Here is a 114,897-nt window from a genome sequence, read left to right as displayed (position 1 = left end):
CAGGCCCTACTTTATTATAGGTTATTAGATTCTATGCACGGTAGCTGTGTGTGTTTTTATCATTGCAGCTTGTTCAGAGGGGCAATGTCCATTATGTTACAGGTATGGGACCTGTTATCCAGAATGTTTGGGGACCTGGGAATTTCTGGATAATGAATCTTTCCGTAATTTGGATCTTCATACCTTAATTCTACTAAAAATAATTTAAATATTAAATAAACCCAAAAGGTTTTGCCTCCAATAAGGATTATTATAGTTTGGATCAAGCACAAAGCACATTATTACAAAGAAAAAATAAATAATTTTTATTATTATTTGAATAAAATGAAGTCTATGGGAGACAACCTTCCCATAATTCGGTGCTTTCTGGACAACAGGTTTCTGGATAACACCTGTACTACCATCATATCATACGTATATTTACCATACTTTACAAGTCTGTGCTTACTATCAATTTAAATTAAAGCTAAGAGGCACACCAAGCATCACTACACCCATACATAATAATCCTGAATTCCTGCTGGCCTTGGTAACTTTAGGATATAAATGCTGGGCAACCAAAAGGTATTTGGTCTTTGCATCCATTTATTAATTTGGGCAGCATAGCTTCCTGGGATTTGCTTAAAGACAAATTTGACATGTCTGAACAAGACAAATTTCAATATTGGCAAATAACCCACCATATTAAATCTGTATTTCCTTCTTTGCCAGCAGCTAAGTAAATGAGATTTGAGAAGATTTATGATAATGTCCGGAAAGAACTGGTCTCTGAAATGTATTGTCTACTGTGGCATGGCCAAACACCTGACAGGTCACGTTACCAACAGGATGGGAAGCACACATACAAGGGGAAACTTCAAGGGCAAACAATTGACTGAACTGTTTAGGGGCATAGAACAAACTCCACTGAATGTGATAGATACAATATAAAATCCTCTATAATTGACAAATATCGGAAACTGGATCCAGGCAATCAAAAAAAATCAAAAGACTCTGCTTCCGGGGCTGCGGTGTGGTGGCCAACAATTGGCATACATGTTGGGCTTATGTATGTATGTATGTATAACTTTATTTGTAAAGAGCTGTTAAGGAACCACAGAGCCATACTTATCCAGTAGTACAGCAAATCTGGGCCCGACATTCACCCTTCTCTACTACTACAAAGATGTGTTGAACTTGGCCCATGCACTGCTGACAACTTGCAGACATGCTCAAACACCACAGTAAACTTATTATCCAAATATACTAAGCTACAAGGTGTGCCGTCCTTCTACTTGGAAAGGGCCTAGCCCCCATCCACAAACAGTGGAATGGAAAATCTGGTGGATCGCAACTAATAAAAAAATGGCCTATACACTGAAAGACAAACTGGATAAATATCATCAAATATGGAGCCCCAGGATAAACAGACAAGCTACTGCTTACCCCTCCCTCTCTCCTCTTCACTTTTTCACCTATTTCTCTCTTTTCACTCAAATCTTTTATCACAGCTTGCCAACATATATACTGTGTAAACATAACATTTTTACATTGTGATCAAATTGTGATCTGCAGTGAATCCTCATGTTATGTATGTACTTGCAAAGAAGCTTTGTGGTGATAATTCTTGGAAATAACAATAAAAAGCAAAGTTAAAAATAATGTGGCCATGTAATCTGTCAATGACAAACAGATTTTTTCTGCCTTTGTTATGCTCCTTGTGTGTGTCATACTCTGCCTGCCCTACACTCCCTGTGTGTGTCATACTCTGCCTGTATGTGCCCTGCTCTGCCCGTGGAACATAAGCCTGGTAGGGGTTTGTTCTGGGGGTTCGTTAGCATTTGAAAATTGTTGTTAGGGCCCCTAAGGTGTTTAATCCTGTGCTGGGGGGTGCTGTGTTATTCACAGGGGAGGATGAGGCATATGGATATAAGGGTATGTCTTAATATGACAACTTTTTTCACATTTGTTTTTGTTTGTTTTTTTTGGTGTGCTACCACATGTGGTCATGGTCTTGTGGTAACATGGGTGTGGTTTAAAGTGGGTTTGGTTTAAAAACAGGGAGTGGCTTACACTGGCTTCCATTATCAGCCCTCCACTATGTATACCAGAAAAATTCCTGGCCTCGGTACCACAGAAGTTGGACAGCACTGCTGTAATTGTGGGGGGACTGTTTGGGCCTCTGTGTACTTAAAATGCCAGGGACTATTTTGATTCTCAGTCCAGACCTGTAACAGACCCTGCTAAAAGAAGTGGTTAACAAACCAAGATACAAAGTAGAAAGGAAGACCCTCTAATAGCAAGATGATACTTGCCAATTGGAGCATCTTTGCTTACTTCAAAAGCTGACTGGATAAGCCATTTGCCATCGGCTACCACCCCAGTAAGGAAAGGATCTGCAGAATCTGAACAAACAGAGAGTTATTTATCTGGGCTCTTCACATTTCACTTCAGATGTAATTGTTGGGATATGCTCTGAATAATAGTTGTCTGTATTGCTTTAGAAAAGCAGGGAAGTAGGAAGCGAAACTCTATGATGAAGATGCAGATGTAGAATGAAAGAAACATAATAAAACATCTGCTGTCCTTGCCAACAAGTGGAGCTGAGTAAATTAGAGGAATTATGGAACCAATTAAGGAGTTTTTAATTAACCTGTCAAAAACCAGATAAATTAGCCGCTTTTATTTTTCATTTGACGTCACCGGCAGCAAGCATGTGTGTAATTTGCAGGCTAGTCCCTAATGTTATAGCACAAATCTATACTAATGATAAGTCAATGCTATGAATCCTTATATATCCATATCAACAAAGAGCAGGAACATTACATTGTTCTGGAATCCGGTGGGATAGTGATTGGTTGTGCTGGATGCCAAAGTGATAAGAAATTGGTTCCTATTCCCACCAAAGTGATAAATGATCGGCTGCCATGTCAATTCTACTTACAGTAGCTTCTACAAGTGTTTCATGCTTAAAAAAAGCCTTTATTGCTAAAAGGGCGATGATCCTAACAGTTGTGAAATTTTATGCCACTAATACCACAGTGTATGCTTGCCTGATGGATTGTTGTTATCAGAAATATATCAGTAATTGTGACCCTATTATATGGGAACAATTCATATGTAAAGTTTACTCTCTTCATGTCAATGACATGAGAGCCTAATGGGGGAGAACAGTTCAATGGCTTATGCCTTTTTACCTGCTGAATTTTGGATACTATAAGGGCTTATTTACCAAATTAAGGGCAGGGTGCAAAGTGCAGAAAGTGGGCACAATCCACCATGTTTTCTTGCACACCCTACATGAGTGGCCACAGCTCTTTGCACTCCAAAATGGAATACAGAGACTTCCACTGCCCCAGCAGCGCTGTATTCATGAGGGGTTTAGTAAGGGGTGGCACATGGGTGCTTCACCAATGTGTGTTATTTAGACTCATGCAGGGTGCAATAGAGCCACGTATGACCAGGACAGGGCTGCCTTGCACCCACAGAGCAGTCCTTTGTATCTAGCACTTAATTTCAAACCAAGAGAAAGCAGCTTCATACTGCAGTACTTTTTGAAATAGAACTAAAAGGAGCACTTTGGTGCCCCCTAATGTGCTTCAACACTTCCAATGTCATGGTAAGCGACCCCTATAGTATTTTAAGGGGCTGTGAACCCAACTCTAACATTATAAATAATGACAGCAAATGTTATTCTAGGCAATTATCCAACATAAATTAATTACAATTTGATTTTAGAGTTATTTATACATGTAATTGCTATTGAATGCAGTTATTGTGTTCTTTTCTGCACTGCTTGCTCTGATTACATGTACAGTTGCAGTAATCAGCTCTTCTACAGTCAGAACTCCAGATCCCAAAATGCCTTGCGATTTATGAGAATAATGTAGTAACCTGCTTGTGTGGTCATTTTGGTTAAGGGCATTCCTGCTGTTTGCCATTGCCTTATGATTCATATTCCTGTTCCTGTTTTCCAGCTTCCTGTCTAATCTGAGAGCAAGTGTGGAGCAGGCCACACCTACCTGCCATGTTCTAATAAATGTACCAGAAGTGTACCTGTGGTTTGGTGCTTCATCTAAAGTTACACAGCAGAATCATTAACCCACTGCATATCCCATTAACCCACCTGTCCCGTTTTTAGAGGGACAGTCCCTTTTTTGACAGCTCAACCTGCAGTCCCTTATTTGTACTGGAAAGTCACGTTTTTCTCGGCACTGAACAGCCAGAAAAAGAAACAAAGTTTCTAACTCAATTGGCTTTTGGCAGAGAGCTCAGAACAGCCACAACAGAAGATATGATACATTTGTAACAATTCAAATGTATCTAGATAAGCAAATAAGTAATTGTAACAATATAAGATAACAGGTCTCTTGGGAAATATTAGACTCACAGCTTAAAGGGCAACTCACCTTCATTAGCAAAACTGTAATAACTGTAAAAAAACACAGAAATATGTTCAAACTTTTATAACCTGGGAAATTTTGTAAAATTAACATGGTAATTAGGGAGTGTGGCCACACAAATGGGCGTGGTCAAAAATTTCACCACGCTACTGCAGCAACTTTTTTGTCCCTCTTTTTATTCCCAAAATGTTTGGAGGTATGCACTCTGCTAGCCAAGCAGTTTATCACAAATAACAGACTTGTAATGAAGAAGAATCAGAAGTGAGCTACACATTGTAAGTAATGGCGTCTTTGCAGGTCTGAGTGGACACATCATGATTTTATAATTAGTGATGGACGAATTTATTCGGCAGGCGCGAATTCGCTGTGAATTTGCATGATTCGCCGCTAGCGAATAAATTTGCGAAACGCCAGTGAAAATTCGCCCGAAAAAACGGACGCCGGCGTCAAAAAAATTAGATGCCGGCGCCGTTTCGCAAATTTTCCGGCGAAACGGCTCAAATTCACCCATCACTATTTATAATCCACCCCATGAACATGTGATATGACAAATAATCATCCCACTACATATAAAAAGCTACACACTTCAATGTAGTCTCCAAACACTATAACAAGCATCATTGAGGCCCCTATTATGTTAATCAATATGGTAGCTTCTACATGTACATATATTAAGTATCAGAAGAGGAAGGTTTTGTGTGCACAGCTATTTGTCTTTATTATTGACTGCCTAGTAAAGATGAGATTAATAGAATATAATGTCTATTTATAAATATTTTGCCTTTTATAATATCTTAATCCTATAACCAAGTTCATTTCACTGAAGTGGGAGTAGCATTTCTGCTATCAAGACTATATAAAAAGCCCCTGTGCCCCCTGTGGATGCTTGTGTGCATATATGCATAGAAGTTCATGCTGATTAATAATGTATATATGCAACTATTTCATGAGTGCTAGATATATGCACAAAGAAGCACTAAATATTAAATTCTCTCTATAGTATGACGATGGTGAAGGGTTCGGTCTTTTTAATATTAGCGGCCTTTCTAATTATAATTTCTAGGAAATATGAATATTTTTGTAGAAAGTCCCTAATGCTTTTTCTTAAAGACATACACTTTGTTGGATTTCATTAGTCCTGGTTTAGTTTCCCTATTTACAAAGATTATTTCTATTGATTTTGCAGGATGTCTATGTTTAATGTTGTCAGAAAATATTTTTACGCTATTGAGCTTATTAGGTTTAAATCAGGCACCCAATGGTCATATATTGTAAGAGTTTACCATACACAGAAATGGGTAAATAGCTAGGGGACCAAACAAGCTGAATCCACAGTCTCAAAAGTGACTTTGACTATTATAAAGCTTTATTTTTAGATTACATTCAAAGCCAAGTAAGTTGCAGCCATAAAATGTTTAATCCAATAAGGCTTATTGGCAGGTTGAGAGCGCTACTTGCCTGAACAAGCTGTTCCCCTGCTCGTGTTTTCTGTTTCCCTGAATAGGGCTCCAGTGCTGTGTTCATATAGATTGTTCTGTATCCATATTGATGGTACAGTACTGTGTTCATATTTATGGTCCTGTGTTCATTCTTATGGTCCTGTGTATCATTTACCCCCTGGGTTTTTAACTATTACCACAATGGAGCAAACACAAGCCTAGTAACTGCTCATTCGCACATTTCTCAACCTCCCCTGTCTTTCTTTCCTCTGATAAAGCACCCAATGGTCTGAAACGCATCATATATTGCACAATATTGTATATAATGATGTGGTGATTTTGCACTAATAAATGTTTGAAGTGAGTTACTGTGCATTCTGTTTGTATTTGAGAATTTGCTAGGACTGACCTTAAATCCAATAAATTGTGGTAGCCAGTGCCCTCTAGTGCAAATAAAGGTTCGTACACCAATACAATTACAGAATGGATAAAAAAAAAAGATGAAAAGTCACAAATTGCCTAGAATCACATAATCCTTAGTGCCATGGAAAGTAGAATTCTCAAAAACCGCTCTGCAAGCACTGTAGATTAACAGTGAAATTAGAACTCAATCAATCCAACAGGGTAAAATTCTACTGCTCTTTGTTCATTCCTATGGAATTTTTAGGGACCTATTTATCAAAGGTTGATCTCTTTCTTTTACCTTCTGCTAAACATGTCCCTTAATGCCATATAATAGAGAGCAGTAGAATTTCCAACTATCAGTAATTATGTGAAGCTTTACAAAGTGAATGGCATGGTGCAATGTGCAAACCACAATCTTTTTTTTGAATTTTGCACACTGGCCTGCATTTAGCTCCCAGGGCACAAAGACCTGTGACAGGTGTTAAAGGAGAAGGAAAGGTTAAAACTAAGTAAGCCTTATCAGAAAGTTCCACCTAAATATACCAGTAAACCCTCAAAGTAATGCTGCTCTGAGTCCTCTTTTACAAGAAACATTTCTTTCCTTCTATTGTGTACACATGGGCTTCTGTATCAGACTTCCTGCCTTCCGCTTAAACCTCCTTATCCCGGGCGTGAGCATGCTCAGTTTGCTCCTCTTCTCCCCCCCCCCAATTCTCTGCTGTAATCTGAGCCCAGAGCTACAAGTGACAGGGGGGTGGCTCAGGCAGGAAGTGATGTCACAGCAAGCTAATACTGCAGTGGCTATCCTAAACAGAGAGCTTCTGGAGCTTTATACTCAGGTATGGTAAAACATTCTACAGAATAAATATATCATTCTAGCTTGCACTATTGCAGCTAATCTATTGTTTATATAAACAAGCAACTGTGAAGCCATGGGGGCAGCCATTGAAGCACAGGATACACAGTAGATAACAGATAAGTTCTGAAGAATCTCATTGTATACTGCAGAGCTTATATGGTATCTGCTGCAAGTCCTTTGCATACTCTCAATTTTCAGCTTTGAATGGCTGCCCCCATGGATACTCAGCCACTTGTTTACATAATGCTACCAGTAGAAAACTTTGCACTGTTTACATTACAACCTCTGTTTGTTTAACCTAAATGAATCCTCACTCTGAGTACATTAACTCCAATTAATTTTGGAGGGGGGATTTACATCCCCTTTAAGCCTTTACCACCTACTTTAGAGAGCTAGGGGGTGATGTGGAACAGTGTTATGGAAGGTATAAATCCCCTTTAAATGCCAAGGAAGCAAAACCTGCTGAGAGTGGCACATTAAACATACCATAGTCCTAGTTGATCCAATAATTCAGCTTGTTTAAAATTTATGCTGATAGACAAATTGCACTGATTATATGGGCAAGCCAATTGGTACAAGAAAGCATGGCAACTAGCAGTGTCAGCTGATAACCATATGCTAATGGGGAATATCAGTCTTGGCAACCCTGTACTTACCCTTATCTGCTGATGGCATTACACATAGGCCTCCCTTTAGCTTATCAGCATTGGGACCAATTTTTATGGCAGCATAAAGTGATAACGGTTTTGTTTTTTAACAGCTAGGCTTTGTAATACAAAAGACAAGATATTCAATTGTTTTACGCTGATATGTAATAAACATTACATTGACTGATTCTTAAAAATGACCACAGCTTTAATTTGTGCTACATTTTATGCTTCACACCATACCAATGTCAAGTGTCGGGATATTCATTGTTACAACAGAAACTGGCGCATCAGTAATTCTTAAAAGGCAGTAACACCAAAAAGTGAAAAAACCTTACGTATATATATTCAAGGGTTAACAAAGGTTTAACTAGCTATAAATCATTCTTTTTAAAAAAAAGTCTAATTATAGAATAGTTTTACTGGCTGCCTACTTTGCTACAAATGTGTTTAGACACTTCCTCTTAGCTAATAATAGAGTTACAGACAAATAAATGCATGGCTATATCAGTATTTCACCCATAGCTTCAATGATAAAGCATAGCAAATAAGTGTCCCCCCCCTAATTTTAGGGATTCCAGGTATATATAGGCTAACAGACAGGCATTTTCTGCAAACCTGATCCTAAGTGGCCTTTTAGGCAGGATCTTCCAGGCACTGCTCTAGGTGTCACTAGGGGGGCAGTACCATAGTTTGGAAACCACACCATTAACATAAGGTATTAGAACTGCTAATATACAGATAAAAATGTTTATAAGAACAAGGTTTGTTATATCAAAGTGTATACAAAGACCTTTTATTTTTGGTACTACTGCTCCTTTTAGACTTAAACATAACTAGAAAAAAGTACAGATGCATGAGTTCAGTAGTATGACTTCTTATAGTATTACTCTACTATTAACAATAAAGCCTCTCAAAGGCTTTATTTACAATACCTCCATACAGTTTACATCCATTTCCTTGTAATTATGAATAAATAAATGGCCATAGATATCATCCATGCATAGCCCTGTCGACATTCACTTTATTATTAATGTCTCTGTTTAGTAAGATGCACACTCAACATAATCCCTTGTGGAATCCAGCTGAAGATCCATTCCTTAACACACAGTCCTGTGCTTTCGATGTTAATCACTCTGATGTGGACTTTTTTAAATAGGCAATCAGATCTAAGCGCTCATTCTTCTTTTTAATGCCAGCAAAAATCATCTTGGTTCCTGGAATATATTTCTTTGGGTTTTCCAAATATTCTAACAGGGTTTCTTCTCCCCATACAATGCCTAGAAGAAATCAACAATACTTTAGAATAATTCTATTTATATCCTTTCCTTTTTTCAGGGGGATATGTTACATCCAAGGCACCTAGAGCAAAATGGTTGTTTCAACCACTGTGGTGGGGTCTAGTAGAGTCCGAAAACCCAAACAGTATTTTTTTCAATAATATCCTCTCATTGAGTTATGTCTCCCTGCACCTCAGGTGGAGAAAGCAAAATATGTGACCTTTAATTATCAGATAAAAGAATTATCTCTAAACTATTATTACTTCTCATAGATTTCTGAAATAGTAAATGTATTAGTTATGTCCCAAAACCTCAACATTTTTATTCTGCTGCAAGTAACTCAAGGCACAATTTCAGACACCTGGGAATTCCATACTGCTGATAAAAAGTTTGTTGCACCAGAGATATAAATTCATTATATTGAATCCAAAAATCAGCTATCAGTAAATGGATTGCAGCATGAAAAAAAGTGAGGATGTTGGAACTCACTAATACACATATATACAAATGGCTGTTGTGTGTCAAGAGGAAAAGGGGTTTGGAACACATGAAATTTGAAGCCTTATTTATGACCATACTTCTATATATCATTTGAAATTCACCACTTTCCCAATAAGCCCACTTATAACGCAGTGAGTTGGAGGTCTCCATCTCTGGCCAGCTGACTTTCTGTAGCAGGGAGCATAGTGATAATTGCAATATTGTAATAGCTGACAAGGAGCATGCACAGACCTCTGTCTGGTTGCCAGGGGGAGAGAGCAGTTGTCAGAGATGGTGGCCACTAACCATGCTGTACAACTTTATCATGAGATATGGGGAAGGCCCAATTGGTGTGCCTGGGTAGCATGCTTCTGGAAAGACTAACAAGATACAGGCCTGTTAGACCCAGTAGGGTTGCTTTTAGTGAAGGCTCCACAATACCTTTGCTTTTGTTCGCATCGGTGTAAGAAAATCCTGGGGCTTGTCCAGTTTTACGGCCGAAGAGACCCCATAAGTTTGGCCCAGTCTTGTGTTTTCCGGTCTTTTCAACTGTGTGGCACTGTGCGCACTTCTGGATAAAGATCTTCTTTCCCTTTCCAGCGTCCCCCATTTTGTATCCTAATACATATGTGTAGAAGATGAACCAAATCCTGTTATTCATCATACAGAATTTCAAGGCACCTATCAGTCATTTCCCATAGTACTGGAGCAGTCTGCAGTGGGTCACAAGCAGAACATACTCGGGATACGTTGGGGATTCTTATGGCATTGGGGATTTTTGGAGAAAATCACTGGCACTCACAGGCTGGTGCAAGCAGGGACGAACTCTTGCGTGTTTATTTGCAGAAACAGCAATGTTTCGGGGATGAACCGCTTTACTTGACAAAAGGGTTCATCCCTGAAACGTTGCTGTTTCTGCAAATAAACATGCAAGGGTTCGTCCCTGCTTGCACCAGCCAGTGAGTGCCAGTGATTTCCTCTGGAATTGTCCTTACTTGGAGGGTGTCGATCCTTCCAACACCGTGCACCAGGGGTCCATTAATGAAGGCCAGGGGGTGCGAGCAGTGCTTCTCATCTTGAAATGGGATTTTTTTGGTCAAGTAGATCTCTCTGAACTACAGTGATACTAATAATGCTATTTAAGTTACCTGAGGCACGCCAAGCTTAATACTGGATAATCCACTGGATAATCTGAGATGAGCAGGGCAGGCAGGACCAATGTGCTGGACTAAAGACGGTATAAAGCATAATAATATATAATTTTTAGCTATTCCTAAGAAATTTACACTGCTTACGCTCCAATTTTAGGCCCTTGTATCTTTCAACATAAATATGTGCCCTTGCACTATACCTACCCTTTGCCATAATGTCAGTATTCAGTTTTTTTTTGCCTTCAACTGTTGCTAGTGCACAAACACCCCAATTGCAATAAATAACCCTTAGATACTAGGAGCATAAGGTGTGTTATACAGGCACCCAGGGTAACTTCTTAGCAACTGAAGGCCTGTCTCACATTGTTGATGTAGTCAACTACAAGAGGTCCTCTGCACTCAACCCATTATCAATATATTTAAGACAGAGACATTTTGTGCATACTGCTACTAAAAAATGCCTTACCCTTTAAACAACACAGGGATTGTTTGTCCATATATTGCAATATATTTAAGCTGGCCAACTACGTCAAAGTCATCCCATATCTGGCCAGTCCTACGCTTAATTTTCATCTGATTCATTAAGAATTCAATTGCTTAATTATACATTTTACAAAGGGACTAAGTTTTACCTGCAACTTTGAAAGCAGCTAGTAAGTTGCAGGTAAAACTGCAAGGGTAAGGCATTTTTTAGTAGCAGTATGCACAAAATGTCTCTGTCTTAAATATATTGATAATGGGTTGAGTGCAGAGGACCTCTTGCAGTTGACTATATGTATTTTGTGGTCACACCCTCATTGCACCCCCGCCGAATGGTTTTTAAAAAATAGTGGTGAGCACAACTTTCCCTTGTTTGTCACATTGTTGATGTCCATGAGTCCCCCATCAGCAGAACACTGAAAAGCAATGGTGTGAATGGCAGCGTAGCAAGGAGAAAGCTGCTGCTCTCTTCCAAACATATTGCCGAACATCTACAGTTTGCTAAAGATCTTGTGGACAAGAAGGATACCAGAAGAACATTTTATGGACGGATGAAGCCAAAGTAGAATTGTTTGGCTTAAATGAGGAGTGTTACATTTGGAGAAAGAAAAACACTGCATTCCAGCATAACAACCTTATCCCATCTGTGAAACATGGTGGTGGGAGTGTTCTGGTTTGGGCCTGTTTTGCTGCATTTATGCTTGGACAGCTTGCCAGCATTGATAGAACAATGAATTATGAACTACCAGAATTCTAAAGGAAAATATCAAGACATTTGTCCATAAACTGAAACAATGCTAAATACTCAAGTTGTTATACCAACAATGGTTAAAGAAGAATAAAGTGAAAGTTCAAGTCCTGACCTTAATACAATTGAAATGTTGCGAAAGCTAAAACGAGCGGTTCGTGTGAAAAATAAAAAACACCAACATCCAAGAGCTGAAGCTGTTCTGTACGGAGGAATGGGCTAAAATGAGTCAATGTGCAAGACTAATCCACAGTTAGTTGCAGTTATTGCTGCAAATATAATAATTTGTGTTTCATTTGTTTAACTAGGTTTTCTTAATCTACTTTTAGGATTTGTTTGAAAATCAGATGATGTTTTAGGTCACATTCATATTAAAATAAAGAAAATGTGAAAGGGTAAGAATACTTTCAGGCATGACTCTATATCCTGGATCTCAAGAAATATGTCACCACATTCCTGGCAGTGACCTGGTAGGTAGAGAGAGGCATCAACATCAGTTTCTAACCAATCCCATTAAAAGAAGGCTCTATATGCAATACAAGATAACAGGGAAGTGCAATGTTAGCACCTTTATAAGCTTTAGTCCTTCTAGCTTTACTGTATATAAAATAAAGTGTATATCCTATGCATTCAGCTCACATTTCATTTCTGTGGAACACCATAAATAATTAACACGGGCACTAGTTTACAAATGTTTAGAGCAGGTGAATACATATTAATATATGGAACACATATCATATCTTATTTCTCTATCAATGCCATGAAGAAAGCTGGCTAAAGGTCATTTATAAAGGTGGCATTCATACAAGCTCTCTTGTTCTCTGAGATATCTTGGGCACTGCAGGTCTTCCATTTGCACTCACACTATGCTATTTTTATGCCTCTAATCTGGAGTTACATTCTCTGCTCAGTTTTAGAATGTGCTTGGCCCTGCCTTATGCAGCCATCTGTAGACCTGAGAGCAACACCAGTGCATATACTATTTATCACTGGACACCATTGCCACCCACAAGGGAAAGACTCCCATATGAGACCAGTACAACAGATGGGAGCAACCATTCAGCCTGCGAGAAAAATATCACTATTATTGCACCTATACTGGAAACTGTGATCTACAAAAGCTTATTAATAATCCATAAACCTTGTTATGGTGAGGAACTGCTTATATGACAGAAAAAACAGGAGCTTCTCTGCAGGACACATCCAATGCTGAATCACTAGGCAATACATGAACTACGTTAGTCTCAGGGAGAATTAGAGGAGCATAATTTTGGGGGTTCAGGTTGCTACAAGACTTTGCTACGATTTGGATCTCATATACCCCCTGGTTTCAGTGGCAGGCTCCCATTGTGGGGGTAGACAGTGAGGAGCAGCTCTTGTGATGCCAATATGTAGGCTCAGAGAGATCGAAAGCACCACCAAATAATCCAAAGTGTCAAGAGAGTGTGCAAAATAGCCCTAGGGAGCTATATATTGGAATGCTGGGGTTAATTCTGTAGTAGTTGTATATCAAGCCTGACCCATGTGCACCCAATAAAAAGGTATGAGCGGCATTTCATTTTGTTGTTCTAATTTTATAATATATACATATATGGTTGCTCCCTTAACTCAGGCAGCTAACAGCAGCGTAGGGTATGTGCTGCGAAGCGCCACAAAATAATATTGGGACCTGTTGGTGGCATCTTCGGAGGCACAGCCCTTCACTACTGGTGGTGGCCTTAGGCTGACTAATGCTTATAATTTAGTAATTGTTACTTAGGAGAAAGAGACAAAAACATACATGGGAAAACCTATGGTGAATCCATGTTAGCAGGCACTTATGTGGGAAAACTAATTTTAATTCACATTCAGTCCATCCTACTGGAAGATATTTGCATCTACTACTACTGGGTATTTCTGTAACGGGTCCAAATGTAAAAAACGAATCCGGGATTGAAGTTCCCCCAAAATCCAGCAACTTCTTTTAGGGCCCTCCTCTGCCCAAACAAAAGCTTCACAGAAATAGACGATGTTGCTGTATCCCTCAGAGAGGAGGGAGTAAGTTTATATAGTGTAGTAATTTCAATATTAAATAAACACACCCACAGTGTCCTCCAACACTTACTAAAAACACTTTTTTACTGTGATGCAAAAAGAAACATACAATTGTGTGTTAAGTTAACTTAATCACCATGTGTGTTCATTTAAAACTTTTTTTCACCCTTATTTCAATCAGGAAGAGAAAGAGAAGAGGTGGGGGTGGGTGGATCCGTTACTAGGGGATAGTGAGGTTAGCAACACAAATCCAGATTGTATGTTTCTTTTTGCATCACAGTAAAAAAGTGTTTTTAGTAAGTGTTGGAGGACACTGTGGGTGTGTTTATTTAATATTGAAATTACTACACGATATAAACTTTCTGTTATCTCCCCCCTCCTCTCTGAGGGATACAGCAACATCGTCTATTTCTGTGAAAATTTCTGTAACAGACAAGCTAATAACACATCTATGATTGTTAGTGATGTGCCATGCCATGACTGGCACATTGGCATCACTTTAATGATTACAAATGCAGTAGTTTTTTCATTTGATACACTATTACATTGCAAAATGAGTAATATTAGAAAAGCATGTTTCTATTTCAAACTGTCATACTGTGTTTGTACAGTGCCCAACATGTGCCTGGCAGAAAGCTAACATGTAGGGTATCAATATCCCTGCAAAAGGAGAGTTGGAAAAGTGACAGCCTATTGTGAATGCTGTGCCACAAGCATATAAAGGAACACAATGTAGGTCAAGCTGTTCCGATCTAATACAGGTTCTCCCTTGGACAGTGTAAGAATAAATCTAAAATGAATTTATTTAGCGGTTTGTTCAGGAGCTCTCCAGTTTGGAATTTCAGCCGCTATCTGGTTGCAAGGGTCCAATTTTCCTTGGTAACCAGGAAATGTTTTAAATGATAAGACTGAAAGTTGAATAGGAGAGGGTCTAAATAGAATAGTGCAATTTTTAACATACGGTACTAAAAATGTGCTTAAAGGGAAAAAATATAATTATTTGCCTCACCTCACTAAGCACAATCATGAAAGGGATACTGTCATAGGAAAACGCATCAGTTAATTGTATAACTCCAGCAGAATTCTGCACTGAAATCCATTTCTCAAAAGAGCAAACAGATTTTTTTTATATTCCATTTTGAAATCTGACATGGGGCTAGACATATTGTCAGTTTCCCAGCTGCCCAGTCATGTGACTTGTGCCTGCACTTTAGGATGGAACTAATTTCTGGCAGGCTGTTATTTCTCCTACTTAGGGTTAACTCACACGAGGAGATTCAGGGAGATTTTGTCGCCTGGCGACTAATCGCCTCTTCTTCTGGGCGACAATCTCCCCAAACTGCCTCTGCGTGTCTTCCCATCCGCTTTAATGAAAAGTCGCCTGTGCTAAAGCACACGCATCGCTGCGTTTGAAACTTCGGACGACTTCGGAAAACGAAGCGCCGAGTGCTTTAGCTCAGGCGACTTTTCATTATAGTGGATGGAAAGACACGCAGAGGCAGTTTGGAGAGATTGACGCCCAGAAGAAGAGGCGATTAGTCACCAGGTGACAAAATCTCCCCAAATCTCCTTGTGTGAACTAACCCTTAATGTAACTGAATCAGTCTCAGTGGGACTTGGCTTTTACTACTGAGTGTTGTTCTTAGATCTACCAGGGAACTGTTATCTTGTGTTAGGGAGCTGCTATCTGGTTACCTTCCCATTGTTCTGTTGTTAGGCTGCTGGGGGGGGGTGATATCACTCCAACTTGCAGTACAGCAGTAAAGGGTGACTGAAGTTTATCAGAGCACAAGCCACATGACTGGGGGCAGCTGGGAAATTGACAATATGTCTAGCCCCATGTCAAATTTCAAAATTGAATATAAAAAAATCAACTCTCTTTTGAAAAATGGATTTCAGTGCAGAATTCTGCTGGAGCACCAATATTAACTGATTCATTTTGAAAAAAAAATGTTTTGGCTTTTGTTGTCCTTTAAGTTAAAGATGGCCAGTGCTGTATCTGAATGAATCTATTATCTTTACATAGGCTTCCAGTATAGACATTTAAAAGAGACCACAAGTAAACATGCCCATTTTCATAGTGATGTAAAATAACCGACAAGCAGCCAATAGCAGTCGGACCCATGCTGAAATAAATTAAATGTAACTAGGCAAATATGATGATAAATCAGTTAGTTGCATTACCATCATGAGTTTTCTTCGTATAATAAAAGTAGACATGTTATGTGAAAAATAAGAACATGGCAGTGCATTATATTCTCTTAAATATAGAAGGAATGTGATTTTAAAAAAAAAGTCATGTTTCGGGGTGATTTATTGAAAATTTCTACAAAAACCCTACTAGTCCCGCTCATCTCTGCCACTTCCTGCTGCCTCCTTTCCCAGGCTGTGCAGGGGAGCTGGTGGCACTCAGCACTGTAAGATAGGAACCAATCAGCACCTAGTCTGACCTGATAGGGAACTGAAGTCTGCCTTTGCTTGTGTGACTGCAGGGCTGTGATTGGTCCTACTGTGACAGAAATAATAGGATAATAATATCAAGAGGATATTTATTTTTAAGCCCAAAGCAATATTATTCATTATTGCCTACAAGGTTGTTTTTACTTATGTTTTGTCTCCTTGAAAGAAAATGCAATCATAAGCAATTTTCAAACATATATTAATTACAACATTTTCAGTGCTTTTGTAGTTATCTGTAAACACTGTAGGGCTCATTTATCAACACTGGGCAAATTTGCCCATGGGCTGTTACCTTTAGCAACCAATCAGTGATTAGCTTTTTAAAGCCAGCCGCAAGCAGAACAATGAATGCAGCAATCTGATTGGTTGCCATGGGTTACAGCCCATGGGCAAATTTGCCCAGTGTTGATAAATGACCTCCACAGATTGACAGCAGTACAGTATTTGGTTCGCCCTTTTCTGGTGGTCTGGTTGTGACTCTTGAAACAACTTAGCAGAAATGAACTCTTCTGGGTCTGTTCTCCAGCAACATAGTTTCAGAAGTCAGAACCAGATGCTGCTTGAAATAGCAATTCGTTTTACAAATGTATTGAAAGCCATGTAAAATGTAAATAAATGAATTCCACTGCCCCTGACAGCCCAATACCAGACTGGTATCCGCACCCTCTATTTTCCATGTGTCTGTTGTATTTGGTCAGAATAAAATAGCAGAAACAGGATTTTCACATTCACAATATTAAGGGAGTTGTAGTATTCCAACAACTTGGGTTCCACACCTACTACAACCCTACCTCCCCCGACTCCCACTTACCATCTCCTATTAGACCCTAAACGTTAATTCCTGACCCTTCCCCTTTTGTCTCTAATTTTAATATCTCACCGGATAATTTCTCTCACCAAGCAGCGATCACCCACTCACAGCCAGCGTTAGCGCTCTGCGCCTTACTCTCTCCAGCCCGTCACTCCTGACCAATCAGTGGGGGGTGACGTCATTCCGGCAAGAATTGTTCCAAACACCACCCCGTGCGACCGCAATTACCCAATCATATCCATAATTTTACATGCTCTCAAAACGGATTGGTACGATCGGTTGTAGGGGCGGTTCTTCTCGAAACGTTCCCTTAAATAGACAGATTCGTCGACTTGGTTACCAAGTGCTTATGTTATGAGCTTGTTTAAGTTTTTGCCTCCACATAGTTTGTGCGGTTGCTGCTCTTACATATCTGATGGTAAAGTTAGACCCCTAGGGGTCTTACAGAGGATGCTGGGATTAATATTACATTTTCATGATGGTGTAAAGCTGCTGCCCGAGGCCTTTACCTTTTGATTCAACACTGACACCGGACAGTGCTAATGCACGTGGAATTAATGGCATTAGTCAGTGCTTGAATTGGAGTGAAAAGAGTAGAGGAATGCTCTGTGTGGTGAGCGTAGTGTTGCATGCTAAAACAAGCACCTCCCATGACCATAAGCCACACCCATTGTTATAAAAAGCCTCACACACCAATACTTTGTGGTTTCACCTGTTTTAAAGCAAAGCCAATTTGCTATTTACTTTTTGGTATTTTCTTCTAAAGCACAATTAAACGGAACAGTGTAAAAATAAAAACTGAATAAATAGATAGGCTGTGCAAAATAAAAAAAATGTTTCTAATATAGTTAGTTAGCCAAAAATGTAATGTATAAAGGCTGGAGTGACTGGATGTCTAACATAAAAGCCAGAACACTACTTCCTGCTTTTCAGCGACTTGAAGGGGGGCCACATGGTACATATCTGTTCAGTGAGTTTGTAATTGATCCTTAGCATTCAGCTCAGATTCAAAAGCAACAGGTATGACCCATGTGTCCCCCTTCAAGTCACTGTAATATATTTAAGATGACCAACTACGTCAAAGTCATGCTCTCGTGAATACATGTGAACACAGTAGACCCACAATTTACCCATAAATACAGCACTGCCTGTAGGAGTATGGCAGGCACATAAATGTTAATCAAGATAAAAAAGGTATCCCCTTAATTAATTGTAGCTTGTAATGAAATTGATTGACCAAATTATATTCCAATAGATTATAAACACACAATACATTATAACTAGTATATAAGTAAAGAAAAAATTTAAAAATGAAAAAAATCTGGAATTAACTCCCATAAATTAATCAATTACTTAATATAAAGTGCTAGTGCAATAATTGATTCAGTGCGACTGATTAGTTATTATCCATAATTAAGTTAGTTTAGTGCTCACTGAAATTCCCGTATTCCCAGGCTATCTCACTCTAAACGACGTGATTCAGTGTATGGGATAATGTGTGAGTAAATTCTAATTTACCCCTTAAAAGAATTCACAATTACTTGTATTAATTATTTAACAAACTTGCTTATGACTAAAAAATTTGATTCTTAGAAGTACGTTCTTAATAAATTAATTCAAGTAATAGCATTGCTCAGATTACACAGATAAGAATGATTATGAAATAGTAGATGGTGGAGAAGTCCCGTTAGAACTATCTTTTGTTTTTCTGTCTGAGGGACCCCGCAAGGAGGAGAAGTCAGGGACACTGGGACTGTGGTCTCTGTGGTAACCGTATCTAGCTGATGAGAAGAGCTGGCCAGCTATAAAACTACAAATCCCAGTACTCTTAAGAAAGAAAATAGATTAAGAAAAAAGGAGTTGGATTTCTAAGCAGTTTGCGCCAAAAGGACGCAATACAAAAAAAGTTGTATTTTTTTAAAAAAACCCAAGGTTTAGTATAAAATGGTATAGAGCGTTGCTTTAAAAGGATCAGTTGCCGACGCACATAAATGTCCCCTATCCCTACTCTAGCTGTCCGCTAGCTTGTGTTTCATGCAGATGCACCTTAAGAATCACTAAGGGTGCAAAGGTGCCCTGTACTTACCACTTACACTATGTTTGAAATATGAACCAGGGGCTGGGATTTATGAATGCAAAAGAAAACTTATGCCCCTTAGTCCTCTTGCATTCTAGGCATAACAAGACATAATGAAGTTACTCAGGCATATACTGTAACACCAATTGATAGGCCTGTCTGGAAGCAGCCATAGAAGCCCTTACAAAGATCTAACTAGCCCATACATGTAGTATAGTGCCCATAAAGAATGAGTAAAAATGCATATATAGTAAATCATTTTTATTTAGAATCATTTGAATTTCTCTGACAATTATTAGATGCAGCACTTTTCTCTAGCTTCCTCTTTCAATAAGTAACAGCGTGTGTACTTTTCCTGTAAAATTTCACAGGACCTGAAAATAAATAGCCATGATTATATATTACATGATGGTTGGATATAGATAAACATAAATCTAAACATTCACAAGCATCTGTGTTTGAGGCTATATAAACATTCTGAAGAGCGCACAGTGAAATGCCGGATTTATCATTTTAACACTGATACTTATTCAAAGTTTGAACTGGGTAGATATGAGCAGGCTCGTAATGAGCAGTCCATCAGAGGCACACAAGTAAAATCAATATGAATGTATCTGGTACCCACAGCAGAGGCAGCCTTAAGCATTTCATAGGGTCAACACATGAGTCTTGACCCTATGACTAACCAGTGTCTGCTCATATCTACACAGTAACAGTAGTTCTACTCTTAGCTGAAGGTTCAGTGCAGTGCCCCTAGGCCTCTACTTGGCCAAGGTGATTTTTGGACACAATATTATTTGGTTTGATCGTTTATTCACAGATTGACCTAAGATATTTAATGGCATATTTATGAAGATGAATAGATAAACTAGCTAGAAGAGAACTCTGTAGCTTCCCCCCTACCCTCGTCCCCCTACATTTGTGCTGATCTAGGCCTGGAATTTTGTGGCCTTTCCATGAATCTGGTCTGGTAGCTTTGTTTATACACCATACAATTGGCATGTTCTGTTGTAGGAATAAATTTCATATTGTTTGAAGGGATCACAGACACCCGCTTTAAACAGTCTGGGGACCCATTTTGGGGCCCAAGCCATAAGTGAAAAGTCTCTAAACTTTGCATACTTTAAAGATTTCACAATTTCCTTAGGAGAGACTGACAGTGCAGTTTTATTAATTTATCACTTCCCCAAACCACATGCTGACTTTATCGCTAAAGCAAAATTTGCTCCGATTGACGTGGGTGGAGCAAAAGGTCTATACTATATGGGATATCACAGATTAATTTCTCTGCATCGGTGAACCCATCTGAACTGGTAAGATTAAAACTTTCTTAGTTTTGTTTGTTTTTTTATCTCTATTAAAATGAGTTGCCTATTTTTAAGTGTCAGTGAAAGTGTTTTTCAGCTTTAAACTGCTAACTTTGTTTATTTTTCTAACACAGATGCAAACACAAGTCAAATTCATCCGGATCCAATTAACTAACCAGTATGTTTTCAGATTGTAGGAGGAAGCCACACAAGAGGCAATATACACTAGTACAGTGGTTGCAGTCAAACTCAAGTGTCTCCTTATAAGGCCACGGTTGTAATGATTGCAGAATATTGACCTTTCAATGTCAGTAATTTATTTTTTCTCTTAATAACACTGGCAGCAATTATCATTTTTGAGGCTAGAAAAACACCAATGAGGAGTCAGTCCTAGTCCATCAAGTTTCATTGAAATGGTATGTCAGACATGCCTCAGTACTGAAAATCACTTTGGTTCATCATTGTTGACCCTTTTCTCTTTCAGACAATATGTTTTTGCACAGTCTGGTGGTTCTACCCTTGCTCATTATTGAGGGAAGCTCTGCTGGGTGTGGTGAGTATTTTCTATCATCTAAAGACAATGAGAATACCTCTGGAAACATCTTTCCTCATCATGTATTTGGTAATAACTCTATAGACTTTCTATGCCTAGAGCAGCACAAATGTAGGGGGAGTGGGGGAAGCTACAGAGTTCTCTTCTGGCTAGTTTGTAGGTCTTTGGAACCTTAGGCTGAGGGCACACACAATGTTGGCTCTGCTTCTCTCAGCCTGCATACTCAATATCTGTCTGGGTACAGACCCAACCCAGTTGCTTCCTGATCTGAATCTCTGCAAAAAACAAATGGCCACTCAGCAGCAGGACCCAATCACCGAACAAAGTTAAAGCAGAAAATGGTGCCAAATGCAAATATCTCAGAGGTGTCAGAAAAGGTGTTTTATTATAATTAATTTGTAAATTTAGTGACTAATTGCCAAGGTAAACAAGGCAAGCCTAAAAATGTCACTAAATACACAGTGAGTGCATTGGATCCCTAAGCCGCTGACACAGAAGTACCAGGATGTCAGGGCTGTAGATTTTGCAATTGTGTATTGTAGTCCATTTTGAGTAAAAACTTGCACAGAGTTGGTTAGATGGTGATTGTTACAGGGGCATGTGTGCTTCAATAAAGCTGAGATATTATTAAACAACGCATTCTCCATGGATGATTCAGTTCAGCACTTCCGATTGAGTGTGTATTTACTGCTCAAGTCGGAAAGAAGTTGAGAGGAGAGTTGGGTGAGCTCCGCCATTTCTACATTCTATTGCTTGGTAAACCAAAGATGGGTGTTGACGGGACTAAACTTCAACAAGAATGATGCTGGTACAGCCTCTCAGCAATACAGAACCTTATACAGTAGCAAAATGAATACAAATACATTAGTTTGTATTAGTGTCACCTGCTAGACAAAATAAGCACATATTAACTATATTTATTCTTATTTTTTGCAATATATATTGCCCCCCCCCCCCGCAAATAATCTTCAGAGGGGTCCAATACTCTACAAGGTACCCAGGTGCCCTCTGCCCCTCAGCCCACTCATGCGTGCACCTGCACAAAAGCAGTGGATGCACAATTTTTCTTTATGTAGTTTGACTATAGAGGAAGCTGACCCTGTGACTATGGGGTCTGCTTCCTCTATAGTTACATCACTGAGAGCAGCCAAGGTGTGAGCATTTGCAGTAGTAGTCATGCAAAATGCTTGGTACAAACACACTTAAAAAAAATATTCTATCCAGACTTAAAGCAATACTGACATGTTCCTATAAAAATCTTAGGAACGTGTCAGTATCAAAGTAAATGCTGCCCCTCGGAATCGTTGCCCCGCCAAGCCCTCCGCAAAGCTGCCCCCCAGCCCCGCGAACCTGTGTGCAGCAGACCGGCTGACACTACTTACAGATCTTCCTCGTTGCTTCAGTGACGCTGGGCTGGGCGCGGAGCGATCTTTCCATTGGCTGAATTCGTAATCAGCCTATGGAAGGATTGCACCGCCTTCAGCCCAGCGTCACTGAAATGGTATAGAAGATCATTTAGCAGTGTCAGAGGGTCGGGTGAATGCAGGTTTGTGGGGGCTGGGGGCAGCTTTGCGGGGGGGCTTTGAGGGGAACTATTCTGGGTGCACATTTACTTGATACTGACACGTTCCTTTGATTTTTATAGGAACGTGTTAGTATCGCTTTAAAGGAATTGTTTAGTGTAAAAATAAAAACTGGGTAAACAGACTGTGCAAAAATAAAAAATGTATCTGATATATTTAGTAATATGGCAACCAATCAAATTGCTGCATTCATTGTTCTGCTTGCAGCTGGCTATAAAAAGCTAATCACTGGTTGCTATAGGTAACTGCCCCTGGGCAAATTTGCCCAGTGTTGATAAATGAGCCCCTGACTAACTAAGAGTTAAAGAGCTGGGAAGCAAGAAGAGGGTTTTGGCTATTATGTTAGACACCAGTTCACTCCAGCCTTTATACATTACATTTATGGATAGCTAACGGTATTAGAAACATTTTTAATTTTGCACATGCTATCTATTTACACAGTTTTTATTTTACACTGAACTGTTTTTTTAAATACCCTTAGTCAGCGGGCTTTATCTTAGTAGGGCACATGCAATATATTGTTTGAAAAAAAAGAACAAAGTTTAATGTGACTTTTCAAACTAGTAGATCAGAAAGATTTCCTTGGGCATAAACAGTCACCAACCTATACCTCTGTGAGGTTATATTTATAGTTAATTTTGTACCCCTATATATACTAAAAATGAGAATATTATAATAAATCACTTGTGCAATGGAAATGTTTCCTTAGACCATAGCTCCCTTCATCAAAAGAAATTAAAGATCCTCAGTCTTCTGGCAGGTTGGGAAGATGATAAATCATACGTTGCTAATCCCTTGTGGTCCCAAAACCCCAGAGGAGACAATGGCATATACAGGAGCTGCATGGAAATCAGGAAATTGAACAATAATGCTGAAGGTGAGTGATATTCTCACGCCACATAGCCTCATTATAAACGCATTTATAATAATGGCTCTAATTACTCTTACCCTTCGATTGCAGGGTTTCAACAACTCAACACATTAAAATAGCCTCATGAAAGCATATACCTAAGACACGTATAGGGAGGCCTATTTATCAACAATCTAATTTTTGTGGTTTAAAGGTTTTTGAAACCACAACTAAACTCAATTTCTCTTAAACCATGAATAGCTTGAAATGTATTAAAAGATCAGAATAAAAAAAGTATACATTTAAAATATCACTGAACAATGTGCTAAAAAATATGAATACTAGGAAAACCTCTAAAAATTTGAGGTTTTTGGACAATTCCTAGCAAAACAAAAATTGTTAAACCTCTAAAAGTCTGAATTGATTAAAAAAGGTTCAAGAGTATCAGAGGAGCTCCCACTGACTTCCATATGACATTGACAACTTGATTTTCAGGGTTTTTACACTTAAAATAAGTAAACCACAAATTTGTAGAGATTTGTAGAAAGAATAGAAATTGGATTGTTAGTAAATCCGCCCCTAAGACTTAAGTGTCAGTACATCAGCATCAGGTAATTTCTATTTGTATTACCTTTTATTAAAAGGTAACAATTTCAGGCCACACATTCCTTTCAGGTTTCTCATTATGCCAGGAACCCCTATACAAGGTTACTGAATATTTAAAATATTACTGTGTTAGTTCATCCTACCCACCTATAGCAAAATATCGAGGGCAGCAAATAATCACCCCAAACTCTCACATATCTCTTTTTTTTAACATGTTGATCTGTATACAAACTGCAAGATATATGTTTGTAATGCTATTAAAGGAAGAGTCAAGTGATATCCCTTCTTGCCACAGCTATTGTCAGTTAGAACATATGTTACATGAACCCTTGCTAAATTATTGCTGGAAAGGCAAATGTGCTGTGATTGTAGATATGTTGGAATACACTGGGCACCATGAACAGTGCATTAATTAAACATCAAAATAGAGAATAAGATGTACTTCCTTTGCAGAAATGGAGTACTTAGTTATATAGGATGCGATAGGTATTTGAGGCGCGATATACTGAAAATGTAAAGTCTCCCCAACTTTGCCAAAACGTAATGCCACCCTCCTACACAAATTTTATTATATACTTGCCCAAGACTGTACATGGAAACACTTCCTCCAGATTAAATACATTTCATACATTCAGCTGGTTTGGCTTATTAGGTGTTCTTAACCAAGGGTGAAGCTGTATATATAGTGAATAAAGTACCCCCTCTTGTAAAATATAAGGAAATTATAAGTTACTGAGGAGTTCCATTACCATATTATTTTTTACGGGCCATGGAATTTCGAGGTGACTTTTAATATTTAGCAACAGGGGGTACATTATTTATTATAATACACACGTTTCAATGAGCCATGTGACAGAAATGACATCACTAAGTTCTGATCATAACCAATGACATCACTATGCACCATTTATAAGGATATCATTTAAATTATATTCATGGCTCTTGGGTATTATATAATTATTTTTACAGATGGAATCTACACACTGAGAACTGGAGGTGGGATCTACTACCAGACATTCTGTGACATGACAACTGATGGTGGAGGCTGGACCTTGGTGGCCAGTGTCCATGAGAACAACATGTTTGGCAAGTGCACAGTTGGAGACCGATGGACCAGTCAACAGGGAAACGTACCCAACTACCCAGCAGGAGATGGTAACTGGGCAAACGATGCCACGTTTGGGTTACCTGATGGAGCTACCAGTGATGACTACAAGGTACACAATGATTCAGCAAGATCTATTCTATCTAGTTAACAAGTGATAAACCAGTAATAACCACTTTGTATTAATGGAGAAATTAGTGTTTCAATGCTGATGTGCAATTTTGTAGTCAACTTGGGGTTGACTATGTGGGCTATCTTCGTAACCCTTTTCACACGGGCTCAATTTTAGGATAGGACACATTTTTCACTATGTGTCCATAGCATCAGGGATGCATAAAGAATTGTAGGACTAATTGTATTTTGTAATAGTTTTTACATATGTTCAGTGTACATATCTGGGATGCCCAACCAGTTGTTAAACCACAGAAAAAGGGCTGCACAGGACACAAAATATGTTGATCACTCACCACGTGGAACAGGTGGTCCTGGTGCATCAGTCCCAGACCCTCAGCTTAGGGAGCAGATAAACCAGCAAAGTAAAAAAAAGAGGGGTATCGGGCACTAAGAAAAACTCCACAAGGGCCGCCAAAAATAATGTTAAAAATGTTAAATTTATTGTAGATTCATTAAAAAAGGTCAGTCCTTGCAAGTAATTAGATCACCAGTGCCCTGGAAAATAATAGGTGTCTGCTAAAAAAACAGTCACAAAAAAATGGGGAAGGAAGGGGGTTGCATACTTCTAATCTAAATATCTATCTACTTTGCAAGGACCAACCGTGGACTAGCTTCAATTTGCCTGTTTGCCCTGTTTAGCTCAGGAAATAACAGAACACAATAGACAACAAGCAAGAACTCATGTTGAACAGGAGGGTATAGTTAACCTTTTAAATTGTTACTATATTCATCTTTTATCTTCCATGTTGTGCTGCTCAGAATCCAGGCTATTACGATATCATTTCCAGTAATTTGGGATTGTGGCATGTGCCAAACAACACACCATTTTCCCACTGGAGGAATAACTCACTGCTAAGGTATCACACACAGAATGGCTTCTTTTCTGCTGAAGGTGGGAATCTCTTCCATCTGTACCAGGTAAATACCCACAGCTTCTAGAATGTGATTTATTGTAATGTACTTAAAGGAGCTGATTTCCTGACATTGATGATAAATTGCACAAGTGCACATACCCACAACAGCAAATCATATCTTTGTTTTTATTTTGTTACTGAATGTAGACTAACTAAAACTACATGTTAAAATAAGAGAATGAAATAAAGCTTAAATGGCTTCCAATCCATAAAATCCCATACATTCCACTGATGTCAAAAGTGGTAATCAGGTAGAGACATGCACTGTCTTGGTCTTTAGGCTTTACTGAGTACACACTCACTCTCTCCCTCTATAGAAATATCCACTAAAGTTTGGTGCTGGAACCTGCCCAAAAGACAACGGACCTGCTGTGCCAGTTGCGTATGATTTGGGAAATCCTGACATAGCCACTGGTTACTTCTCTCCAGATGCTAGAGGTGAGTTTAAAGTCCTCACAATTCCTAAGATAAGGAGAAGTGTCCCCCAAGTTTTCTACTTGTATTTTAATAGGCAGCATTGTGCACAGAAAACTGCTTTCATTCAAACAAGTTTTTTTTCAGACTCTTTAACGACAAGACAATTACAGATGTTTTATTCAGGGTCAGGACACAGGGAAAAAACCCAGTGGGCCCAGTCCAGACCCGCGCCCTGTGCCTCTCCCTGACCTCCCCTCCTGGCCCCAACAACCTCACGTCTTGCAGGAAGAAAGGTATTTGCAGGTCAGGAGGGGCCAGTGGAGAGGGGTTGCGTCTGCTGTGGCAGTGATGATAGTGGGGTGTTGTGCCGGGGGGATGTAAGGGGCCCTTGACACAGCCATCTGGTGGGCCTTGGAACCCCAGTTCAAAGCTAAAAGAAAGGGTATTGCTATGCTACATGGTGTTCCTGGAAAATTGTACATTGTAAATGTTCTCCTTACCTTCAAATATTGGGAAGAAGAAGGCTCACACCCTTAAAATTATACTGCAAGGTGCTAATCCATAGGAGGGTCCCCATAAGGGTCTCCAAAACGAACATGTAAATAACCTGTAAAGGATTGCACACTCAATTAACAAAAAAATATTTATTACATAAGAAAAAAAGGGGGGTTAACCAAAATTACAAAAAGATTGGTGAGCCCAACATGTTTCCACCATAGTGGTCTTGCCTCAGGGTCAGTATTTACTATTTTTGCCCCTGAGGAAGACCACTATGGTTGAAACGCGTTGGGCTCACCAATTGTTTTGTAATTTTTGTAATTTTGGTTAACCCCCCTTTTTTTCTCATGTAAAAAATACTTTTTTGTTATTTGAGTATGCAATCCTTTCAGGGATATTTCTCATGTTACCAACCCTTAATGATGGTGTACCACACTCTTTGGCACTTATTCTACTTAACACATGATCAACCCACATGCTATTTACTGTACCTAATACCAATCCTTAGCATTGTACTGGGGTTCTGGGCCAATCAGGGCTGCCACCTCAGGGGCCCTAGCACATAACACAACCAACCGATGTGCCCCCAGTGCATATACCCTATATACTTATCCACTGTGGCTGTGAAGGGAAGTTTTCAGGGAAAAACCTCCGTTTTTATTTGGATGTGGATCTGGATCGCCGGAACCCACAATGGCTGGAGCTTACACAGTTTGTTTCAGGTGTCCCGCAGGCCCAGTCTGATGCTGCCAACCTTGGTCAACAGACCATTTTTGCATTTTTGCATTTTCATGTTATTATTCTGTTTTACAGGTATGTTTTCTGCAGGATTTGTTCAGTTCCGAGTGTTTAATACTGAAACAGCAGCACTGGCTCTCTGTCCAGGAGTAAAGATGACTACCTGCAACTCAGAACATGTAAGTAGAAGAAATTTTACTGTATTCTGTACATCTCAGACTTGCTTTGCAGTTCATATAGGTGAAACCTTCGCATTAAAGAAAGGGGGATCTTAAAAATGTGCAGGCACCGTGAAATTATGTCAGAATTAGGCCAAGGAATTTTGCCCTCCATCCATTGCACTCCATCCAATCCCCAATGGTCCTAGAATAATTAGGAGATGCAGACCAGTGAAAATAGACAAACTGACATGGAAAGGATGTAAGCACACATAAGTAGAAAGGCTACTTAAAATCCAGTACTGAAAATGTTGATTGTATTATTATGTAATTTTTATGTTTTTCAACTGATCATTGGGTGGCACTGCTGACCTACAGGATGCCATGTTCTGTTCAGGTTCAAGGTGTATATTTATATATGATTACTGTCATCTTTCTTTATTAAGCAACCTGAAGTGCTGGGTTATAAAGCCTGATTTTGTCATGTTAGTCTTTATAAAAGTTATTTTCCCTTTTTATAGATTTTGTTTGTTTTAATCTGCTGGAAGAACATGACAATTGTTTTCCATTAAAAATTGATGAAGCAGCAGCGGCATGCTGATGGAATAGTACCCTAGTTAATTTATGACAGCATGATGCAGGATGGAGAGCCACACTGTGACTGCCGTTTTGGAGCCACACTGTGACTGCATATATCACTGCTGCTGGTTAGATGATAACTGCTGGAATATCTATAGATCCAGTATCTTGGTTCTTATGGAGAGTGAGAAAAATGTTTGGCATCAGCACTGTTGTGTTGTGTTGTGTATCTATTAGTTCTTAGAACAACTTTACTTTTACTTCCATAGCTGGGTAACTGGCAGCTCTGACTTTTTTTTAAAAAAAAACAAAAAAAACTTATGCTATTACTATAACCTTAAGCTCAGATTGGTGTTTTATTTATTAAAAAATGCTTGGGGTCCCTGTTCCAACTGACTCACTGGATAAAAAGTGCATTGGGTGCCTGTACCCTTTCCTGTCACTGCATATCATTTGAGTAGGGTGCCAGTACATGACGTAACCACCAGTGAGGACAGGGAGTGACAGTAACTGGTCCGTGTACCCATGGAGCCCAATAGTGGTGGTGGCAGTGGTAAGCAACAGTAATCGGCAGGGGATGGTGCAAAGTTGTAGGAGGTAGGGAGTCCAGTTGCAAGTTTTGCCTCTGGGGCCATGGGCATTTGGCAAACTGCATTTTGTGCACCACAAATGGTGACAAATGATGCATTGCATTACAGCACTAGAGGTAGGCAGGTAAACTAGGGGTAGCCTGGTATATGAGTTAAATACCTAGCACCACCACCCCCCTGTACCCTAAGCATGTGCCTTTCTTGCCTACCTTAAATTCTGGTTATGCATGGTAAATTACCCTTTATATGTTTTAAATAGTGTGTTATTGCATGTGTATGTTCGTTTATATGCACTGTTCAAATGTCATATATTTTTCCCATTTATTTTCACAGTTCTGCATAGGAGGTGGGGGCTATTTTCCTGAAGGAAATCCCAGACAGTGTGGAGATTTTACAGCCTTTGATTGGGATGGTTATGGGGAACATAAAGGTGTGAGTATGAGTAAGGAAATGACAGAGGCTGCCGTGCTGCTCTTCTACCGCTGATTTATTTTCAAGGCACAACAACTTACAGATCTCTAGCATAAAGCTGCTTTCATTTATATACAAACTCGACTGTTGGATCTAGGGTGGGTTTAACATAACATACTAATTTCCAATATTATATGGATATCTTATATATATCTGTACATGGTCATGTAATATGTAATTTAAAGAGACAATGTACCTATATGTCAAAAATACTGTACCGTATAGGATCTGTTATCCAGAAACCCATTATCCAGAAAGCTCTGAATTACAGGAAGGCCATCTCCCAAAGACTCCATTTTAATCAAATAATGCAGATTTTTAAAAATGATTTCCTATTTCTCTATAATAATAAAACAGTACCTTTTACTTGATCCTAACTAAGATATAATTAATCCTTATTGGAGGCAAAACTATTGTGTCTATTTATCGTTTACATTATTTTTAGAAGATTTAAGGTATGGAGATCCAAATTACGCAAAGACCCCTTATCTGGAAACCCCAAGTCCCGCGCATTCTGGATAAAATGTTCCATACCTGTGTTAGTGTATATAGCCTGTGCATATATATTTTTATGCGTTGAAGAGGCTGCTGCATTATGTATGTCATGAAATTTAGTGAATGGATATTGAATATGTACCCTGTGGTTTAGAAAGTTACTCTTTTGCTGATGAGCACAGTCTGGAGGTAGCACTGTTAGTGGCACAAAGTGGTACACTTACCTAATACCCCAGCCTAGTGCTCTTGAAAACTGCATTGGCCTTCGGCCTGGAATGCTTCTGAGCAAGCACCACAGAGCAATCTTCTTCTTCTACTTCATTCTTTAATGGCCCCAGGCTATCAAATGTTCTGTACATTGAAAAAGCCAGCTTTTTGCTTGAAGTTCAGCTTTTTACTCCACTGTGCATGTGCACCCAGAAGTAAGACGCAAGAAGAAGATCACTCTGAGACGCTCGCTCAGAAGTACCCCAAAAGTTGCCAATGTCTAAGGAGGAAGTTAGGGTTACCACATTTTACTGGCCCAGGATCTGGGCAGGGGGCAGGCCAAACACATCACGGGGGCGGACTAGTGATGTCATGGGCAAGGTGAAGTCATGGACGGGGACGGGGCTACAACATGTCGATCAATGATTGGCTGAACGCCATGTCAATCGGGGAAAAGGGGAGTCTTATTTGGAAAACCGGGAAGGCTGTCTTGACCCGGGTAGCCCTTCAGAAAACCAGCCTTTCTGAGTGAAAACCGGACAGGTGGCAACCCTAGCGGAGGTGCCTGACACATATGATTTTAATCACAAGGGGTGCCTAACATTTGGCATCCCCAAGTGATTTTACTTTTCCATCTTCTTTAAGCAGGCCATACTATGGCTGACAACACCAATCCATATGCTGACCAGTTTGTTGCCCAAAGTCCCTGAACAGAATATGCTCAGGCATGACATCACAAAAATGTTCATGAAATGAAGAGATTGGATGATTCTTAAAAACGATGGTCTAGGAAATCTTCTCATTAAGTGGTTGTGGATGTAATGCGCTATGTTTTCCCTGTGCAAAGATTTTGTGACTTGGACTTTATGGTCCCATAAGACTATAATGACTTCTCTCATTTCTCATGAATAAAATCTGTATTTTTGTTTATTTTTGCAGTGTTTTAGAATTTTGAATGTTTTATTCACTTTCAGTGTGGTGATTATGATTAAAAAAGCAACAATAATAACTCAAGGCTTCCCTTTATATTACACAGTACAATTAGCATTAAACATGTGTATCTGATGAGATTTATCGTTTGTGACTTCTGTTATGCATAACTCTGTAATCATTGCAAATCTTTTTCTACCTTGTTCTGTATGTGTCAACTGTATAGGAAATCAAACATTTAAAAAAAAACAATAAATATAATATTGGTAATCGGATTTCTGGATATTAAGCATTTGTTAATTTATTTTATCTTGGCTACTGAAACCTTTTTCTTGTGTCTCTTATTTAGCTTATAAATAACCGATTTTAGGTGGCCTTACACAGCCAGTCCCGTATGGTAGAGTTTTGCAGCAGTTTGGATACCCGTGGGTTACCCACAAAAAGAGAGGTTAACCTGTGGGTCGCAGGTAGGAAATTTGAGTGAGGGTATAGATGTGAGCCAAGGGTTTGCCCAAAATCCCATACCTGAATAAGCAAGCTCAGGCATGACACCACACAAGCCTTATAATGAGTTGATTTTATGAACAATAAATATTTATTGCTCAATACAGTGTGTGGTGGTGTGCATTGCAATAATGCAATGTAATCATTTTTTTCAACCAGCATACATGTATTAAATGTGCTGTTCACCTTTGAGTTAACTTTTATTATGATGTAGAGAGTGATATTCTGAGACAATTTACAATCGGTTTTAATTATTTATTGTTTGTGTTTTTTCAGATATTTAGCTATTTATTCAGTAGATCTCCAGTTTGCACTTTCAGCAATCTGGTTGCTAGTGTCCAAATTACCCCAGCAACCATGAATTGATTAGAATAAGAGACTGGAATATTAATAGGAGAGGCCTGAATTGAAAGATGAGTAATAAAAAGAAGCAATAACAATAAATGTGTAGCCTTACAGAGCATTTGTTTTTAGATGGGGTTAGTGACCCCCATTTAGATGCTGGAAATAGTCGGAAGAAGAAGGCAAATAATTCAAAAACTATAAAAAATTAATTTATAATTAAAATGTATCAGTTAATTTAAAAGTAAACCACCCCTTTAAAGCTTATGTTATGCATTATATTCATCTGTAAATGAGTGCCTTACTCTATAAGGAACACTCACCCTGGTGGTCTAGTGGGCCGGTGGGGAAGCCTGTGGCGTTGATACTTTCCCTTCGCCGGTTCTCCTATGGCACAAGCGGCGTGCACTTCCGGGTTTTGTGCGTCGCCGGCGTCATGACGTTATCGCTTTTGGAGTGAGATTCAAATATTTAAAGGGGCTCTGTGCACAAAATCACTGCCCAATGTTAGGTCTAACTCGTTAGTTCCTGGGTGCGATTCTGTCCTGTTTTGATTCCTGTTTTGACCCTTTCCTGCCTGACTATTCTGAACTCCGATTATCCTGACCCTTGTGTTATGTTTTGGTAGCCGAGGAAGAGTAGAGTATAACAGTGCTTTATTAGCAGGCTCATGCAGCCATTATACAACAGTAAGCAACTCTAACACCACAAGCTGTATAGAAAGTATGCACAGTATAAGTCTTGAGCACAGTGACATATACAGGCCATTTGTATAAACACCACATATTCCCCCTATAGTAGGAAAGCATTTAGACTACTATAATAAACAGCAACAATTAAACAGTATGCATTTTAAAACAATATTATACATTCTTCACATCACAAAGTCCTTGGTCCATGCAGGTAGTTTTCTGATACTTTCAGTACGCCTTATAGGTTCACTTTCTTCAGGCCTATTGCAGTTGACATCAGGAGTAGGAAAATGTCCTTCATCAAATGGAGCTTCTCCAAAGTCATATCTAACAGGAGCAAGACGAGTTGCATTCCATATGCGTCCATCAGACAGTTTATATGTGTATGGTCCTTGCTGGCGTCTCACTTCAGGAGGTGTAGTAAATTTAGATTGTCCTTGTTTCAGTATTCCTGGTTTCTTAATTCTGACTAAAGATCCAGGCTGAAAGTGTACTTCTCTGGCACCATGTTTTCTGTCAGTATAAGCCTTGCATTTGGCTTGTTGACGTTTCACAATGTCAGCAGTAGATGATTTTGTAGGGACAGTATTTTGTGGAAGTTTGATGTCTGCAACATGTAACTCAGTGCACATCTGCCATGTAATAATTCAGGTGGAGATGATTGGGTTATTGCATGGGGCGTTGCTCTGTAGTTATGTAGGAACTCTGTTGTAAATACTTTCCAAAATTTCCCAGTAAGATTTGCTGTCTGTAATGCTTCTTTCAGACTTCTGTTGAATCGCTCGATTTCTCCATTTGCTTGTGGGTAATACACTGAAGATTTCCTATGCACAATATTCCTCTCTCTCTGAAAAAAATCAAACTCAGATGAGACAAACTGTGGTCCATTGTCTGATATTAACTCCTTTGGATTACCTTCTCTGCTGAAGACTGTAGACAGAAATGTTATTACTGTAGCTGCTGTTATATGAGAAACAAATATATAGCATATCTACAGTATATAGGACCATCTGCAAAATGACCCACAATATCAATAGCAAGTTTTTTCCATGCTGAATCAGGAAATGGTATTGTCTGAATTGCTGAAATTTTAGACACTGGCTGTGTGGCAGGCACTGGTGCTGTAGTAATGAGACCATCAAATAATTGTAGGTTTAACGCAGCAAAGAGATCCCTTCCAAGTATAGCAATACCCTTATTCACAATGTAAAAGTCACATTTTGCAGTATTTGATTCAAATTGTACAGTAACTAGCAAGCAACCAAGCACAGGGATTGGATCCTTTAAGTAACTGACCAGTTTCAGGGCAGGTGCAACAAGCAGATCTTTTGCAAAGTATTTCAAGAAAATATCCTTTGGTAGTATAGAAACAGCTGAACCTGTATCAAGCATCAGGTTAATGGAATGTCCCTTGTCAGCAGAAGCAGTACTGACATTGACAGTGCATATAAACTTGTCTGGAATAAATGTATCACCTTTATCTACAATTGATACTGTGACATTTGTAGTAGTGACTTCATGAACATCTTTAGCAGAACTATGGCAGATCTTAGCAAATTGTCCTACCTTTTTGCATTTGAGGCACTGAACAGCTTTTGCAGGACATGTAACATAATTTGCAGTATGTTGTGTTGAACCACAGCGAAAGCAGTATTTTCTATTTGTATTTGCTGCATGGTTTTGCCAGGGGCGATCCTGGCCCCTCCGCCGCCTGAGGCAGCAGCAGCTGCTGCTGCCCCCCCTCCCCCAGAAATTCGCTCTTAAAGTACCAGGAGCAGCATTTTTGCTGCCCCTGGTACCTAGTGGGGCGCTGCCGCCTGAGGCGACAGCCTCAACTCGTCTTGTTGGCGAAGCACCCCTGGGTTTTGCAGTGTATGTGCAGTGTAGGTGAATCCCTTTCCTTAGAACTGTACAGTGCTGAATTCACAATCTGTACATTGTTAGCAGTTCCCTGACTAAGAGTTTTAGCCTCTGCCACTTCTGTTTCAATTTGGCTAGCAACTGTAATAGCCTTTGCAAGGGTTAAATCCTGCTCTAGGAGCAGTCTCTCTCTAATGTGGGGTGAGTTAGTTTTTTCCACTATTTGGTCTCTTAGCATTTCATCAGTTAGATTCCCAAAGTCACAGGTAACAACCAGCTCCCTCAAAGCTGCTACAAATTGTTCTGTGGATTCACCATTACGCTGTTCATGTTGGCGGAATTTATATCTTTCAGCCACCACATTTACTCCTGGCACGAAAAAGTTCTTTATAGCAGTAAGAGCAGTTTCATACGTATCATCAGGTAATGGTAATGTATATAGAATATACGCTGTCCCTCTGCTCCCAGGCAGTGAAAAAGTAAAGCACCCTTTCTAGCAGCAGAAATCTCTCCTTGGTCAGCAGCAATAATGTAATTTTAAAACATACGGATCCAAACAGTAAAAGGTATGGTAGGCTCACCAGGGTTTGGGAGAAAAGGTGCAGGTTGCTGCAGAGGTAGAGGAAATCTTGTCGTCAATTTGTTATGTTTTGGTAGCCGATGGTTGAGTAGAGTATAACAGTGCTTTAATTGCAGGCTCATGCAGCCATTACACAACAGTAAGCAACTTTAACACCACAAGCTGTATAGAAAGTATGCACAGTATAAGTCTTGAGCACAGTGACATCTACACTTAGTATAAACACCACACCTTGCATGCCTGACTATTCTGATTCTACCATTATTGACCCATGCCTGCCTGACGATCCTTGAACGCTGCCTGCACCTACCCGGCCTGTCTAACCTCTCTTGAACTCTGCCCGCACCGACCCCAGCCTGTCTGACTACGCCTTTGTCTTTTCCAAGTACTGTGCCTTCTGTCCAAAGACTTTTAACAACCGTGCCCCTTTGCTCATCCAGAACTTTTGCTCCTCTCCTATTAAGACCTGGTGGCATCCAATTAGCTGAGGGCTCCTCCCAGAGTGAAAGGTGGCTGCTACAGGCAGAAGCGGAGCCGAGACCAGGGAGCCTAGCACCTGTTCTGGATTTTGAGAGCCGGTAGTGACAAACTCTATTAAAGTGGCAATACTTTACACAAGGGGGAACTGGAAAGGTATGTCATCAAATGGAAAATTTTCAGATCCCATGGAAATAATCAAATATAGTGCCTGTGTTGCATGCTGTAAGCAGATTTTTCAATTTCACAAGAGACTGAGATCCAACCCCTTCTTAAAGCTATCTAATGTATCAGCCTGTACAACTGGTTCAGGGAAGAGAATTCCACATCTTCACAGCTCTCACGGTAAAAAAAACGCTTCCGAATATTTAGGAACCTCTTTTCTTCTAATCATAATTAGAGATGTCGCGAACTGTTCGCCGGCGAACTTGTTCGCGCGAACATCGGGTGTTCGCGCTCGCCGGAAGTTCGCGAACGTCGCGCGACGTTCGCCATTTTGGGTTCGCCATTGTTGGCGCTTTTTTTTGCCCTCTCACCCCAGACCAGCAGGTACATGGCAGCCAATCAGGAAGCTCTCCCCTGGACCACTCCCCTTCCCTATAAAAACCGAAGCCCTGCAGCGTTTTTTCACTCTGCCTGTGTGTGCTGAAGAGATAGTGTAGGGAGAGAGCTGCTGCCTGTTAGTGATTTCAGGGACAGTTGAAAGTTTGCTGGCTAGTAATCGTTTTGATACTGCTCTGTTATTGGAGGGACAGAAGTCTGCAGGGGTTTGAGGGACATTTAAGCTTAGGTAGCTTTGCTGGCTAGTAATCTACCTTCTACTGCAGTGCTCTGTATATAGCTGCAGTGGGCAGCTGTCCTGCTTCTGATCTCATCTGCTGACTGCTGCAATAACAGTAGTCCTTGTAAGGACTGCTTTTATTTATTTTTTTGTTGTTTTACTACTACTACTACTACTACTATAAGAGCCCAGTGCTATTAGTCTAGCAGTGTTGGGGAGTGGGACTGGTGTGCTAATCTGCTGCTCCTAGTAGTTCAGCAGCACCAACTTTAATTTTTTTTTTTTAATATTCATTTTTTTTTATTTTACTTTTTTTTATTTTACTACCGCTGTAGTAGTGTATAAGTTGACCTTTTAGGCATTATTTGCCCTGTAGGCATTATTTGCACACTGTTTTCTTCAACCCGCCATCGAGCTGTGTGACCTTGTTCACATTCTGTCTAAATATCCATAATATTACCGTCTCCAGAAAAAACACCGGAGTCACTTTTTTCAAGCAGCATTCATATATTTTACGTAATCCGTATCCACCGCTGTAGTAGTGTATACGTTGACCTTGTAGGCATTGTTTGCCCAGTTTTTTTGGCCACAGCCACTGAAGCACAGAGGCCAGAAAAAATATGCCATATAAATGCTGAAAATAGTCATTTTTTGCCATACGTTGACTCAACGTATATGGCAAAAAATGACTATTTTCAGCATTTATGTGGCATATTTTTTCTGGCAACTGTGCTTCAGTGGCTGCAACCAAAAAAACTGGGCAAACAATGTCTACAAGGTCAACGTATGGCGAAAAATTACTATTTTCAGCATTTATATGGCATATTTTTTCTGGCAACTGTGCTTCAGTGGCTGCGTCCAAAAAAACTGGGCAAACAATGTCTACAAGGTCAACGTATGGCGAAAAATGACTATTTTCAGCATTTATATGGCATATTTTTTCTGGCAACTGTGCTTCAGTGGCTGCGTCCAAAAAAACTGGGCAAACAATGCCTACAAGGTCAACGTATGGCAGTTGTTTAAAGAGAACAGTAGATTACTAGCCAGCAAAGCTACCTAAGCTAAAATGTCCCTCAAATCCCTGCAGACTTCTGTCCCTCCAATACAGAGCAGTATCAAGCAGATTACTAGCCAGCAAACTTACTATCATCTGTCCCTGAAATCACTAACAGCTCTCCCCCTACACTATCTCTTCCAAGCACACACAGGCAGATTTTTCAGATACATTTTTGCCCTTGATCCCCCTCTGGCATGCCACTGTCCAGGTCGTTGCACCCTTTAAACAACTTTAAAATCATTTTTCTGGCCAGAAATGTCTTTTCTAGATGTTAAAGTTCGCCTTCCCATTGAAGTCTATGGGGTTCGCGAACCGTTCGCGAACCGCTCGCATTTTTGCGCAAGTTCGCGAATATGTTCGCGAACTTTTTTTCCGACGTTCGCTACATCCCTAATCATAATGGGGTGACCTCATGTTAGCTGGAAAGACCTACTGGTAAATAAAGCATTATGTATGTATGTATGTATGTATATTTTTATTTGTAAAGCGCTCCTTGAGGGCAAAGCACTGTACAACAAAACATAAATTAGTAGTAACAAACATAAACATAAATTAGTAGTAACAAACAAGGGGGTCATTGGAATAAAAAGTAACAATAAGTGCATTATTAGAATACAATTCACAAAAATATAAAATATAATTACAATGCAGATTAAGTGCTCAGTGTCAAGGAAACAAAAGGCAAGAGGACCCTACCCCGTAGGGCTTACAGTCTAAATGGGAGGGTAACATACAGGGTATTAAGGTGCTGTAGGTTACAGTTTGTTACACTGGTATATAAGTGCCAGTTCAGGTGTTATCCAGGTGCTCCCAGAGGTAGTCTTTGAGTTTTGTAGACAGATTATTATATGATCCCTTTATATATTTATACATAGTTATCATATTAACCCTTAAGCGCCTTTTCTCCAGCATGAACATTCTTAATTTGGCCAGTCTTTCTTCATAGTTAAGATTTTCCATACCTTTTACCAGCTTAGTTGCCCTTCTCTGCACCCTCTCTAATAAAATAATGTCCTGTTTGAGTGATGGAGACCAAAACTGTACGGCATATTCTAGAGGGGGCCTTACCAGTGCTCTATAAAGTGTAAGAATAATCCCTTCTCCCGTGAATCTATGCCCCTTTTAGTACAGCTCAAGACTTAATTTGCCTTTGATGCTGCTGACTGGCATTGCTTGTTACAACCAAGTTTATTATCTACATGGACTCCAAAGTCCTTTTCCATTATGGAAGTTTAGAAAGCAGTCGTTTGTTGGGCACGGTATCAAACGCTTTGGCAAAATCCAAATAGATCACATCTACTGCCCTCCCACTGTCCAGCATCTTACTTACCTCATCATAAAAAGCAATCAAATTTGTCTGACATGACCTATCCTTCATAAATGAGCATAAAATAACTCCAGCACACGTAGCATGCTCAAGGGATTGCTCCCGTGTTTAATGTCAATCCAACAATACAACGTTTCGGGGGCGTGCCCCTTCGCGCCCCCGAAACGTGTATTGTTGGATTGACATTAAACACGGGAGCAATCCCTTGAGCATGCTATGTGTGCTGGAGTTATTTTATGCTCATTAATGTTGGAGGGGCCGTCCTCCTATACCCCAGGCACCGTACGTAATTATTGGGAGAGGCCAGGTGTGCGTGTGCGACTCCTTTGCCTATCCTTCATAAAGCCATGCTGCTTGCTGCTCATAATGCCATTCACTAGGACAACATTTTGAATGTGATCCCTTATCAAGCCTTCAAATAATTTGACCACCACCGAAATCAAACTTACTGGCCTATAATTGCCAGGCTGAAAAGGTAATCCCTTTTTAAATATTGGAATGACATCAGCTTTTCTCCAATCCATAGATAATATACCAGATGAAAGCGAATCTAAGAAAATCAGAAATAGGGGCTAGTCTAAAACTGAACTAAGCTCTCTTAGAACCCGGGGGTGTATGCCATCAGGCCCTGTAGCCTTGTTTACATTAATTTTTATTAAAGCTTTATAGATCATATCCTGAGTCAGCCACTGACTAGATTGAGCTGAACCACTAGTGCAGCTATGAAGTAAGCCTGGGAATTCAGACTCCTCTATTGTATACACTGAAGAAATGAACTGATTTAGCACATTTGCCTTTTCTGTATCTGTTACAACCATACTGGTACCATTATTTAATGGAGCAACACACTCAACCTGCATCTTTTTACTATTAATATATTTAAAAAACTTCTTGCGGTTAGTCTTAGCCTTTCCTGGTTGGCTCATCAACAACCTGCGCCATAAAATTGTCATGCAACAAGTATATAAACTTGTTCCCATTAACTGATCTGGCAGTACTTTTGCTCCAGTCAATATCTGGGTAATTAAAATCCCCCATTATCATTACTTTACCCAAACTAGAAGCCTTTTCTATTTGCATCAGGAGCTTAGCCTCCTCTTCATCACTTACATTAGGGGGTCTATAGCATAGCATGTGGTTTTCAAGAAAAAGGATTTTTCAATTTCACAAGAGACTTATATATATATATATATATATATATATACAAGGGAAAGTTGTGCTCACCACTATTTTTTAAAACCATTAGGCGGGGGTGCAATGAGGGTATGACCACAAAATACATATAGTCAACTACAAGAGGTCCTCTGCACTCAACCCATTATCAATATATTTAAGACAGAGACATTTTGTGCATACTGCTACTTAAAAATTAAACAACACAGGGATTGTTTGTCCATATATTGCAATATATTTAAGCTGGCCAACTACGTTATATATATATATATATATATATATTGCCTTTGTGAAACATCAGGATGTGGTTTTCAAGAAAAGGAAGAATTAGGAAATTGGCATCAGTCTCTTGGGAAATTGAAAAATCTGCTTAGAGCATGCAAAAATATATATATACAGTGGTGTGAAAAACTATTTGCCCCCTTCCTGATTTCTTATTCTTTTGCATGTTTGTCACACTTAAATGTTTCTGCTCATCAAAAACCGTTAACTATTAGTCAAAGATAACATAATTGAACACAAAATGCAGTTTTAAAATGAAGGTTTACGTTATTAAGGGAGAAAAAAAACTCCAAATCTACATGGGCCTGTGTGAAAAAGTGATTGCCCCCCTTGTTAAAAAATAACTTAACTGTGGTTTATCACACCTGAGTTCAATTTCAAAGGTTATAAAGCCATTTCTAAAGCTTTGGGACTCCAGCGAACCACAGTGAGAGCCATTATCCACAAATGGCAAAAACATGGAACAGTGGTGAATCTTCCCAGGAGTGGCCGCCGACCAAAATTACCCCAAGAACGCAGAGACAACTCATCCGAGAGGCCACAAAAGACCCCAGGACAACATCTAAAGAACTGCAGGCCTCACTTGCCTCAATTAAGGTCAGTGTTCACGACTCCACCATAAGAAAGAGACTGGGCAAAAACGGCCTGCATGGCAGATTTCCAAGGAGCAAACCACTTTTAAGCAAAAAGAACATTAAGGCTCGTCTCAATTTTGCTAAAAAACATCTCAATGATTGCCAAGACTTTTGGGAAAATACCTTGTGGACCGACGAGACAAAAGTTGAACTTTTTGGAAGGTGCGCGTCCTGTTACATCTGGCGTAAAAGTAACACAGCATTTCAGAAAAAGAACATCATACCAACAGTAAAATATGGTGGTGGTAGTGTGATGGTCTGGGGTTGTTTTGCTGCTTCAGGACCTGGAAGACTTGCTGTGATAGATGGAACCATGAATTCTACTGTCTACCAAAAAATCCTGAAGGAGAATGTCCGGCCATCTGTTTGTCAACTCAAGCTGAAGCGATCTTGGGTGCTGCAGCAATGACCCAAAACACACCAGCATAATTGTGGTAGGAAGGCTGTGGCTGATGCATTGAAATTCACACACACTACAACATAGTGTTACTTCAAAAATGATGTGTGCTCCCTGTGCTGTAGACACCATCTTCAGAAGTGGCAATAGCTCCAGATATTGCCTGGGTTAAAAAGTGCACAGTGCTCATTTCAGGGACAGCATGGGAACCCATTTTTTGGGTGACAACCCATGTATTAAAATACCCAGACAATGGAAAGAATATAAATAAATGTAGAATATAAAATTATTTACATAGAAATGATATTAGGTAAAAACAAAATTTTTCACTTGCTATTACAATTACAAAATAGGTCCTTGCTCATATCACACATTGCATGTTGTAAACTAGATTTCTCAATTTACTTACGAGAGACTGACCATGCAGTTTTATTTATTTATCACTTCCCCAATCCACATGCTGACTTTATCACTAAGGCAAGAGATCAGCTCTGATTGGGTTGGGTGGAACCAAAATACATTTTATAAGGATTTAGTTCACTATGGGACATTAGAAATCATATTCTCTCGCAGTAAAGAGAACTCATCTGAACTGGTAAGATTTGTTTCTATTTTTATCCCCATCAATTAGTAAATTAGGAATATATTGTGTATATAAGTGTTTTTCAGTTACAACATGACAAGTTTGCAATCATTTATTATTTTTTATTTTGCCCCTGTTTACTTTCAATCTAAGTTCCCTACCACAAATGCACATACAAGTCAAAGTCATCTGCACCCAATTAACTAACCACACCAGACTGTGGGAGAAAGTCTCACAAATACTGGGGCGATATAGAAACTGCACACCAAAAGTATCTTGCTTGTAATTAATCCCTCACAAATCCCTCACAATGAGGCCAAGGTTATTCTGAGAATACAGATTTTTCTCTCATTATCCTTTCTTTCTTCTTTATGAACCAGGGCCTTGTCCGATTGCAATTTTTCCCCCTCTGAGGCAAATTGGAGAGGCTTCAGATGGGTTTTTTTTTTGCCTTCCTCTGGATCAACTAGCAGTTAGGTTAAAAAAAAGTTAAAAGCTTACTATATTACTATGTTGCTTATAACACTGGTATCAAGCATAATTTTTTCTAGTAAAATTAGTCAAACATGACGATGATGGTTCATGATCTTTGAGTCTATTCTGTTTTAGAGAGAAGATGTTTGTGCACAGTCTGGTTCTTCTGTCCATACTCATTACCGTGAGGTTCTCTGCTGGATGTGGTGAGTATTTCTATAAACTAAAAACAATGGGGCTCATTTATAAACTTAGCGCAGGGCAGATTGGTTCCCACAGTGAATATATTTGCCCTGTGAATGGTTACATTTATAAAGCTGAATAAGTGTGTGCAAACAGAATTGCAAGAAAAAGCATGTGCAGTATAACCATTTGTGAATAAATATGCGCTGCCAAATGTTATAAATGACCCCCCAATGAGAATCCCATTAAATACATCCTCACTTAAAGATCCACATCACTCAACAAGTCATTTTGAATAGTTGCTGTCACTGCCAATAACAGAGAATCGTTTAGCAATAATATATTACAAAAAAGGTCTTCTCTAAATGTGTACACACATCAAAATACCTAACATTTGCCAGGGTATGGCTCCAAACAAAGTCAGACATGTTGATGAGTCCATTTGACATGGAGTCACAAGCCACAGGTACTTAATCTTGTCTGCTGGACAGCTGCTGAATTACTGTATTGGCCCAACTTGGCTTACCATGTGTATATCCAAAGTGCCCAGTAACCTGAACTTAAAAGCAGAGCTAACCATAAAAATGAATATGGTTAGAAATACTATATTTTATTTACTGAACTTATTGATTCAGCATCTTTAAAGTAATAATGGTCCAGACCCTTAAAGTTGTCACAGGAGTTTAACATCTTGGATTAGTAATTGTATTGCAATGCCAACAGCTACAATTTTTGCATTTTGCCCCTTCCCATGCTTACAACCCAGGGAACCAGTCTTGGTGTTTCTTGAGTAAAGCACAGCCTACATTCTGCACCTCTGTATTCATGAGGGATGGTAAGTACTGTACATGCACGCTAGGGGACACAACTAAGTCCATGTACTTACTGCCTGCCATTAATAAATGGGTCAGAAGGACTTGCTTAGGGTTACACTGCTACCACTACTTATTTTTTTATAACTGTTTATACTTCTAAATGACCAGCTGTCCAATTGTTTTTTTTTAGATAATTTTTCCCTTGATCAAAAGAAACAAAAGATCCTTGGTCTGCTGGCAAGTTGGGAAGATTATGAATCATGTAGTGAAAATGGCTTTTGCTCCCATAACAACAAAGAGTCCAGTAAAATGTACAGGAACTGCAGGGAAATTAAGGAATTCAACAATAATGCTGAAGGTGAGTGACACTGTAGCTCCGTATTCCTAATTATTTTATAATTATGTCTCTATTTAGCCCAGCCTATTTAAAACAACTGTTAGAGAGCTGAGTGCATCAGTACCAATGTCTGCATTTCTATGATAAATCAGGCTTAATTGTTTACTAACCTGATGAAAGCTAGTAAGGGGGGGGAATTCAAGTCTCCCTTTCAGGCCCAACATTTAGTCAGGAACCTCTGTAGTGTAGAACAAGCTTAAAGAATATTAAAAATATGAATGTATCAGTTATTCCGTTATAGTTTAATGAATTTGTAAGTTGGTGCCCCCTACTTCCCTAGGGATAATCATCAGAGCAACACAAACCACGGGCCCCCTCTTTGGGGAAACCTTTGCCACACTGTAGCTCTGAATAAACAGGAGGTCCACACTCCCTCACTATGAACTCAAGAACAAATTTATTGCCAGCCACCAGTGATTCAGCATAATTATCTATCAGGTATTCTCTTTACCACACACTCTTAACAGTTAGGGTTTAACCAGACCACTCAGCCCTAGCCTTCTTCTTACTTCCCAGTCCCTCATCAGGCACCATGCTCCTTGTTGTAGACTTTCAGCAGAGGGGTCTGCCAGGTTCGTTAAGCCCTATATACCCTTGTCCCTATACCTCTGGGCAGGCCCGGACTGGCAATCTCTGGGTTCTGGCAAATGCCAGAGGGGCTGCTATAAGATGCCATATAAATTCAGTATTTAGTGGGCTGGTGGGGGCTGTTTGGGCCTCTGTGTACCTGAAATTCCAGGGTCTATTTTAATTCTCAGTCCAGGCCTGCCTCTGGGTAGACTAAATTAAATCACAACTCTGGAGAACCAGTATCATCAGTCAAGTGATATTTTTATTTGGTAGCACTACATGTTTCGGATCTATCTGATCCTTCCTCAGGTGCCAGTGTTCACAAAGTGCATATCCCCATACCCAACATTTAAATACAAGAAAAACCACCAACAAGATAGTCAGTTCCACATTGTGGCCAGACTTTGTTCATTCAATTAACAATTTCCAATGCAGTACTGCCCTCTAGGGGCCTACTCCAAAAGTACAAGACACTTAGGGCACTAGTTACAGTTGTATCAGTGTGACAATGTTTCAATTTTTTCGTACCTGTTACAATCATTCAGCCTATTCAATGTTGCCACTGTACATTTCCTGCAAGAAATAAAGAACTTTACTACAAAAAGCATTTTAGACTTTGTGCATCATTTAAACCATGTGGTTCCAATGTATTTAATATGTCAATCCATTTCGCCTCACATTGTAATAGCAGTTTCTTTCGATCTCCGCCTCTCATTGGTAATTTTACATCTTCAAGTATAAGCCATCTAAGGCTTGCACTTGTATGTTTATGGTTAAAGCAATGTTTTCCCACAGGTGTATGAGTTTTTATCTCATTAAGATTAAAGTTAGTAACGGATCTTTTATGCTCATTTATCCTTATTCGCACTTTTCTCGAAGTTTGCCCCACATACATTTTTCCCACAGGGACATTTTAAGCCGTATACTACATAGTCTGTATTGCATGTATAGTATTGTTTGATAGGAATTTTGTTGCCCTTTAGTGGGTGAGTTACAAAGTCTCCTTTGATAATTGAGTTGCAGCAGCTGCAATTTAAGCATGGAAACGTTCCCATTTTTGGTGTACTTAGGAATCTCGTCTCGTTTTGCCTCTTATATATATCAGATCTCACCAGTTTTCCTGCAAGATTTGGGCCTCTTTTGTATGAGAACAAAGGTGGTTCCCTACAATATTTCCCAAGTACTGTGTCCTTCTGTAATAAGGACCAGTGGTGGGAAGACTACTGTCGGAACACTGGCCCCTCACTACCACCTTGTTTGAGCATCAGCTGCTTGTCTCTCTACCTTATCACTGCCTCTAACCACCTGCAGTGCACTCCAACCACCCTACCCTGTCACTATCTCACCTACTCACTCCTACCAATTACCATTCTGAGGTTGTCTACCTCAGGCTTAGATGACTCCCTCGTATATAGCTTCTCCTGGGGCATTGTCCTTCCCAGAAATAACAGTGATTACAATAAAATCAATTGTCACTCCTTACAAATATCTAGGACTTAGGAAAATAAGTGATCATCCCAAATATTATTCAGATTGACCTTCAAGCTGGTCAACCATATGCATTTCTGATGCTTTTTGATGTGGCATGGTCCGTACAGCAACATGTAATATTTAAGTAAAAATAGTAAGTAAGTAATTATCTAAGTAAAAATAGTAAAGCTACATAAACAGTATGTATTATTATTGTGACAGATGGAATCTACACACTGAGAACTGGAGGTGGGATCTCCTACCAGACATTCTGTGATATGACAGCTGATGGTGGAGGCTGGACCTTGGTGGCCAGTGTCCATGAGAACAACATGTTTGGCAAGTGCACAGTTGGAGACCGATGGACCAGTCAACAGGGAAACGATCCCAACTACCCAGCAGGAGATGGTAACTGGGCAAATTATGCCACGTTTGGATTACCTGGTGGAGCTACCAGTGATGACTACAAGGTACACAATAGAACGTGCAGCGAGCAAAGTGCAATTTTGAGTGCAATCATCATGTTTTTTTCCCACAATGCACCACGTCCCCAGAATTCTGATGTTACACACTACACGCAAATGGCCGATACTCCTGATGCAATTGCATCTGATTTGCCAAAATGGTTGCAACTGCACCTGTGCTTCATTGCAAACTATTGTTGCCCAAATATATTCAACTATATACTCTGACTGGCATAATTTTGATCTGTATGCCAGGTTGTTTTGGCACAGCTGAACTATGCCAATTTACACAGGGTGCTGAGGGATCCCTGGAGCTACTGCTTGGTCGGGAGGTGGTGGTAGCTCCATGGTTCCCCTGCATAAATAGGCATCATAAGAGTGCTCAAATCAAAATGGAAGAAAGGCTGAGTAAGGTCGAGAGCAACTATACGAAGGTGCAAGGAGCACATTTTGTTGCAAGAACCTTTTTTTTCTACACCTAATACTTTAATTTGATAGTTTCCACACCTCCCCTTCACTGGCAGCTTGCCAAATTCTTTGTCACCAACTTCAAGCTTTGACAGAGTAGTGAAGGAGCCAATGGTTTAAACAAGTTGGTTAACAAATTATAACTCTTCTAACATAAGTATCTTGTTAATTTGTTCCTGTAGCACCACATAGTGATGCATCACTTTGGCTGCTTTTTAGCACTGTGCATAAAAGCCCTAATAGAGTTTCCAGTGTTATGTGATCTGTGATGTTCTTTATTTTGTGCGCAGAATCCGGGCTATTATGATATCACTTCCAGTAACTTGGGATTGTGGCACGTGCCCAACAACACACCATTTTCCCACTGGAGGAATAACTCACTTCTAAGGTATCGGACACAGAATAACTTCTTTTCTGCTGAAGGTGTGTAAATATAAAAATATCTGGAACGGTCCAATTCCTATGACGGACGAATGGCTAGTGTCAGAGGGTTGATATTTGTCACCCCCACCCTCTATGACGCCATAACGCTATATGGCCCAAGGCAGGATGGACTATTATGGCGAATGGTCTACTGTGGACAATGGTCAATCATATAGTTTATACTAGGCCATACAAATAAAAGATCATCACTCTGTTTCTTAAATTCCAGAGTATCAGCATAACGCCAGTCTGTCTGGTGTGGCCCCCTCCTGCAGACGTGCTGCTCGAATAACTGGAAATACCACAATGGCCTTGGTTAGCCATAGCTGATTGCGATGTTGTGGACTGTTGGAGCTAGGCACAGTATGTTACAACATTCCTTTGATAACATGTAAGACTAAGTAAATCATTTGGACATTAATTGTACAAGGAGGAGACAGACTATGTATGGTATTTCCGTGAAACCCTTGTCACACTTATTGTAAAAGCCTTCTGAAAGCTATATAATGCCTGGACCAAGAGGTGTGTCTTTGGTAAGTCCTTGGCTGACATTCTGTGTGTTACTCCAACAGCTTACCCAGACAAAACTGTTATGTTGTATTAAGTAAGAATAAATTGCCTGACTATTTCTAAAGGTTTTCCTTTACTGAGTTTTGTCTTACACGAGGTCAAAATGGTACTACAAAAAATACCATCATATGGTGACCCGCCGACTGTGATCCAGTTTTTTCCAGTCAATTTTTTTTCAGGCAATGGAGGGCTCCAGGCTGGCTACTGGAGTGTACCCGAGGGGCTTTGTTCTCGGATGTCGATAGTTTACCCGTGGATATTTTCTTTTCCAGGACGGTTTCCCCGTAAAGCTTTACTTTAACGGATGATGGATACACGCGCGTAAGTACCCCCCTGGGTGGGGTATATATGTTTTTCTAACTTCTTCTTTTTGCCTCTTGTTTTGTTAATTGTTGTGTTAATCAGCTGAAATTATCTGCCATTCATGATAGGAATCCGCAGTTTCCTTCCTGTTTTTGTATTTTGTACGTCTCTTATTCCTTATCATGAAGTGTAGTCTAAAACATCTTGAAATAGAAATTACACGTGTACTGTATGTTGTTTGATGTATGCAAAAAGATCCATGAATGTTGGACGTTTGCCTAGCTGAGTGTGTGAATAACTTTAGTGTAACTGTCATATGTGTAATGGTGTGTGAGAGAATGTGTGGCTCTATCTCAGAGTCTGCTTGTTGTTTAGAAGTTTTTCTGCGGTTCCTGTTTATGGGGCGACCTAGCAGGCCAGAAATACGGAAAACTAGGTTTTCTGAAGGAAATTCTTTAGAGTGTGAAGTGTGAATCACTTTCCTGTCCGTTTGAATTGTCAGATGAAAAACGAGAGTCATACAAACATTTAGGTGTTGTCTGCAACTTCAAACCTATTTTCTCCCTTTACACTCAATTGTAAGCCTATTCTAAATTACAGAGAAAAGTATAACATCATTTTTTCCTGCAGGTGACTCCAGTTTATATGTATGTTTGTTTGCCCTGTTTGTTTTATAAACCAATGTTAATAGCTCGCTGCTATGCTTTTTTGCATCCTACAGGTCTGTTAGAGCATATTTTGAATGTATTACTTGTGTGTATGTTAGAAAGAAAAGGACTTGACTTGACTTGACTTGACAGTTATATGACTTTGATGTGTCTGTAATGAATATGTTTACCTTACTGTTTTTGGTTCTCATTAATGTTTATAAGTTTTCATAGGTACCTCTTGTAATATAATATTTGTTCTATGTGTCTGTCATTAAAATATTGTCATTTTGTCTTTGACTATCATGTCTCTATTCTTATCTTATCCTAACATTGTCTTCTTTGTTATTATTCTCATAGTAACATTAGTTCTCTTGTGTATTTCTGTTTGTGAATGGGTTACTCGTGAATAAGGTTAATTCACTCCACTTGTCTTTCTATTTTAACAGAAATATTAGTGTTGTCTCTTTAAATGTTCTCTGTTGAAGTTTTTTGTCTCAAACAAACCTTATTTCTCTTTTTTATCTTTATGTGTCAGATTGATAACTCTTTTCTAAGTGTATTATGTTTTACTTGTGATCTGAAAAAAAAAAACATGTTCCATCAGTTTGGAATATCTAACAATCCTCCTAGATATGCTAGTTGAGTGCCCAAAACATTTTAAGTTTCAAAGCCTTTGTTAAGTGTCACAGTGGAGGGGACAAGACTGCGTTTTCCTGGCCAGAAGGCGATAGTTTTCTTCCCTCACAACTTGAAATTCTACTGTGACAGATAAAGGATAATTGTAAGAGAAAATATTTTACTATACAAATTGCATGCTATTAGATCTAGCAGGCTTTTGCCAACAATAGAAAGTGATATTTCTCACATATGCTTCAGCTGAGACATTACACCTATTCTCTGCTCCTTGCTCAGCAAACTTAGATCCAGTCCTTTATATGGATACTAAGGAGCAATTAAATGCTATTTTGAATGTGCCTATTGGCAATTTTAGAGTGATACAGAGTTACACAGTCTCAGAACTTTTTGTTTCACAGACGGTGCAGCCCCAGTAATGAAGATTCTTATTGAGCTAATGGTTCAGAATGTTTTAAGCTTATTAACAGTAGTATATTAACAGTAGTATATTAACAGTAATACTTCCCCTGAATCTTCTGAAGACAAATGTCCTGACGACCAAATAAATCACCGTCAGTTGTTTCACACTGAAGTACTTAATGGTGCATTAGATTTACAGAACCCTTTAAGAGGAAACCTAGTTCATAGTCTAATTAATAACAAGAAGGATTCTATTTGCTGGTACTGTCATAAAAACTACATTTCCCAGAATCCTCCGTTGCACAATATTTCAGATGTTTAACTTCTCTCACTGTTTTGTAACTTTCTTTTTTGTCAGGCAGCTGGCTCAGGAACGTTTAACCACAGCAAATATTTTTAACTTTACTGTTTTATACTCATCTGTATTTTTTTTTCTGTATCTCCTGCATCTGGATCTTTTTCACCCACATGAAGGTAAACTTGACGCAGTTTGGATCCATACCCGATTCACTCATTGGTACAGGTTAAATTCCTTTCATTATTCTCTAGACAGATGTGAATCTATTATTTCATATTATTGTACTGCATTTGCAGTACAACAAGAGAGGAGTATTATATTGTGGGTTATGTTGTTGTTACTATTTTTTCTAATTAAATAAGTTTCAGTTAATAAAAATGCAGCTTATGTGCTTGTGCCGCTGCTACAGAAAAATTCTTCCGTAATCTTTGCACTTGTGTATCTTGCATCACAAGTCTGCAAGTGTAAGAAAATGCAGAAGTGACTTCGATTTATTGTTGATTTTGTCTGATAACCAGTAATTTCACTACCAAATTTGTAGAAATAAATTATGCTACTAAAATGGGTCTATGTCATTCTCATTTAGGCTAAAAATATAAATATATATAAAGGTACAAGAGAGAACTTGTTAAATGTTTTTCCTGGTTATGATTAATCAATATTATTTTGTTATAAGAAGGAAACAGTACAGGTTGTATTTGATAGTTTACATAATTAAATTTTCGATTCTGTTACAAATTTGCAAATTACACTGATATTAAGTGGAATTGTGTCTTTGTACCATCCCACTTCCAACAACACAATTAGTGGCAGCATTTGGTTGGATTTACTCCCAGCTGTCCTGTCAATTCTCTGCAACAATCCTATCAGGTGTTGTGGACTCTCTCCATTTGAATTAACCACAAGAAAACAAACGTCCTTCACTCATATCATAAATGTACAACCACTTCTCATTACTGACAGTTCATACAGTAGTTTCATTAGAGTTCTTTAGCTAGTACACTAGATAAGTCAGTATTACCAGAACACCAGATATTGTCACATTGTCTCTTTGTTTCCAGGTTGGTGATCTGAGCAAAATTCCATCAGTAGCTGTTGAGATTATTCCAATCCATTCCAAATAGAACAACTATCATTGATCACACCACTCATTGAAGGAAACTCTACATACATACAAAGAGCCATTTCCAAGTTTGCCATTCATATCTGTGATGCCTTTACATTTTTGCCTATCCTAATATCGAATCCATGGACTGATTATGAACTCTTGAGAACTTTACAGAGACTGCTGCATTGACTGAATAAAAGTGACTGTTGAATATTTCTTCATATGTCTATCCACCGCCATGATGTCTCTCTGATTGGACTTTCCCTATAATGAACTGATGGACTGATATTGAAATGAGTTAAATTTAAGTTTGAGATTCATACAGTATTGAACGTGATATAGTTAAATTGTGTGAAATTGACAAGAACAATGGGAATGTGATAATGTAATATTTTCTCTATATGTTTAATTTCAGATTAGTTATGAAAAACAACAAAGGTAAAATTGTATCTGTTTAAAAAGGTTTTAGAAGGAAAGTTTCCTGTAATTACTCATTATTGTATTATTGCCCCAGGTCCTCAGCTCTATATGTAGCTGGTTGTGTGTAAACAGCACTGACATAGAAAAAAAAATGATAGACCCCATAATAATAGAACTCTGTCATGTGCTAATATTAGTATTGAATAGAGTCTAGATTCCAAGATCAGTCCTGCCCATAATGTTAAATCTATAAAAAAAAATAAATAGAGTAGCTGACCAAAATAGTATGATTTTAGATTATCATGTGTTTTGATAGGAAAAAGAAGGTTGTACTCATATTGTTTCTGAAATGTTTGTTGAATGTCATATAGTCAAAGTTTTAGAGCTGCAACAATAAGTGTAATGTTTTTATAGAACAGTTCAGTTATTCCAAATGATTAGGTAAAATTTTATAGCTGGTTAAACAACTCCATTGGAAGTTTCATTAAGTCTATCCATGTCATCCTAGCATTAATAATTGGTCTATATTTCTCTGTTAGAATTTGTGCTATAAGTACCTTCCAACTTCTGCTCACATTTGATTTACATCTATAAGATAAAACTTTTCTCAGCCTTATGGGGGAGGTTTGACAAGAAAGAAAAAAAAGAAAAACAGCTCAGAGATAAGTTCTCTGAAAGTTATAGCTCAGATACAGACGAGCAGGCTGTCCCCAGCCCCACAGCTAAGCTCTACCCCGCCCGTACAATACAAAGTAGAGAAAAGGGGGGCGACGGGGGATGCTGCAGAAGTGCTTCTGACTAAAAACACACAGATTAACTCATAAGGCATACATAGAGCCGTCAGCCTCCCCACTCTATGATGAGTTGTTTTCCCGTAATAGCTAAGAGAAAGAGAGAGGCAGCAAAAGAGGTAAAAGGTCAAGTATGTGCCCTAGAAAGTCAAAGTGCCTAAGAATCAAAGGAAGCAAGAAAGCAAAGAGAGGAACAAGAAAAGTTGATAGTAGAAGGGTTAAGTTAGATAATAGAGAAAAGAAAAAAGTTTGAATTTAGCATTTTTTAGCCTCATTTCAGTATTTTTCATTTTTAGCTTCATTTTAGTATTTTTCATTTTTACTAATCTTCATTTTTACATTTTTATTTTACTCAGGATGATTATTACTATGTCTCATTATCTCTATCCAATGATTTCCTTTTATTATCTCTCTGTAATGCTTTATTTTGCTTTATTTTGAAACCTAACTTCACTATAATCATATAGTTGCTTAAATCTTAGGCTACATGTTATATTCAGACAGCTCTTGCTTCATTGTGCGGCTCCAGCGGTTCGTAGTCACGTTAGTTCCTCAAAAACAGGAAATACCTCTAGCCCTCTAGCTTCCTGTTTTCCTTGTTTTCATTAATTTCAGCTTTTCAGCTTCACTTCTGTATTGGTGCTGCCACGACAGTTGAACTGTAACTCACAGTAGTGCACACCACTGTCCCATTTATAATAGACCTCACTTGTTCCTGGGGGTCCTCTCAGCACTCTTACTGTGCCTGTAATTACTAATGTGAAACATATTTAATGTTTCAAGAGAGGTAATGTAAATATAAAAATATCTGGAACGGTCCAATTCCTATGACGGACGAATGGCTAGTGTCAGAGGGTTGATATTTGTCACCCCCACCCTCTATGACGCCATAACGCTATATGGCCCAAGGCAGGATGGACTATTATGGCGAATGGTCTACTGTGGACAATGGTCAATCATATAGTTTATACTAGGCCATACAAATAAAAGATCATCACTCTGTTTCTTAAATTCCAGAGTATCAGCATAACGCCAGTCTGTCTGGTGTGGCCCCCTCCTGCAGACGTGCTGCTCGAATAACTGGAAATACCACAATGGCCTTGGTTAGCCATAGCTGATTGCGATGTTGTGGACTGTTGGAGCTAGGCACAGTATGTTACAACATTCCTTTGATAACATGTAAGACTAAGTAAATCATTTGGACATTAATTGTACAAGGAGGAGACAGACTATGTATGGTATTTCCGTGAAACCCTTGTCACACTTATTGTAAAAGCCTTCTGAAAGCTATATAATGCCTGGACCAAGAGGTGTGTCTTTGGTAAGTCCTTGGCTGACATTCTGTGTGTTACTCCAACAGCTTACCCAGACAAAACTGTTATGTTGTATTAAGTAAGAATAAATTGCCTGACTATTTCTAAAGGTTTTCCTTTACTGAGTTTTGTCTTACACGAGGTCAAAATGGTACTACAAAAAATACCATCAGGTGGAAATCTCTTCAATCTCTACCAGGTACTGTAAATAACCACAACTTTAAGCATGCAATTTGCTGAGGAACTGAGGACTGATCTGATAATACAGGTATAGGATCCATTATCTGGAAACCTGTTATCCAGAAAGCTCCAAATTATGGAACGGCCATCTCCCATAGACTTCATTTTAATCAAATAATTTCAGTTTTTAAAAATGATTTCCCTTTTCTCTGTAATAATAAAACAGTACTTTGTACTTGATCCCAACTAAGATATAATTTATTGGATGCAAAACAATCCTATTGGGTATTTAATGTTTAAATTATTTTTAGCTAAATTAAGGTGTGGAGAGCCAAATTACAAAAAAGATCTCATCCAGAAAACCCCAGGTAACAAGCATCCTGGATAACAGGTCCCATACCTGTACAGGTGCTAAAATATTATTCATTCAGATTTTTAGAGTACCAGCATATCCCACAGCACTGTACAATATAAAGGTATATACATCCAGCGCCGGACTGGGGGACCCAGGGCCCATCGGCCTACAGCCTCAGGGGCCCCCATACCATCCCCCGCCCCCCCAGCTGCAAAGCCCCCTCTCAACCCACCAGTCACCCTATCCCAGCCACAAACCTGCAAACCCCCACCCAGACGCGTCTGTCTGCATACCTATTCCTGCGTGTCACGGCCGGGGTCAGGGAGGGAGGTAAGCAGCGGCAGTGCAGGACCCACTGGGTTTTTTCCTGGTGTCCCGCTGGCCCATTTCGACCTTGTATACATCAAACATACAAATTGCATCCAAATATTGACTGGTACAGGAGGTAAAGAGGGTCATTAAACTTATGATCTACATGGTGCTTTGAGCCTTAAAATACACCATGTCAGACATCCACAAATAATTCAGATCTTTACTTTCAGTCTCTTACTTTTATCTGACTGATCAAAATGAATTTCCAGTTGATTGCTGTTAGTAAGTGGGGGAGCACAATTTAGTATGTCCTGAAGACTGTGATTTTGACTGCAGAAGTGTTGCCCCACTGGTGTATCACACGATTTGGTGTTGATTTTATGTCTGTGATCGTTCATCCTTGTGCGCAATTCTTGGTGCTCCGAAAACTTGCAATGTATTTTTATTGTTAGCCAATATAGGTTTCACTTCTACAATACTTTTTGTATTTGTTTGTTTTTTTATTTGTTATCCCTGCATAGTACAATTTCTGGATGAAAGGCTATTTACCCACAATGCTTTTTTTTTTGTCCAGATGCATTCAATCCATAATTTTTAAACATAAACCATAAACAGCCACAAAAGATTCAGACAAATATAAACCCTACTATGTATATACAAATGAGAGATAAATTAGGTTGCATCATCTGCAAATTAAAATATGTTATATGTAGTTTCCAAAGCAGTCACATCACTGTGTTTGGCCTGATCTGAATAATATAGATTTGTCTAAGTGCCAAACTTAATCCTCGTTTCAGTGCATTCCTAGTCCAGACTCAATGCACAGGGGCGCATGTAGCTTTGTGAATATCATATATGCACGATCAATTTTTCGTCCATTCTAGCGAATTGAGTTTGTATTAGTAAATGACTGAGCCTTATGGTATGTTATTGGCCTTGATGCTTTACTCAGTAGAAACTTACCCTCTTTCACCTACAGAAATATCCACTAAAGTTTGGAATTGGAACTTGTCCAAAAGATCATGGACCTGCTGTGCCCATTGTGTATGATTTGGGAAATCCTGACCTAACCACTAAATACTACTCTCCAAGTGGTAGACGTGAGTCTAAATTCCTCATATATTCTAGGACAATGGGCAGGTTTCAGAAATATATACATATATATATATGACTATGCCTTGCATCATTCACTAAAAGCTTTTCTGACCATGCAAGTGCAGGAGAATATCAGAACTTCACAAGCTTGGATAAGGGATATATAAAACTAGATCACTGCAAAACACCACGATTTTCCTGCAGAATTGTACTTTGAAACTGAAAATTCCTGTGTCTGAATGGTTTAAGACTACTGACACACTAGGTGGATGTTTGGCCTGTGGATAAACACAAGTCAAGAATCAGCCCCTACACTCCTATAAACTTTCTGATGTGGAGCCTCTGTGTCGGCTTGGGTGAAGGCAGACAAAGTGGATATTAATGCTGAATCTGCCTGGTATTGCAGTAGCCTAAGGCATTTTGCACATCAGTGTTTTGCCATTTCTCTCCACTTATGAAAAAGTGAAGAACAGTTTCTGCCTGTGTGTAGCAACACCGAGCTGAGCGGAGTGGAGATCGGCTTCAAAATGCCTGCTTTCCTGTATTTTAGGTGGATCTCCGTAGCAAAAAAATCTGTTACTTGTGGCAATCTGGCTTAATCGCAGGAAAAATTTACATTTTCATAGGTTCTACTTGCAGTGATCTTATATGTTATGTTATGGAAATTCTTTTTCAGGAGAATAGTCACCCAAGGTGGTGCAGGCAACAGCTCTTACCTTGTGCCATCACCATTTAACTGGAAGTGGTGATTTGTATTCATTTAATATTTAATCATGGGAGTGTGCTCTAATTTTCTTTTACATATCGCTATTTTTCTTTTTTTTTTTTGAGGAACTGTAGAGAGCTGCAAGTTTAACTTTTAACTCCACTAATTTTGTATGTCAGGAAAAATGACTGAATGGACCTAATGTCATTGCCCTAAGGCTGGGCTTGCTTGATCATGTGACTGTTCTTTGGTTTACAGGGGAGTTTACTGCTGGATTTGTTCACTTCAGAGTGTTTAATGCAGAAAAAGCAGCGCTTGCTCTCTGTGCAGGAGTCAAGGTGACTGGCTGTAATACAGAACATGTAAGTGTTGGAAAATGCATTTCCTTTGTGTCAGATTTGCTTTGTCATTCACATGGGTTTCTGAAACCTTTATACTGGGTTGACTGGGATATATTAGTATTATATATTTATATAACCACAACATATCCTGCAACTTTGTACAGTAAATAGGTGTAAACATTAAACATACAACAAGAATACATACAAAAACAACAAAAACCCAATGCAAAAAGTGGTAAAAAGTGCCCTGGACAGCTAAACCATTATTTCACTTTATATTTTTAGCACTATTTATAGGTTTATTATTAGTGCTACAGGTCACTGCCCAGATGCAAATTCACCCAATTTTAGTATTTTATTTTAATCTTCTAGATTAGGGGTCTTCAACCTTTTTTTTACCCGTGAGCCACATTCAAATATATAAAGAGTTGGGGAGCAACACAAGCATGATAAAAGTTCCTGGGGGTGCCAAATAAGGGCTATGATTGGCTATTTGGTAGTCCCTATGTGAACTGGCAGCCTGCAGGAGGCTCTGATGGCAGTACCTTGTTTTTATGCAACCAAAACTTGCCTCCAAGCCAGGAATTCAAAAATAAGCACCTGATTTAAGGCCACTGGGAGCAACTGGTTGGGGATAGGGTTGCCAACTTTTCTGGAAAAAAATACCAGCCTTCCTATATATTTATCTTTTTTCCCTATACATAACATTGGGATCAACCATCATTTTTACACTGGCCAGGCTGGTAAAATACCGGCCAGGTGGCAACCCTAGTTGGGGATTACTGCTCTGGATGAACACTACCAAAACAAACGTATTCCATAAAAGGTGGTACAGCCATTTTTACACAAGTTCAGGTAGTGGTTTCTATTACAGATTTTGCCACATGTCTGAGATCCTTGTTCCGATCTGGTTTTGCTGCTTGAATTCATGCAGACCTGTCAGCGCTGCAGTATTTTTTGGGAGTCATCTGCATCTATACCCCTAATAGGGGACGAAGCATGGGGGTATGGTCTTTCTGGAACAAGGGGGGGGGGACCGGGTGGAATATGGAACATGTACATGACTAAAAAAATATAATTAATTATAAATTAGGGAGCACCTGCCCTGCCATAAATTTGGAGAAACAGTAGATTGTGTGCAGGGTTTGAATTGTGAATAGTAAATACAAAAATAGAAAGAACTAACCCTTGAATTTGCACCTCCCCATCATATGATCCGATCACTCAGTGAACAAGCTTAAAACGTAACTTAATAGGCAGGTCTGTGACCCACTCTGCAGCCTTTGTATACCGACAACCTATCTTCAGTCCATTCGTCTCCCTGTTCCTCACCTCATTTTAATGCTTTCCTGGGCTCAATATTTTTATTTTAACTTATTAAGTAAAAGTTAAGTTTTAAGCTTGTTCACTGAGTGATCAGATCATATGAAAGCACTGCGTATCTTGACAGCGCTATATAAATAAATGATGATGAATGATGATGATGATGATGGGGAGGTGCAATTTCAAGGGTTAGTTCTTTCTCTTTTTGTATTTATGCCTTTTTTCATGTAGAAAACCAAATTAGTGTTGCTGTTTGTTGGGGGGGGGTTGCCAGTAATGCACATACAAGAAGTAACAAGAGTTTCATGCAATAAAATCCTACTGTGGTGCTGGTATCTGCAAATTATCAATAAAAATGGTGGTATGTTGTGAATGTGGGTAGAGTTGCAGGATAATAAGTTACAGATGAGGTTATGGCTTGCAGTATAAGCTTCTATTACTCAGACAATGTAATTTGTGATCTGTGATTACATCACTTCCAGGCTACAAAGACATCACCTCTGGTTTTATGACTGCCAACTGGTAGCAGGTTGTAGATAAAGCAATTGCAAGTTTAACAGGGTAGTGGCTGCATATCTGGGTATGGGTTGCTGGTCTGTGAGCCAGTGCAGATGTACCTGATTAGACCTGTCCAGGTCTCTATCATGCAAGCAGAAAAAAATGTACACTTAAATATCACTCTCCACTATGGTTACTGCCAAACTAGTAAAATACCCGTTACACCCCAATCCACCCCATTTTCCACTAACATCATCATCCTCACCAGCTTCCTCTAGGACCTGTCCCCAGTTGATCAAAATCCATGTCCCTTTACCCACCACCCAACATCCATCCATAAAATGGAATCATCCACCCAAAACTGATAATGTATAATGTACTGTATATTGGAAAATTGTATCAAATGTATGTTTTAATCATTCTACACTTCATATATTTCATCTATTTTCCCCTTTGTTTACACAGCACTGCATAGGAGGAGGAGGTTATTTTGCAGAAGGGAATCCTAAACAGTGCGGAGATTTCACAGGCTTTGACTGGGATGGTTATGGGACACATCAAGATTGGAGCAATAGCAAAGAAATTACAGAGGCTGCTGTACTCCTCTTTTACCGCTGATTTATCTGCAAGACTGACATTAAAGGGAACATTAACTGAAAAATAAAAGTTCTTTAATTTGCATGACGTGTTTCTTTAATGGGCTTCATGGATGGCATCATTGAGCAATACAAAAGATCTCAATTATATAGCCGTTTAGGGAACCAAGCAGAAACAACTGCATAATAAAGGTTTGGGGTTTCTATGGGTGCCTCAGAATAGCTACTCTGCTTCTTTTCTGCTGATTCACTGCACTTGCTCTGGGCTGCTGTCACTTACCTGAGAATAGGGATTGACTCACAGTATACTGTATATAGTGAATAAAGTACCCCCTATTGTAAAATATAAGGATATTATAAGTAACCAAGGAGTTCCATGAACAAACAAGGCTGAAGGCTGAAGGAACTCCGAGGTAACTTCTAATATCCTCATATTTTCCAACAAGGGGTACTTTATTTAATATAATACACAAGTATTAATGAGTCATGCGACAAAAATGACATCACTACTCACCGTTTATAACTGATAACATCACTAGTCACCGTTTATAAGGATATAATTTACAGGATATTCATGGCTTTTGTGTATTATATATTGAATATATATAGCCAAACTGTTCTGCAGAACTATATCCACCAGCTGGTTGCCCCGAATCACTCAATTTCCTCACTGTACCTCGCCTATCATAAGGGAGTAAAAAAATCACACACAAGTAGGCTGTGCTCAATTGGCAAAGCCACCATTACAGGCAAACAGCTGTCTAAATTACATTGTTACATTTCTTAATAGTAGTTTAACTACAGCTGACTATATTACTAAAGAGACTGTTTATAAGGCCTACACATTTTATTATACAGACTGTATGTGTGCATACAATCAGTTTCAAGTCTTGGGAGTGGCTGAATCACAACATGGCTACACCTATTATATAGTAGTTAAACTGTAGCCAAGCAAATAGGCTAAGTGGTGCAGTATTACAACTAGGAGGAAGCCAAACATTGGAGCCTAATAATCAAATACAAAGCTTATTAGGTTCTGTACTACAGAGGTGAAATTATAAAAGTTGTCAAACTTCATATTGCCGTGTAAAGATGTGACAGCCAGTATAGTTTGAGAGAGGAGCTTATGTTAGATGGCTACGTACTGTATTCACTTGTGTTTTTAAAAGTCTCTCACATTTACTGAGTTATTATTAATATATGTTTGGTATACTATACTATATGGAGGGCCACTCGCACATGAGAAGTTATATGTGTAATGCTTGGGTGATTTTATTATGATGCAATAAAGAGTGTTAGCTGTTAATAAGGGAATAGTAGGAGGCACTGACAGTAATTTGTCACCCCCTGGAGATCGCCTCTCATGCAGGCAACAAAGTGTCCAAAGATACCTTATAATTATTGGGCCTTCACATTTTTCTGTGATTACACTGGCTCATTCTCCTGATTTAAATTGTATTTTTGGGACATTTTGTCGAAGGTGGGAAAGCTGATATATCTGTTATTACCCTAAAAGATAATTCTAATTATATTTATCATCCTTTTGTAAGACCTTCCAGTTAAACAGTGGGAATAAAGACCAATAAAGGGACTCAAATTAAAGGAGAACTAGTTAAAATTACTAGGGATGCCAAATGTTAGGCACTCCTAGTCATTATAATTGCTTACATGATACATTGAGACAGTGCTCCTGTCCACTCTAGGTTATTTTTTATAGAAGCTTCTGTAGCCATTTTATTTGACTTCTTCCATCTTCTCTACATTCCATTCAGACACATGCTCAGTAAAGTGAAAAGGCTGGCTTTTATAAAATTCTGTCTAATGGGAACAGTGCTTCATTTAAATAACATTAAATAAATACAATATCATAAATTAAATAAATGTATACTATACAAATAAAGAAGCTCTATTTATATACATATAAATAGTGCTTATTTTCCCTTTAGTTAACCCAGATCAAACAAAAAGCTGTCTGAGAAATCCTAATCATGTGTATTCCTGTATTTGCTAAGGACTCAGCTGTCGATCTGAACAGGTGGAAAGCCCCATCACCCCCACCCCTGGCACATTCCTGTCCATGGAACCGGAAGCCGAAGCCTGACCCACTTGTGGAGATTCAACAGGCTGAAATGTCATCATTCCAAATGTGAAACCCAGTAGGCAAGATCTTTGAGGAGAGGAAGCAAATGGATTTTGTCCTCACGCGTCTTATTTTGCTCTTTCTTGCAGGTATTTTTATATTTCTTTTATATCTATTTTATATAACCTTAGTATTTCAGAGCCTGCTATATTAATTTTCTTATTATGTACATAAGCCCATTACATTTTGAGGCCATTCGTATGCTTTATAAGACAATAGTGCCATCATGAAAATGTATATATGTTCCATTGTGGCTGGAATAAAAAGCTCTGACCAATGTTCAGTTTCAGTATATGTTTGTGAAATGTGACGCAGACTCAGAATTTAGTAGACTACGAGTTACTCTAAGCGAGCAGTTGTATCCTAGTGGTGGTGTCTATTTTAGTGTGTATAATGCAGGCATGTTTTGACTACTTGTGGCAGATAAAACAATGGATTTGGACAATACAATTGCAGATGTTTATTGCAATTATATTGTCTAAATCCAATTAGTTATCATTAATAGGTCCTTGTCTCTTCTTAGTTCGTCTGTGTTTGACATTAACTCTCAGGCAGTGCTCAGTGGTTTGGTAGTATGGGATCCGTTATCCGGAAAAGCTCAGCATTACGGAAAGGTCATCTCCTATAGATTCCATTTTATCAAAATTTTTTAACAATTATTTCCTTTTTCTCTGTAATAATAAAACTGTACTTTGTACTTGATCCCAACTACAATGTAATTAATTTTTATTGGAAACAAAACCAGCTTGTTGGGTTTATTTAATTAATGTACAAAAATTTCTATTAGACCTAAGGTATGAAGATCCAAATTATGGAAAGATCCATTATCCACAAAACCCCTGGTCCAGAACATTCTGGATAACAGGTCCCATACTCAAAACTAAATGCAGAAGCTTAGCTGCACAAATAGATCATAAGAATATAAGGAAATAATAACCTAAATAATACTAAATACAAGTTTGTGTAATAAAGCCTATTTCTAGTAAATGTACTGTTACTACAGGGCTAGAGTGCGTTCTCATATTATACTAAAAATAATATAAATACAAATATGTAACACCTGCAACTGTCAATCAGTTGTGTCACTCTAATGTCTTCTTTGTTTTTAACATGTGTGTTCAAAAATATAAATTAAATGAGTATTGCATAAACACAGGCAACTTTAGCCAAGGTGTTTTGGGGTTTTTTTTGTTCAGGAAAGTTCATTTAAACAGACTGAACAGACATGCATGACAGGGGTATCATCATCACTGCATTCAATGGTTTACATCATACAGTGTAAAATAGTGTGAATAGTATTTTTTTTTTTTTACATATACAAAAATATTACCAGCTTAGGGATACATTTTAAGGCATTTTTACCTTGTAAAATAATCCACTTTTCCCAGATTTCAACAATTTCTGATATTTTCCATTTTTGGTAAACATAGCTTTTTCAATTTTACTCAAGTCACTCACTGATTTATACCATTGTTCATAGGTTGGAAGGTCAGGGCATTTACAGCAACCAAAGTGATGTTTATCATGATTATTCTAACTTGGTAAAAAAAAAAGTAACTTTTATTTAATTTACACGGCTGTCCATGAGATGTGTGTGTGCCTACTACAATCTTATTCTATGAAATGTATAGGGGCCACAGTGTACCATGAAATTTAAGGTGGTCAGAGATTTAAATGTGAATATAGGCAAGTTCAATAACAGAACATGATTTGATGTTGAAAAATTCTATATATACAGGACCCCAATCGGGATCTACCAGTAGACCATTAGCTGGTGATTGATAGATCTGAAGACACTGTCAACAAACAGCTTGGCTAATTCACCCTCCCGTTTCTTGCTTTTCATTCAGATATTTATTACTTTAAGGTTACATAACAAAAAGTTGCTTCTTAAATAAAATAAATCATTAAATTCTTAAATATAACTATAACTGTCCCATAAATCAATATAATATTTAAGTGATATTTTTCATGGAACAAAATGCTAAAAACAAAATGCTTTATGGAAGTAGATCACTAAAAGTAGACAGTGCATTAGTAAAGAATGGACACTCCTGTACTGGACAATGCTAAATAAAAAATGTTGTCCAAAATGGAATGAAGAGAATGTCCAAAATGGAATGAAGAGAATGCTAACCTCTACCATTACTTGCAGTCTTGCTCAGGGGCGTAACTATAGAGGAAGCAGACCCTGCGGCTGCAGGGGGGCCCAAGAGGTATAGGGGGTCCCACGAGTCCCTAATTAATGAGAAATTTCAATATATATTGGCAAAACAGGAGACGCTCTGGATATGTCGGGGGCCCTAAAATGAATTTGCTGTGGGGCCCAGGATAATCTAGTTACGCCACTGGTCTTGCTTTTGCAGTGGTGGTGCCATTAGAAGAGGTCTGTAACCAGCCAGTTATCTGGAATACTTACAGAATAAAGGTTAACAAGGGCAACTTCAAAATGCTAAAGAAACACACAAAAATATAAAAAAAAACACTGGTGTAGCAAAGAAAGGTGAAGCCTCCAATGTGTGTATGTGCAGGTGATATGAATTTGTAGACATTGATCTGTGTCTCTTGCCGCAGCTACCATTATCTATTCTTCTGAGGATGAATCCCGCCTTATAAATGACTTATTCAAGAGCTACAACAAAGTGGTTCGTCCAGTCAAGGCTTTTAAGGACAAAGTTGTGGTGACGGTGGGACTCCAGCTTATACAGCTTATTAATGTGGTAAGAGCATAACAGGAATACAGTTTAATAGCTGCACAGGAATTGCATTGCACTTTTTCTGTTATATATCTCCTTTGTGTTTTAAGAATGAAGTCAATCAAATTGTAACAACAAATGTCCGTCTGAAACAGGTATGTTCTGATTTCAAATAGGCCTGAGCCTATACTCACCATACTACATACACTCCTAACAGGCCTCAGCCTTTACTGACCGTATTCCATATACCCTTAAAAATCTGATACTATTGCTTACCAACTGAACAGGCCCAAAGCTATAGCTCCTATACTAAGGGGCACATTTACTAAAGGTTGAATATTGAGGGTTAATTAACCCTTGATATTAGACCCTCGAAGTAAAATCCTTCAACTTTGAATATTGAAGTCGAAGGATTTACCGCAAATACTTCGATTGATCGATCCAAGGAAAAACAATTAGAAGGATTTTAATCCATCAATCGAAGGATTTTCCTTCGATCAAAAAACCTTAGAAAAGTAATGGGGAAGGTCCCCATAGGCTAACATTATAGCTCGTTAGGTTTAAAGTGGCGAAGTATGTAGTCAAAGTTTTTTTTAAAGAGACAGTACTTCGACTATCGAATGGTCGAATAGTCGAACGATTTTTAGTTCGAATTGTTCGAGTCGAAGTCGTAGTCAAAGGTCGAAGTAGCCTATTCGATGGTCGAAGTACCCAAAAAAAAACTTCGAAATTCAACGTTTTTTTACTTCGAAACCTTCACTCGAGCTTAGTAAATGTGCCCCTAAGTATTCTCTATACAGACCCACACCTTACTCAGCATATTGCAAACACTTCATACATGCCCAAGTCTCAAGATCTAATAGTTTTCATTATTTTGGACTTATTTGTTTTCCTTTCACAACAGCAATGGGAGGATGTTCACCTAAAGTGGGATCCAGAAGATTATGGAGGCATAAAGAAAGTTCGAATCCCTTCTAGTGATATTTGGCGCCCTGATATTGTGCTGTACAACAAGTAAGACTTAACTTACTGTAACTTACATCATAATAACTAGCTAAATGTGATTGTCTTTATGCTTTATATCAAATGGCACTAACTTAAAATTTAAAAATGAATCAGTGTTATGTAGAGACTGCTACTCCAGCTGCCCAGAAGTCCTTATAAATGCAAGTTACATATGAGGGCTCATTTACAAGCAAAAAAAAGTGCAAGTGCAGAGTGCAAGTTGTCATATTTTTTGCCCACAATGCAATGTTTTCCCATAATTACAATGACATTGTGGTCACGAAGGGGAGACGTGCCTGATGATATTGAATGGAAACTATTACTATATAGTAGAAGTGGGGATAATAGCCTTATACTGAATATATATAAAATATTTATACCAATACCTATACTAACTAGAGATCTTAAGATCACAATAGCCTTTGATATTATATCCAATCCACTCTTAAAGGGGTTGTTCACCTTTAAGTTAAATTTTAGTATGATGTAGAGAGTGATATTCTGAAACAGTTTGCAATTGCTTTTCATTTTTTATCATTTTTCTTAGTTATTTAGCTTTTTATGCAGCAGTTCTCCAGTTTGCAATTTCAGCAATCTGGCTGCTAAGGTCCAAATTACCCTAGCAACCATGCGTCGATTTGAATAAGAGACTGGAATATGAATAGGAGAGGGCCTGAATCGAAAGATGAGTAATAAAAATTAGCAATAACAATACATTTGCAGCCTTAGAGAGCATTTGATTTTTAGATGGGGTCAGTGACCAAGCTGGAAAGAGTCAGAAGAAGAAGGTAAATAATAAGAAAATGTATAAAAAAGAAAAAATGAGAGCAAATTGAAATGTTGCTTAGAATTAGCAATTCGAAAACATTCAAAGTCCTCTTAAATAGGGGCACTGAAGCAAGTTGAGAAACTTGCCTCAGGCAGCAGCATTCCACTAAGCCTAATTTCTGGTATTTAAATGGAAATTCAGCAAAGAGAGCATAATTGCTCTGTGCACTAGCCTCCTGGACTCCCTCTGGCTGCATCGTGGACCCCCCAGACCTCTCTGGGTACCATTAAGGTGAGCGCGGGGGGAGTAGGGCCACAGCAGCAAACCGCCAAAGGCGGCAGAGGGGCCAGGATTGCCCCTGATATTAAAAGTGAACCACCCCATTAAGGACATTACTAGAATCTGCCATTACATAACTCGGCAGGGCATTCCACAAGCTCACCATGAAGAACCATCTATGCTGAAAGTTGTGTTCCTCTGGTCTAAAGGGTTGTAAAAAGATGGGTAAAAAGATGGGAAAGGACTGTGGCTGTGAGATAGTAGAAATAGTAGGGAGAGATGGTGCCTATAGTAGCAGTGGGATAATAGTCTCCGGGAAGGGACAGTGACTGTGGGATAGCAGGTATAGTAGGGAGATGGTGCCTATAGTAGCAGTGGGGATAATAGTCTCCGGGAAGGGACAGTGACTGTGGGATAGCAGGTATAGTAGGGAGAGATGGTGCCTATAGTAGCAGTGGGATAATAGTCCCTGGGAAGGGACTGTGGCTATGGGATAGCAGTTAGTAGAGATAATGGCTGAGTAAGTGTCTATAAAATAAGTGGGGTATATTAGCTTTGGGAAGGTACAGTAACTTTCTCTGTTCTTCTGTCTCTACTTGTAACTGTTATCATTTTTTTATTACAGTGCAGATGGAGACTTTGCTATTGTCCAGGAAACAAAGGTCCTTCTGGATTACACTGGGAAAATAATATGGTTGCCCCCTGCCATTTTTAAAAGTTACTGTGAAATGATTGTCACATACTTTCCATTTGACCTACAGAACTGCAGCATGAAGCTTGGTACCTGGACTTACGATGGCACATTAGTTGTTATAAATCCAGTAAGATAAATTTTTCAATGTGTTATGCCTAAAACATTATTTACTTTTCCATGAGAATTCCTAGCCTGTGGGCAAATCGATGGGTTCCATCACCCGAATGGCCTAGTGTTTGCACTTTTACAACATGACGAGAAATACTGTATATTTTGATTTCATTTTCAAATATGCATTTATAACAACCTGATTCATTTGGCTTTTGATTTTGTTTTACAGCACAAAAATATAATTTTTCACTTTTTTACTTAGTACAATGCCTGTGTCTGCTGCCTGTGTATTTGTAACTGAACATTATCTCTTTGCAGGAAAATGATCGTCCAGATCTGAGTAACTTTATGGAAAGTGGAGAATGGTACATGAAGGATTATCGCTGCTGGAAGCACTGGGTTTATTATGACTGCTGCCCAGAAACACCATACTTGGATATCACATACCATTTTCTCCTGCAGAGGCTTCCCCTTTACTTTATTGTCAATGTTGTGATCCCTTGTTTGCTATTCTCCTTTCTGACTGGCCTGGTGTTTTATCTGCCTACTGATTCAGGTAACTATTAAGAGAAGAGTAAGAGAAGATAACACCCTGTCAGACCATCCAAATGTAACAAGCCTAGCGATGAGACAGCCAAACCAGCATTTCATAGTCTATACAATGAATATAAAGTAAAATTCACTTCCATGTCTGCAGGAGAGAAAATCACTCTGAGCGTTTCTGTACTGCTGTCCCTGGTTGTGTTTCTTCTGGTCATCGTTGAACTGATTCCTTCGACATCAAGCGCTGTCCCTTTAATTGGGAAGTACATGTTATTCACCATGGTGTTTGTTATCGCGTCCATTGTCATCACAGTCATTGTCATCAACACCCATCACCGTTCCCCAAGTACTCACATTATGCCCCAGTGGCTGAAAAAGGTGGGTTCCACAGTGAGAATTTGGGATTTGTATAACTGCTTCATATTATTTTCCACATCAATGGGAAACTAAATGTTAATGTTTTCAGATCAAGCCCTCTTTGGAGGTCCAACCTTTGGTCAGTGCCCCTCTTACCTCATAACTAGGTTACTGCTAAAGGAAAATATTAGTACAGGTATGGGACCTGTTATCCAGAATGCTCGGGACCTGGGGTTTTCCGGATAACCGATCTTTTCATGCCTTAAGTCTACTAGAAATTCATTTAAACATTAAATAAACCCAATATACATTTTGTTTCCATTCATAATCAGCATTCTCAGATGGCATGGAGCAAGGAAAATACTCAATCAGGGGTCTTTTATAATTTGCCCCCAAGGATCAGCGAGAATAGACTGGCTAATATTTCCAACTGACACTGTTAACTTTTATATAAACCTTTATATAAATATTTGTTTTCTTTAGATTTTTATTGAAACCATCCCGAGGGTTATGTTTTTTTCTACCATGAAACGCCCAGCACAAGATCAACATAAGAAAAAGATATTTACAGAAGATATTGATATATCAGATATTTCGGGAAAGTTAGGCCCTACTGCAGAGAAATATCAATCTCCAATCCTTAAGAATCCTGATGTTAAAAGTGCTATAGAAGGAGCCAAATATGTAGCAGAGACCATGAAGTCTGACCAGGAATCAACTAAGGTAATAATTGCTATGTACTCCACTATTCTATAGTGTATGATTTGCCTTATGCCCTCCACTCCTATTGATGAACTGCTGCTACCCCTACCATAAATCCATTCAGCTCAACAGACCAATCATCCTACCTATACCCTAAAGCCGAAGTGAAAATTCAAATTAAAAAATTAAAAAATGGCAATTTTGAGCTCGTTTTTGTGTACTTCGACTTAGGAATAGTCCAAATTTGATTTGAATTTGAAAAAAGTTTGAGAATTCGAATATCGAAATTTATCATGTACTGTCTCTTTAAAAATTCTACTTTGACTATTCGCCATCTAAAGCCTGCTGAATTGCTGTTTTAGCCTATGGGGGACCTCCTAGAACCTATTTGGAATCATTTGGTGGACTGAAGGTTTTTTTTGGAAAAACTTTGATTCGATTCGATCGATTGAGCTGTTACTTCGATTCGTATGATTCTAATTCGAACGAAAACGGGCTATTCACCCGGAAAAAAAAAGTTGATTTTTTTTTTAATAAACTTCGGTTGGTCTTTCTTATTTCGAATTTCGATGTTTTTTTAATTCGAATTTCGACCCTTGATAAATCTGCCCCCTGCTGTTGGATATTGTCTAGTCTGGCAATATGGATAACTAAGGAGCACTGACCACTTGCTAAACTCATGTTCCAATTAAGCAAATCTGAACAGACAGAAATGGGGTCTGTAGCCCATCGTACTTGTAGATATTCCACGATATCCTGCAGGAAAGGCATTGGCAGATCAGATTAACTGTGCAGAGAGACTGACTGGGTCCCTGCACTGTCGCCACTGAACCTCCATTGTAGCAAATAAGCCCCTTTATAAGCATCTTCCATACATAAAGGTACTACATAACCACACTATATAGGCATTTACATAGAGTTTGCTTGTTTTGGCATATTGTGCATATTTGCTCTCTGTACATCACATTGTGGCCCTGCAGTAAATTTTATTTGTTTTCACAGGCCTCAGAAGAATGGAAGTTTGTTGCTATGGTTTTAGATCACCTGTTGCTAGCTGTCTTCATGATAGTGTGTATCATTGGAACGCTGGCTATATTTGCTGGCCGGCTCATTGAGTTACACATGCAAGGTTAAATGTTACAGGAAACCATGGAAATTGGAACCGTGTTCATTCAAAGGCAGCAAGTGATTCCTTTGCCTTGCTGTGAAGACTCTACATTAGACATGCTGAGCTGCAAGCCTTGACATACTATTACAAGGCTAGCAGTAGGAAAACATCATTTAAAAGTTCATTAAAGTTTGGGGGGTTGTAGTAGAAAACACAAGTTTTTTATGTCTGTAACATTGTTTGTAAAGCGTGGCAATTAAACTACACACTGTTTTTACAGCTATCTGCCATACTAAGACTTACACTGTATATTTTGTATTGAGACTTAACACTGAGCTATCTGCAAACCAGATTTGCGTTATTACTATTCCTATCCATAAACTGATTGTGTGTAATAAAGTAATTAAATACAAAATCAAATTGTCCCAAGATGGTTTCACACTCTTTTTATTTGTAATTATGTTCCCAACCACAAGAACCAAATACATCCTCCTCAAAGTGTCCAAGTAAAGATGTCCATCCATGGGCTGATATAAGTTTGACAACTTAACCCTTTCAGACTAGGTTGGTCACTTTTTGGCCTTTGTATGGGGCCTCCTGATATCTGTCTAGATTGCAATTGGACAGGTTAAAAAATATCATCCTCCTATTGGCATTATCCTTTCCCAACATTTGTTAATTCAGTTGTTTGTTAATTGATCAGATCATCAAGTTTGGTCTGCCATATAGGGGAAAGATCCACTCGTTAGTCAACCTTGTCAAATATATATATGTATTCCCAGCTTAAAATATTCTCAGTGCTGCCTTGTACTGCTGAGGATTTTATTTGGGGTTTCATTCCAGCCAGGACACTATCTTAAATGAGCCTGTGTGCACAAAGTGCAAAACACAAGCCAGCACTTTGCACCCTGCACCACTTTCTGTAAATGAGAACTAGCATGTTCTCCATTTTGGCTTTGCAATAGTACAGTATAATATGAAGCCACAATACACATTAATCTCCACATGTAAGAGAACAGCGAGCTTTCTGACATTGCTTGTGAGTAACATTCTCATTGGTGAATCCTCTTGCATGCGTAAATATATTTTGATCAACTGCTTTAGAAAACTAGTTGGACAGTTTTATGGAGAGTTTGTAACAATAAACATGGATCCTGATCAGATGGAATTCCCAAAGGGGGCTTTTTCTGCATTTTAATGGGGTCACTGACCCTGGATAGTTAGGGAAATTTTGGTGAATATATTTTGAGGTCCAGCAAAAACAGAGTGGTGTGATTGAGCAAGATCTGACTTTAAAGCGACATTGCATAATAAAACTGTTTCAAGTCCTCCTAGGCCAGCAATCCAACTGATGTAAGAGGATCCCCAGCAACAACTGAGTAAAGGACAGTTAAGCAACAATGTTTAGGTCTCCTTTAAAATGCATCTCTATGCTCTACGTTTGTTCCATCACGCTTCTTGAAACCTTGATTCTATCAATGTTTTAAAGTGAACATATATCTTCCCCAAAACTGACTTAAGAGAGTCAAATGTAAAGCAGGCAGCACTTGATTGCAGGATACTCCTGCATGAATTAGTTCTTTAGCCCGGGAGGAATCATTTGTGCTTGTAAATGTTCAGTACAGAAATCAGCAAATAATTTCTGTACCGAACATTTGCTTGCACAGGGTGGCCCACAAAATGCTAGGACATTAAAGGAGTATGACAGCATAAGTGTTGGGGGAAAAACTCCTCATTTTTATTTACATTTGAGCTAAGAAAAAAATGTGATCTATGATGCCACTAAATAAAACAAAAAGCTGTCTGAGAAATCCTAATCATGTGTATTCCTGGATTTGCTAAGGACTCAGCTGTCCATCTGAACAGGTGGAGAGCCCCATCACCCCCCACCCCTGTCACATTCCTGTTCATGGAACCGGAAGCCGAAGCCTTGCCCACTTGTGGAGATCCAACAGGCTGAAATGTCATCATTCCAAATGTGAAACCCTGTAGGCAAGATCAGAGAGAAGAGGAAGCAAATGGATTACACAGCCTCTTGCCTAATTTTCCTCTTTATTGCAGGTACATTTCCATTCTATTTTATTATCAACTATTCTGAACTGAATTCTGTATAGCATTGATTTAACACTACTGTATAACTTGAACCAGAGACCAGAAACGCCTGCTTGAGTTGCTTTACATTCAGGTAACTCCTTTATATTACTTGTGCTAGGATAAAAACACCCATACTAGTGCTATACCATTTGTCTCCTGCTGACATTACAGCAAAATGTTTGCTTGCAGCATCAGACTGAGGTGTCTGGGGACCAACAAGGCTGCAACCTCAAGGGCCCCCCTCCAGGCACCCCCCTCTCTGAGTCACAGTGAACACAGGAAGCAGGTCTGTTTATTTTCCCCGTGTCCCACTGGTCCAGTTCAACCATGTTTGCTTCCAATATTACACAAGTATCACTATGGATAGAAACAGTAAAGTTAATGGCAGACTTGACATTCAAAGTTACCTTCCTACTAGGATAAATGTAAATAGTAGGTGGTAAAATATCAAAGCATTGATAAGTAGCCCAAAGTTCTTCTTATGTGCCCTGTAATCTGGTCTGCACCTTATTGTGTACATCATATAGCAGTTTACTAAACTGTGAGCACTTGTGCAATGTTGCAGATTTTCTAGCGCACATAGACTGAATTTTATCACCTATTATCACAATATGTATATCACAATACAAAATTGTTGCCTATTTCTATTGCTGCCCAGAGAGTGGCGTTATGTGAACACCCCCCCCCCCCCACACACACACACACACACACACACACACACACACCAAAATTGTACAGTAAGTTGAAATGTGATGTGTTTTTTTTTAACATCAGCCTCTCAGGCCCCCTGTATAGAGGAAGCAAACCTAGGCCCCTCACAGCTGCAGGGTCTGTTTCCGCTACACTTACAACACTATCTGCGCTTAACATAGATTTAACCTAGTCCCAGGGGGTCGGGGAACAGGGGGCCTTGCCTGTGGGGTCTGCTTCCTCTATAGCTAATAAGAAACCCCCCTCCTCCCTCTGCTCTCTTACCGGCAAGGAAGGGGGACGTGGGTGGAGTTGGGGCAAGATGTGGGTTGGGTGGAGGCAGAATGGGAAGTGGGCAGAGGCAGGCGGGAAGTTGGCGGGAGGATAGCAATTGGAGTGCGCTGGGCCCCTCATTTTTTTGCAGGGGTCCCAGCGCACTCTAGTTGGAATAGTTGGTAAAACGTAATGCTGTATTCCTGCTATATTGGAATGGACATGCAAAGGGGAAATATACCTTCCCCAAAACGGAGGCTTGTGTAACCCCTGCCTCACCAAACTAGGCTTCCCAAGCTTAATACAGATGGGAAATCATCATTAAAACATATACCAACTTATTGCAATTGTATCTACAGCAAATAAAGTCTATATATATCACTGGAAGTACTTTGTGTGTTTGACATGAGCCAACATCTCCTAATGAGTTTCGTTAATTAGATATGTAACTGCACAAATGAAAAAATAAATTGCTGATGTGTATTATCTCTTAGTTTTTTGTGTAGCTAGTGCTAATACCTCCCCTTTATAATTGGTAAGAGAAAGTCAATAGCCCTAACTGACAGCTGCAGGTGGTAGTCAGTTAGTGGATATTTATAGTTCTCTTTAACAAATCCCAGTGGCCCTGTGCATAGATAGAATAGCACAAGTTCTCTGTATGTGCATAGCTTAATAAAGCAAAAAACACAAGCTGAAAATGGCATCACAGTGTGATGAAGAACTGTTGTATTGGAATGTAGTTTAAACAATAACAACAACAAAAGCAAGCATTAACAGTTACAATATTGTATTGACTATGATCACTTCTCTCCATAGCTGGGACAGTATTCGGTACTGACCATGAAACTCGCCTTATTGGAGATCTGTTTGCAAACTACAACAAAGTGGTTCGTCCTGTAGAAACATATAAGGATCAAGTAGTGGTAACTGTTGGACTTCAGCTCATCCAGCTCATCAACGTGGTAAGGAGTTGTTTAAATTAAGCAATGTAATAATAATTGTACAGTGTAACAGAGTGATTATTTTTGGAACTAAATCTTTATTTGTTATGTTTCAAGGATGAAGTGAACCAAATTGTTTCAACAAATATCCGCCTAAAACAGGTTTGTTTTCAATACTTCCTTGTTTACTCAATAACAGCTAACATATATATATATATATGTAGTCCCACAGTACCAGCACTCCGATCTTTAAACAGGTTCGTGGTGCACGATCAAATACAGGATATATAGAACAAGAAGGATCAGCACTCACTGTATTGATGTGAAGAAAAGTTTTGCGTTTATTGATTTACAACATAATCCGACGTTTCGGTCCCACCTGGGGACCTTTCTCAAGGATACTGTGTAACTGTGAGGTATATATATATATAATTACATATATTTAAATAAAGATAAATATATGTGTATGTGTGTTTCTTGTGGGAATTCACTCGAATGGCAGAAGTGGCAGGAAGAGGCAATGTCATTTATCAACACTGGGCAAATTTGCCCATGGGTATCAACCTATGGCACCCAATCAAGTTGCTGCATTCATTGTTCTACCTGCAGCTAATCACTGATTGGTTACTATAGGTAACTACCCACGGGCAAATTTGTGTTGATAAATGAGTCTCAGTGACACCAGATGTCATTTTCAAGCAGGTATACGCCTGTGTTTAATTCACTGCAGGGCTTTTTACAGACAGGGCCTTTTTCAATTTACACAACAAAGGAAAATTAAGTTCATTCTTCTGACATCACAGCAGACTGGTCCAGTGGGTGCCTAAATACCTCAAAAACCTGCCCCTCGGCGACTGCTCTCCACTTGCCGTATCCATAGAGCATTCTACAATTTATAATCCTTCTCTTCCTGAGTCTTCCCAGCTACTGTGTCACAATGCCTACATAAAGGATTATAGTTTCAATGCACAATATATAAAGATCTAAAATCTTAAAGGTATACTGTCATGGGAAAACATGTTTTTTTCAAAACACATCAGGTAATAGTGCTACTCCAGCAGACTTCTGCACTGAAATCCAATTCTCAAAAGAGCAAACAGATTTTTTTATATTAAATTTTGAAATATTACATGGGGCTAGACATATTGTCAGATTTCCAGCTGCCCCAGTCATGTGACTTCTGCCTGCACTTTAGGATGGAATTACTTTCTGGCAGGCTGTTATTTCTCCTACTTAGGGTTAACTATAGCAGCTGAATCAGTAACTGAATCAGTCTCAGCGGGACTTGGCTTTTACTGTTGAGTGTTGTTTTTAGATCTTCCAGGGAGCTGTTATCTTGTGTTAGAGAGCTGCTATCTGGTTACTTTCCCATTGTTCTTCATTGTTAGGCTGCTGGGGGGGTGATATCACTCCAATTTGCAGTACAGCAGTAAAGAGTGATTAAGTTTATCTGAGCACAAGTCACACGACTGGGGGCAGCTGAGAAACTGACAATATGTCTAGCCCCATGTCAGATTTCAAAATTGAATATAAAAAAATCTGCTCTTTTGAAAAATGGATTTCAGTGCAGAATTCTGCTGGAGCAGCACTATTAACTGATGCGTTTTGAAAAAAACATGTTTTCCCATGACAGTATCCCTTTAAGAAAATGTATTATTTTTCCAGATTATTTAAGACTTTTCTTGGTTCCTTATTCAAAGATCTCCAAAATAAACCACAGTGATAAATTAGTGCAGTGTTTCCCTTCAGCATGCCACTTTGGTACAGCTAAAAAGACATTTATTAATAAAGATGCTAAGTTGGTCTTTTATCTGCAAGACAGTGTTTGGTACCTGGAATAACTAACTTGTCAATGATCAAAAATTAATAATTCCCTGGTGGTCATTTACTATACTTAATCTACAGACTGAAATGGATGGGAATAAGAACCGGTTTATTAAAATTCATATTGGGTATTCCTCAGTGGTATATCTTTGAATCACAATTGTGACCACATGTGGGACCAGGCCCCCAACACGACCACAGAGTCTGCTTCCTCTGTAGCTACACCACTGGTGTTCCTAAAGCACAGTTGCAAAGAACTGTTAAGACCATATTTATCAAAGCAGATGAATTTGTCGGTCAGCAGAATTTGTTCAACTGTCAAACACCAGTCTGCTCTGTAGCATTTTAAAACTCAGTAACAGCACTGAACCCTAATTACCGGTATTTAATTATTTAATCATTCTTATCTGTTTTTATCTGTAATTCTTTGCTGTTGTTGTTTATAAGCAATGGGTTGATGTTAACCTCAAGTGGGACCCAGCAAAATATGGCGGTGTAAAGAAAATTCGAATTCCTTCCAGTGACGTTTGGAGTCCAGATTTGGTTCTTTATAACAAGTAAGATATTTTCTCCAATTTGCATATAATTAGATTAGAATGAAAATGAGGATGTCCTGTATCAGCAGAATATATATATATATATATATATATATATATATATATATATATATATATATATATATATATATATATATATATGTTTGGCTACATTTGGCTGAATGAGCATAAGGGAGAAGCCAATGTGTTCTATCCTACCCATTGCTAATACATTGTCATGGCTTTTTGAATGATGGGTAATATTAAAATGTATCAGCATTTATTTTATATTTCCTGTACATGAGAGGGATAGCCAATCACAGCCCTGCAGTCACACAAGCAAAGACAGGCTTCGGTTCAGATGAGCCTAGCTGCTGATTGGTTCCTATCCTCAGGGGCGATCCTGGCCACTCTGCCACCTGAGGCAACAGCAGTTGCTGCTACCCCTCTCCCCCGTCCACTTACCTTTTTGCGCCTGAGGGGGTCCAAGAGGGCGGCAGAGAGGGCCAGTACACTAGTGCAGAGAGCCTAACTGCGCTCTCTGCGCTAGAAGAGCTGAATTTTCAGTTTGAAAAACGGAAATTCGGCTCTTAAAGTACCAGGAGGGCATTTTTGCTGCCCCTGGTGCCTAGTGGGGCACTGCTGCCTGAGGCGACAGCCTCAACTCGCCTCATTTGAGAAGCACCCCTGCCTAGCCTACAGTGCAATGTGCTGAGTACCACCAGCTCCCCTGCAATACCTGAAAAAGGTGGCAGCAAGTAGTGGAAAAGCTGGGTGTATCTAGTAGGGTTTTCAATAAATCAGCCAAAACACTACTTTTTTAAGCACATTTCTTCTATATTTTAAAGAGTATAATGCACTGGCACGTTATTGTTTAATAAAATCTTTATTTTTATTTATTTATTTTAAATAATGAAACTTTATCTAATACTGCATCAATTTCCTTTAGTGCAGATGGTGACTTTGCTATTTCCAAGGACACTAAAATCCTTCTGGAATACACTGGAAAGATTACATGGACACCCCCAGCAATTTTCAAAAGCTACTGTGAAATCATAGTCACATACTTTCCGTTTGATCAGCAGAATTGCAGCATGAAGTTTGGCACTTGGACTTATGATGGGAGCTTAGTAGTTATAAATCCAGTAAGTAATCATTCTAAGGCTTATTGTTACCAAAGTGTGCTATTCATGAACAAATGTTCTTTGTGGCCAGACTACACCTAACCTCATAATAAATTTAGAGATATATGAAAACATATTTGTATCAACTATCACCATTCAGTAGCCTCTGCCTTACAGGCATGATTTGTACAACTGTTGTGTTTTAGACTACTTTTGCTCTATATAAACATCTTCTGAAACTTTACCGCTAAATGAATGTTTCTTTTCCATGTCACCCCCACCTTGGGCTTAAGCTTGAGCTGGGTTCTCAGTTTTGTACTAATTCATGCAAACTCTGAGCAGTAGAGGGGGATGAAAGAAAGAAAGGAAACATAAGTCCCACTGAGCTGGTATGGACCTCCAGTTATTATGAAACTTTCAACCTCTAGGCACATAGAGTTGCCCTGTTACAAAAGTTAAAGCTCTGAGTTCTGAGATTTAGGTCAATTTTAATTGCCTCTGATATTAATCATTATGGCTAAAAGAGTGAGGGTAAGCTTGTTCTTACCCACAAAGGAGAGTTGAAATTATTTACGGAGGTTATTTCTCTACACGTTTGATCTGCCTGATCTATTTTAACATATAGCTTGTTGTTATTTTCAGGAGAGGGACCGACCAGATCTGAGCAACTTCATGGCGAGTGGAGAATGGATGATGAAGGACTATCGTTGCTGGAAGCATTGGGTTTATTATACCTGTTGCCCAGATAAACCATATCTGGATATCACCTACCATTTTGTTCTACAAAGGCTTCCCCTCTATTTCATTGTCAACGTTATCATTCCTTGTCTGCTCTTCTCCTTCCTCACTGGCTTAGTATTTTACCTGCCTACTGATTCAGGTATAGTAAACTGGTAAACTAAATCTCCATATTTCATGGGATGGGTAATGGACATCTTAGGGCTCATTTACATACACAGGCGCAGTGGGCAACCTGTGTTCTTCCCCAAAGTGAATTGTATCTAAAAAACACTTTTATTAAAGGTACTTGTGTCCAAATGTGCCCTTCACACTTCAGTATAGTTGTGCTCAATGACCCTCAGACCTTCCTGCCTTCAGTTCCGAACTGGGCACTTCCACACCTATTGACGCAGAGGATCCCTGGAGCTCTGGGTTGATTGTGCCCTTAGAACCCGGGGTTGACTGTGCTCAGATTTGCACTTTGCTCACTGTGTTTGTGGACATAAATAAGCCCTAGAGTGTCCAGAAAAGGGGTTCCATGCCGAGGCAGGGACTAATAGAAATGACTGAACATTATCTGTAAAACTCAATATATAAAGACAATATGAAGGATAAAGCCACGGGTCATAATAAAGATCTTTCTCAACAACTCAATGTACAAGGGAAACAACAGTATTTGAATCATGTGGCACCTTAATGTTGTTGGATTTGTTATTCCAATCAGAATGCATTTGTACTGAATGGGAAATGTCTTCATGTTTCCTTAATTTTAGGAGAGAAAATGACTCTGAGCATTTCTGTATTACTGTCTCTGACTGTGTTCCTTCTGGTCATCGTCGAATTGATCCCATCAACGTCAAGTGCTGTCCCTTTAATTGGGAAATATATGTTATTCACCATGGTCTTTGTAATCGCTTCTATTATTATCACAGTCATTGTCATCAACACCCATCACCGCTCCCCAAGTACTCACACTATGCCTCCATGGGTGAGAAAGGTGAGGCAGTGTTCAGTTATGATCTATTTTACCGGGTTCTAAGAAAATATACACTAAACATTGAACAATGTATTTTATTTGAAAGCATGTAAAATGAATCCTCTGCCATTCTTTTGCTACTAAAAGTCGAGTAAGTGGAGCTCTATTAAGCTGTATGATTTTTTTTTTTGCTGTAATGGTTTGCTCTATATAACTATAAACTTTTGATTTAGATTTTTATAGAAACCATCCCAAACATCATGTTCTTCTCTACCATGAAACGTCCTTCACAAGAAAAACAGCCCCAGAAAACATTTGCAGAAGAGATGGACATATCAGACATTTCAGGAAAGCTCGGCCCAGCTGCAGTGACTTATCAGTCCCCGGCTCTAAAGAATCCTGATGTAAAGAGTGCCATAGAGGGCATTAAATACATTGCTGAGACCATGAAGTCAGACCAGGAATCAAATAAGGTAACTACACCTGGGAATCCTTTTCACATTCTTCTTCACTCAGCATAACTATTGTGCCAGGCTAATTCTAGTAATGTTCAAGCAGGATTGGATTTAGCGATTATTCCATATAATGCAATAGAAATTTCTGTAGGTCGGGTGAATATCACTTAGAAATGTTCCACAAGTATACAGGCAAGGTTCAGGAAATTACCATTCAAGTTCAGGGAGGGGCAAATCTGAGCATTTTGCTGTCCACTAAACTGTAAGGTACCAAATGATAGGATTCACCCTGTGTGCCATTGCCTTTATTTTCATTTTCACTTTTGGAAAGGGTTTTAAACTTTGTTTTATTCCCTCAGGCTTCGGAGGAATGGAAGTTTGTCGCTATGGTGTTGGATCATATCCTGCTCGCTGTTTTCATGACAGTCTGTGTCATAGGAACTTTAGCTGTGTTTGCTGGGCGTATCATTGAAATGAATATGCAGGAATGAACAATTTTTGTATTTCTAATGCCAAACAAGAAAGGAATAGTTTTAGCTCCACCATTGCCTATAGTTTTCCTACATCTCAAGAATAGCAAACATGTAACCCTCTAGGTTTACCAGCCCAAGCTCATGACACACTGTCCCATACTGTCTGAGAAACATATAATATTGTTATAATAATGACCCTGTTGTGCTGCTCCAAGATTATGCAGAGCAGCAAATTAGCATTTACCCCAAATCTTAACCTGCTCACTGCTCAAACTGGTTAACAGTTTCATACTGCTGTAGGTATTGGTGAGTTTGCAAGTTGTGGGCATTTTAGTTCAGCAACAGCTATCGGGCCACAGGCTGGACATTCATTATCTAGGTGCATGCAGTTCAACTATGGAGATTAATGTTCCATACAACATCAATGTGCTTTTTTTACTTTAATATTCTAAAATAACACAGCATTATGGAAATAATAGCTACAATAAATACAATATTGAAGGGAAAAATGTTTCAATTTATTTGTTTATTGATGGAATATAAGATGTACAGTACAATCACATTCATTTGCCAGTAGGGGATTAGTATTGCTGTCTTGCAACACTGGGGTCCTAGGTTCTCTTCCAACTAGAGCACTATCTGGGTGGGCTTCATAAATGGATTAAATTGTTTTGTGATAATGTGGGGTAGGGAGATTAGACTGTAACTCTGATAAGGCACAGCCTTATGGCAATTACTTTAGAGTATTGCACAGCATATCAGTACTATATACATCAATGATAAAGCTATCTGTCCATGGGCTAACATAAATAGTCTGCCTTATAGACATTAAGTATGCTCTTATTTGAAGTGATCAGCTACTGTATGCAGTAACAAATAAAAACCTGATTATGATCACATGTAAGTAATATCATGCCTACTGTGTGCATGTTAACATACACTACATACAACATTGCATGGGCAGGTTGTAAAAATTGAGTTGGTACAGCCTTAACTTTACTTAACTTTTTAAAACACTGTCACGTTATTTATCATCAGTATTACCTTATAATACATGCCTAAAAGGCTATCTTAATCATGGCTTAAGATCATGTCACTGGGGAAATGTACAATAAAAAATTACATTTATATTACATTAGTGGTGAAGTCTTAAGAGATAGAAGAGAGGAGGAAAGGTCCTGCACTGTGACACTTACAGACTAAAGGAGGAAGGGACAGTGAATAGTAAAACCATTCTTAGTGTTGGGTACACAGGATCTCAAGTACCAAGATTAAATTAGAAACCCTGCTAGAGCATCAAGACGTAGGATTTGAGTGTTTTTTTATTATTATTCCCACTGAGGGAGAGTTCTGTAGTGAGAAATTTTCATGGATGCACCCGATTGCAATAAATCACTGCAAGGATAAATTTTACCACTTGAGGGAGCCAGAGAATGCAATGTAGATCATTCCACTTGGCCACAGCCAGATGTATTTCATCTATGTTAATGATACCTTAATATTTAAGTGCAGCAAAAATCACTGTGTCCAGTTGCCCAAAATTGTTGTGGAAACCCAATGCACAATTTAAAGTAAATGTTCAGTGCAGTATGTGCTTATCCAATCTCTGGGTCAGTGGATATGCAAGGAATGGCAGAAGGAGTGGATCAGCGGGGGGTCATTTAGCAACACTGGGCAAATTTGGAAGCAATAAGCAAAGTTTCCCTAGCAATGTCTGATTCCAGTGTAATAAAATGGAGCCATAATAATCTCTGTATGTAAGTAATACCAACATGGCTGACATACGGTAGCCCTAATCAGCATTCTCATTGGGGAATTGTCTTGCATCTACAGTTGAAATTTTAGTCAACTGCTACAGTAAACTGTGCAGTGGGACAGCAATATGGTTGGGTTTAGAATATAGGGATGTTATAAATCACAGAGGAGTCCCATAACCATATAATAGCACAAGGCCGAATGGCAAGTGCTTTTATACAGGTCATGAAAACCCAGAGGTGCCTTATAATATCCTCATATTTTACAACTAGGAATACATTATTTATTACAAAATACATGTTTTAGAGAGTCCTGTGAGAGAAATGACATCACTGAGAACAGAATATAACTGATTACATCACTAAGAACTGTTTATACAGTGAATAAAGTATATATATATATATATAGTGGCCCTCCAACTGCTTGGGTGATTTCAGGTAATTGGGCTGGTAGGAACAAGCTTTATTAAAGAAATGGAAGGGTTGCATATACATCTAGTATTAGACTAGACCACCAGGGAATGTGATATGAAGGAGTAGCTGTATACAATTCAGCCGCTCCAGTTTATCATCTCTCTTTAGAGAAGCTGCAAGTCCTCAAGCGTTCCCAGTAGCTAACGACATTTAGGCCTATGATTAAGGGCTTGTAAGCCTAAAAAGCATTAGGTTTTTTTGATCCTCTGCCCTTTTTTATAAAGAAGCCAATAAAGACTATTATTTAAAATGTTTCTCTGGAGTATACACTGCTGTCCATAATTTGAGTAAAATGTGATATGAAGCCCCACACGCTAGTAAGTGCCAAATTGTATAGCTGTTGTATCGGCCTATGTTACAAATAAAAAAGGGTAATTGGAAATCTCCCAACTCAAGGTCCCAAAAGGCTTGAGTCCTCTGGTAGATTCTCTGGTGGACTGACATGCCTGTCCAACACTGGCTTCACCCTTTCTCCCCCCAAAGTTTATACAATCTCAATTCACAACCTTGCATACAAACTACCAACATAGCTTTGTCATATAGTGAGTCTATAACCCTTTTGCTGCTGGGCGTCTTACATTTTGCTGTGTGTGTGTGTGTGTTACTAGTAAACACATGGTGCCTAGACAAAAAAATAAATAAAATATATAAATTCTACATCCAGAACAGCTGAAGCTGTAGAATTTACAATACGTAGCAGACAATGTTCCCTCTAATTCCTTCTTGGGAATTCCTTCTATATGCGCAAAAATTTTTTAAACCTGTGTGTGCTGTTATTAAAAACTGTGAGCTCAGGTCAGAATTAATACCAAATTTTGTGTTTTCACGCAAAATTCTTTGTGCACACCACAATTGTTGTGTGTTCTGGCCTAAAAATTTGTGTGTGCACACACAAGTACACACCTTAGAGGGAACATTGATAGCTGGGAAGATACATTTTTAATACGAAAGTTTTTCATTAAAAAAAAATGTCAGTTTGCCCGTTGTCAGGAAATGGCAACATTGTCCCAATTCATGTCAATAATGATTGCAAACAAACATTGTGCTTTCCCTACAAAAGCATATTTGGGTTTCTGGGTTGGAATGCCCGAGTATCTTTCCTTGGTACCTTCCAACTAACAAGTTATTGAAGGTGTTAGCAGAACTTGCTCTATTTTTGTATGTACATCTTATTCTAATTCTCGCACTCTCTGCAAAACCATTTCCTTATTTCCTCTCTGGTTTCCTGTTATCTTTAGTGTCGTTTGGTCAGAGCAGCCCCCATCAGGCTTGTGAAACCCAATGTGTGCACTCAGACACAGGAATTAGCAATAACAAGATAAACAGGTCTTAAAATATAACCGAGGGTACTCTTGCCAGAGCTGAAATGTGATTCTAATCGGGTTGTGCTGTATTTGAAAAGTCCATCATCATTCAAAGCTCAAAGAAACCACAATCCATCACCTGAACCAATCAATTTACTAATATATATATTAAATACACTGTGCTGTTTAAACCATCTAAGTAGGTAGCATAAGTAAAGGAACAGTTCAATGTAAAAATAAAACTGGGTAAATAGATAGGCTGTGCAAAATAAAAAAATATTTTTAATATAGTTACTTAGCTAAAAATGTAATGTATAAAGGTTGGAGTGAGCGGAGGTCTAACATAACAGAACATTTCTTCCTCCTTTCCAGCTCTCTAACCCTGAGTTAGTCAGAAACTTGAAGGGGAGTCACATGGGAGTTAAAAGCAAAAAACGTACTGAAATGTCCCATGTGGCCCCCTTCTAGTCGCTGACTGATCGACAGGTTACTTTACATAGTCTTACTATACTTTACATAGTCTAACCAGTTTTATTTTTGCACTGAACTGTTTCTTTAAAGGGGAACATCACCCAAACCATTTTTTTTACATTAGAAAAGAAATTTTAAGCAACGTTCGAATGTACATTAAGGTGGTAAAGTTATTGGCAAATGTATTTGCAACTCAAAGCAGTATTTTTATTTCCCTTTCTTGTTCATTGTGGTTACTCCTTGTTCTGACTCTAAAAACAGCAAAGAAGTCAATTTTCTCTAAATCTATTTATCAGCTATCTTCTGCTACCTTGTGACCCCACTTCCAAACCAAATCCCATTAGCAGGATGTATTACACTAAGCTATACCAGATATCGAGAGTCCAGTAAAGTTAGTTAGTGTCCTGCAGGCCCCAGTGCAAACTTAGCATTGCACCCCCAACCACCTTCCTTGCCATGGCATGTCTCCTGGCAGCATTGCTGCTGTGATGACGATTGCAAATCAGCTTTCTACAATGGCTAGCACTACCTGCACCTATTGTAAGCATATTTTCCTATTTATTATAGGTGGTCAGTTCATCCCTGTATGAACCATACTGCTGGTCTAGTGAAATTAAAAATCTGTATACAGATCCTGTGTTTAATTCACCCTCAGCACAAAAAGGAATTATCTATACATGGCTGTACAACTAGAGGTCTGCAGTTTGGATGTAGCACTCCAAGGGGTTATTAAGGCCCACCAACATGCCCAAGATTTCCACAGATATATTCTTATTACTGCATTGTTATTGCATTGTTATATAATTATCTGCAGCCCACCCCAATAGATAAAATAGCTGCTAACTTGCCCTACAGTTGGGCTGTATTCAGGTTCGAACCCAGGACCACTGTCTGTTTGGGATCTGCAGGCCCTCCTGATTGTTTAACAGTGACTTCAAGAGGGAGCAGCGGAGTGGGAAGTACATGGTGAGATAGGGATACATGGTAGGATGGAGGAGTGGAAATTTGAGACAGGGTACGGGGATGGTGGTGGCTTAAGTAGAGACCAAGACACCCCAGTCTGACAACGACCATATTGCTCCAGCACAAAGAACTGCTACTGAATTACTGGTGTGGATCAAAAATGCCATAGATTGTTACAATCAGTAGTCATTAATCCAGATGGCAAGAATTAGTGCCCCCTGTAAGGGGTTTTGTTTGCTTTCCTCTGGGTCAGTTTGTAAAAATGTTTAAAAGGGTTCAACTTAATAGGCTTGTTTGTGTCGTTCATCACCCCATCCCCTCCCTTTTATTCAATCAAATTTTCATCATCAGGACCAGAGCAATGGGGATTGGCGCACAGGAAATTTTTAAAACTATCTTATCTCCTGCACCTCCCCAGTGTTTCTGAACTAATGTGGGTGTGGTTAAGCAGCATGCTGTCCCCTAAAATCCTGCCGCCCTAGGCCCGGGCCTTGGTGGCCTCTCCACAAATCCAGGCCTGTATGTGATAGAATGTCCTGTTCCCAACAACTTTTCAGTTGGTCTTTTCATAATATTTACATTGTCTTCTTTTGCCTCTTTCCAGCATTCATATGGAGGGGTGGGGGAATCATTGAATTTGTGAAGCTATTGCTCTCTGTCAATTTTCTTTTTATTATTACTTTGAATTAGCTTTATTTCAGTTCAGGCCCTTTCCTTATCTTTTAGCTTCTCATTTATAATACTGACTGGTTGTTAGAATAAATAGGGCCCCTAGCAACCATATAGCCGCTGAGATTCCATGCTGTAAATCATGTAAAAAAAATCTAAATAAAATACTACATTTAACAATATAATATTTGCAAACGAGCTGCTTTGTTTAAATGTTTCCATTTTTTTTTTTTGCAAAGTATATAATCATTTGTATATGTAACCATTCAGACAGAAAGAGAAAGATGTGTATTTATGACAATAAGCAGCATTGCTGTAGGTCACACCAGGTCAGTATGTTGCGACTGCATGAAATTGCCTTTGCCCTCAAATACATTACAGCGGGACTAGATACTGCAGTAAATATCACATGGAATGAATATAAAGGCAACCATCATTCACTAATACGCTGCCGTGTGCCGTGTGTAGCAGTAGTAGCAGGAGCAACAGCCTGGTGCTACAATAATCGCAGAGAAGCTGATGGAGCGAGCTCCGGCCACATGTGGGAACTGTTGCATCACATCAATGTTTCCGGACTGAGGGGAAGTCAGGATTTTTTTTTCTTTGCACAACTACAGGGGAGTCTGGAGAAGAAGTCATAGCGGCCGGTGCCCGGTATCATCTGGACGCAACATCTGGGAGAAGAGAAGCGCAGCGTCTGGACGCGTTGGGAAGCGCCTGTCTCTACAGCAGCAGCCAGTAAGTGACACCGAGGCACTCAGGGACTACTGGGTGTGGCTTGGGGATGGGAACAGCAACATAATTATCCTGCTGCTGCTGCTGCTTTATACATCTGCCATGCAGCTCCATCCCAACTGCCATGTCATCTAGTGCTGCGCTGCCAGCCTGGGAGATCCTTACTGTGTGCCTGCAGGTATTTGCCACTTTTCTCCCTTGAGGACTGGCAGCTTTGCTTCTGCTTCAGTTCATGGCTAACTACTCCCACTGCTGCCTGTGTCTGGACACTTATTAACCCACTCATTACTTCATAATTCTCTGACTTTAGTTGCTTTTCGATTTATGTGATCTGAAACTTGTGCAGGATTTTCTTTAACTCCGTCAGCAGCCTTGTTTGGGAATTGGGGAATGCTGGCAATGTGTAGATTGGAAAGAATTAGGACCCTGTGCTGCTGGAAGTCTAAGGATGGGAGGGGGTATTTTGTATAGGTAGAGCTTATGCAGCAGCTGATGGAAACCACTGGCCATCTTACATGACACTGTTAAAGAGATACTGACATCAGAAAATAAAAATTTTTATTATCTGTCATAACATTGTGAGTGCTATTTATAATTTTGCCATAAAAGTATTTGCCTGATGCTTTTACATAACCTTTCTTACCCCCCTTTTTCCCTATGAGGGGGCTGCCATATTTGTGCAGCAGAAGTCTGTTAGCATTAGAAACTCTAACTGACAGGTAGAGAAGGGACAGTCAGGTTGGTAAAAAACTCAGGTTTAGGAACTTCAAATAACAATTACTTACAAAAGCAGAAGTATCAGCGAAAAATGATCATCATGACCTATAGGTAACGTTTAATGTAGATTAATATTTTGAAAATAACTTTTTTTTTTTCAATAGTTTTAATTAATTTTGTAGCATGTTATACACTTCCTGGATTTTCTCATCCAGTTACTAGTACATTAGTCAGTGGTCTTGTAGTACATGCATTGTATAGAAAAAGAAATAAAGTAAGTAGAAAAGAAATGTAACATGGTAATACGTTTGTATTCAGCGAATATTGGGATTAAATACAAATTCAACAGGCTAATATTGTTTACCTTAAATAAGATGTCAGAAGCCTATTAGTGCGTTGACTCCTGGGGGGCGACCGTGAAGGTATTCCAGTTCTTGGGAACGTATTTTGGATATAATGATTTGTTTCTTGTACCAATGAGTTACCCCTAAAAGAACATTTTTAGTGACAGTATCACTTTAAGGCTACACCTACAATATTCTAAGAACAATTACCCTACCATCAAGCTGAAGCAAAATCCATACAGTATTTGTTTATATAGCCTAATCATTTCCCTTTGTTCAGCTATGTGTCATATAGTGTAGCTTTGACTGCATTCTGGCTCATTTTATGCAGCATGTTATATTTACATTTCTTGTTGCGTTGCTCCTTTTATTTTGCAATTTCTCTTCTCCTGAACAGACCTACTTGCGTCACAAGTAATACCGTGTAATATAGCAGAGTCTTCCCTAGTAACTTCCACTGTCTGGTCCTATCAGAGCCTCTGTACAGTATAGCTTCCTTGCTGATATTTGACTATAGATACAAGTCATATGACTGCATGAAATCAAACTTCTTCCAGAAAACAATGACGTTGCGTGGAATTTGTAACAGTAAACAGAGAAACATTTGGAAATGTACCCGTGAAACAATATGATGGAATATTTGATTTGGATTGGGTTGTGGGATATTAAGGAATGAATAGGCACTTGGTAAAGGGACACTTTTATCATGTATTTATGCCTCAAAACATACAGCAGTTTTGGATAAACAGATTTACTTAAACTTAGGAATAATTTTAATTGCTTGTGTTTTTAGGTAAGTGTAATTTAAAGGGGTTGTTCACCTTTAAATGTACGTTTAGTATGATGTAGAGATGGATGTTCTGAGAACATCTGCAGTTGGTTATAATTTTTCATTATGTGTGGTTTTTGAGTTATTTAGCTTTTTATTCAGCAGCTGTACATTTTGCAATTTTATCCATCCAGTTGCTAGGGTCAAAATTATCCTAGCAACCATGCATGACTTGAATAAAAGACTGGAATATGAAAAAGAGAGGGTCTGAATAGAAAGATGAGTTTTAAAAAGAAGCAACTACTATAAATGCGTAGTCTTACAGAGCATTTGTCCTGTAGATGGGGTCAGTGGCCCCCGATTTGAAAGCTGGAAAGAGTCAGAAGAAAAGGGCAAATAATTCAAAAACTATACAAAATAAATAATGAAGACCAATTGCTTAGAATTAGCCATTCTATAACATACTAAAAATGTAATTAAAAGGTGAATCATCCCTTCAATAGTTGTGTTCTATAACTATAATCTATTTTATAAGTCATATAGTTTACAGGCGATTAAAAGTTTTTAAAAGAGTACTTCTATTGTGTATATTCATTTAAAGAGAAGTGTAACCTAGTCGTGCCCATGGGACCCTCTTAGATCCAGTACAGGTTGTAGAGGTAGTTGCATCCCTGCTATTAGAGCTAAATATGAACACTAGAGCCCTGTAATAAAAACCCAGTGCAGAGAGTGGAAGGGAGGCGAAAGCCTTTTCCCTAGCCTGCTGGCAGTGGAGGCACATCCTGGCAATGGACTTATTGACACTTGTTAAAATTTATCTTATGGACCCCAGAGAACTTGACTTGGGCCACATTACACTGATCTTGGACTGCGGAGAAACACACTGCTTCTCGTCTGCTGTGCTGCCTGCACCTGGAATCATTACCTCCGCTCAGCTGCAGACGCAACGGATTTCAGCACCAAAACGTGAGATTTTGCATTTTGCGCCAAAATCCGCCGCACCTGCCTGCACCCAAGCAGAGGTAATGATTTGAGGTGCAGAAAGCTCAGCAGAAGAGGAGCAGCAGGGCAGTGTGTGGCCCTAGCCTTCGTGCTCATTCCCTAAGCACTTGTGCCCAGAGTCGTTGCTGCACTGCCTGCCGTAGGTGCAGGTAAACCTGAATAAGACTGGAAGTCCAGCCTGATGTTTAAACTGAGATTTGGAAACTTCTGTCCTGAATATTCATAGAAATACATACAATTGATGCATGAATGTGCTTCTACAGGAAATATTTATACTTCCAACTGGTTATTATCATTATCTATCCAACTGTGCTAAGAAAACCTATAAAATGTTATCTGACTGCCGAGCTGTATAGAACACAAACAGCACTTGCAATTAAATAAACAACTTCCCCTTTATGGAGGAATGTTGACCTTGGCAGCGAGTGGAAATGCATATGGAGCAGGGATAACATCTGTGCCGTAAACCTTCCCTGCACACAGGTCCCATGAACTGCAAGCAGAACAGGGTTTGTACTGCTGGGCACTGCTTTTGGAATTCTTTGTTTTTTACCCAGAATGCAGCTTTTCCCCCACAATTCCAGCATCATTGCTGCTGCATGGGGAGGGGGGTTGCAATTACATTTAAAATTGTGTTAGGTGGGAGACATTTTACAATCCATCATCTATATACAATTAATCCTAAACAGTTTTTTAGGTTTTGGTGTAGTTATTTGGTAAATGTATTAAAGGCAGCATCTGGCGATCCTTTTTCTACTCTCTACACAACTGTTTCTAACAAATGGAACAATGTAGCAGAAGACAGCTGCTTTACAAACTTAAAGTAATAGTAACACCAAAAAAATGAAAGTGTCTTAAAGTAATGAAAATGTGTACTGTTGTTCTGCACTGGTAAAACTGCCTTTTTTGCTTTAAAAACTCTATTATAGTTTATAAAAACAAGCAAAGCCATTTTAGACCCAGGGCCGGATTTACATAGTGGGCGCCACTAGGCCCACTACCGTTCGTCACTCCTGTCGCCTCCAGGGGGACAGGAGCAATGGGGATTGGCGCACGGGAAATTAAAAAAATTATTGTCTCTCCAGCGCATCCCCAGTGTTTTTGAACAAATGTGGGTGTGGTTGGGCAGCATGCCACTCCCCTAAAATCCTGCCGCCCTAGGCCCGGGCCTAGGTGGCCTTTCCACAAATCGGGGCCTCTTTAGACCTGAAACAGGAGAAAAGGCACAGGATACACAGCAGATTATAGACAAGCTGTATAGTATTCAATGGGATCCAGTTTTATATAAACTATAGTCGTATTTCTGAAGCAAGCGTCATTCATTTAAAACACTTTAATTTTTTGGTGTTACTGTTCCTAAGGAGAACTGACTGCTAAATTTTTTCAAAGGTCAGAACTGAGTGAGGATAAGGGTTCTTTCCTAAATTTGGACCACCATAACTTATATCTACTAAAAATAATTGTTTTGCCTCCAATAAGGATTAATTTATTTTAGTATGAATTAAGTACAAGGTATCACAGAATAAAGAAACAATTTTAAAAATTAGAATTATTTTGCTTAAAATGTGCAGATGGCTATCACATAATTCAGTGCTTTCTGGATATTGGACCAACTTTTGTGTATACAATTTTTAACTACTTAAGAACAAAGGGGGGGGGTGACCAGATGTGGGACATAAATTGGAGCTTGTACCCAAGGTGAGCCAGCTATTTGCTTATCTGTCAGTCTGTCTGTATTTATGTAGTAGGGATAAGTATAAAACAACTAGAAAGTTTAGTAGCCTTAAACTTGTCACTACTAGATACTATTGGGTGATAAGTTGGAACTTTTATTGCTAAATATTTTGCATGTTTTAAGACACAAATTTTTTAAATATTTTTTACGCATAAAAACCACAAAAAATCTCATCTTTAACCATTTTAAAGCTGCCAAGGCCATGCAGATGTCAAAGGGAGCTGTTCTTAGCAAAATGTAAAATATTTAGTTACTTCAAGGTTTTAGAGTTTTTCAAAGTTTTTTTTCGCTTGTAAACTCACAAAAAAAATTGGAGTAAACGATGATTTCGAGGTTTTTCATATTCTTATTTGTTCCCATTCTTTTTATATTCAGAAATATTAAGAAATAAGTAGACATTGACATTTTTTTAAAATGTGAGTTTAGTAAAACTACACAAATTAAAAATTTGCTAAATAGACCTCTATAAATCATTACATGGAATCTAAACTGCATCTATGGGACCAGTTTATCAAAATTCTAGTTTGCCTTTGTTTTTTTACAATTCGAGAAAAACTCCAACACAAATATACTCAAGAATATTCTTCGGAACCTTGAATAGTCGGTGTTTATTAAAAGTTTATTATAAAAGTCATTCGGAAAAAAACTCAAAAAGTAAAAGCTGGAAAGGATCAATAGAAGTCAATGATATTGTCTCTAAGAATTTTATTTATTGATTTTCCCAGTTCATTAAAAAAAACTTTTGAGTCGTTTATCCTCATTAAAATGAATGGAATAATGTTATTCTCGATGGTGCACAACTTTTTTTTTTCTGTGAAAAAACTTGTGTGGGAATATTTTGTAGCGTTCCAGAAAAAAAGTCACTCTAATTTTGTCACTTTTTCCCCCTCAACCTTGAAAATTAGTAAAAAGGCCTCCACCTATCTATCTATCAATCAATCATTTATCTATCTCTATCTATCTATTTATCTATCCATCATCTATCTATCTATCTATCCAAAATAAAATGTTCATTTCTAATACTTGGTTGAAAACCCTTTGCTGGCAATGACAGCCTGCAGTCTTGAACTCATGGACATCACCAGATTCTGGGTTTCCTCCTTTTTAATGCTCTGCCAGGCCTTTACGGCAGCGGCTTGCAGTTGCTGCTTGTTTGTGGGCCTTTCTGTCCGAAGTTTAGTCTTCAACAAGTGAAATGCAGCTCAATTGGGTTCAGATCAGGTGACTGACTAGGCTATTCAAGAATATTCCACTTCTTTGTCCAATCTAGCCTTTCTATTCTTGATGCTTACGAGTGGCTTGCACCTTGCAGTGCACCCTCTGTATTTACTTTCATGCAGTCTTCTCTTTATGGTAGACTTGAATATCGATACACCTACCTCCTGGAGAGTGCTGTTCACTTGTTTGGTTGTTGTGAAGGGGTTTCATGGACTGTTGTCTTCCATGGACGTCCAGGTCTTTTGCGTTGCTGAGTTCACAAGTGCTTTCTTTCTTTTTCAGATGTACTGAACTGTAGATTTTGCCACTCCTAATATTGTAGCAATTTCTCGGATGGGATGTTTCTGTTTTTACAGCTTAAGGATGGCTTCCACATACAAGCACCCCCCTTAAATCAACTCCAGGGCTTTTATCTGCTTTATTGATAATGACATAATGAAGTAATTGCCCACACCTGCCCATGAAATAGCCTTTGAGTCAATGGTCCAATTACTTTTGAGCCCCTAAAATGAAGTGATTGTGTTAAAAATAGGCTTTAGTTCGTCACATTTTAATGCAATCTTTTTGTTCAACCCACTGAATTAAAGCTGAAAGTCTGCAGTTCAACTGCATCTGAGTTGTTTAATTTAAAATTCATTGTGGTAATGTACAGAACCAAAATAAGAAAAAAGTTTTCTCTGTCCAAAGATGTATGGGCCTAACTCTAGATCTATCTATCTATCTATCTATCTATCTATCTATCTATCTATCTATCTATCATCTATCTATCTATCTTTTTGTCTATCTCATCTCTGCCCATCTGTTCATCACTCTATCCACTTTGAGTTCCTTGTTTCTTGGGCTCCAGGTAGTTAGGGGACCACTTAAATAGAATCTACTTTTATATGGTCATGAGATTCCTTGAAGACTAATAGCCTTATAGGGTAGGAGTTATTCCCTGCATATTACTGCTAACTGAATATCTACATCAAATAAATGGCTTAATATACAAGCTTCTTTTAACTTTTGGCCATATAAACGATCTAAATGAAATGTGTCAATACAGCCTGAAAATAATTTTTAGCTCTTTTCATTGAAACTTGAAAACAAAGTCTTTCCCTTAGAACTCCCACAGATAAACATCCTCCTTACCCACAAAACATGACAGCTACCATTGCTTATTATTGCTGATATCTAAACTAACCCTGAGAGTTCATGAGACATGATCACTCATCCTTCCTCACCCCGGTGCAGGGATTAGTGATTACATTTTTTAAATATTAATGAAATATAATGTGGAACTTCAACTTCCTCTTTTAAACATGTTAGCAAATGTGTTATCTAGGCATACGCATTCATATAGGATGCAGGAAGGGGAACAGTGACCAAAGAGAACACCAAAGTTGGTGTAGAAAAAATATAATGCTGCTTACACAAATTGGTTCAGGCTATGTTGTGCCTGCTTGCCACGAAGCACGTTAGGCTACTATGTCCTAAAAAAGAATTTTTTAACTTTATATTTATTTTTGCTAATGCATTCATTACCACCAGGTATCTTACACGTATTTGGAGTCTCGAGATTGTAGCAACCCTTGGACTGGGGTTTTAATGTGTTGAGGCCAATGGATAATTGTTTTGAAACCTTTTTCGTGACTACATATAATTTTTCTGTTCTTATGGAGCAGACACGCATGCCACTATTTAAAAACGGTAGTGTTCCTTTTATTAACTGTTAGTTAATCCTACCTCCCAACAATTTGGAAGTAAAAAGAGGGACAAAAAATTTTTTTCCGCACATAGCGCAGCAATTTTTTGACCACACCCCTTTCTGTGGCCACACCCCCTAATTACCATGTTTGTTTTACAAAATTTGGCAGGTTATGAAAGTTTGAAAATATTTCTCCTTATCTAAACTGTGTTTTTGTGTCTCAAAATTGTTACAAAGTATCTTATTTGCACCTGTTAGCTGTTCTGGGCTCTCTGCTAAAAGCCAATTAAGTGAGAAACTTTGTTTCTTTTTCTGGCTGTTCATTGCAGAGAAAAGAGGGACTTTCCAGTACAAATGAGGGACTGCGGGTTGACCTGTCAAAAGAGGGGCTGTCCCTCAGAAAAAGGGACAGTTGCGAGGTATGAGTTTATAGCAAATATGCCCTGGTATTTCAGGTACAGAAACATCTTACTGGCATTTGCCAGAATATATAGATTACCAGTCCAGGCCTGACATCAAAGCAGAGAAAATGGAGCGTGGTTTGCATTGCACCCATGATTCTGTAGCAAGCTGGTTGCACTGCAACTTCCCCTCCTGGTTCTCACACAGGAAGGAGATTGTTCATCATCGACATAAGTCATTTTACATGTGCATGCAGAAACATAGGGGTTTCTGTATATAGCAATGGATAGCTGAAGTAACTGAGTTATCCTAATCAGCAAAATATGAACAACAAATACCATAGTATCTTATATGTATAAAATAGACAAGAGGTAAGAGGTACACTTAATACACAGACACAATCTCTGGTTGTAATCCTCTGTCCCAAGAGTTTTTATAAATTACCTAAGACAGTTTCAGATATCAGTTCTCAGAGCTTGCACTCACTCTCTTGTACTTAACACCTACCAGTACCTGACTTGATTTGTACAGGTTTCCTTTTATGCATTGCAGCCTTATATGCTATATCAGGCAATTGAGGGGTATAAAATCATCCCAGCCCCAAAGCTTTGCCACATGATGATCGTTTTTGTTCCTTTTAGTGATTCTGAATCATTAATTGCACTTTTGGTGGACATAGTTACAATGGAATTCTGGGGTGGGGGAACACAGTTCACTAGTTGAAAAACAAAATGGCAAATTCTGCATGCACTGCATATTATTGTCTATGCAAAGAAAGATAATCATATAAAAACACATACATAGGGGGTTATGTAACATTGCCCAGGAGCAGTAACCCATAGCAATCAATCAGCAATTAGAATTTACTGGTCACATGTTTAAAAGCAGACATCTTATTGGTTGCTATATTGATTATTGGTTACTGCTATTTAGTAGTGCCTTTAATTACATATGGAGATAGAATATTGTCTGTCTAATTAAGATTACTATTTGCAGCTGGAACATCAACCTATTCAGTAAATATTTTCTCCCCTCGTCATATCACACTAGGCAAATCTCCACCTAGTGCAACAAACTCACGAAGGTTGCTGAGTATATTTTATTGTAACTGCTAAAGAATAATTATGTTTATTTTTGTGATTGTAAAAATGTTCTTTTTGTTTACAGGATTTTTTTGTTTTGGTAAAACTTTTGTGTTAACAGAATTCATTTTATAGTGACAACATTGATTTTGTGATGATGTGATGGTCAAAAAAGGATGGGTGGATGGTAAAAAAAAAAATTATTAGCAGAAAATGCAATGCATTTTTTAGTTTGTGTTACACAATACACTGTAAAGAAAAGGGATCCCATAGGGTATCCCCTGGATGATGTCAATCTTTAACAGCATTTTTTCTTCATCAGTTATAAATATTTACTGATACTGAACAATAAAGATTTATACTTGTTATTGTGAAACCTCCAACCCATCTTCCTACACATAATGGTACTTGTGTTCACTTCCATTTATGATTAATATGGTGTCCTTTGGGACTTAATATGCATTCTGGTAAACTAATGACATTTATGGGAAAAAAATACATTTGCAAAAAATACCCCATTACAGGCTGATGTAATTGCTGCTTGTCTTTGTCTTAAATTAGACATGTCTCGACTCAACCCCCACCTCGACTCCACCCGCTGCAGTTGGTTTGACCTGTAAATTTCTTCCACTTTATTGTGCCCCCTACCACCCACCTGTGCCTGAGGCACATACCTCTGCTGTGTACACGTAGATCCATCCCGGCCTTTATCGTAGCAGGGTTAGAGTTTAAGCATTACTAAGCAAAGCTTTAATAGGGGAGGAGTCGCTTTTTGGTTTCTGATTATTTTAAAATGGACTGCTCCATTCATATACGAAGGGAAGTGATGTATACACGATAGGATCCCATTCCCCCTACCTAACAAAATATCCCTAAAAAGCAGAGTAGTGTATGCCATCAGTGGCATAACTGTATCACCCTCCAGCAAAACCCAAATATTTCAGGCCCCATCCACTGTATCTGCATGCTGTCTGAGTGTAAGGGAAGGAGGCACTGGAGAACAGGTAGGACTGGCATTAACAAAACAGGCTTCACTCAAAGTCCAGTCATTGTCCAGAATCAAGCAGGGCCATATTTACAATATATGCAGTCAAGGGTCTGTGCTAATCTCCCTAGCCTGCAACTGGATACTTGTGGCTAAAACCAGCAAGTGAAGCTGAGGGTAAAGGGCAGAACTGTTTACTTAGAGAAAGGGGTGAGCAGAGGGTCGGTGCATGGGGAAGCATTGGACCTAAGTACAGCTCTTGGATCAAGGTCAAGAAACAAATCAAATTCACTTAGGTATCCAGTAGTGTATGCACATAGGAACAGATTTGAAAGACATTCAATCAGGTATGAAGCATTGGTTGACAGTGGGGGCTTTAAATGCCTGATATTTCAGCCACTAGCAGCACGGGTGTTCTCTTTCAAGGCCAAATGTGCTGCCTTTGAGTGAGCCTTCAATGGACTGCGTAACATGCTTTTAAATATGACCCTGGGTAGTAAATCATTTTAATGCTTTAGTTGCCCTTTCAGGAAGAAGCTTAACTTTACTGAAGCTTAGTTATCTATATATTTTTGCACGTAAAAGGAAATGGTTAGAGTGAAGTGAAAGCGTTAAAGTGTGTCCCAGTACAGCACATTATCATGAAAAAAAGAAGAATAAGGTGAAGTGAGGAGGAAGTTTGTCATTTGCAACTTTTACAGGAAATGAACTCCTTGCATGATTTAAGAGGAACCTATATCGTGTTAAGAGTCTTGTTGAATCAACTCAGGTTAGTGCTTTCTCTTACTGGCATTCCTTTAAAGAGAATCCTTATTTATTATAAATCTTACAGTACAGCATGACAGCTAGATGGTTTATAAAAATGAAGCGAAAATGTGGTTTCTGCACCGAGACCTAATAGAGATGAAAAATTTTGAGAAGAGGAAAACAAATAACTTACAGGAAATTAAAGCCACCCCAGTATGATCAGACTTTCTTTAAATGGGTTGTTCACCTTCTAAACACTTTTTTCAATTCAGTTGTTTTTAGATTATTCCCCAGAAATAAAGACTTTTTTCAATTACTTTTCATTATTATTTTTTTTACTGTTTATCCAAAATCTAAGTTTAAAGTTGAATGTCCCTGTCTCTGGTGTTTGAGTCTGGCAGCTCAGTAATTCAGGTGCAGACTCTAAACTGCAATTTTGCAACATTTAGTTGATACATTTCTCAGCAGCATCTCTGGAGTATTAGCAATTATTGTACCATTTCTAACAGCTGCCTGTAATGAAACCCAGAGATTCTGCTCAGCAGGGACAAAGATAAGAAATAAACTAAATGTATCCATTTAGAACAGTTTACAGGGTCGGCGACCCCCCCTCCCAGAGCTGCTTCATAAGGTGAAAAAAGACACTTTACACTTCAATATTAGAAAAACGGTCACACATAGAAAATAGAAAGTCATTGGAAAAAGTCGTTATTTCTGGTGATCTGTCTGAAAACAACTAGTTGTGTGAAGGTGAACCACCCCTTTAAAGCAGAACCAATAAAAATGTCAGTGTGCTGGGCTGAACTGGACTGAGGCTGGGAGCCATTCAGTCCTGCAGAGCTTTTATCAGGGGTCAGCAGTATATCAGTTTTAGACTATTTTGGCTAAGGATTCTGCTAGAAATATATATTTCTTACTGTCTTTCATTCCTGTTGCTCTAGTGCAGGGATCCCCAACCTTTTTTTACCCATGAGCCACATTCAAATGTAAAAAAGAGTTGAAGAGCAACACAAGCATTGAAAAAAGTTCCTGGAGGTGCCAATTTTGGGCTGTGATTGATCATTGGTAGCCCTTAATGTAGACTGGCAGCCTATAGGAGGCTCTGTTTGGCAGTACACCTTGTTTTTATGCCTCCAAAGTTTGCCTCCAAGCCTGGAAATCAAAAATAAGCACCTGCTTTGTGGCCACTGTGAGCAACATCCACGGGGTTGGAGAGCAACATGTAGCTCACAAGCCACTGGTTGGGGACCACTGCTCTAGTGTGTTAGTCCTGAAATAACTGAATTCAGTTACTGTAAATTATCTGGGGGTAGCAGACCCTGCAAGATCAGAGTGGGGATCTACACAATGGGGATCTACTTGAGGGGAGGGGGCAATTCTTAAAAAAATACTATTGTTTTCCCCATCTGCAGTGTGGGTTCTGTTAATTCGGAGCTCTAATGGAGGAAACAAAATGTTATATCAGTATTGATAACAAGGATAAAATATTATAGGAAGAGGAAATTAAGTATTTTTTACAGGAGAAATAAAGCTTAAAAACTCTGTGGTGGCGATATGGTGGGCATCTCCCAATGAAGAAAAGGGTATTCTCTTCTAGGGCGATGCACCATGTTTGATCTATTTCCCATGTCTCCCCCTGCACCACCCTAGTCAAGAATATGCTCATTATTGTAAACTCGCCAAACCTACTTTACTACTATAACCTAGGCCAGTGTGAATATAACCACCCTGCCTAATCTTTTATCCTTTAGTGTCCTAGGCCAAGTAATAAATACATAGGCCATTGTATATAATGCTTAGCTTTTTAAGATGTATGAGTGATCACCGTTCATTAATAAGCCTATGTAATATTTATTATGCTTTTCTTCTGTTATTATTTGAGGAGACCATGAGATGGGAACATTTCTTGTAGAACCTTGACTTATAATAAACAAGTAATGAGACCAAAGGAGTACTGATTTGTTCTTGAAGTTCAGAGTGGATTAGAGAATAAATTATTGCGGTGTGTACCTCCGTAGAAGGGAAATTATCTGAGAGTAGCACAGGGGATGAACAGTAGGGTGGGGCTGAGGATACCTCTTTTGGTGGTTGTACTAATAATGGTCACACCTGTTAAAAAGGCAATTCACCTTTGGGTTAACTTTGAGTATGTTTTAGAATGTCCTGTTCTTAGCAAATTTTTCATTTGTATCTTTTATAGTTTTTTTTAATTATTCGCATCTGTTTGCTGGTGATCAGATGATACTGGGCAGGCTAAAGAACCACTGTACTGGAAACATAGAATTAAATATAATGGCAACCAATGCTGCATCTGTATGAACCCAATGATCTGTAAACTAGTAGCTATTTAGTATCATGTAAATGAACAATTTTGGGAAATGAGCTTTACTATTTCTAGTAGTTTGCCCTCCTCTAACAGAGGAGTGACAAAACAGTAGGAAACCACCCAGTATGCCATTACCCTTTGGAATTTGCCCACAATCAAAGCTAGATGCAAAATGTGCTCAATGTTTTCTAACCTAGTTATCCATCACAGCCAGTCTGTAAAGACTGCCTTCTGATTGGCTACTATGGGTTGTAGGACCCATTGCAAATTTAGTACTGATTATTACATTACTCTTTGTTAGTGTCCTTGTAAAAATGCTGCAGAGACAAATAACCATACCGGTTCTAATATACAGTATATATATATAGAGAGAGAGAGAGAGAGAGAGAGAGACAGAGAGAGACAGAGAGAGACAGAGAGAGAGAGAGAGAGAGAGGTTACCCACAACGGCTGATCAAACAGCTAATTTTCAGTGTCAGCAACATGTAGCCACATTACATCTTACGGCCTCCTTTTGGCCACTATGAGTCCACAATAATCAGAAAAAAATAACACTGGTGATCTATGGAAAATGCTAGCCTTGCCACCAAAATGATCAGAAAACTATTGGCTGTGCGCACCCCAGTGCAGCCATTTACGTAAAACAAGGATTTTATGATAAACTGCTCTGCCTACTATTTTTCCTGTTAGGAAACTATAGCCAGATTTCTATTATTTTAACCAGAATTTTGCCTCCTCCTCCTCACATCCACAGTACCTGTTTATGAAATCATTGAACAGGAAAGCAAAGATCAGATACAAATGTGCATTTATATAGTAAACAGAGATTTGGTTGTTAGTTGGAGTTAGTTCCTTTTTTACAACAATAAGACTTGAGAATGGTGCAATAGAAAAATTATCTAAATCCAGTTTAGAGGAGACAGGGATATAGACAGTGCGGCATGTGCATAGGCAGCCAGTGGTTTGGTCAGTGCATTATAACTGGATAATAATGCCTGCAAATAACTCCTTTCAGCTGCTTTCCATTTATAAGTGTGTGCTTGGTGTTTATAGTCATGAAATGTATAGGTTTACATATCATTGTATCACATGTGCATTGTTGGCTCATTATTTAGATTGTGTAAACACAAGGAGGAATGTTTTCATAACATATCTTCAGTCAGATTCTATGCATGAACATACCAAAGCCTATAAGAGGCCGGCCTGTGGGCCACTGGGTGAGATCATGCAATTTAACATCCATACAAGGTACCATATTGTACATTATCAGGTCCATCAGACCATGTAGCTGCCCTACCAGACTTTGTCTAACCATATTAAGGCTCAAACTAAAATGATTTCCTATTAAAGGTCAGTTTTCAACATTCACGATTCTTGGTCTCCAAATACACCTTTAATTAATTTATTACTTCTCATAATACAACGTTTTAAGTTCCTATTTTTTTTATGGTGCGAGCTCCTGGGGGTCCCTGGAACAACGTGTAATTTTTATTCTGTTTGAAAAAGAAACCACAGTATAGAGTCACTTTACCACCTGTCTCTCCGACAGAAATAGATGGCTCTGCCTCCACAATCACAGAATCTTTCCACGAAACAAACATCTCTTTTAATTCAGGGGGGTTTCTCAAAATTATTTTTCAACTGTATCAGCATACCACTTCCCCTGGCTGATTTCTCTGAGAATCCATTTGCAAATTTAGAAGTTCCTGTTGGACTTTAGCCCAGTAAAGCAATTTGATGATGCAGCCTTGCCATTAGTTAGAGGAACATTAAGTTCTGCATTCACTCAGCTTTAAAAAACAATGTTATTACTGCCCCATGCTTGCAGTCACTTAGCATAACTAATGTAAGAGGTGCTTGTACACCTATACCTAAAGGAGAGACCTCTAAAGTCATGTGCCATTTCAGCCATTTGGCAAGGCAAGCTATCCCTGGTACATGTAAAAGATACATGTAATTTTTAACTGGATATTAGCACTCTCTACGTTAGGTTGTCTGCCTCTCCTCATCCTGGTCTCCACACTCAGGGCCAGAACTAGAGGTAGGCAGGATAGGCACATGCATATGGCTCATCGATTTTGGGTGTAGTTCTGAATTGAGCAACTGGCTGGTGAGAGAAATTGAGTGTCAGTCGGAAGGCTGGGGGTGCAATTGACTGGCCGAGAAGGTGTGCAGCAGTGGTGGCTGCAGGGCAGCTGCAAACCTAGGTGCACCCCTAGTTATTGCAACAGTGTACCACATCAACTGAAACACTGCTATGGAAACTGCCACTTGTATTACACCAAAGAACACACATAAGGAGCCATTTACAGACATTTACAGACCAGGGCAAGAAGTGCAAGAGTCTTCGCCAGATAAAAATATCACCTGGTGATCTAGTAGAGCAACAGCTCATATAAAACAAGAGGATTTTTTAGTCCTGTCTATTGGTTTATATATAGCACCCTGCCAGCATTGGACCAAGCCAGGTGGGCTCCCCAGGTAATCCAAACTCACCCCCTCCCACTCGCGCTTGTTACAGGAGACACAGGGGTTATTCAACTTGCTGGCGTTATAGAGACAAGGGCCTGGACTCGGGGTAGGCTACATATTAGGTATGTTCCTAGCCCCCCACAAGCTTTGCATGTGTCTCTTCTGCCTACCTCAAGTTCTGGCCCTGCTCTTTGTACGTTTGATTGTCACTGAAGGCATTAAATATATACAATCACCATGTGTTGTACATTTTGATGTTTAATTATAGAGTAATATAAGCAAGCCAAAATTGTACACAAATCCTCCCATGTCAGATGACAACAAGATGAGGTAGCAATTGTAGAATTAAGTCTGGTCCACCAAATTAAAATAACTGGTGAGTGCAGTAGTGAGAGCTTTATGGAAGGTTTATTACCCCCTTTAGTGACTTTTCACAAACTGTATCAAAGCTGGAAGGTGTAGCCAAACATATAAAAGCGTAACATGCTAATATTACTTTTGTGCATATTGACACAATGGGAAATGTGTTTTTCTTCCTCTGTGTTAATATAAATAGATTTTTGCAAGGTTAAACTTGACAAGTTTGAGTGTTTTTTTCAACCTCAGCAACTATGTTACTATATTAAAGTAACGATTTTTGAAGACATGTAACATTTTCTTCATCTTCTCCTTTTTTTATGCCCCCACCAACTCACTCAACTTCACTTCCCCTTCTATTCTTATACTTTCCAGCCCCCACAGTCATCTCATTATACTACTTTCATTTCAGAATCTAAATAAAAATATTATTTGGGTAATTTTTTTAACTGACATTCTTGTTGTACCCACAACACATCACACAAGCCATATCCTGCCGTTAATGTTATAAGCTTAAAGTTCTGGCTTACATTCATTAAAAATCTTAGTTTCTGTTTAAAGGACAAGGAAAGTGTAATATACTCGAGGGTGGATGTCCACAATGGTCACAGATTCCCCATAGATTTTGCGAAGTGAATGTGTTTGTGATTGGTCCCAGACAGCTGCAATGCATATGTGGGAAATCTCTGAACCCAAGAAGGAGTCCAGGAGAAGGTGTTACTACAAACACATAAAGGGTTACAGGTACAGGTAGCAGCTGACTCTGTAGCCACTTCAGACCAACCCAAATGTTTAGATACTTGACTACTGAATGAAGGATTCCTGTCTAGCCAATTTCTATATGTATAGTTTCCTTCGACTTGCTGTATATACAGTCCAAAAACATAAATAAAGGTTCATCACTTCCTGTAAAAATGTGAATTTGAAAGCTTGATAAAGGGCTGGAAAAGCTCGAAACGTTGCTTAGCTTGAGGCACGAATAAAGTACCAATTTTCTCACCATAATCGTGCTGCTGAGGTATTTTCTTGAACGTGAACCAGACCTGGGCAGACAGGGTCACAGACGGCACCCGACGCTGCAAAGAGCGGTGAGAGTGTGTGTGCAGCACTACTTTGTGTTTTTTGTGAATTTGAAAGTAAGCACCACTGGGGGGCAAGGAAACATATAGGGGTATATTTATCAAAGAGTGAAGTTAATAGTGAAGTTCCGCCACTCTCCATTCATTTCTATGGGATTTTTATAGGCGTATTTATCAAAGGGTGAACTTTCACTTTCACCCATTGATAAATACGCCTTTCAAAATCCCATAAAAATGAATTGAGAGCTGCGGAATTTCACTCTAGTGGCGGAACTTCACTCTTTGATAAATTTACCCCTTGATCTCTGTAATTGATGCATAATATGTTAGTGCAAAATATAAAAAAGGATCAAAATAAAGTGCATCATTCCCCAATGTAAGTAATATGTGAGGACAGGCTGCTTTAATAAAACCGTAATCCTTATATTTGGGATAAGGTAGCAAAGAGTTACTAAGGGTTACTAGACTTGGTTCAATCTCTGTAACTTGTAATACATTAAATCTTGGGATCTTTCTATTTTTCTGGGCTTTTCAGAGCTGCTGCATCCCCTTCTCCCCTTTGCTTACCTCATATGTTCGTGGAGAGGGTTGAGAGGGGGCCATATTTTTAGTGATGAGTGTGGTATGGCATAGGATGGTCAGGTCATGCCTACTCATGGTTCTTTTTACTTAGATCATCAGATCTGTGGGTGTGAAAATGATTATACGAATAGCAATTTACACAAGGGGCAGCCAGTAAGTACAGGCCTTCATTGCAGCACTATATTCGTGGGTCTTACGCTTATTTTGGAACGCAAAGGAATGTGTCTGTTCTTGAAAGTGCAGGGCAAGAAGCAACAATGTGAAATGCATTATTATTATTTTATTAACACTAAAGCAACAACATATTCTGCAGCAATGTACAATAAATGGGTGTCGGCATTTGTATATATAGATTTACATACAAAAGAAACAACGCATATTAGAGGTAAAGAGGACTCTGCCCAAAAAGAGCTTGCAATCTAAAAACATGACAGTTTGCACCCATTTTTCCACAGCTTGGACCCTGACATGCATTTTGTAAATGTGGCCTTTATTATCTTGAAGGAGTTCATGGTGATGCAAGCTAAATTCTATGGGAATCATTTATGGGTCCCAACACTAAATAAAGAATACCTGTCTGCCTATATTATAACTAACTATTTCTATTTTGCAATACTGCCACTATCCATGACTCATTTTTCTCTTATGGCCCAAATATTATACTTATAGATTGCTGCTTTTTGATATAGGATAGAATTGTTTTACTATTCTGAACGGAACAGTTTGGGACATGTATGGTCGTAACAAAATTGCAGCCTCGTTCTACTTGATAGGGCCCGTCCTTTAGGGTGCCTGGGTACACAATGAACTAATAACCGTTGGAGGGAGTTGGTCCTAACAAATAAGTAGTATAGGGGCCTTTGTTTTCTGATGGTGGCCTTGCTGATATCCCTATAAAACCCTGTTATAAGAATACAATGCTAAAGATTCAGTATCATGCTACTGGGTGTATAGAGGATTAGAAAACTCAAGTATCTGAAGGTTACAGTGGTTAAATTCTGTGCCAGCTGCTGAAGCCATTTGCAGAGGAACACGGAAACATATGTCTTCTATTACCGTGCAGGTTCCTTGATTGTATGGAGCGGCTCGTTTTGACCTTAGTAAGAATTTGCTGATTAACCTGGAGTGAACTGCAGTACAGATGTACTTTAATGGCCTCTTGGCAGCAACAGAGGTTATGGAAATTGTAAAGCTAAAATTATGTATAGTGTCTCATACAGATATAAAGGGAAAACTTACATATAAATACACAAATTAAATTATGCTGCATAAGGCTTTTTGTTCTTTGTTCAGCAGTTTGGGAGAACCCATTTTCCTAGATATGCTCACATCCTGCTGCAGAATAAAGCTTCTGGAGTGGGAAGTGAGGGGTGACCATGAAAACTGCTGATACCCACAACCTGTCTCTGACTGAGTTAGCCAAGCTGTGGGTAAAGGGATATATTACTGGTAAGTCTTAATCTGAGAATACACTACAACATGCACTCAGATGTCAAACCTTTGTCTTATATGGATACCCATGTGCTGGGCAAAACTGAGCTGATCCAAACATTCGCCTTACAAGTTCTGAGTGAGAAACCAGTTTTTTAGTGCAGGTCCTGCTGCAGTAAATGAAATGCTTATATATCGCGTTGTGTATAAATGTGTGTGCTTGAGTGTTAGGTGGTATGTTTGGTGTCCCATGTCCACATTTTAGTCTCAGTCTAGCCCTGTACATTTATATGGGTAACTGCTCTGGGACTATTAATATGCACTGTTAACACATATATTCCCTAGTGTTGAAAGATAAACAGAAATAATATAATATATAACCTTTTTTATTTCTAATAATGAAGACAATGGAAAGTATTATTGGCTGGCAAACAATGTATGATAACTGCATGCACTGCTCTACGGTTTGGAAACAAACAGAATACATTTTGGAACAAACTTCATTATAACTGATCTGCGTTTGGGCCTTGATTTTTTTAAAAGACCAGATGGCAGTGAGTTTGATTTAGATTAAAAGACACATGAGGTGACGACATAGTTTGAGAACTATAATAGTACATATTTTGAGGTTACGGCTCAGACATGAGTATCTTGTTCACTGGTTAGTGCTTGGTCACACTGAACAGTCCAACAACAGCCTTGACATAGGGCAAGTAACACACACAGCTGCTCTGTGACTAATCTCTTTCCTGAATGACATTTTGCCTAAAAATGCTGTGTTGGTTGGGCGTGATTACTAATGAGGATCTAGAAATATGCTCTTGATATAGACTGGTCAAATATGCTAGAAGTAAACGAATGCAGGGTCGTTTAATAAATGGGCAAGGTGGCATTTGCCCAGGACCTACCAGGACAGGGTCCACCAACAGAAATTTTATCTGCTATAATTTTTGACAGAAGCATCCTGCAAAGATGACAGGCTCTAACAACCGTTCCTCTAGAATTACAATTAGAGATCTGTCATTGTATAATTTCTAGGTTCTTGCATTATCAATTAGAGGTGATCAATGTGTTTTCTGGAACCTGATTTCACCGACCTATTTTCTGTTCTGTCCTTGGATTCAAACTGGTTGTTCAGCTTTTAAAGCAACATGCTGCCAGAGATATTTAAGAACTATGAGCTTCTTTTGTGGGTTGCTATTTGTCACCTCTGTAAGAATTGTAGAAGAATTGAAGTGTAGTCTTATGGTTTACTTTTGATAGCTTTGTCATTTGCCGTTACTTGCATTACACAAGAGATACAAAACAACTGATTTCAGGTTTTAAAACTTCTAAATAAATCATCGTGGGGCTTGTCAGCCCTACAACATATCGTTTGTTTCTTTAAAATCGGAATATCATCCCTTTAAAACAGCAAGCATTTCTCATGATTTGGTGAAGATCGATTTTAATCACTGTAGAAGCATCTTGTTTATGCCTCATACAAACGTTCTGCGAATAATACTGTTTGGGTTAAAGAAAGATTCTGCTGTATTTAGTTATCCTCTTAAGAGCTTATGGTGTGTGCCGCTGAATGGTGGGATTGTTAAATGAGAAATATTGAACTCTCTGAGGCCTGGTAATCTCAGCATTCCTCATTCTGTCTACAGGCGCTGAGGTTTTGGAGCACACAATGAAGCACTATGAGAGAATGGCACTTCTTTTTCAACAGATTCCTCTTTTAGCATATCTTCTGCATGATACAGCAATGATTTAATACATGGATTATAATGTGTCTATAATACAATTAAAGTAGATGTAGACTGATTTAATTTTTGCACAGTTAAAAAAGAACCTGGACGCTAAGCTGTTCTTTTAAATAAAGAACAACAGTTATTAAAGACTTCTTTTTAATTCTATTTCACACTATTTTAGTCTCTGACCTAGTCCTAGTTGCATCTCTGCATTTACTCACTCTGACTACAGCATGTATTTGGGAAGGCAAGATTTCTCCTAAGTGTGCCGATAAGCACCTAATAAATCAGATATTGAAGGGACCAGAGCAGAACATGCTGATGACAATCTCATGCTGATAGGCGTATTTAACAGTTAATGAAAATAAACCTTTCAGAGATAGATTCTCGTTTTGAAAGAGGAAATAATGAGATAAGGAGTCATTTATTTATAGATGGCAGTCGCCATGTTTTTTTACCTACAATATAGAGGTTTTTTTCCCGCAGAATTTCAGTGTTGTTGCAGTCCCCAGGGGGAGTTGCGTCTGACACAATAAGGTCTGATGCATAACGCACGTTGATGCGAATCAGACATAATTATGCTGCAAATTTTCCAGTCCAGTAGATGTCAATTTTGTGTGAGAGTAACTTGTAACCCAATTTTCTTGGCACAGTCGATGTGGGAACCCTGGAGCTGGTTTGGGGGCGGCTGTAACTCCATGGTTCCCTGTCTCAATAAACAAAGCAGCTCTCAATTGGTGTAATGAATACACATTGATGCAATTACTTTTAATGAATGGGATTAACTTCTGTGCAGTTGTGGGCCCTGCCACAGTATAGTATAGACAGGCAATACTGTACATCCTATTGTAAAATATAAGGATATTAAAGTCAATGAGTAGTTCCATGTCCATATAAATCATATACATTTAATACAGGTTAATGATCTCCTGGTGACTTCTAATATTATCTTATCTTTAACAGAGAGTAATATAATACACAAAAGCCATGAATATCTTGTAAATTATATCCTTATAAATGGTGAGTTTTGATGTCATCAGTTATAAACGGTGAGTTCTGATGTAATTTCTGTCACATAACTCACTGAAACTTGTGTATTATAATAAATGGAGTACCCCCAGTTGCAAAATATCAGGATATTAGAAGTTACCTTCGGCCTCGTGTTTTTATATGGTCATGAAACTCCTCAGTAACTTATAATATCCTTATATTTTACAAGAGGGGGTACTTTATTCACTATATAATGCACATGTTTCAGTGAGTCATGTGTTATAATCACACCACTAGGCACTAATTATAACTGATGACATCACTAAACACCTTATTATTTACAGGATATTTATGTGTATTTTATACAGGCCTGGATTTGTGGCCACAAGAGGGGGCGACAAGATTTCAGGGGTGGCATGCCGCCCAGCCGCATCTACAGAGCACTAGGGTCGCAGAGCTTGCCAATAGTCTGGTGCATGAGCGATCACAGTGGGGCTAGGACCAGGGCCTAGGGGCGCCGCAAAAGGCCTGATTTTATGTTAAAAATAATGGTGTAATTTACTGCAATCAAACTCTGTAAGCATTCAGGTTAGGCACAAAAGCAGCACTGATTGTGGAGAGTATTTTATATTGTGCCATATTTATATTACCTTTTATGAGAGTTAAAGTTAAATCTCCCTTCTGGTCACTTTTGGGATGAGTGGGACATCAGTAGAAATTCACTTCTCCCAACATGCCCCTTTCCAGTCCCCTTTTTAAAAGCCTATGCTGCCTATAAGCGGTTGTTGTAGGTGTCTCATTGTGCTGCTGACATAAATGTTACACCAGTCTTTAGTAGGTACAGGATATGCAACTCTTAAAGAAACGGTAAAATCGAAACATGAAAGGTTTTAAAGTAATAAAAATATAATGCAGTGTTGCCCTGCACTGGTAAAACTGCTGTGTTTGCTTCAGGAACACTACTATTGTTTATATAAATAAGCTGCTGTGTATCAAAGTAGGCAGACATTCAAAGGAGAAAAGGCTCAGATCACACAGCATATAGCAGATAAGTAAGCTCTGTGGAACATAATGGTGTTATCTGTTATCCACTATTTAACCTGTGCCATATAGCCTTTCAATTTCTGCCATTGCTACACAACAGCTTGTTTATATGAACTATAGCAGTGTTTCTGAAGCAAACACATCAGTCTTACCAGGGCAACACTGCATTATATTTTTATAACTTAAAATCACTTTAATTTGTTGGTGTTACTGTTCTTTTAAGCAGCTTCTGCCTAGTGCCTAGAGTCACATGAGAATATCCAGAGTTAGTTGGAAAAATATACCAAAATTATGGATTATTTTACATAAATTATTAAATGAATCAGTAGTGTAATAAAAGGGGGTTGCCAGCAAAAAAAACTGCATAATGAAAGAAATGATATTTGCTACATTGCTGGAAAGAGTCAGAACCAGAAAAGAGAAAAGGATAAACAAATCCTGCTTTCAAAAAATTTTTTTAATTAACGTATAATGGAAAGTTGCTTAGAATAACATCCCTTTTCATTATGTAAAAAATAGTTTTTGGGTGGGAACCTCTTGCTTAGTTTAGTGGAGTTTAAAGGCTGCTGTGTTGGACTCGTGCACAGTAAGGGCGCAGCACAGAGCAAGAGAAAGAAAATGAGTTATAAGCTGTTTCTTATATATGAGAGCTCAGAGCTCCGACCACCGCCAGAAATATCTACATTTATATGAGCAGGAGAATTACAGGATCTGCTTAGCGCAGCAGATGAAGTTGGAGTGCCAAGGATGAAAGTCAAGCAGCTAAATGCAAATACCATTTCCTTTGTATCCTGCGTACAAACAATCATGATCTGTGTGCCTATGGACTTTTACTGCCTGTGCTGAGATCTGTGTTTTCCCTGCTTGTTGAGAGTCACAACTCACAAATGTGCCTTTTGTTAGGCCTGGGCAGGGGCACGATGGGTTACAGCAGCTGTACAAGGAATGAAATGCAGAAACAGGATGGCTGTGGCTTTGCAGCGAGCACTCACTTCCTGTTGCAGCATGTCTTTTTAACTCCACAGGAAGTTTGAGCACAGAATAGTATTTAGAGGGGGCACAGCTCAATGGCAGACTAATGCTCATGTTCTGCATGGCCAGTGAAGGCTGCAGATGTTATTCAGTTAATAGTGTTTTGATAATACAGCAAATGTCATTGGCAAGTTGAAGGTTGAAAATGTATTTGCATGAGCCAGCTACTCTGGGCGGCTATTTAAGCTATATATAGAAAAGGTTATTTCCAAGCTGCACCCTAATACTAAATGATATATATACCAACAATAACATTACCAGTAAATCAAGAAATACATTTTGTTATACACCTGGTCTGTCCAATTACATTCCTGATCCCTGCAGTAATGCACCTGGGCTAGGTCCAGAGATTCAAAAGAGACATTCAAAATAGTCCCCCACAGGCCCAATAAATAGTGACTGCATATGGTATCTTACAGCAGTTCCTTTGGAATGTGCCAAAATCTACAGATCCTAGAGTCCTGTGTGGGTCCATTTTTTGGGACCCGTACGCGCAACCTGCAAACCGCAACCCGGACTCGCATTCTTACCCACTTGGACCCGCAACCCAACACGCAAGTACCTTATCCGCAACCCGGACCTGCTGACCATGAAGAATCAGGAAGTTCTGTCATTGTAAATCGGAAGTGGCATCATTGGAAGTAGCTGTGATCAGAAAAAAAGGAGTAAAACAGGAAGTGCTGTCATTGTAAACCGGAAGTGACGTCGTCAGAAGTAGAAAAAAGGCGTAAATATCGCTATTGAGAAGACCCGTGACCCGCAGAACCACCGACCGAGTCTATACCCACACCTGGAACTTCTATCTGCAACCCGCAGGGTACCACAGGTTTTTGCGGGTAACCCGCGGGTACCCAACCAGCTATACGAAGACCTCCTATACCTTTTGTATTAGCAGTGATATATCTGCTGGGGGTGTGGGGTACGATTTAGCCAGGCTTGCACTCCCTTGGGTCCAGAGTCGCCATAAGTCAAATCAGAGGCAGCAGTAGAGAGGGAAACTCTTCAGAGCACACACCAGGAGTGTTCTGGAGTGTGATTCAGTAGGAACGGGTGCACATTCTGCACCTGGAGTTGCCTGTGGCTAGGTACACCACTCTGTATAAGCCAGTATTTGCATGTAATTGGTATGTTTTATGTGTACACATTTTAGGGATGCACCGAATCCAGGATTCGGTTTGGGATTCGGCCAAGATTCTGCCTTTTTCAGCAGGATTCGGATTCGGCTGAATCCTTCTGCCCGGCCGAACCGAATCCGAATCCTAATTTGCATATGCAAATTAGGGATGGGGAGGGAAATCACGTGACTTTTCGTCACAAAACAAGAAAGTAAATTTTTTTGCCCCTTCCCACCAGGGTTCGGATTCGGTTCGGTATGGTATTCGGCCGAATCTTTCACAAAGGATTCGGGGGTTCGGGCCGAATCCAAAATAGTGGATTCGGTGCATCCCTAACACATTTATATTATGTAAATTATGCTGGAACTTTTTCATAACAATATCAAAATGTGTTTCTATAAAAATACAGGGTTAGCCTTAAATGGCCACATAGGGGGCTTTCACTGAGAGGAGGAGAGATAAATTAGGGGATTAGGTTTGATCTAAGAGTCCTGGTAGGATAATGATTTAACTATTCAAACTGTACAAATTCTGCACCCAGGCTCACCCCCAGTTGCCTTGCACCATCCAGACAAGCACCCCCACAGCCAACCCCACCCTCTAGATGCACATGCACAGGGCAGCCATCAGGGGGGGACATAATGTGGGGGGGGCCGGGCTACCAATTTTGGCCACCAATTATTTTTTTATCATGTGGGGTCCTAGCCACCAATATTTTTTAATGTGGGGGCCCTGGCCACAAATGTTTTTTATGGGGGGCCCTGACCACCAATATCTTTTTATTTTTTATTAACGTGGGAACCCTAGCCACCAATATTTTTTTGTGTTTTTACTGTGTGGTGGGGGGAGGACCTGTGGAGGTGGGGAGGGCGGACCTGTAGGTAGGGCTTGTGGTGGGTGCAGCCCAGGGGCCCAGGATATTTTGTCGTATGGGGCCCTGCGATTTCTAATGGCGGTCCTGCACATGCTTTTACCTTCCACCCTCCATCAATGTCTTCAGCAAGCTCCATGGAGGGTGTAACTACCGTGAATCTAACAGATAAGGCTCAACAAAAACCTTTCTTACAGTTGACAGCAGGTCCTTTCATGTAGTAGTATAGGTAGTTTCTATCAGGCAAGTATTTAGTGTGTGTTAACTCTTCTTAAGCAGGCCTGGATTTGTGGCAAGGCCTAGGGCGGCAGAATATTAGGGGCGACATGCCGCCCAGCCGCTTACCGGGGAGCACAGCTCCCCAGCGCTCCGGTGCAAGAGAGCATGTGTGATTTAATTTGCTAATCTATGTAATAATGCAAAACTATACAAAATAAATAATGAAGGTCAACTGAAGAGTTTCGTAGGGTAGGTCCATCTATAACACATTAAAAATTAATATAAAGTTGAAAATCCCATTTAAGTCAGAAAGGCATTAAATACTGTTTACCAATTAAAACTTCTAAATATATTAAAGCAAGTGTATTTTTCTATATTGACAGGTACTGGAGAAGAAATAGCAACGTTTTGTGAAGATGCCTGTCCCTCCTCCCCCTCCACCTCCTCCACCACCAACATTTGCACAGGTAAGAATCTAACATACAGGTATGTTGGCCAACATGAAAAAGATCAGCTTGTATGGTCAGATTGCCACAAAAACAATCTTTACGCAATCCAAGTAGTTAGTCAAATTGGGATGATCCAATCATATGGATTATAGCCAAAATGCTTTAGCTGGCCATACACCTTAAGATACAAATTGGGCAGATCTCTCCACCATTACCCTGGGCTAAATCAAGCTGATCCAGTTGTAGCCCTTGCATATGTTTCAAGAGGTCTTCATTATTTAATTTAATTTTGTAGGATTTTGTGGAATTGGAATTACAGGTATGGGATCCATTTTCTGGAAACCAATTATCCAGAATGCTCCTAATGACGGAAAGGCCATCTCCCACAAAGTCCATTTTGTCCAAATAATTCAAGTTTTTCAAAATGATTCCCTTTTTCTCTGTAATAATAAAACAGTAACTTGTACTTCATCCAAACTAAGATATAATTAATCCTTATTGGAAGCAATCCCAGCTTATGGGTTTTATGTAATGTCTACATGATTTTCTATTAGACTTAAGGTATGAAGGTCCAAATTATAGAAAGATCCGTTATTTGGAAAACCCCTGGTCCCGAACATTCTGGATAACAGGTCCCATACCTGTATTAGCTTTTCTGTAATGCCTCTTTACAACTGAAAATGCTGTCTGGTTGACGATAGAGTCACTGATACTGGTAACCAATATTCAACTGAAATGTTTTTGAACCCCTTTAGGCAAATACAGAGAAACCTTCGTTAAACAGATCAGAGCTATCAAGCAGGAATGCTCTCCTCTCGGATATTAACAAAGGGAGAAAATTGAAGAAAGCTGTAACCAATGACAGGAGTGGTCCTGTTTTTGAGAGTAAGTGTTTTTCAGTTCTGAAGTGTTTTAAACTGTGGCATTGTTTTATCCACTTGCATTAAAGCTGGCCATACATGACCAGATTTGGTCAGGAAGGTTGGCCATTTTCAACCATTTGTGTATGTACTGTATGGCCAGTTGGGAAGCTGTTTAGACAGATAATACTATTATAACAGAAATCAAAGTTGAGAACAGGCAGAAGTCAAAAAACAGGAAAGTCCAGTAGCAAAATAATGCTTCAGGATCAAGCAAATCGTAGTCACAAAATAGGCAAAGGGTCGAGGCAGGCGGATCTTGGCCTGCTGAGAAACACAGGCCGTGAACCCGCTCCTCCACTGCTGCCCTTCTGCCTGCAAATGGAAATATTACCTCCACTCGGGTGCAGGCGGATTTCAGCGTGAAATGCAAATTCTAACCCCAAAATCCACAGGCTGAGATATGAGTCGTTTGGCCCTAGCCTAAAGAGTTTGAATACAGGACCATGGTAAATGATTCACAAACATTGCAGGAGGACAGTCCAAAAATATAGGGATAGGGATATATCACCTATGACCCTCCTGGGTTTGTCGTACTACAACTTCTAGCATCCTTGACAGCTGTAGTTCAGCTCAACAACAACTAGATTGATATCTGAGATGTACTATACAGTATATACTAGAAGAATCTAGTAATTGTTACAGAATATAAACATGCCATTCTTTGCTCTGTAATGCATGGGTATAGCAGGCTCTATAATTTAGTTTTTGGGCCTGGACTGACTCCAGAGAACAGTCTGTGTAAACAACTAAGAATAGCACGTGTACTTACAGCTATGAAAAACAGACTTGTGAAACTAGATTCTCAAAACTATGAGAACAGGAATGCGAATTGCTCTGGAGCAATTCGCTATTGATAGTTTGTTAAGATTTAAAGAGCAATGAAAGCCTGAGACAGATGTTGGCAATTTTTTTGTAAGGTAACCCCAACATGATCCTAACCACTTACTTTTTTACAGAGCATGCTCTCACTAGAGTTTGTGTACCGAACCATGACACATGCTAGCAGGCCAGCTACAGTACAATGCACACATACTGTATCTATTGCAGGCAAATGCCCATAAGAGTCTGTAAAGTCCATTCACATGATCTAGAACAACAAGTCTTGTAAATTGCTTGTATTTTCTCATAGCTTTCATATTTTCTCAAGCTTTTGTGTGTTATAGATGCTCACCCCCCAACGCTTACCTTTCCTGCGCAGGAGGTGGTCCAGGGGGAGCAGCATCGCTAGTGCAGAGTTCAGTTAGGCTCTCTTGCAGTAGAAAAGCCAAATTTCTGGTTTTAAATTGGGAAATGTGTCTCTTAAAGTTACTAGGACCTGCTTTTTGCTGCCCTTGGTAACTTTCTTGGCATTTCCGCCTCATCTCACATTATTCGAGCTGCACCGCTGTCAGTAAGACATAGGAAAGTAGAATTCTGAGTGTTTTTCTCAA

At 39.0% G+C, this 114,897-nt stretch overlaps 6 protein-coding genes across 16 annotated transcripts in view; 5 read left to right on the top strand and 1 right to left on the bottom strand.

Annotated features, from left to right (window-relative positions):
- Positions 1-7,916: 7,916 nt before the first annotated feature.
- cyct.L (cytochrome c, testis L homeolog) lies at positions 7,917-17,398 on the bottom strand. Of its 3 annotated transcripts, none has more exons than XM_018235929.2 (3): positions 17,246-17,398; positions 9,934-10,110; positions 7,917-9,012 (listed from the first exon to the last, which is right to left on the bottom strand). In XM_018235929.2, the coding sequence occupies exons 2-3, from the start codon at positions 10,100-10,102 to the stop codon at positions 8,864-8,866; spliced, it is 318 nt and encodes a 105-aa protein (XP_018091418.1). In that variant the 5' UTR covers positions 10,103-10,110; positions 17,246-17,398; the 3' UTR covers positions 7,917-8,863. The 3 variants fall into 3 exon arrangements, with proteins under 3 accessions (XP_018091418.1, XP_018091420.1, XP_041432616.1); XM_018235931.2 differs by having other exon boundaries at positions 17,263-17,377; XM_041576682.1 differs by lacking the exon at positions 17,246-17,398 and adding an exon at positions 10,641-10,665.
- A 2,868-nt stretch (positions 17,399-20,266) lies between these two features.
- itln2.L (intelectin 2 L homeolog) lies at positions 20,267-31,703 on the top strand. 6 transcript variants are annotated; one of them, XM_041575614.1, is made up of 8 exons: positions 20,267-20,566; positions 21,045-21,113; positions 23,406-23,573; positions 25,122-25,369; positions 26,191-26,349; positions 26,663-26,783; positions 28,074-28,177; positions 29,659-30,170. In XM_041575614.1, exons 2-8 carry the CDS (start codon positions 21,050-21,052, stop codon positions 29,809-29,811), a joined length of 1,017 nt encoding a protein of 338 aa, XP_041431548.1. In that variant the 5' UTR covers positions 20,267-20,566; positions 21,045-21,049; the 3' UTR covers positions 29,812-30,170.
- A 10,337-nt stretch (positions 31,704-42,040) lies between these two features.
- On the top strand, positions 42,041-59,361 carry sln35-A (35 kDa serum lectin). The gene is given in 9 exon segments (NM_001085571.1): positions 42,041-42,130; positions 42,728-42,798; positions 43,781-43,948; positions 46,250-46,497; positions 47,250-47,382; positions 54,044-54,069; positions 55,697-55,817; positions 56,777-56,880; positions 59,146-59,361. Coding segments are annotated over 8 exon segments (1,017 nt in total). The 5' UTR covers positions 42,041-42,130; positions 42,728-42,734; the 3' UTR covers positions 59,299-59,361.
- A 1,991-nt stretch (positions 59,362-61,352) lies between these two features.
- On the top strand, positions 61,353-70,100 carry chrna1.L (cholinergic receptor, nicotinic alpha 1 L homeolog). Of its 2 annotated transcripts, NM_001086132.1 has the most exon segments (9): positions 61,441-61,505; positions 63,991-64,136; positions 64,223-64,267; positions 65,017-65,126; positions 66,791-66,986; positions 67,289-67,526; positions 67,668-67,891; positions 68,354-68,593; positions 69,575-70,100. In NM_001086132.1, coding segments are annotated over 9 exon segments (1,374 nt in total). In that variant the 5' UTR covers positions 61,441-61,462; the 3' UTR covers positions 69,707-70,100.
- A 1,532-nt stretch (positions 70,101-71,632) lies between these two features.
- Positions 71,633-80,295, top strand: chrna1.2.L (cholinergic receptor, nicotinic, alpha 1 (muscle), gene 2 L homeolog). The gene is given in 9 exon segments (NM_001092400.1): positions 71,633-71,741; positions 73,554-73,699; positions 73,796-73,840; positions 75,950-76,059; positions 76,988-77,183; positions 77,805-78,042; positions 78,656-78,879; positions 79,092-79,331; positions 79,673-80,295. Coding segments are annotated over 9 exon segments (1,374 nt in total). The 5' UTR covers positions 71,633-71,698; the 3' UTR covers positions 79,805-80,295.
- Positions 80,296-85,974: 5,679 nt separating this feature from the next.
- The window catches only part of wipf1.L (WAS/WASL interacting protein family member 1 L homeolog), a 37,374-nt gene continuing 8,451 nt past the window's right edge, over positions 85,975-114,897 (top strand). Inside the window, exons 1-3 of one of the 3 annotated variants that reach the window (XM_018235927.2) lie at positions 85,975-86,159; positions 112,479-112,562; positions 113,300-113,429. In XM_018235927.2, coding sequence (XP_018091416.1) covers positions 112,512-112,562; positions 113,300-113,429 — 181 coding nt within the window. In that variant the 5' untranslated portion in view covers positions 85,975-86,159; positions 112,479-112,511. Of the gene's footprint in view, positions 86,160-86,193; positions 86,335-96,715; positions 96,867-112,478; positions 112,563-113,299; positions 113,430-114,897 lie in introns of those variants that run through there. The other 2 variants (XM_018235928.2, XM_041576251.1) reach the window with 2 other exon arrangements.

The sequence above is a fragment of the Xenopus laevis genome, chromosome 9_10L (genome assembly GCF_017654675.1).
Source record: "Xenopus laevis strain J_2021 chromosome 9_10L, Xenopus_laevis_v10.1, whole genome shotgun sequence".
Classification (NCBI taxonomy): Eukaryota; Metazoa; Chordata; class Amphibia; order Anura; family Pipidae; genus Xenopus; species Xenopus laevis.
Note: the sequence above shows the minus strand (reverse complement) of the source record. Positions and strands in the feature narration are given on the sequence as shown.

Coding starts and splice junctions, on each gene's coding strand:
- cyct.L (XM_018235929.2), bottom strand. CDS start 10,102: ATGGGGGACGCTGGAAAGGGAAAGAAGATCTTTATCCAGAAGTGCGCA. Junction 9,013..9,933: donor CGATGCGAACAAAAGCAAAG/GTATTGTGGAGC, acceptor GATTTCTTCTAG/GCATTGTATGGGGAGAAGAA.
- itln2.L (XM_041575614.1), top strand. CDS start 21,050: ATGTTTTTGCACAGTCTGGTGGTTCTACCCTTGCTCATTATTGAGGGA. Junction 25,370..26,190: donor CTACCAGTGATGACTACAAG/GTACACAATGAT, acceptor TGTGCTGCTCAG/AATCCAGGCTATTACGATAT. Junction 26,784..28,073: donor CTTCTCTCCAGATGCTAGAG/GTGAGTTTAAAG, acceptor TCTGTTTTACAG/GTATGTTTTCTGCAGGATTT.
- chrna1.L (XM_018234017.2), top strand. CDS start 61,463: ATGGATTTTGTCCTCACGCGTCTTATTTTGCTCTTTCTTGCAG. Junction 64,137..65,016: donor TTATACAGCTTATTAATGTG/GTAAGAGCATAA, acceptor CTTTCACAACAG/CAATGGGAGGATGTTCACCT. Junction 67,892..68,353: donor TGCCCCAGTGGCTGAAAAAG/GTGGGTTCCACA, acceptor TGTTTTCTTTAG/ATTTTTATTGAAACCATCCC.